The sequence below is a fragment of the Triturus cristatus genome, chromosome 5_2 (genome assembly GCF_964204655.1).
Source record: "Triturus cristatus chromosome 5_2, aTriCri1.1, whole genome shotgun sequence".
Classification (NCBI taxonomy): domain Eukaryota; kingdom Metazoa; phylum Chordata; class Amphibia; order Caudata; family Salamandridae; genus Triturus; species Triturus cristatus.
In genome coordinates this window covers 338,898,815-339,042,993 of record NC_140588.1, presented here as the reverse complement: position 1 = coordinate 339,042,993, position 144,179 = coordinate 338,898,815, and the positions used below count along the sequence as shown (strand labels likewise).

Sequence of the window (144,179 nt, the reverse complement as noted above, 5' to 3'; positions counted from 1 at the left end):
GTGTAACAAACCATGTAGGAATTCCCAAGTTCTGTAGCATACCTTTCAGTTCTCCATGACGACGGTACCAATATTCATTAGTCCCACGCTGACATGCCATCAGATTAATCAACTGAGATTCTAAATGATCATCTCTCTGATGCACTTTATCCATAAATCCTTTGCAGTTACATTTTGAAGATGCATTCCAGTTTTTAAAATGTGATTTACTGCTTATGAAAGTCCAAACAAGTCACTTTCAAACAGAAGATGAAACATATAAGGGATACATTGTTGAAATCTTGGATCTTCTGCATATAATCTTGTTGTCCGATATTCAGATGCAGGAATCTGCACAGGACGTTCATCATATCGTCCACCTTTTCCTGTTGGAAACAACTGCGGGAAACAACGAGCTTCCAAGCTCTCTTCCCATACACTCATGGGACTTCCTGTTGCTTTTTTCATTTGGAACAACTCAATCGTATTCCCCATCACCTCTTTGGAATGAAGTGGATGTACACTGTAATGTTCATAGACTTCTTCTGATCTGGACATGTCCACTTTTTCAATTTGTCCACTTAATGTTTCAGTATCTTCTGCTAAATCTATTTCCTCTTCTCCTACAAACACATTTCTATAGTACTCATTATTTTTTATCAGATACAATGATGCGTTTTGCACTTTTCTAACATCCACTAACACTTGCCAGATTTTCCTATTCTTAGTAGGAACACCATTAACTAGAATGACTAGTGGTCTACACCAATAGTTTCAATATTTTCCTTAAATCTAATGGTAAATACACAACTCTTCCATTCAATCCTCTTTGTAACACTGATGGAGGTAATTTACCTGTTTTAGGCTCCATACGAACAATAGCCTGAAACGGGTGAACACATTGAATGAGAATAGACTCATACGTATTTAAATCTATCAGCTCTGGAGGAATAGCAACCAACTCTAGATTATTATGAACAGCTCTAGCAGGCATTTTATTCTCATCTAATTTGCTATAACAATATTTGCAAATACGCTGCTCAAATCCCAAATCAAAACAATCCTCTACCAATAAATAAGTTGCAAATTCCTTCCACTTATCATTATCTTCTATTTCACTTTTTAAATACAGATGGACACCCCTAGTCTGATTTTTATAGTGACTTCGCCGACAACAAATACAAGAAACATTTGGTCTCTCACCTGAAATTACCTTAAACTTTGTGATTTCATCCTCAAAATATTTTGTAATCACGGGTTCAACATTGTCTTCAACATTTTGTTCTACTAATGTATCAGTTTCTGCACTCTCTTGCCGAGGACCAAAGTAACAAAACTCAATATCATCACAAACCTTCTTCACATCTGATACTGACCCACGCAAAAGAGCACTGTTCAACTCATTTAACTTTAGTGCTGGACTTTTTGCATAATACAATCTTCTCACTAACTTCCGCATTTGAGTTTGATGTACTGCCAACATCCTGAAATGGTGAAAAACACTTTGACAAGCTTTCCTAGAAAGACAAGCCAGAGAATGACCTTGCAAACCAGTATTTTTTCTCACTCTGCAAGGGTCTAGTCCTTGCAACACCTTAATCTTTTGTTTAACACTTTTTTTACTATATGCTCGTAAAAAACTACATAATTTATCAATAGATTCTTGTCGTACACTACAAATACTACTGCAATCCCAAGTGTACACAGGGTGTTTAGGACGTCTCCCTAGAACTTCATCAGCTATCACTTCTTCTGCATTTATTTCAACCATTTTCTCTTTGTCAATTGGACAACCATCTTTAACATCATAACCTCGACCACTGGTGTCAACTGCATACAATAATTTATTGCTCTGTAAATAACTCTCTTCATTAAAGAAAGGCTCTGAACTGGAACTGTGTTTCCATTCTCCCAAAAAAACATCACAATTTTTTTTTCTATTAATTACTCTTTTCCTCCTACTTTTGGCCTTCATTAAATGGATTGGTTTATCTAGTGATCGAATTCTGTTTAATACTAAAATGAATAGTTTCCTTTTTGCTTCAAAAGCCTTTTCAACAATGGTTTCAATATGCTTCTTCTTTTTATAAAATAGAGCTCTCTTTTTATATTTCTTCACATCTTTCAGCAAATTATGTACTACTCTCTTGTAAAATATTTTTTTGCGTATTTCCTTAGACTGATTTTGCCTTCTTTTACCATACTTTGTCTCCTTTGACTGTTTATTTGCTTTTTTGTGTTTCCTCTTATTTTGAATTTTTTTCTAGTTGAAGCATTTTCAGTGGTTTCAGCATTCTGTACATTCTGTTTGGTCCTACAAACATTTTAGATAAATTGCTTTGTGATCTTACCAGATTTTTTCTTTTTAGCCACATTATGTTGTTCATTCAATACTTGTGGTTGATGTTTCTTTAAGTAGTTCTCCTGTCTCTGTTCTTTTCTTTTTTTTTCTGGCATGATTTCTCTATTGTAACGGTGAAGAACAGTATCTGTAAAAAATAATCACAAATAAATGTATATTAATAACTTTCAAATTTATACCATTCTATTACTGTACAAACACATTTTATATAAATACTGACAAAGAAACTATAGCCCTGAAGCACAAGTGTGACGATGGTTAAAACACTACATGCATAGTGCATACTACTTTGAAGCAGTTCATGCCCTAAAGCCTGCCTCACTAAAAGACTACAACCTAACTGACTGAATGATTACAGTACTATAAGGAGAGACACTGGGTGAGTGACAGGGTGTTTGCTAGAAGTGTATGGATACTGACTGGGATATTGATGGTGTGAAAGACAAGTGTGTCGGTGATTAGAGACCTATATGCATAGTGGATACGTGTTTGAATCCATCCATATGTTAAGGCCTGTCTCTGTTCAATAGTACTTGGATACTGACTGAATGTTTTCAGTATTGCAAGGAGGGTGCCAGGATGAATTTATAAGTATTTGTATTTTGGTGCAGTAAATACATTAGTACATGGTGCTGAATAAGTCACTGGAGAAATATAAAGGGAGTGACAGGGTGTTTGCGGGAACTGTATGAATACTGTCTGGGATATTGAAGGTGTGAAAGACAAGTGTGTAGGTGGCTACAGACCTACATGCATAGTGGATAGACGTTTGAAACAGTCTATAGAGTAACACTTGGATCCCTGCAAAACTACCTGAGTACTGACTGAATAATTAGAGTACTAAAAACAGAGTGATTGGGTGAATCTTTGTAAGTTTTTGGGTTTTGGTGCAGTGAATAGATTAGTACTTAGTTCCAAATGAGTCAGTGGAGGTGTGCAATTGCAGTGACAGAGTGTTTATTGGAGTTTATAGATACTAACTGGGAAATTGAAGGTCTGAAATACAATTGTGTTGGTACTTAGAGGCCTGCATGCATACTGGACAGACGTTTGAATCAATCCATGTGCTAAGGCCTGCCTCACTCCATTAGTACTTAGGTACTGACTGAATGATTAGACTATTGCAAGAAGCGTGCCGGGGTGAATTCATAAGTGTTTCAGTTTTTGCGCAGTGAATGCATTACCACATGGTGCTGAATAAGTCACTGGAAGAGTGCAAGGGGAGTGACAGGGTGTTTGCTGAAAGTACATGGATACTGACTGGGGAGATCAAGCTGTTAAAGACAAGTGTATAGTACGTTAGAAGACTGCATGCATACTGCATAGACATTTGAAGCAGTCCATGTGGTAATGTATGGTTCACTACATGAGTACCTGGGAACTGACTGAATCATTAGACTACTGCTAGGAGAGTGCCTGGGTAAAACTTTTAAGTTTTTCGGTTTTGGCGCAGTGAATAGATTAGTACATGGTACTGGATCAGTCACTGGAGGAGTGCAAGATGAGTGACAGGGTGTTTATTGAAGTATATAGATACTGACTAGTTAATTAAAGAAGTGAAAGACAAGTGTGTAGGTGACTAGAGACCTGCATGCATACGGATAGAGGTTTAAACAGTCCATGAGCTAAGACCTCAGACACTGCATGATTACTTGGGTACTGACTAAATCATGACACTACTGCAAGGAGAGTGCCTGGGTTAATCTTTTACATTTTTTGTGTTTTGGTGCAGTGAATAGATTACTACATAGTGCCAGATGAGTCAGTAGAGGTGTGCAAGTGGACTGAAAGAGTGTTTACTGGACTTTATAGATACTTACTAGTTAATTGAACAAGTGAAAGACAAGTGTTTAGGTGTCTAGAGGCCTGCATGCATACTGGACAGACGTTTGAATCAATCCATGTGCTAAGGCCTGCCTCACTCCATTAGTACTTAGGTACTGACTGAATGATTAGACTATTGCAAGAAGAGTGCCTGGGTGAATTTATAAGTGTTTCAGTTTTGGCGCAGTGAATGCATTACTACATGGTGCTGAATAAGTGGACTGAAAGAGTGTTTACTGGAGTTTATAGATACTGACTAGTTAATTGAAAAAGTGAAAGACAAATGTATAGGTGCATACTATGCATACTGGACAGACGTTTGAAGCACTCCATGGGCTAAGGCGTGGGTCACTGCATGAGTACCTGGGTACTGACTGAATCATTAGAGTACTGCAAGGAGAGTGCCTGGATAAATCTTTTAAGTTTTGGGGTTTTGGCGCAGTGAATAGATTAGTACATGCTGCTGAATGAGTCACTGGAGGTGTGCAAGGGGAGTGACAGGGTGTTTATTGGAGTATATAGATACTGACTGGGCAAATGAAGGTGTGAAAGACAATTGTGTTGGTGGTTAGAGGCCTGCATGCATAGTGGATAGTCAGGGGAGACAACCATCTATCGAGTGAGGAGACGCTGTGGAGAGCTTGTGCTGGCTGCCGTTCTCTTGCCGTTTTCTTGACTTCTATAGCCTGCCTGCCATATCACTGATCCTTGCGTCCCGCATCGCCTACCTTGTTGGGACTGAGGCTACATCAGACTAGAGCAGCAGGGCTGTGAGCGCCAGGGCTGGGACTCCATTTCCCAGGAGTCCCTGCGTTTGGTATCACCTGCACCTGGACGCTCTCCCTGTTTGCCCCGCCTCCGACCACCGACTGAAGAGTGCAGGCTTGCACTAGTAACATTGGGAGACAACCATCTATCGAGTGAGGAGACGCTGTGGAGAGCTTGTGCTGGGCTGCCGTTCTCTTGCTGTTTTCTGGACTTATATAGCCTGCCTGCCATATCACTGATCCTTGCGGTACCCGCTGCGCGGGTCCCGCATCGCCTACCTTGTTGGGACTGAGGCTACATCAGACTAGAGCAGCAGGGCTGTGAGCGCCAGGGCTGGGACTCCATTTCCCAGGAGTCCCTGCGTTTGGTATCACCTGCACCTGGACGCTCTCCCTGTTTGCCCCGCCTCCGACCACCGACTGAAGAGTGCAGGCTTGCACTAGTAACATTGGGAGACAACCATCTATCGAGTGAGGAGACGCTGTGGAGAGCTTGTGCTGGCTGCCGTTCTCTTGCCGTTTTCTTGACTTCTATAGCCTGCCTGCCATATCACTGATCCTTGCAGTACCCGCTGCGCGGGTCCCGCATCGCCTACCTTGTTGGGACTGAGGCTACATCAGACTAGAGCAGCAGGGCTGTGAGCGCCAGGGCTGGGACTCCATTTCCCAGGAGTCCCTGCGTTTGGTATCACCTGCACCTGGACGCTCTCCCTGTTTGCCCCGCCTCCAACCACCTATTTCCTTTATCTGGAACTGCTGCTGACGCTGCGCGGGAGCGCGTGGGAGTGCGCCGGGAGAAGCCCGGGACAAGGGCGGGACAGTCTGCGACAGTCCACGACTGGCAGAGACTGGACTGGGCTATTTACGCTGCCCATTTATTTTGGTAAAACGTTATTTTTGTATTTCTAAGGGTAATCGTGTCCATAGTGTATTGTGGTGCATTATGTCTAATCCAAAGCTTCCTACGGCCATAAATACTATGGATAACTATCTGGTGCAGGTAGTAGCTAAAATCAACACCGAGAGGAGAGCCTCTCTGGGGTTGGTTGTATCCCCGGAACTTGCATTGATGGATTTCCCCTCAGCTGATTTACCTGATTTAGCTAGTAGCAGTAATAATGTGATACTATCTGAATCTGCTGAAAACACCAACTTGATCCAGCCTAGTTGTGCTGCTGTGGCAAGTAATAGTGAGGAGGAGACAGAATTGTATACAATAGGGGAAAAAGCCCCAGCGGTTGTTCCACGTATGACAAGAAGAGTAGGAAAGGGTCAGCCTACTCGTGAAGGCCTACGCTCAAGTCGGAAAAAGCCGGCTTCCCCACCTAATAAAGCAGCTGGGGTTGAGGAAGAGGGGTCGACTGATGATATTTGTATGGCCCTATCCAACGCTCAGTTTAAGAAGCTGTTGGGTATGATTGACTCGAAAATTGGTGGCATTGTTAAACCCCTGGTTGGCAGGATAGAACAGTTAACTGCAGAAGTGAACAGGCTGGGGGACCTCTTGGACAAAACTTTAGTTAAAGTAGGGAGTCTACCTGACGAAATTGTAACTAGAGTGGAGACTAAAAAGGGTACAGGTAGTCCGGATGATGGAGGAGCAGTGACTGCTTTGCCTAGCCAGCCGGTGGTTCCACAGCTAGCCACAGGGGTGGCTGTTTCAGGGGATGCTGTCCCTCAAGGTGAATTTATGGCTGTGAACACAGCAAAGGGTTCGGCTGAGCTCATTGGTAAGGCTTCCCCTCTGGTACTTGTGTTAGCCAACGTCCCCATATTGTCTCCAAGTCAGGAAGAGTCTACTCCTTCTCTGTTGTCTAAGGCTCTATACTGGCTGTCTAACAACATGGTGATAACTCCCTGGGGCAAGCAACAGCTGGCAGCAGAATTAGTTATGGCAAGGAGGGTGGAGTGGATTGGAAGCAGTCCTAAAAGATTTCAGGGTGATTGTGTTGTTTTAAATTTTTCAAACCCTGAAGTATTAATCGATATTCTTCCGAATCTGTTACCGCCACAGCGAAGAACTGCTGATATTATCCCTCTGACCCTAGACTTTTTCTACCACCGGAGAGGGAGGGGCCCCAACCCGTCTATGCTGCGGACGAAATGGAGCATGGTGTCAAAACTGGGGAGAAGGGGGTCACAATCTGCCGAATGCGGCTTTAACACAGGAAGTAGGGTTGTACATTCTGAAGAGTGGGGAATACATTTAGAAATTAGGTTCTCGGCTCTTTCAAACTTAGACGAATGCGACTGACTTCTTGGGGCCGAAAGTATTGTTCTATCTGAGTCAAATGATCAGGGTAGAAGCAGTCCATCTACATTTCAGGGTATCGATTGTGGAAATAAGTTATCTCCTTGTAAGGCTATCTGTAATAGGGGCCAGCCTAGTGCTGTGGATTTAGTTATGGGTAACCTTGGCACTCCTAATCTTATCCTTAATACGTTAGTGGGTACAAAGACGGGGGCACCAAACTTAATCTCTTGGAACTTGGCAGGTTTTCACTCCAAAATTGAGTGTGGGGATTGGCTTGGTTTTGTTACCTCATTTGATGTATGTTTATTTCAAGAAACCTGGGCATGTGAACCTGTTTTTGTCTTGGGGTACTTAAATTTTTCAGTACCAGCTATAAAAGGACCAAGAGGGAGACCAATGGGGGGTCTTACCATCTGGGTTCGACAGTCCCTCAAATTTTCTATTAAATGTATGGTGACTAATTCTAAAGATATCCAGTTAATTAGGATAGCTAATGATACTTCAGGTTCTCTTGATGTTTACAACGTGTATGCTAGAACCACCAAGGGTGGACAATCAGGAGTGTTAAATGCCCTGGGCGACCTCCTTGACATTAATTCACAAGGCAAGAATATTGTTATAGCAGGTGATCTTAACCGGACCTTTGAGCCCTTAGCGACTGGCGAGGCTTTTCTTGGAGCTGAAGAGGATTCACTTTGGGGTATCCCTGCTTTAGAACTGAAGCCAGTCACACGTTGGACTGAGGACATAATAGGCCTGAATGCTATGTGTCTCGAAAAGGGACTAAGAGCCTTAAATGGTAGAACAAGATCAGATATAAAAGGGTCTATGACTTTTGATAATGGGAGACACAAAAGTAGAATAGATTACGTAATTTGTAGCATGAATCTATGGTCGTCTGTATGTGACATGGAGGTTGTTGAGAGACCTGAGAGTGATCATCACCCTCTGTGTGTGGTGCATAAATGGTGGACAGCTTTGAACGATTTGAATTGCTCTAACGTCCCTGCCCCTCCTCTTGTCATTCCTGGCAATGATTTGCGCAGGTTAAGATGGGCTACGGTGGAGACCAACCAACAGGTGATTGACACTATTAACCAAGAAACTGATAAATCTATTATGGCCATGGAATTGATTAGTGCTCCTCTTGGCTTGGCTGAGGTGGTTAAGATCCACGATTCTCTCTTTGGTCAAATAAAAAAACATTTCCTGAAACCGGTTGCACGTAAAGGGGCAAGAGTATGCAAAAATGCAAAATGGTATAACGCCAATTGCAGAGCCGCCCGGCTCGCTTTGGGCCGTGTAATCAAAAAGAGGGATCCAGTGGCTATCTCCCTAGCCAGGAAGGACTATAAAGTCTGTATAGTAAATGCCAAAAAAGCTTGGGATGAGCCGCATTGGTTAAATCTGAAAAGAGCTAGTGACAATAGGGATTCCAGATTGTTTTGGAATATTGTTATGTGGGGTTGTGAGAAAGCAGCGGACCCCCCAAGCAACAATGTCCCCCAAGAAGACTGGGTGAAATTTTTCAGCTCTCAATACGCCAGTAATAATCAGATAGCTTGTGAGGATAGTATTGCCTGGTCTTTTTCTCAAGAGAATCTCTTCACCTATAAGGAGACAATGTCTGCCCTCAACACAGTAAAAAGAGGGCGTGCCCCTGGTTTAGATGGTGTCCCTGCTGACATCTTTGTAAACGATAAGGTGCGATGGTGTAAATATATTCATTTATTGATTAACTCCATCGCAAAAGGTGCTGAGGTTCCGGCATCCTGGCGGGGTGCTGTGATCATCCCAGTGTTTAAAAAGGGCGATAGAGCTCAGCCAGGTAATTACAGGCCAATAAGCCTCATTGACACCGTGCAAAAAATAGTTGGCCGCGTTGTTGTAAACAGGCTCCTTGACTGGGCAGAGGAGAATAATATATTGTCTCCCTTCCAAGCAGGGTTCCGAAGAGCGACGAGTACTGTAGACCAGGTCTTTCGCTTTCAATTACTGCAATGGAGGACTGTGGTGCTGGGAGAAGGCAGCCTATATGCGGCCTTTGTCGATTTACGGGCTGCCTTCGACCTGGTGCCACGGGCCAAATTGTGGGAAGTTTTACATAGCATAGGGGTTCCACCGGAGCTATTATCGCTGATAATGCGGCTCCACGAGCAAACTTTTGCGAAAATTCAGTGGGGTGGATACGGGATGGTCACTGCGGACTTTTCCGTTGAGCGTGGAGTGCGTCAAGGATGTTCAATGGCTCCAACCTTGTTCTCTCTATTTATTAATGGTGTAGTCTCCCGCATGTTATCATCGTCAGTGGATGCTCCTTCACTTGCAGATTTAAAAATTCCCATTTTAATGTTTGCGGACGACACGCTTATTTTATCAAAAACACCTAGTGGTTTACAGCGTGCTCTGACTATTTTTGATACATTTTGTGGCGAATATGGCCTAGAGGTGAATGTCACTAAAACCAAATTAATGTTTTTTAAGCGGCATCGTAATTTTAAACCAAAAATTGTCATGAATGGCCGGTCCCTAGAGGTGGTGAAATCATTTATGTATCTGGGCATACAAGTTGCAGATAATAATAGGTGGTGCGAGCACATAGACATCGCTACATTGCGACACAAGCAATTATCTGGTGCCATTAGTTTGGAACATAGGAAGTCTTTGACTAAACCTATTAAGCCAGTACTGAAGGTTTACGAAGCGAAGGCAATTGGTTCCGCTCTTTATGGTGCGGAGATGTGGGGGTTTGAAAAATTGAGTTCCCTACAAATCTCCGAGAACAAGTTTCTACGTTCCATTACAGGTACCCCGAAAAGCAGCCCATTGTTGCCTTTAAGGTATGACCTTGGTAGGAAACAAATCACGGACCTAGCTAGACTCCGCCCAATATTGTACTGGCGAAGGCTCTGGACAACTCCAGAGCTTTCTCATTATGCGGAAGGGTTTATTGATGTTATTAAGGCTGACCGTTTCCATAAGATCGGATGGCTTAAATCATTAAAAGCATCATTGATTGAGCTTGGGCTAACCTCATTATGGGCAGACCCAGCTGGTGTAACCTTTCCTGCTAAATCTGTCATAAAAAATATATTTTGGGAATATGTTGTGCATAGGAGTCTGAGTAAAGCTAGTACTGGGTCCCTGACTGCTGGCTTTCTGGAAGTCAAATTATATCCCTCTTTGGAACCCTATTGGGACATTATTACAAAGCCGGGAGACAGAAAGCTCCTTTTTCAGTTGAGAGTGGGAGCTCTTCCCATAAGGTCCTTCACATCAAAATGGGTAGAAGGGGGGTGTGACTCTTGTCCGGTATGCGGGCAGGGGAAAGAAACTCTTGGCCATTTTCTGTTCGTCTGTCAGGCTTATTGTGAGCCAAGACGTGTTTGGTTATCACCTATGTGCAGGAATCTTGGGACTACCTGCAGCTCTGTTGCTCTGCGTATTATATGCACAAGCCCAGTTACTTGGAAATTAATTGCCACCGCTAAATATATGGGATGGGCATGGACGATCAGGCAGAGACTGCTAGTTATTTAACTATTCTCTGTTTGAAAATGTTTCCCATGGATATTATCATTAATTAATTTTAGATCATTAGTTTTATATGTTGGCTAAATTTTTAAGATGTATCTGTATTTTATCATATTTTTTGTTAAACAGGTATTATGGGAAATTGTCTGCAAATGAATGTATCTTAGTTGATTTAATATTGTATTATTTGATTTGAATCGATTGTATTTCAATTGCATTTTAACTATGAGTGTTTGTCCTGATTTTATGAGTAATCACTCGAATAAAGCATTATTTGACCTTGACCTTGATAGTCATTTGAAGTAGTCCATGTGCTAAAACCGGGTACACTACATAAGTACTTGGGTACTGACTGAATCATTAGAGAAGTACAAGGAGAGTGCCTCGGTGAATTTATAAATGGTTGGGGTTTGGTGCAGGCAATGGATTAGTACATGGTGCTGAATGAGTCACTAGAGGAGTACAAGGGGAGTGACAGGATGTTTGCTGGAAGTGTATGGATAATGACTGGTGAATCGCAGGTATGTAAGAAAATTTGTAGATGGTTAGAGGACTGCATGCATAGTGGATAGGGGTTTGAAGCTGTCCATGTGCTAAGGCCTGGTCACTGAATGAGCACTTGGGCACTGATTGAATGATTAGAGTACTGCAAGGACACTGTCTGGGTGAATTTATAAGTGTTTGGGTTTTGGCACACTGAAAGGATTAGTACATGGTGCTGAATCGATCAGTAGAGTAGTACAAAGGCAGTGACAGGGTGTTTCCTGGAAGTGTATGGATATTGACTGGGGGATTGCAGGTGTAAAAGACAAGTGTGTAGGTGGTTAGAGGACTACATGCATAGTGGATAGGCGTTTGAAGCAGTCCATGTGCTAAGGCCTGGCTCACTGTATGAGTACTTGGGTACTGAATGAATGATTTGAGTACTGCAAGGAAAGTGCCTGGGTGAATTTATAAGTGTTTGGCTTTCGGCACAGTGAATGGATTAGTACATGGTGCTGAATGAGTTACTGGAGGAGTGCAAGGGGAGTGACACGGTGTTTGCCGGAGTGTATGGATACTGACTAGGGAATTGAAGGTGTGAAAGACAAGTGTGTATTTGGTTAGAGGACTGCATGCATAGTGGATAGGGGTTTGAAGCAGTCCCTGTGCTAAGGCCTGGCTCGCTGCATGAGTACTTGGATACTGACTGAATGATTTGAGTACTGCAAGGAGAGTGCCTGGGTGAATTTACAAGTGGTTGGGTTTTGGCGCAGTGAATGAATTAGTACATGGTGCTGAATGGGTCACTAGAGGAGTACAAGGGGAGTGACAGGGTGTTTGCTGGAAGTGTATGGATACTGACTGTGGAATTAAAGGTGTGAAAGAGAACTGTGTAGATGGTTAGAGGACTGCATGCATAGTGGATAAGCGTTTGAATCAATGCATGTGCTAAGGCCTGCCTCACTCCGTTACTACTTGGATATTAACTGAATGTTTACAGTATTGCAAGGACAGTTCCTGGGTGAATACATAAGCAATGACTGCCTTCTACCAAAACTTGAGAACAGGAAAGGTTTTTAAGCAGTTATGTGTATGCAAAGATATGAAGTACCCAAATGCTTCTCTCACAGTGGTTCCCAAATGCACAAAGACTCACAGTGTGATTCTAGACAACCAACACTATCCCTAGAAGTTTACCAAAACTCATTCACTACTCTGGAAGGGGTAAGGGGACTGCTCACAATCTACATATTTCAGTACTGCACTTTAGTGTCAAAGCCTAACTCATTTTATGAATGCATAAGCAATGACTGGCTTCTAATGCTACTAAAACTTGACAACATGACAGGTTTTAAAACAGTTATCTGTCAGCAAATACACGATGTTACCAAATGCTTCTCTCACAATGGTTACCCAAATGCACACAGACTCACAGTGTGATTCTAGACAAGCAACACTATCCCTAGGAGTTTACCAAAACTCATTCACTACTCTGGAAGGGGTAAGGGGACTGCACACAATCTACATATTTCAGTACTGCACTTTAGTGTCAAAGCCTGACGCATTTTATCAATGCATAAGCAAAGACTGGCTTCTAATGCTACTAAACTTGACAACATGACAGGTTTTAAAACAGTTATCTGCAAGCAAATACGCGATGTTACCAAATGCTTCTCTCACAATGCTTACCCAAATACACACACAGACTCACAGTGTGATTGTAGACAGCTATCTATCCCTTGTACAAAATACATTTACTAGTCTACAAGATCTAAGGTGACTGCACACATTACAGAACATTTTCTACTACACATTAGTACCAAAATGCTTCTCTCAAAATGATTCCTAAATGCACAAAGACTCACTGTGTGATTCTAGACAAACAACACTATCCCTTGCACTATACCAAAACACATTTCTTAATCTACGAGCACTACATTTTAGTGTAGAAACATGACTCCTTTTGCAAATTCATAAACAATGACTGGTTTCTAATTCTACCAAAACATAAAAACAGCACACTTATCTGTCTGCAAACACATAAAAAACACAAATGCTCATCACAGAATGGTTTCTACATGCACACACACTGTCAATAAGATTGTAGACAAAAAAAGTAGCAGGAGAAATACATTAGTCTGATTAAAATCAAAATAGACCTCATACATCCCCTCACAATTAAATAACTCACCTTTCAAGTTGTTTTGTAGATTAAGAGGTATATCAGTCACACACCAGATTTTCTTATGCAGAATCTCTGCACTGTGCACCTGTCAGCAAAACCAAAGAATGGCAAAGTTTCCCTCTCATTTTCCACACATATACATGTGAACATCAAATCACATTCCTTCCCATATTAATTCAAAAGCTAACATACATTTCTATTGGTTACACATTTCAACCCTTTCCAAATGACATAAATTTGAACCCTACCCCCAATCTGCCTTCTGCCTGTTACCATAGAAACAGGTCATGGAACACTTAACTGAGCACACAGGTCACAAGTTAAGCACACAATGTTGCTAATCAAAACAGCAAGTGTGCTTGACTTTTCAACATATCAGCTTATCATATATAATGTTCCTTTCAATCAGTTTTTGTTAACCAATAAGAATCATGCGTTTAAAAAACAGAAACATGCACCCTACCTTTCAGTGTAGAAGGCTGTAAAACAACCAATGATTTCTTGTCTTTTTTCAAAACTGCATCTTAACCACCATTTTAGAAAAATCTTACTTTTCAAACTGCCATTTCATTTACAGAGACCATCTGAGTGCATCCAGACCTCCCTTCAAGATGCTTAGAGTGTGGATTGTGGGACACAGCTATATTTTCTGGAGCCAAAGGTATGCAGAAAACAAAGGCATTCGCAAAGTCCTAGGTTTGCCAAATGTAGACATTAAATGGATTGGACAAAGAGGGTTAAAGTGGCACCAATTGATGCCATTGGTAAAATCCTTTATGCAGATCCAACAGCCTGACCTCATAATAGTGCACTGTGGTGGCAATGATCTAGGCAATTTGACTGGGGTAGGTCTGGAAATGCTCATGAAGGAAACCTTTGCAGAATTGATTTAACTTTTTTCCAAAACTGCCTTTCTGTATTCTAACATATGCCAAAGGCAGAAATGGAAGTGGTCCAATCATTTTTGTCCACAGATTGAGAAAGCTAGGAAACATGTGAATAAATCTGTTTCTGCTTTTCTCGGAGACTATAGAATGGGGTCCATTTACAATAACAATCTGCGCTTTCATATGCAAGAGATGTAAAGGAGAGATGGAGTACACTTTACTGATGAAGGAAACAGAGTCTTCCTCAACAACTTTAGACTCTGTATAGATACTTACTTATAAGTATCAAAAACTCTCAATGAACACAACGGCTCTTTTTAGAGCCACTCAAGAACGAAACACTTAAGCTTGATGTTTATCTCCCAAAAATGTAAGTTTTTTCCTTGGATCCGCGCACCCAACGCACTAGGAACCGCGCACCCAACGCAAGAGAAATCGCGCACCCAACGCGTTAGGATGCGCAACTCCTAATTTTACCGTAAAAAAAAAAAATAGCCCCTATAACTAATTTTCTCCGGGGACCCCATCCCCCAGAGTTTATTAAAAAACATTGGGGACTGTGGGGGGAGCCCCAACGCCCCCACGGTCCCAGCCGGCTCCCTGCGTCCTTCGGGAGCCGGCATTGCTTTTCCACATGGGGAGCTGCTAACATGCAGCTCCCCGTGTGGAAAAGCAATATCGTTTGGATTTTGAAAGAGAGAGCAGGTTTCCCTGCTCTCTCTTTCAAAATCCTAATGAAGTTTGCTATGGGAGGGCGAGAGACTCCCGCCCTCTCATAGCAGACAACAGTGTCCTGGGGGCGGGCACCCCAGGACACTGTAGGAGCTGGCCCTGGGGGTGGCGGTCCTCAGGGCCCTCAAGGGCTCCAAGAGGGGGGCCACGCAGCCCCCCACCCCCATTCATGTTTACAGATTTTGCCCCCGTGATTTGGACCCCCCGGGGGCTAATTATTAACGAAGCGCAGAGGGCCGCGCTTCATTTTTTTTTTTTCCCGGCCGGATCCGCGCACACTGCGCGCATTTCGACGTTTAAAAAAAAAAGGGGGGGCCCCAGGGGGTCCAAGCAACACTAGAGGGTCAGAGTATTTCTACCCTGCCCCCTTTACATCTTTCACACACTTATTTCGCTTACTTAATCAGCCTCGCTTCTACCGAGGCACCAAATGGCTGCCGAATGTTGACAGACACTTGACAGCCAATTAGCATTCAGCGCGTGATCGGGAGGGTACGCGCTTGGTTCGCAGAGAGTGCGCTCAGGGTGCGCATAGTGTGCGCGGATCCTCCGAGGCCATAGATATATCCATCTTTTTTACTATAATTTTCTCAGGAACTACTGAACGGATTTACACCATTTATGCAAAAGGCACGAGTCTGAACTGAGGACTACCTCTTTGCCAAATTTGGTGTAATTCCGTTCAGCAGTTCGGGCTGTAGCTGCGTCAACAGGTCCTATGGGAAATTGCATGGGGAAAACACGTTTTGGGCCCCCCTTTTTTCTCAGCCCCCGCTTGACGAATCACCACAAAACTTTCAGGATAGGAGCGGACCGGAGCTGGCCATAAGTTTGAAAAATTTCGCGAAGATTCGTCAACCGGCACCAGACTTATTGGGAATAGAATGTTGCGGATTTCCTATGGAAAATAGGTCCTAACTATAACTACCTACTGGCGACCGCCAGTAGGTAATATATACGTGTATATATATATATATATATATTTATATATATATATATATATATCTATGTATTACCTTCTGGTGGTCGCCAGTAGGTAGTTATAGTTAGGACTTCCTTTCTATTCAAAAAGCGTTTTTTGTTTTCCCAATAGCTTTGGAGTCGTTTGACGAATCTTCGTGAAACTTTTGAAACTAGTGGGGTACTCCGGTCTGCTTCTGTCTTGAAAGTTTCAGGGTGATTTGTAAAGCAGGGGCTGAGAAAAAAGGGGGTCCCAAATGCGTTTTCCCCATGTAATTTTCCATAGGAAACTTTAGACAAAGCTACAGCCTGAACTGCTGAACAGAATTACACCAAATTTGGCAAAAAGGTAGGGCTTCGTAGGGAAAGAGCCCTTTTTGTTAAATGGTGTAAATCCGATTAGTAGTTCTTGAGAAGATCAAAAAAGAAAAAATATCGATATCTGAGCACCAAGGAGGAGTCGCGACCCCTATCGAGCACGAGCTCAATTCCGATTGGCTGCCAACACTCCAAACCAGGAACTGTAGGCAGCCATTTTATGTCTCGGTAGTAGCAAGTCAGAAGAAAACTGTGGAAAAAGGGATGAAAAACAAGAAAAGGGGGCAGGGCAGAAACACCCTGACCCCCTAGGCCTGCTCAGGGGGTCCCATATGGACCCCCAGGGCCCAAAAAAGCATTTCTTTTTTTTTAAACGGCAGACGTCGCACCGGGTTGCAAATCCTGCCTAGAAAATAAAAAAACAAAATGAAGCGTGGGCTCCCGCGCTTCGTTTTCAAAAAGCCCCTGGGTCCTGGCCCAAATAATTGATTTATTTGCGGGGACCCATGGGGGCCCCGTAGCCCCAGGGACTGCCACCTCCCCGGGGCTTTGTTTAAAAATTGCATGCGGGATCCCAATCCCCCCCACGCTGCCCCAGGGACTGCCACCTCCCCGGGGTATTCAATATTTAAAATGAGGGGGCCCTCGCTGACCCTCCCAAGCCCTGGGGACCGCCACCTCCCCGGGGCTGAAATTAAAAAAAAACAAGTGTGTGGGGGCTCCTGCCCCTCCCCACACTGCCCCGGGGACCACCACCTCCCCAGGGCATTCAATATTTAAATAGGGGGGTCTGTGGCGGACCCCCGTGCCCCGGAGACCACCACCTCCCTTGGGCTTTGAAATGGAGCTCTTGGAGTCCTCGATGGCCCTTGGGGCGGGCTACTGCAGAGTCTCGGGGTGCCCACCCCGGTACACTGCTGATTGCTATGGCAGGGGTAGCAGGGAAGCACGGCTCCCGCCCTGCCATAGCAAACTCTGCTTTGCGTTATTGAAGCGAGAGCAGGGAAACATGCTCTCGCTTCAGTGAAGCAAAGCAGAATTGCTTTTGAGCAAGGGCAGCTGCAAGTCAGCAGCTCCCCTTTCTCAAAAGCAATGCCCGGGACCGTGGGGGCATTGGGGCTCCCCCCACAGTTCCCAACATGAGGCCAGGCCCCGAGGTATGGGGTCCCCAACGCTAGAAGTGACCCTGGAGGGGGGACTGACGGCCCCCCTCCTTCGAAAAATAATATATAATTTTTAAAAAAGAGGCACAGCTCTGGGGGATGGGGTCCCCGGGCCAATAGAGGCCACAAGAGGGGGGTTGCGTGGCTCCCCTTCCTTTAAAAAAAAGAATTGCCAATGCCCTGGGGGATAGGGTTCCCGAGGCGAATATTAATTAATGGAAGTGAATGTATTTTTTTCTTACAAAGTTTGGAGGTGCGACCCTAGCACGGCGGTCAGCGGAGCCCTAGTGTGCATGTGATGGGTGCGCGGCTCTCAGCGCAGCCCTCTAGTGTGAACACGATGGGTGCGTGGCTCTCAGCGGGGTCCCCCTAGTGTGAACGTGATGGGTGTGCGGCTCTCAGCGCAGCCCTAGTGTGAACGCAATGGGTGTGTGGCTCTCAGCGCGGCCTCTAGTGTAAACGTGATGGGTGCGCGGCTCTCAGCGCGGCCCCTAGTGTAAACGCAATGGGTGCGTGGTTTCAAAAAGCGCAATGGGTGCGCGGCCTCCAAGCAAAAATAATTAAGAAATTTTTTTTATCGAAAGCTTGGTAATATGTTGGGTTATTGGGTGGCTCTAAAAAGAGCCCTTGTTTTGACTGGGAGCTCGTTGTAGCTACATGTAAGTGCTGATGCAGAGCTCCAGGTTGTTGTGAAACACTCTGTTGCCTTGATCAGTGAAGTGTACTCCATCACTTCTGTAGATGTCATCCATATGGAAACGTAGATTGTTGTTATAGATGGAGCCCATCCTATGGTCTCTGAGGTAAGCGGAAACAGTTTTATTTACATTTTTCTAGCTTTCTCAATCTGTGGACAGAATTGATTGGATGATTTCCATTTCTGTCTGTGGCACATGTTAGAGTATACAAAGACAGTTTGGGGGAAAGCAACATCAATTTTGCAAAGGTGTCCTTCATGAGCATTTCCAGACCTACCCCAGTCAATGTGCCTAGGTCATTGCCACCATAGTGCACAATCACGAGGTCAGGGGGTTGGAGATGCAAAAGGGTTTTAACATAAGGCATCAATTGGTGAAACTTTAATCCTCTCTGTCCAATCCATTTAATGTCTACATTTTGCAAAGCTAGGTTTTTATCAATACCTCTGTGTTCAGCATGCCTTTTGCACCAGAAAACATAGCTGTGCCCAATAACCCACACTGTAAGCATCTTGAAGGGATGTCTGTTAGTAATGAAGAGATGTCTGTAGCTGAGGTAGTCAGTTGGTAGAATGAGAGGTATGTAAAATGGTGGACAAGATGCACTTTTTAAAAATTAGAGAATTGATTGACTGTTTAAGAACATTCTACATTCAAAGATAGGGTGCATTTGACTTTTTTTTTTAAAGCATTTTTCTTATTGGTTAGTAAAAATGTTTGAAAGGTACAATAGAAAGGATATGATCATATTTTGCTATGTCAACCACACCTGCTGTTTGTATTTGCAACATTGTGTGGTTAACTTGAAAATATGGTGAACTTGTGACCTGTGAGTTCAGTTGAATGTTCCATTAACTGTTACTATGGAAAGTGGCATGATGCAGAATGGGGGAAGGGTTAAAAGTTAACTGTGCTTTTAAAATGTGAAATTGAAATTTATATATATGTAATATTTTTCTTTCAATTAATTTTCCCAAGTCAGTACTCTCTTTAGAAGTGGTATTTAATTTAAAAATAGTGTTGAATTTATTTGTTATATCTTTTTCAACTCCTGTAGGAATTCACAACTCCATCGCGGTAGTGTACAACGGGGTCGTGACTTCTAAAAAAATGTAGGAACAGTTTGGGCACCTTTAGAAGTCCTTTGCTAAGGTTTATTATGTGTAACCAATAGATATATGTTTTAAAATTTTGAAAAATCTGGGAAGCAATGTGATTTGTTACTTATGTGTATATGTGTGGAGAAAGAGAGGGATATTTTGCCATTACTGGTTTTACCTTGCTGAGTCTGGTGCATTATATTGATTGTGTGTAAAAGAAAATCCTGTCGGAGTTTGAGAGATTTTAAATTGAACACATTTGCAAGGTGAGTTATACATTTGTGAGGTTTATTTTACCTTTTTTAACATTATTAAGACAGTGTGTTGTTTAAAATATATTATTAAATGTATATTGTACTTTGTTTTATTGTACTTAAATGTTGTTTAAAAAACAGCCTGGAAAGTAATATGTGTATTTTTTAAGATGATTACTGATGTTCATATAAGATCTTATAAATTAGGCTGTTTTTTTAAGTCTGTACAAAGGTAAAGTTGAACGATGCCACATAATTTTAAATAGAATGTTAAAATAAGGTGCTGTTAATTAGGCTTCTTTTTTCTAGACTGAACAAAAGTACAGTTTAATGATGCCACATAATTTTAGATACAGAGGTGAAGATGTAGAATAAAAGTGTGGTTTTAAAAATGCTCATAAATGGTGTTGTTAATTAGCCTTCTTTTTTAAGTCTGATGAGAGGTTTAGTTTAATGATGTCGCATATATGTAGATAGAATGATGAAGATGTAGCTGAAAAGTAAACCACTACATATTACCCTTACAGGCATGTTGTAATTATCTACTTAACTAGATAATACATAATGACTCATGTATGTCTTTAGATTGTAGTTATAGAGTTATCTGTATGCTGAGTGAACTAATGAGAGACGGCCTGACTGATTACAGGAGTGTAAAGGTAGTGACTGGGTGATTTTAAAACTACATGAGTAATGATTGACTGATTCCATATTCTCCAATCACCCAGTTAGTATGCTAGCACTCATGAAATCACTTCACCACTACCCAAGCACTTATGAAATCACCCATGCACTACCCATGCACTCTCCCAATCACCCAAGCACTACCCTTGCAATAACCCAAGCAGTACACATGCACTTATGCAATCACACATGCAGTACCCATGCAATTCTGCAATCACCCAGTTAGTATCCAAGCACTCAGGAAATCACTCCGCCACTACCCAAGCACTTATGAAATCACAGAGGCACTACCCATGCACTCTCCCAATCACCCAAGCACTACCCATGTTCTCATGGAATAACCCAAGCATTACCCATGCACAGATGCAATCACACATGCAGTACTAATGCAATTCTCCAATCACCAAGTTAATATGCAAGCACTCATGAAATCACTCAGCAACTACACAAGCAGTTAATAAATCACCCAGGAACTACCCATGCATTCTCTCAATCACCCAAGCACTACCTTTGCAGTCATTAAATCACCCATGCCTTTCTATTGCGTTTGTCTACTTACCTGGACAGTACTCAATGATTCATTGATCCCTTCAGGTGCTATTTATACTCTTAACCATGTAATCATTGTGTATGTATGCACTAAGGGAATTAGCTAGCCTCTATCTATCTTGTCCTGCAAAAATTCCAGTGACTACCCTTGCTCTCATTCACTAAAGCACTACCTACGGAGTTTTGGAATCACTCAGGCAGATGTAGTACATGTCTCAATTTCTAGGTTTCCTATATTTCAGACATTTTGTTTAATATATTTCTTTTACATATCATGATGATTTGGGAAGGTAGACCCATATGTATGTGTGCTTATGGGGACACTTATAGTTGAGTCATGTAATAGTGTGCGGGTTTATATTTGGCTAGGCCCAACTGTCATGTACTTATAACAACACCCAAGTACTCGCTATGCAGTCTTAAAATGATGTAGGCACAACATATGCACTGCTGTAATCACTCAGCCATTGCTCTTGCACAGATGCAATAATGTTAGGCACTATATGTGCACTTATTCAATCGGTAAGGTATAACACATGCAGTAATATAATCACCCAGGAACTACTGTTGCACTCCTTCAATAACAGAGGTACTATCTTTCTACTCTTGTAATCACTCAGACACTAGTTATGCTGTTATGAAATTATCCTGTCACTACTTTTGTAGCCTTAAAGTTAGTCAGACTCCATCTCAGTAGTCTTGCAATTATCTAAGAAGTACCCATAAACTTTCAAAATCTCGCAGTCATTTGCTATGTAGTCATGTAAATCCCCAGACATTATCCCTACAGTTATGCAATTGCAGAGGTGTTACCCATGTACTGCTTGAATCCATTTCTTCTCGTTTTAATCATATATCCACTTTTCTTGTACTTAGGGAATCAGTCAATCATTAATCATGTAGTTTTAAAATCACCCAGTCACTATCTTTGCACTCCTGTAATCAGTGAGGCACCATCTTAATAGTTCACTAAGCATCCAGGCAGTACTCATGAACTTATAAAATTATCCACTCACTTGCAATGTACTTCAGTAATCCTCCATAAATTACTCTTGGAAGCATGTCATTATCCAGGGTCTAGTAATGTAATTCCCTTATAGTCATTTAATCATGTAGGCTGTACCTATGCACTCATGTAATAACCTGCATACTACTGTTGCAGTCGTAGAATCACCCATGCCCTTCTCTTGCATTCATCTAGTTTCCTAGGCAGTACTCAATAACTCATAGATCACTTCAGGTGTATTTATTCACTTACCCATGCAGTGAATGTGTATGTATGCACTCAGGAAATTATCTAGCCACTATCTATTTTATTCTGCAAAAATCCCAGTGACTGCCCTTGCTCCCAATCACCCAAGCACTACCTACGTTGTTTTGGAATCACTCTAGCAGATGTAGTACATGTCTCAGTTTCTAGGTTTTCCTATATTTCAGAAATGTAGTTGATATATTTCTTTTACATATGATTATGATTTGGGAAGGTAGACCCATATGTATGTGTGCTTTTAGCAATATGGGGATACTTATAGTTGAGTCATGCAATAGTGTGCAGATTTATATTTGGCTAGGTCCATCTGTCATGTACTTATAACAACACCCAAGTACTCACCATGCAGTCTTACAATGGTGCAGGTGCAATATATGCAGTGCTGTAATCACTCAGCCATTGCTCTTGCACAGATGCAATCATTTAGGCACTATCTGTACACGTATGCAATCACTAAGGTATAACGCATGCAGTAATATAATCACCCAGGCACTACTGTTGCACTCTTTCAATCACCAAGGTACTATATTTCTACTCTTGTAATCACTCAGACACTAGTTATGCTGTTATGAAATTATCCTGTCACTACTTTTGGAGTGTCTTAGCTAGTCAGGCTCTACCTCAGTAGTCTTGCAATTATCCAAGAAGTACCCATGCACTTTAAAAATCTCCCTGACACTACCCATGCACTGCTCCAATCACCCAGCCAGTACCATGTACTTATTCAATCACTCGGCAAATACCCAAGCACTTATAAATTCACAAGGTGAAAGTCTCCTTGCAGTACTCTAATCATCCAGTCAGTACCCATGTACTCATGCAATGGCCCAGGCACTAACACATGCACTCCTACAATCCCCTGTGCACTGCCCATGCAGTCCTCTAATTACCTAGACACTACTGATTCACTCCTTCAATTACCCAGGTAGTACCCATGCAGTCCAGCAATCACCCTGTCACTACCCATGCACTGTTCCAATCACCCAGCCAGTACCATGTACTTATCCAATCACTCCACCAATACCCAAGCACTTATAAATTCACCATGCACTCTCCTTGCAGTCCTCTAATCATCCAGTCAGTACCCATGTACTCATGCAATGACCCAGCCACTAACACATGCACTGTTATAATCCCCTGTGCACTACCCATGCAGTCCTCTAACCACCTAGACACTACTCATTCACTCCTTCAATTACACACATAGTACCCATGCAGTCCAGCAATCACCCTGTCACTACCCTTGCACTCCTCCAATCACCAGCCAGTACCATGTACTTACCCAATCACTCCGCCAATACCCAAGCACTTATAAATTCACCATGCAGTCACCTTGCAGTACTCTAATCCTCCAGTCAGTACCCATGTACTCATGCAATGACCCATGCACTAACACATGCACTGCTACAATTCCCTGTGCACTACCCATGCAGTCGTCTAATGACCTAGACACTACTGATTCCCTCCTTCAATTACCCAGGTAGTACCCATGCAGTCCAGCCATCACCCTGCCACTACCCATGCACTGCTCCAATCACCCAGCCAGTACCATGAACTCATCCAATCACTCCGCCAATACCCAAGCAGTTATAAATTCACCATGTACTCTTCTTGCAGTACTCTAATCATCCAGTCAGTACCCATGTACTCATGCAATGAACCAGGCACTAACACATGCACTGCTCCAATCACCCAGCCAGTCCCATGTACTTATTCAATCACTCGGCAAATACCCAAGCACTTATAAATTCACCATGCAGTCTCCTTGCAGTACTCTAATCATCCAGTCAGTACCCATGTACTCATGCAATGGCCCAGGTACTAACACATGCACTCCTACAATCCCCTGTGCACTGCCCATGCAGTTCTATAATCACCTAGACACTACTGATTCACTCCTTCAATTACCCAGGTAGTACCCATGCAGTCCAGCAATCACCCTGTCACTACCCATGCACTGCTCCAATCACCCAGCCAGTACCATGTACTTATCCAATCACTCCACCAATACCCAAGCACTTATAAATTTACCATGCACTCTCCTTGCAGTCCTCTAATCATCCAGTCAGTACCCATGTACTCATGCAATGACCCAGCCACTATCACATGCACTGGTATAATCCCCTGTGCACTGCCCATGCAGTCCTCTAACCACCTAGATACTACTCATTCACTCCTTCAATTACACACATAGTAGCCATGCAGTCCAGCAATCACCCTGTCACTACCCTTGCACTCCTCCAATCACCCAGCCAGTACCATATACTTACCCAATCACTCCGCCAATACCCAAGCACTTATAAATTCACCATGCAGTCACCTTGCAGTACTCTAATCCTCCAGTCAGTACCCATGTACTCATGCAATGACCCATGCAATAACACATGCACTGCTACAATTCCCTGTGCACTACCCATGCAGTCGTCTAATGACCTAGACACTACTGATTCCCTCCTTCAATTACCCAGGTAGTACCCATGCAGTCCAGCCATCACCCTGCCACTCCCCATGCACTGCTCCAATCACCCAGCCAGTACCATGAACTCATGCAATCACTCCGCCAATACCCAAGCAGTTATATATTCACCATGTACTCTCCTTGCAGTACTCTAATCATCCAGTCAGTACCCATGTACTCATGCAATGAACCAGGCACTAACACATGCACTGCTACAATCCCCTGTGCACTACCCATGCAGTCCTCTAATTACCTAAACACAACTCATTCATTCCTTCAATTACCCAGGTATTGCCCATGCAGTCCTGCAATCACCCTGTTACTACCCATGCACTCCTGTAGTCACCCAGCCAGTACCATGTACTTATCCAATCACTCTGCCAATACCCTAGCACTTATAAATTAACCATACACTCTCCTTGCAGTACTCTAATCATCCAATCAGTACACATGTACTCATGCAATGACCCAGGCAGTAACTATGCACTGCTAAAATCACTTGTGCACTACCCATTCAATTCTCTAATCACCTAGACACTACTCATTCTTACCTTCAATTACCCATTTAGTACCCATGCAGTCCAGAAATCACCCTGTCACTACCCATGCACTCCTTCAATCACCCAGCCAGTACCATGTACTCATGCAATGACCCAGCCACTAACACATGCACTGTTATAATCCCCTGTGCACTACCCATGCAGTCCTCTAACCACCTAGATACTACTCATTCACTCCTTCAATTACACACATAGTACCCATGCAGTCCAGCAATCACCCTGTCACTACCCTTGCACTCCTCCAATCACCCAGCCCATACCATATACTTACTCAATCACTCCGCCAATACCCAAGCACTTATAAATTCACCATGCAGTCACCTTGCAGTACTCTAATCCTCCAGTCAGTACCCATGTACTCATGCAATGACCCATGCATTAACACATGCACTGCTACAATTCCCTGTGCACTACCCATGCAGTCGTCTAATGACCTAGACACTACTGATTCCCTCCTTCAATTACCCAGGTAGTACCCATGCAGTCCAGCCATCACCCTGCCACTCCCCATGCACTGCTCCAATCACCCAGCCAGTACCATGAACTCATCCAATCACTCCGCCAATACCCAAGCAGTTATAAATTCACCATGTACTCTCCTTGCAGTACTCTAATCATCCAGTCAGTACCCATGTACTCATGCAATGAACCAGGCACTAACACATGCACTGCTACAATCCCCTGTGCACTACCCATGCAGTCCTCTAATTACCTAAACACTACTCATTCATTCCTTCAATTACCCAGGTATTGCCCATGCAGTCCTGCAATCACCCTGTTACTACCCATGCACTCCTGTAGTCACCCAGCCAGTACCATGTACTTATCCAATCACTCTGCCAATACCCTAGCACTTATAAATTAACCATACACTCTCCTTGCAGTACTCTAATCATCCAATCAGTACACATGTACTCATGCAATGACCCAGGCAGTAACTATGCACTGCTACAATCACTTGTGCACTACCCATTCAATTCTCTAATCACCTAGACACTACTCATTCTTACCTTCAACTACCCATTTAGTTCCCATGCAGTCCAGCAATCACCCTGTCACTACCCATGCACTTCTTCAATCACCCAGCCAGTACCATGTACTTATCCAATCACTCCGCCAATACCCAAGCACTTAAAAATTCAGCATACACTCTCCTTGCAGTACTCTAATCAATCCAGTCAGTACCCATGTGCTCATCCAATGACCTAGGCACTAACCATGCAGTGCTACAATCACCTGTACACTACCCATACAATTCTCTAATCACCCAGACACTACTCATTGTCGCCTTCAATTACCCATGTAGTACCCATGCAGTCCAGCAATCACCCTGTCACTACCCATGCACTCCTCCAATCACCCAGTCAGTACCATGTACTTATCCAATCACTCCACCAATACCCAAGTACTTACAAATTCAGCATGCACTCTCCTTGCAGTACTCTAATCAATACAGTCAGTACCCATGTACTCATCCAATGACCTAGGCACTAACCATGCAGTGCTACAATCACTTGTGCACTGCCCATGCAGTCCTGTAATCACCTAGACACTACTGATTCACACTTTCAATTACCCAGGTAGTACCCATGCACTCCAGCAATCACCCTGTCACTACCCATGCACTCCTCCAATCACCCAGCCAGTACCGTGTACTTATCCAATCCCTCCACCAATACCCAGTCACTTATAAATTCACCTTGCACTCTCCTTGCAGTACTCTAATCATCCAGTCAGTACTCATGTACTCATGCAATGACCCAGGCACTAACCATGCAGTGCTACAATCACCTGTGCACTACCAATGCAGTCCTCTAATTACCTAAACACTACTCATTCATTCCTTCAGTTACCCAGGTATTGCTCATGCAGTCCTGCAATCACCCTGTCACTACCCATGCACTCCTCTAGTCACCCAGCCAGTACCATGTACTTATCCAATCACTCTGCCAATACCCTAGCACTTATAAATTAACCATACACTCTCCTTGCAGTACTCTAACCATCCAGTTAGTACACATGTACTCATGAAATGACCCGGGCAGTAACTATGCACTGCTACAATCACTTGTGCACTACCCATACAATCCTCTAATCACATAGACACTACTCAGTCACACCTTCAATTACCCATGTAGTACCCATGTAGTTCAGCAATCATCCTGTCACTACTCATGCACTCCTCTAATCACCCAGCCAGTACCATGTACTTATCAAATCATTCCGCCGATCCCCAAGCACTTATAAATTAACTATGCACTCTCCTTGCAGTAATCGAATCATCCAGTCAGTACCCATGTACTCATCCAATGACCCAGGCGCTAACCATACAGTCCTACAATCACCTGTGCACTGCCCATGCAGTCCTCTAATCACCTGGACACTACTCATTCACTCCTTCAATTACCCAGGTAGTACACATGCAGTCCAGCAATCACCCTGTCACTACCCATGCACTCCTCCAACCACCCAGCCAGTACCATGTACTTATCCAATCACTCCGCCAATACCCAAGCACTTATAAATTCACCATACACTCTCCTTGCAGTACTCTAATCATCCAGTTTTCCAGTCAGTACCCATGTACTCTTACAATGACCCAGGCACTAGCCATGCAGTGCTACAATCACTTGTACACTACCCATGCAGTCTTTAATCACCTAAATACTACTCATTCACACCTTTAATTACCCAGTTAGTACCCATGCACTCCTCCAATCACCCAACCAGTACCATATACTTATCCAATCACTCCGCCAATACCCACGCACTTACGAATTCACCATGCACTCTCCTTGCAGTACTCAAATTATCCAGTCAGTACCCATGTACTCATGCAATGACCCAGGCACTAACCATGCTCTGTCCCAATCAACCAAGCACTACCCATATACTCATGCAATAACCCAAGTAATACGCATGCACTGATGCAATCACACATGAAATACCCACACAATTCTGCAATCACCCAATTAGTATCCAAACACTCATGAAATCACTCCACCACTACCCAAGCACTCATGAAATCACTCCACAACTACCCAAGCACTTTTGAAATCACCCAGGCACTACCCATACACTGTTCCAGTCTCCCAAGCACTACCCATGTACTCATGCAATTACCCAAGCATTACCCATGCACTAATGCAATCACACATGCAGTACCCATACAATTCTCCAATCATCCAATTAGAATCCAAGCACTTATGAAATCACTCCACCACTACCCAAGCACTCATGAAATCACTCCACAACTACCCAAGCACATATGAAATCACCCAGGCACTACCCATACACTGTCCCAATCTCCCAAGCACTACCTATGGACTCATGCAATAACCCAAGCATTACCCATGCACTGATGCAATGACACATGCAGTACCCATACAATTCTCAAATCACCTAATTAGTATTCAAGCACTCACAAAATCACTCTGCCACTACCCAAGCGCTCATTAAATCACCCAGGCACTACTTATACACTACTCCAATTACTCATGCACTACTCATGCAATCCTCAAATTACCCAGGGACTACACATGTACTCTTTCAATCACCCATGCACTCATACAAGCACCTATGTATTACTGATGCACTCATTCAATTACCCTGGCTCCACCTATGCACTATTTCAATCACTCAACCACTACCTATGTACTCATACAATAACCCAGACACTACTGATGCACTTATCCAATCACTCAACCACCACTTATATACTAATGCAATCACCCAGGCATTATCCATCCACTCATGCAATAACTTAGGCATTACAGATACACTTGTGCAATCATGCAGGCACTTGTCTTGCACTCATACAAACATCCATGCACTACCCATGCACTGTTTGAATCAATCAAGCTCTACACATTTACTCATGCAATCACCCAGGCATTAGCATGCAGTTATTTCTCTTTTTTAACCGGCTAAGATAGTTCTGAAAAGAACTCTTTATTTTCTTCTTTAATATTTTTTATTTTTTGTGTGTTTTTTAAACTATTTTGTGAATTTGTAGGTGTTTTTTGAAAAACAAAAAATCAAGAGAGAAAACTGTTAACTTTTGGAATTAAATAGTCATTCCAACACAAAAATCAAAAAATTAGCGACAATGGTTTCTTGCTACAAACAACATCAACCGACTGCTCCTCACAACACAATACAGTCTTGCATTTCATGCAATGTTGTTCAAGGGTTGCAAACTCAGGACGAATGTCCGGTCCTCCAGATGAGGAGCTTAAAGCTCCAGAAGTGCTGGGAGCAGCTCCCTGGTCACCTTCCTGCAAGGCTTCTTGTGCACGTCGGAGCTGTTCACGTGCCAGATGTCTTGGGTGGATTGTTTGAAGATCTTTGAACATTTTTGATGTTCCACACAAATATTTTTTATCGCTTCCTCTTGATAAAATTCTTGGGCAAAGTGTACAGCTCACCTTTCTAGCGTTCATCTTTTTTTTCACCATCTGGAATGGTGAAAAACTTCCAGACAATAGATTCCTTCCTTTTTTTAGAGGTTGGTCAAACTCTTCAGCATCAGAAGGAAGATCTGCAACAGGAGTAGAAGAAGCCATTGTACAATTTTTCAGCAAACACCAAAAAAATTCACTCACTAGCTGAAAAAACACAGCTGGTGTGTCTCCAGTGATGCTGCAGAGAGAATGATAAAAATTGGTGGGGTCCTTCAACTGCTAGAATGGAAAACCTTATCAACCAATAAAATGCTTTGTTTTAAAGTCACATGGGGGTCGCGCACCTGACGCGCAACCAGCAGGCATGCGTTGCGACTCCGCGAAAATATATTAAACAATAATATAACTTTATTGTAACTACAAATATATGACTTTTATAATTAGTTTCGATAATCTCTTGCTCTCATATACATATTAAAGTAATATACATATAGTTTTAAAACATAAAAAAAATTATGGGGCTTGCGCACCCAGCGTGACCCCATACGTATATGACGTTACGTGGGGCCAGGCACTGCGCACCCGTTGCATACCAAATGCGTACACATCCCGACTTCCTCAAAATATATTTAAGAATCATATAACTTCAATGCAAATACAAATATATGATTTTTATAATTAGTTTAGATAATGTATTACTCTAATATACATATTAAAATTATATATACATAGTTTTAACACATAACAAAAATTACAAAAGTCGGGGCACCCGGAGCGACACCCTTACGTATATGATGATACGCGCAGCTCGGCACAGTACACCAGTCGCATACCAACCGTGAATCCGCGCACCCACCGAGAAAGGTACACGATGGGTATGCGACTCCACTTTTAGAAAACAAAAAGAAATATTATATTTTAGAAAACACAAGACATTACATAATTAAAAAAAACAAAAAACAATAAGAACAAATATTTATAGGATATTACAGTTACATTTGCTGAAAGAACCATAGGTTTCAGGGATGTTATTGTTAGATATTAGCATTTAAAAAACCTTTGAACTTCACTGAAAAAAACAAAGGTTTCAGGCACGTTATAGTTAGAAATTAGCAATTAAAAAACCTTAGCAATTCACTGAAAAAAACACAGGTTTCAGGGACGTTATAGTTAGTTGGACATTTCACTCGCACAAAACCAGTGAAATTCGGCCGTTATAGTTAGTTCAGCTAACTATAACTCGCGCCCCCGCAATGCACTGCTGATGACGTCACATATTACATCATTAATGACACGGTCACACGAAAAATAAAGTAGTTTGCACTCGAAGCCTGAATCCATATATTTATTGAGCAAAACAGCACCAAAATCTTCAGGCAGCACTGGCAAACTCTCATAAAGACACATTTCTTCTTTCTGTTAGACTTTCTGAATTCAAGTAGCAGCCATGTTTGCTTGCTTAATTCATTTGTAAATTACATTGATATAGAAGAAATGCTTCTGCATTTTTATCCTGTCAAAATGCCTCGCATAGGATATTGCATTATTTTTATCCAGTGATATGTGTTAAATAAAAGGCAGTTCAATTTCAATCTCTCACTAAAAGCAAAAAGAGCGGCCCGATGTCTAATGTACTTGTGTCGTTAAATTAAAAACAGGTGCAGTTCAATCCACAAAATAATGAAATGTTCAGCCTCCACTGCTTGGCCGATATGTTGAGCGATGCCTTGCTACCGACATCAGCTCAAGGAGGAGAAAGGGCTTACTGACTGGAAGATAAAGTCCCTGCCAAGAGAGTCAAACAACTTTCAGTGCCGAACTCCTCTCCCTCTTGCACCACCTGCATTCAGGTGTAAGCCCACAGAACCGCACAACCTCTGTATGTGTATATGTATATAATTGTACAAAAAATTAACCCAAAAATATATCAGTACATGTCAAATTCATTGTACTGCACTGAGAGTGCGGTGTAAATGGTGACCAAATTGTGCCATCATTTTTAGTTAGAGATGAACAGTCTACCTGCTTAATATCAGTAAAAAGTGAAGAGGGATTTTTAGGTCTCGCCTGACCCAGCGCATGCGCTGGTTCTGATGAAACTTTTTGTGTGTGGCTTTTCAAAGGGCTGCCACAGGCTTTTGGTGGCCTAGCGCTTGCGTTCACGCGCGCAGCCGCCATCTGTCTATGATCGCGATCACTTTCACTTTCGCGGGCCACGCGGCCGTGTCACTTTCACGGCCGCTCGGTCAATGCTTGTTTGTTTTAAGTTGCTTTACCTCCGTCACTACTTCTGCCCTCCTACCACCCTCGGACACAAACTCAGCTTTTAAACGTTGCAGGCTGACTCCTGTTTTGTATAGACGCTTAAAATTGTTTACTTGTGGGTGGACAACTATAGGACTCGAGGAGAGACAGAACAAAAACATGGGCATGAACCTGAAGAACATTCCGCAGATAGCCACAGTCAAAGGGAAAGGAGAGTGTGCTGGCAGAGAAAGGAGGCAGTGCTAGTAAGAAGCTGAGCCGATAGTTGTCTGTCTGTTTTCACAATAGTTGCTTTTACTTATTACTTTCCCTCGGACTGCAGATAAACCATGTAAATGTGCTTTGATTAGAAGACCGGGTTTCCTTCATACAAGTGGGCTAGTAAAGGAGGGGGTTGGATAGAAAGGCGAGTATGTTTACAATAGATGTAACTTTCTTTATGTAGGCAACCACCTCGTTCCTATTAATTCTAACGACCTCTATTTCCGGAAGGGTTTTGTCCACCTGGGCCAATCATGTGCATGTTTTCCTCAAGGCGCGGCCCTGAAGTGTATGATGAGTAACAGAAACTGATGAAAGGAGGGGGTTGCAAGCGGTGCGGGTCGGAGGGAAAGTGCCTGGCTGATCTCTGCGAATATAGGTGCTAGATCCCAGCACAGCTCTCTGACGCCCGGGCCGAAGTGCTAGCCGTCAGGCTCTCGTGCAGTGACACTGGGCTTTGCTGCCATGTAAAGGTGCGCCACAGAGGTCATGGGCATAGCCGAGTCATGCCAACTTATTATTGGTTGTCTAAAATCATTGTTTGGTTTAGATGCAACTGAATATGTGGTTTTGATCATTATAATTGGGTAGATGTATTTATCAATTCTATTTATGTAAATACTCACAAATGAATGTTTTTCTATTTTTGATATGATAAATAATTTTTATACATTCAATAAAAAATAAAAAATAAATACAAATAGAATGATTTAATGATTAAACGTTTTTGAAAATATTGATCAAAAAGTTTGATAAACTGTATATCTAGATTACACTTGCCCTTCCATGCATAACATACAACTATGACCATTGTTTCTTTTTTCAAAAAATAGCCGAGTCATGGCCTGGCTTGGCTATAAGAGCCTATGCACAGCCAAACCATCCATAAGGTGTCGGGTAAATTGTCCAATAAAATATTTTGCACATACGAAAACATTACTCACAAGGTATCTTGTGCTAAGTATGTATTGTAAAGGTATATTAGGAATCTTTAATATGAAAACATATTTTTGAACTTCTGTGTGCCTTATTTGTAAAAACGTCACGTGTTTCCCCCAGACAGGTACACTTTGCACGCTGCCATATTCAATCCAGTGAATAGAATGAGAAATGTAGAAAACTGCAAGTCCCTGAGTGCGAAGTCTGTTTGGCAAGAACCATGGCTGATTGAAAGTGTCATACAGCAGGCGTCCTCTTGGGATCTTAAGCATCAGATATCTGACAGAATTTGTTAAAGCATCACACCTATTGCGATTATCAGCACTGGGATTTACGAACTGCAGTAGTTGAAGACGTAATGGGAAGCGCACCTCACACAGACCTATCCATTAGTTCAAGCCTATACAGGGCGCACGCGTGATCTCATGTGGCAGCTGCCCCCGGCTCCTCGTGCCTGGTAAGTCAGTCCTTTGCATGAGCAGCCAGTGGCAGAGGCCCTGGACTTTGTTTACTGTTTAGGGAAGGGAGAGCCCGTGTTGCTGGGCTTTTGTCCCCGCCCTTGTGTTGCTTCCACCCTTCCTGGCCCGGCCCTCCCTGCGCACACACACATCACCTCCTGCCAGGTGCTACTGTACACGGGCAAGATCCTGTCATTTTAATGGAAGGCCATTGTCTAGGTACATGAATATTCCTGTGGGCAATGCACAGGGAGCCGGTGAAATGCTTGGGGAGCTGTAATGAATGAATGATGTGATGCAGGTATAGGGGAAACGCTTTGTGCACTCTGTATTCTTTGTTTGCTTCTGAGTAGGCAGAGTGGCACACACAGGAAAGCATGTATTCTGCTAGATAAACTGTGCTGACAAGGGACACTTGTGGGCACTGGCTTAGTGAGCTGAAGCATAAAATATGCAGCTGCGTGAAACCTCGGGATAGGGAGCTTTAAAGATCTTCAGTTGGGGTTATGGTGCAAAGGAGGCCCTTGATACAATGCTGGTGGCACAGCTCTCCAAAGAGCGTCATTGAGGGAAACTGTTTTCATAGTATTAAGAAGCGCAAGGCTGATGCACGGCTTCCACCGCCATTAAGTGCTACCGCTGTGGCGTAATGGCCAGAGCAGCAAACTTTGAAGGTGGGGAACCAGGTTTGAGTCTCTGCATCTTCTCAGCATCCTGCGATTCTGTGCAAATCACTTAATCTCCCGGTGCCTAATAAAAAATAATGTGTCTTTCGGTAATGTAACTGGGGCTCATGTAAAGCTCTCCAATACCCTCTGGTCGAGTTCGCACTATACAAAACTGACAAAAAAAAGCATTTGCAATGCAATCGGTCTCGCATTAGCGGGAGTTTGAGCTATTGGCATTCAAAAGGGCAATGCCTTTTTCTTATCTGTTGGTTTTTAAAACATAAATAAAAGGCATTGTCATTTACAATGCCAATAGCTTAAACTCCCGCAAAAGCGAGACCTATTGCATTGCAAATGCTTGTTTTATTTATTATTCCTCAAACTGTTTTGGATAAGAAAAATAAAAAAACCACCCCAGAGTGTTTTCCATAACTCTTGATCTCATATATCACAATTATTACATTTTTGTGACATTTAACCAGCACTGTAGAATGCAGACCCATAATCAGTCTGTAGACCAGGCTACCATGGCGGAGCAGCAAAAAAAAAAAAAAAATGAGGAGGAGAAATACCAAGACCAGCTGAGTATAAATCTCCAAGAACAAATACAGGTAGTGGTCAAGTAGGCATTTTTTCTTGTTTAGTCCTTCCCTATGATGTTATTTGGTATAGCCCTTCATTAACTGCTAGCAATTTTCACCGAGGAATACTTCATGACCTATCCCAGGCTAACAAGGGGAAGTTCCGGATTCCTCGCAGAAACTTGTTCAACTCATAGGAAGTATATTGTTATGAATTTTGAGCTTGAGGAGCTCAGTCATACCTCAACCCAATACTAAGGCCTCGCACCACCCCGGTAACCTACAGTCATCAAATTATAACAATTTTAGGACATTTTGCAAGTACATGCTGTGCCGGTCTTTTTCTGCTCTTGAAAGCGTATTTCTCTTTGAGTCAGCTCTGTATGTCAATTTTAAACATACAGATTTGCAGTAGTATTCTGATAACCTGATTGGATTTTAATGATTGGGCGACTCAACGATCCACAGTAAAAGTTTATTTTTAAATGTAAGTGCACAGTTTTTCTCATGTATTTTATTATCATGTCAAATATTTTGATTCTAGCCTTACACAGTTGTTACACGTTGCAAATGTTTTGGTTGATTGTTAGACAACATTTTCTCAGCAATGCACAGAACGCATCGCAGACTAATCAAAAGTCAATGTTTAAGTTTACGAGGTTGTCAAACGCACATCGTCATGGATACACCCACCCACACAAGCCATAGGGAAAAATAAATCTGCTGTACTAGTCTTAAGACAACCCATTGGGTGGAAAACGTTTCATGTTCACTGTTTTTCTTCTTAGACAGGTGGGAAAGGGGTGAACCAATTTTCCTGATAATTTATCTCAAAGTTCACAAAGTAAGATATCCAGAGAAAGATATTAGGTTTGCCAGAGGACTCTATGCCATCAGGGATGCCATATTCCTGTCCATTCGCTCCACTTGTTTCTTTCATTAACCACGTTAACCTATAAATGTCATCCGGTTAAAGTATACTAGGACTATGCCCACTGGAATACATTGTTTGATAAATGAAAGACAAAGACAGAATATTGAGTCAATGATGACATGGAGTTTTTTCGTTACCATACATTTTAGCTAAGGTAACGAAAGACTCCATGTAACCAACCAGATTTGTGTTTTGTTGTTTTTCCAGTTCCTTTCTTTTCTGACAATGCCATTCTTTTGGACTGTTGAGTTATTTATATGTTGACTGACTTAGTTGAATTTCAGGCATCGACTTTGAAATGTCTTGATGATGATCCTTACATTAAGAAAGGATCGAAATGCCGTCGACCTTGCACACTGACACTTTATTGTATATTTAATTTGACAGGGCTGGTTTGTGGCTATTTGTACCATGACATAAATGGAATAATTTCTACGCGTGCCGCTTGTAATTGTAAATTATTTTGTGTTCTTTTGTTGCTACCCACTAGTTTTAACTGTTAATAAATATGGTCTTAAGTTTTATAGTAAGAAATTGAGTTATAACTAAAATCATTGAAATGATTTGAGACTAACTGTTTTTTGTAGAAACCGTTCCTTTAAAATATCATGCTCCCCAGCCCCTATGTGCCCTTGGGTTTCCCATGTTTTTAGTAAAATAGTACACACAATCAGCTAATTGCAAGGGTGTGTATACTAACCTACTATCTAAAGTGTGTATTTACCTTTCTTTCTTTGTTTGTTCTCTCTCCTCTCCCTCTTTCTCTTTTCTTTTCTTCCCTCATTCGTTTCCTCCCCCATGTCAAAATTATTTTCCCTATGATTTATTAGTAGAATTGACTCCTGGATCCTTTAAGTAAAATGAGACATAATGTGCCAATGTTTTAACCCTATCTATTGTCACAGCCTGCCACAATGGTCACTATGGGGAACAGAATCTGCCATAGAAGAGGATGCTGCGGGTTGTGTTATGCTGGATAAAGAAGATGAAAGGATGGTCTGCCTCGAACTTTACGGCAACGGGGAGACTTTTTACAGCTACAATGCCTGCAGTGGCAGCAGCGGCCTCGGTGCCTTCTTCATTAACCTCCACAACGGCCTGATGAAACATGTGGGACAGGAATAGGTCCCTTTTAGCAGACATTCCTGTCAGATCAGCTTTTCCCTCCATGAAAACATCACTCATCCCCATGCTGCTCAGAGTTGATTTGAGGTTGTATCTTTCTTCCAGCTTGAATCTGGGCAGGTCCAGCTCAACTTCAGACATCTCCATATTCTCTGGGTTGCACCACTTGGCTATGTTTTCAAAGCTCAGTTGTTCTTCCAGCTAGAATTTGGACAAAGGACAAACAACTGAAATTTACTAAACTAAGAAAAATTGCTATTGATCATAGGAGAAACTTACAAACACATCTATCTGCTGACACTCATACCGTTTTCATGTGTTTCTTTCTGAATAAGAAACTATTCATTCAGCCTTACAGGCATATCAACAAGGGACTAATAACAAGCCAGTGTAGCAAATGGTTTAGTGCATGCATAGACATAACAGGTAAAGGAGATGCATGCATAGATTGCTATACTGAGTTACAGACAGTCTGACATCTTGTTTTAAATGTCAGGTGCTTACGCCAGATGTCTATTTTACAAACAGAGCGAGCACATTAACCTGTCTTATTAATTGAAAATTGTGTAAGCATTATAAATAATTAGTATTAAAAAAACCTTGAAATAATGTCTCTAGAGGAATTGCAAAGGACAAATGATTTATAGTAACATGAGATGTCCTAATCTCAAACAAAAAGCTTGTTGCTAGAGAGTCAGATACACAGGACTGCCAAGTTTCAGCCTTTTTGTGCATGACAGCCCCATAACATAGGCGTGACACTTCTAAGGAACATTTATTGCGAGGTAAGCCATGCCTTAATGTCTGTGTAATACTATTCCTTTTAGGAATTTCCTCATTTTTTAATGGGTGTTTAGAAATGGGCACACACGTCTTCTGTCTTTTCAAAGACAATTGTTGCTTGTAAATGTTTTGGGTTTCTACTGGGTCCTAAAAATGTATAGTGACCGTGGGCAGCAGGCCCTGCAGCTCTTCATCTCTTATGTACCCTGGCCACCTGGATGATGATGACCAATGTTCTGTTTATTTTTGTTTAGGTATGTGGCAAGGCAGTGAGTTTTCTGAGCTGAGTGTGTAACTGAGACATACCCCGACTCACTATGTGAGCAAACGTGTTACCTCTAACAAGGGTGATTGAAAGGCAACACCTCTCTTCTAGACAAAGGGCCTTATATTGAGCCCTACTCCCACACTGCCAAACTTGTGTGCGCATCACCTGCCGGATAGCAACTTTTTTCATCACTGCCGGGCGGTTCTTCGGGGGTCCCACAGCGGTGACTATAAAAAAGGCACCACAATGCGAACGCCAAAGCAAGTTCCTGTAGGGCATGGACTGTCAAGTCCATGCCCTGCAGAAACTGGGGGTGCATGCAGACAGGGAGACATGCATGCATCCCTTGCCACAGAGGCAACAGGGGGCCCTGCAGGGCCCCCTTTGATTCCTCTCCGTCACAGTTTTCATGGCGGACTCACTGATATGAAAACCCTGGTGGAGAGGAAACTCGTAATGTGCTTGGTGGGGTCGCAGCAGCCCCACCAAACATATTGTGGCCTCAAGACCGCCGTAACACCGGTATGGATCAAGGATCCCTGGCGACAGCAGCGGTCCTATGGTGGTACTACTGCCCTACTTGTTATAGGGCGGTTGAACCAACCCATCTCTAGTACCCCAATTTGGGTTTTTTTGCCCATAAAGTTTTGCAGTGACATCCACCATTTAAAAATTCATAGCACCAGGACTACTGATGGAATTTTTGTCATTTCCGTTGCAAATAATTAATTAACTTTACCATATTCTTTTAAATTGGTTTGGGATTTTTTGTGTGTTGTGTTGTCACAATATTACTGTTTGTGGGCAGCATAAATACTTTCCACATTGCCTCAAAGGTAAGCCTGATTGCTTTTGTGCCAAAATACCAGAGGGTTAAGCACAGGTTGAATTAGTGACTTTAGTGGTCCACCCTGAGAGGGATTGCGGCTGTTCCTTGAGCAGGGCTGCCACCCCATTCAACCAACAACCCAATTTCTCACACCAGCATACAGACATTTATTGTGTGTAATGTGTTTCTGCCGGAGAACAAAAATCCTTGGATTAGGTTCACGAGGTCCTGTGACATACAAATATAAAATATTAATAAAACAAAAACAAAACATAATGACTATAACACATAGGACATGCACAAGAAAGATGAAGCAGTTGTCCACTAGTTTGCAGGGGCTCTGGCGTGCGGTGATTACCCATGACATTGTTTTGTTTTCAGTGACACACAGCTGAAACAGAATGTCTTAAAGAGGAGACCTTTGCCCCTCACTCTTGTGCATTTTCTATATGCCATTGTCATTATGTTTTGTTTATGTTTTATTAATTGTTTGTATTTTTTATGTCACAGGATCCCATGAACCATGCATAATCAGCAGATTGTTTTCTCCGGCAGTCATATTACTGGTAGTGAATGTTTGTATGCTGGTGACGTATGTATGAAGTCAGGGAGTCAATTTGGGAAAGTTAGGGATCCTGGTCTTGACAAAAGACAACCACCCCCTGAGGGGGGGGGGGCATAGAAGGGTCTGAAACATGTTGACCTGCTCGGTGTAGGACCAATAATCTCTTTGGTACATCCAATCTATTTTTAACAGACTCATTTTCGTCCTACTATTAAAAGCAAAAGTCCCCGGGGTAGACAGTCAAGATTTTTATCCCTTTCTTGTCTGGATCTTTATCCTCATTTTCCAGCAAAATATCCTCGATATCTTAGAGGGTCTGCCCGCCACTAGAGGATTCGTTGGCAAGCGCAGGGTGACCCGTGATGAAGCATGACACCTAGTGAGGTATGCGATTGTCATCCCGCACAATAGTTTGCAATGTCAGGGTCTTGGTTTATGTATTAGGGCATACTCGGGTTCTCAACAATAGGGTATTTACCTGAACAATGAGTTTCTCATAGCCCCATCCAGTCGCATTTGCCATGTGTGGTTCTGAAATTGAAACACATCATGTTTCCTTTGATGTCTTTTTCAATACAAGTTGTGCGTGTCAGGCTCGATCCACCAACTGGATCCACCTTAGGAAAGGACTCCGTCACTGAGAGTGTACTGAAAGCAGTCAATAGTATTTTCCTTGAAATAACCTAGTTAAAGATGGATATCTGATTATTAGTGGATATCTTGGCATTTATAATATTTGTTTCTCCATATCAGTGGCATACAAAGACGTGAAAAATGCCTGGGCAGCCACAAGCTCCAGACAAACAAAACAAGCAGTAGATTTTTGTTATGCATTAAATCTTCAGATGGGAACAATGTGCTTGCAGTTACCTTGTGCTAAATCCTCCGGCATCAGACCGCATGGGTGTGTGTTACTAGTTGGAATAGCACAAGGTTGTTTTCTGCTGTTACCTGTTCCAGTCCTGTGGAGTCATCATTGATGTCATCTGGGAGCAGTAGGATCATGCTAAGGTCGTTGTCAACATAGGGGAGCTCGAGGACCGTGGTCTTCAGCTCTTCTATGTAGAGCACGTGGAACGCCCCTCTCTGGAACATCATCTGGACTGGTTTAGATTTAGCCTACAAAAAGGGAATATCACACCTTTAACACAACTATTTTGCTTACACCAATAAAGAAAAGAAGACATTTTCCACTTATGCACTTGTGCATAAACTGATAACCATTTTTTTTAAGACAAGCTACTTTAGTAGAATCGAGGGGCATTCTATTCACATATGGCCTGATTCACAAAACCTTTTGTGTGCATGGTTGTATTAGTGTCTCCAAATGACAGCTACTGATGCACTCAATCAAAATGTACGTGAATCTCAGATTGTTTAATGATAAGGTTAGGATGAGGTACCATGGGACCTACTGTATAAAGGCGGAGTCACAAACCCCTGGGTTATTTTTGCACACCTCAACCTTCATTTTGCGATGCGACTCATGTACTAAACTGTGGCATTGCAAAATGTTTATTCACTGGCAGTTGCGGAAAGTCCTACCTCGTTAATATTTATGAGGCAGTAGCCTTTTTGCGACTCCTTGTAAATGGCTGCAAACGAAGGAATGAAGCCAAGAAGAACTCCTCTGCTACCCCTATTGCCAGCAGCCACGATTCACAAGGTAGAAGAAGCTGTCTCTGAAGGACAGCTTCCACTTGAAAATCTCTTACTATCCCATTTTAGATCTTGTTAATCGATGAATGCTTTGTGACCACAATTGTGGTTTGGCAAAAGAAGCACATTGCATATCACTCGAAAAGGATACTGCATGCTCATTACACACCCCTTTGCTTTACAAGTTAGTGTGGGTTACATAAGGCCCTTTGCAAGTTGGAATGAATTTTTCGACTTGCAGAGTATTTTTAATACATTGCCACCCAAAGTATTGTGAACGCAAAGTTTGAAGGTAGTGTCGGAGAGCCCCACTTCCAAATGTTGGGAACTCGCAGAGTCACAGTTTTCACTAACATTTGCAATGCATTTCCAACACTAGCTGTTTACATATACGCACACCTCCTAATAAGTAGGTAAAATCAGGGGCGGCTCCTCCGCTAAGGCGGAGGAGCATCGCTCCACTACTCTCAGAGCAGCGGAAAAAGGAAAAATAAAACGATAACATTGTTATCATCATTTTCTTTTTCGTAGCTGCTGGGCTGGGTTAGGGCAGGGCGTGGCAGGGCTGGTGTCACGGGGGAGGAGTGCTGAGCACTCTAAGTGCCCATGACAGTTTGGCCGGCCGTCTTGGGCTTGCCAGTCATGTGCACTTTGCATGTTCTCCACCGGGCTATAATACACAGCCTGGTTGGAGAACATGCATAGGCTCCCAGGCCCCCTCTGAGCGCTGAACCACGGCGCTCATACCAATCAGAAACGCTGCATAGCAACATTATAATTGGCGTAGGGGAGCCTAAGTGCCTCCTGCTTCTGAAACTCGCCAGAAAGAGAAGCAACAACAGAGGAGAGACAGCGGCTGTGAAAATGTGAAAAGTAAGTGTTTCTTTTATTTTTTCAATACCCTCCCCCAATTGACCTGCCACCCCCATTCCCTGCCCGCTGCCACTGGGTAAACGTAGAGCCGTTCATGTGTGATAGGTCATAAAACAACCCTGTATTTTGTGAGGGAGATAGAACAACTAGGAAACATGTTTTCCAAACGGAAAAAAAGATTAAGACAAATAAAAATGCGCCTCCACATTTACACTAACCTTTCAGCTGTGAATGATCTCCTTTGTGTACATACCACAATTGGGGATTTAGGGCTGTTGAGGATATGTCTGAAAAACTATAAAGGTCATATTTCAAGCTTTTGCATGACAGTTTTGTCAATCCAAAATCATTACAAATAGGGCTCCCGGTTTCATGGTATTTTTGTTTTTTTACATTTCTCTCTGTATTTATCCATATTTAATTGTTGCCCATAATATTGGTGTTTATGCATATTTATTTTGCTTTGAGAATAAATGGAGTTGTAAAAAGGTATAGTTCCGCCTTTATTAAACTGATAGACAGGCACTCATATTTGGATGCCTGTCTCGTTTCAGCAAATTAGGCAGCTCAATAGCGCCTACATGTAAATATTAGCATTGCATACAAATAGGGGTTAACCTATGCCTGATCCTGGTTTTCAACTCCCCATGCTGTCTATCTGTTCAGTTGTTGGCCTGGAATTCATGAAGGACAGCATGGAGAGTCACTCCCCACAAGTACAATTTTTTGTATTTTTCCGCTTTTTAAAATAAAAACAGTGAATCAGTAAAAACTGAAAACTGGAAGCCTTAATTATGAATGCTATACAAATCATAGATGTATGGCTGCAAATCTGTGGTATTTATCAGTTTTTTTAATACTGACACTTAGTGCCAAGAGCCAGGGCTTTTGCATAAACAAGCACCCTTTTAAAATCAAATATTTATAAATTGTGTGTAATTTTTCAATATTCCAGTACAATTTCCAGAAAAAACATCTGATAATATTTCAATGTTTTCAGGGTTTCCATAACAGGTATGTCTGCCAAATGTAAGTGTTTATAAAGACTATTGTGATTTTGTTGCGTAGCTAGCATACATTTCTAAACTGCAATTTGAAAAGGTTTCCATTGGTAGCATATGGTTATGTCAGACCATAAGCAGAACATTTAGGAGTCAGTGTGGTACGTGGAATATGTAATGAAGCAGTTTAAGCAGGGAATAGGAAGACCAAGCTCACTGAAGCTGACATAGACTCCTATTGGATGGCCTTTTGCATGCACCGCTTACTCACACTCCATAAATAAGTGAATGCAAGACGCAGCCGACGTCACAGCTCCTGGTCAGCCACTCTCTCAGACAACTGCACAATCAACCCAGCAATGGTGCCTTCTATGGGCCAGATTCATAAAGTTTTTCCTGTCACATACTCTTATGGTACTGCCAGCTTGCTCCTTAATTCTAAGAGTGAGTCAGGAGTAGGCCACAAATAGCCTGGCGTACTGCTGGAATTCAAAATGCAGGCAGGAGTACTACATGAGTAAGGGCCTGATGCAGGGTTCAGCGGATGAGTGACTCCATCACAAACATGACAGATTTCCTGTCTGCCGTATTACAAGTGCCATTGGATATAATGCACTTGTATTGCAGCGGACGGGATATCCGTCACGTTTGTGACGGAGAAACCTGTACTCCAAATTCTAAATCAGGCCCTAAGTCACTTAGAGATAATACTGACACTGATTGTTCCCAGTGCTCAAGATGAGATGCAGCCGTACAATTAGAAGTGGTGAAAGTAAAAAATAACAAGCACTGGCAATACCAGTAGGTCTGGCTCTGATGTGCTGCACACTGCACTCACATAGACACACCTCTCACCTTACACTGACACAGGCACACCACTCACCCTGCTTCCACACAGGCATAGCACTCCCCATACACTGACAAAGGCATGTCACTCAAGTACATTCACACAGGCTTGGAATTCACCCTGCACTCACAGGCTTGCCACATACTCTGCACTTATGCTGTCACACTACTCATTCTGCACTCACGTAGGCACACCACTTACCATGCATCCATACATAGGTACAACTCTCATCTTGCACTCACACAAAGACACCCCTACATTCACACAGACACCCTACTGGCATTTCACTCACACAAGCACACTCCTCGCTCTGGACTCACCCAGGTACACCCCTTGCTCAGCACTTACATGGGCACACCAATCACCCTGTACTCACATGAGTAGACCTCTTAATCTACACTCATTGAAACCCACCCCTCCCTCTGCACTCATATAACCACACTAAAACACTGCTTATCCTGCACTCACATTGGCACAGCACTCAACCACCACTCATGCAGATGCACCCAATCAATTACACAAGCACACCACATACCCTGCACTTACAGAGACACAACACTCAACCTGTACCCATATAGATGCACCCCAGCACTTACATAGCCACACTGCTCAGCCTGGACTCAAACAGGCACACTCGTCTGGCTGCACTCATGCAGCCCCACCGATAACCTTGTACTCACATGGTCACACCTCTCACCATACACTCACCTGAGCACACCTCTCCTGTGGCACTCACACAGGCACTACACTCATCCTGCACACATACAGAAGGCTGCTCACCTTACACTCACACTGACAATTTGCTCACCTGGCACTTAAATGCTCCATATTATGATAAATTATGATAAATGCTCTGCCCTCAGGGCAGCCGCTAACTCGCGCTGCCCTGGGGGCAGCACATTCATGTGAAAAATGGAGAGGCTACTTTGAAGCCCCTACATGTTTTCACAGTGCAGGCAGCAACCGTGCTGCACTTTTAAAGGGGATCAGAGATCCCCTTGCTGGCGGGTGCAGTCAGTGACTGCACCCACCTGCAAGGGGATGTCTGGGAGGCCCATGTGACCCCCTTTTCCCCCTCCAGAGGGCTGTTCTCAGAGGGTGCACTGACAGTGCGCCACCTTTCAGATACGCCTCCAAAGGCTTTTTTGCCTCTGCGCCCGTGTCTGTAATACGACGCGGGCACAGAGGCAAAGGAATTCCCTCATTTGCATGGGGCACACAAATCAGAGAACGCTCGCTGAAGATAGCGCTGGTGCTTTATGTGCGCCAGCGCTATCAGTATTGCAGAAGGGGCCACACAAGTGTCTGTGACCCCTTCAGTAATAAAAACAGTTCCCCGGGGCACGCAAAGATGGTGCAAAAGCTTGTTGCGCTCCCGGGGCACTGTGTAGTATGGCCCCTGCACAGTGTGAACACTTATTTGCACTTCTTTGAGCAGTTCAGGCAAAGGTCCTGATTTGGATCTTGGCAGACAGGTCACAATGGCGACGGATATCCCGTCCACTGAAATATCAATCCCATAGGCTATAAAGGGATTTTTATTTCAGCGCGATCTAAATCAGGCACAAAGTCTTCGCCTCTCTTCTTCTTTGCTCACTTACCCACGGATGCCCACGGATTCCTTTTTATGAAGAGGAAGAGTCTTCACATGTATTACATGGGCACTACCGATGAATGTGACAGTGTTTCTGTACCGTTGCCCCTATCGGCTAGAAGTTTCTGTATCCCTAAACAATAAATGATTCCCTCTGTTATTCACCATGCCTACATTAAATGGACTGAAATAGGGAATAGCATTTTTGTGGGGCATGGCAAATGATTTCTCCCTCATTGCCCGGCACAACTCTGAATTCATCCTTACTATTCCTGCAGTCGCTCCCATGAACAGCCTGGCATCCATTTTGTTTGCTGTAACCAGGTGCATACCTGGTTACACCGTGCCTAGTCTGGATCTAGTTATCCTGCTAAGAATTAACCCAGCCATACAGCATGCTCTTCCAAAGTCCCCACACTGTAAAAGGCTGCTCAGAGAAATATCAGAAATGCCTACTTCTTTGCTGTACTTTTCTCCATGTACGGGATCAGACTGACCATCTATGAAGTACACACTGTACTTAAGTTTTTAGAGGAGTTTGTAAATTCCATTGTTAGAGCATTAGGGTATTGATCACTTAGAAGTTCAAAGAACTGCCGTCATACAAAACAGAATGAACTGATTTTGTCTTGGGTGCCAAGAAATGAGTTTGTGCCCTTCTGGGATCTGAATGTTTTTCCTTCACTCTAAATGTCTCATTCAGTGTGCATACTCAGATTGATCACACATGCAATACTGTTAAGGAATCACACAAGATTGATGATGGTGGTTTGGCTCTTGAAGGATGGAGTATCTGGTTTTGATGGAAAGGTATTTTTGGGGTGTTATGAAGATACTAGAGAAAGACTCAAAAGCTTTCATTTTGCTCATCTTATATATTTATCAAGTTTGCATATACTGTGCGATCACTGTAATGGAAATAAAGAGTCTTCCCTTTCTTTCCTCCCACAATACCCATCTTCGATTATGAGGTAAATGACAAATATGACTAAGTGTCGCTCAAATATCCTGCTGATGATGATATGTCTCATGAAGAAACCAGACTTATGAAAGATTTATTTGGTTGGACGATTGCACTAGGAGAGTGCAAGAGAGAGTCAAGAAATTGCAGTAGTGTAATTCAGCATAACTGTAGTAGAGGGAGCTATATTCCTGCTCACTGCAAAAGCAGTGCTACCAAGTTGTGACATCTCTGATGTGCAGTCATTCTCTCGTGTATGTAGTGTTGAACTGGCTTTTTAGGTGGTATAGCAGTCTGCCACTTCCTGATGGGCCAGCTTCAAAGTGCCAGTGTGTGGGCTGTTTTTTTGGCCCCATCACAGCCCATGGGACCATAAACAGTCTGACACACTGGCCCTTTCAAACTGTCCCATCTGACAGTGCCAGACTGCCCAAAAAGCCAGCCCAACCCTGCATGTGTGAAATTGTAAGAATAAATGTTCAAGTCACATGCTCAGCTCTGAAAGTTTACATTTTTGTATCTTTTCAAAGGTCGAATATTACTATCTGACAAATGCCAGGCCTCCCTTTGTTTACTTTTTGTGATCTCCATTGGATCCATGTGTATGAAAATGTTTTATCTTAGCCTGAGTACTTGTGTATTTGGCATTTCAAGTTCACATGTGCTGGGGGATCCTCTTGTCACCCGTTTCTGTAATTCACGAATTGTGTTTTCCTTTGAATAATAAGCATTTTAAGCTTTCATGTACGCATGTGAGCAGATTTCTTCCACAGTACAAAGTAAGAAACTGGGAAGCATGCACATCTTGGAACATATCCTACCATTCTCCTAGAAATCCATCAGAGCTGTATTTTTATACCTTGCCAGATATTTAATGGCCTTCTTGCTTTTCATTAAAGCAAGGGATGCACCTAGAGGATCACTCTGTTTGAGTGGATGTAGGAATTTTTGCCATTACTGAGTTGGATTGTGTTTGCTCAAGGTCAGAAGTTACAGGGTCATCGTATAAATAAATGCGAAAGAGTTCATGTTGCTGTGTATTCAGTGTGGCACTGCCTTCTGCATGGAGGAATGCCACTAGGTGTTTGGCACATCTACTAAAAATAGCTAGGCCCAGCGCATGCCAGCCTTGTCTCCCTACTCATGATGCCTGGCCAGGTTAAAAACTACTGCCCAATAGAAAAAATGCAAGATCAGGATAAAAGGAAAAGCTAGAGATTGTACAGGTGCACAGCTGGTCAAGGATTGGTGTCCTTCCTGGGCCTAGTGGTTGAACAGAGGGTGATCCCAGTGCATTCAAAGGCTGTCGAAGGCTATGCCATTTCACTTTTGCCTACACTTGGCATTTTGGTGAATCCATGCCTATGACCGATGCGCCTGTTTGCCTGGTACCTAAGAAAAAATGCACAGAGATCAGTCTTCAACTTGGCCTTTATCTAAGAGGGGCCATTGCTGCTTAATATGTCTTGTGGGTACGGGGGAGGGGTTAAGAGCCAAGCTGAGTTCATGAGCTGACATCCTCTGCGGTCCTAATGAAAAGTGTAAAATAAAGCACATCACATTTTTATAAGATTTTCTTCTCAATGCAAGTGAATGGAAGCAAGAGCACTTGATTGATACTGTTACTTTAAGCAAAACCAGCCAATGAGCGATTGGTAGGCGGTTCTGATGAGAACGAATGAGAGACGTCTTGGAGGAGTAGATACACCAATACAAACAAACACTAAATTAATCAGTTTTCTCAAATTCAAAGTTTGTCATGCCAGCTTTAAAAAAAAGGCTACATGCATAAAATGTGCAAATGTATGGTAGTAAATAAACTGGCTTCACAAAATAAAGAAAACTTAGCAGGCCAGTTAGGACTAACCTACTCTTTCAGTTAATATAACAATGAAATCGAAGTCCGAGAGTAAATTGTCTCAGTAGATATTGAGGCACATTCAGATATTGACATATTCATAATAAAACATTATTATGAAGGCAAGGAAAGGCATGATTTTACTTCCTCAAAAACATTGATGCTCTGGGTTTTCTACAGATTTAACTAGAAGCCCTGTTTTATAATTTCTGTTTCTGTTAGATGGGAAGAGAGTGAGAGGTTTTGACTTTTTTCTAGCCAGGTTTTCCTTCCTCAGCACCCACACTTTTGCTGCTCTTTTCCCATGCTTGCACCCTATAACTGGATGACATCATCAAATGATCATTACCTTTTACAGTGGATTGACATAATTGTCCTATCATCTCTGGTCAGTCATTTTCTATATGTTTCACTAAAAAGCTTTCTTCACAGTTTGACAATTCATATTGTCTTTGCAAATTTTACTCTGGTTTCGCTAATGTGATTAAAATGTTTGGGAAATATACTGTACCTTACTTAGTCTGAATAATTTCTCCTCTGTATTTTGTTCTGGAAATTTCTTTGCCCAGTTTCCCTTGAAGTAGATGGCATTCACAAGGACCAGTCTGGTAAGTGCATCAATAGAGCCCAGTGGCAGAAGGTTCTGAATTTTACCTTTAAGTAAACACAAGGTGGACGTTTAATGACACGTTGATAAACAGTGCAAGTACGCTAAAGGAAATTAAGTGTGTCTAGATATGGCAGATGAAAAACACATATATAATGCATGTATGGATTGGCACTATAAAATGCAGGAGTAAAATGTGACAAAAGTATTCAATGTATGTATAGTTGATTGTTTGCCGGTATCGAAATGCTAACATGGTTGAGAGCAGCCATTGTGTGCAACGTAGTTGAGAGCAGCCATTCTGTGCTGCAGATTTGAGTTGGTGGAAGATGATAGAGGAGGTGACAGTTAAGTTCTGTAAAGGTCAGTAACTGGAGAGATTGCTGCAAGAAGGTGGATGAAAGTTATAGCAAAGGCAGGCAGTTTCTGTAATTCTGGGGGCAGGAGTCCTAATTCAAATGACATACCTGCTAAGGAATCAAAAAAATATTGATTGCTGTTAATGGGGGTGCATGCATATGTGCTTATGTGTGTTCACGCATGTGAGTTTGTTGGTCTGGTAGTAATCCGCATATGTCTCTTTGTATATATGTTTGCTATCAAGAACGTTATTCACTTTTAACAGAACTTGAAATCCCTCTTCCCCTACCACCGCAAATCTGGCCCAGTACCTCACCCATTCAAAAGCCCCAGCCGGCACTCCGTCCTTTTAGCTAGGTACACTGCTTTGCTTGTGTGAAAACCTAAGACTCACACCCCACAAATGCTATTGGCTAATGTATGTCACTGAATCAATCTAAGCTCATCCTCTTTTTATTGATATTCACCCTCCTTAAAAGCAGTGTGTTTTTTAAGAAGGTCACCCATTTTGCATATCTGCATCATCATCCTAAAATGGTTTATCTTTCATTCACTTTCATGGGGCCACCCTCATTCAAGAGCCAAGAGGTTGTCAGATATGTACGAAATAATCACATGTATTGTTTGCAGCAAAAATGGAAGACACTGATGCTACTCACTCTCAGTCTGACCTTCCACCCAGGAATTAATCTCTTTTCTTGCATCTTCTGCGGCTCCTATGAAGTCAACAATCTGCATCTTGGCATTGTAGAATTTCTCAATGGAATAGGAATATTCCTAAAGTGGAAGAAACATGGTGCCAAATATATATTAAGACAGTTCTCTAGAAGACAAATGTAGCTGTAAATTGGAAAACCTCATGTAATCCAATAAGGAAATTATTTGGTTATCAATACCTTTAAGACTAGGTGGCATGACTTATCCTGATTTCATAGAAAATGTTGTGACAACATTGACCTGCTACAGCCAGCACTAGCTGGATGTGGCTTTATCAGGAGTGTAAATCACTATATAATATCTGTAGTACAATATGATAAGGCAAGCGTGATATCAAAAGTCTCCAATACGCTTGAAAGCAGTAGAAACTAGGATTGATTTTTGCATGGTAAAACTTTGCAATTATTGTCAATATCCACCTATCTGCTGACCATTGGGCCATAAGAGTAAAAAGCAAGGACCAATTAACCAATTTGAGGAGTAGAAATTAAACATGAACATATATATGTTTGTTAAAGATTGCTTAAAGATAATGTGCAGTGGACCACCATTGGTGGTTGCGCAAACTCACTTCCTTCCTATAATGAGGCCACTGTAGGGATAGGAGTTCATGACTATTTGTACTCATTTATTAATGTGCTTCATCAGGCTGTTGGTCTCTCTGCTCTGTCCATAAGGAGTCCATCAATAGGAGTGTGGAGTGTGCCCACTAGAATTGGAGGAGGGGAGCTTGTCAGTCTTGTTCACTGCTCACCCACTGCCTAGTCCTGCAGTGAAAGGTCTGCAAAGCAGTGTGGACATACACAATGCATGAGACATGATTAACCTTAATATCACCCAATTTTCTCAGTGTGCAGTGTGTGCCTGTGAGGCAGCAGTGGGTGCAGGTAGGTGCAGCCATATGCAACACTTATGACATGGCTCATGGTAAGAGATCCATGATGTGCACTTAGTTCTGCCACCCAGGTCTGGTCTCCTCCACTCATTGGCTGTTAATTCCAAAGAACAGCCAATGAGAGGAGGAGTAGGCTGCCTCTGGGAGAGACAAACTGAGAGGCATGGATTGTTCTTGAGCGTGTCCCTGCGCTTGTTACTGTCATGTTTCTCTGCCTCCTTACATGAGCCACAAACTTCTCATGTGTTGGTGGTGGGTCTCTGCAGAGTTCAGGAGGCAGAGAGTTCCAAACAAGAACTGTCAGCTTCCCGCACCCTGCTGCAACTAGCACCACGTGGCTGCTGTCACTGTGGCCAGCAGCTCCCTCCTTTCACTTAAGATGTGGGCAAGAGGGAACAGACTGAGATACGCAGAGCCACCGAGATGTAACTGTGGGGGAGGGGAAACTTTGGCTGAGCGTTCATGTGTGCGGCGTGCGCATTTGAGAATGTGTGCATGTGTTTGAGTGAGAGTGTGTGAATGAATAAGCATGTCATTGTTTGGGTTTTCCTGACTGCTTGTGTGTGTGGCTGGTAAGGAGGAGCAGGTGGGTTGGTGGGGCGGGTTGACTGAGGCTTGCCACACTACTTTCAAAGGTCACTTGCAGCCCTTCCTTTGTCGACTCTCCAGTAGAGTATGCCTACTGGGAATAGTGCCAAGATCTAAAAGGGAAAAGATACAGTGTAAGTTTTCTAAGTTGGGAACATTACCTGTGAAAAAAACAGCAATACGCTGGTTGCGACCACAGGCACCAAGACTGCCGTCCAAGGTTGGGGACATAGTTGAAATGGGAACTGCATAAGCGGTTTCAAATGAAGCAGATTCCACACAATGGAAAACATAAGACCTTGAAAAACTGTTGTCGATGCTGAGCAGGTTATTAGAGTCCCTCGACACAAGGCCGCCATGAAGAAACAATAGACACTGAAGACTAAACTCTAGTTGCGAGCTATAAAATAATGCAGATTTAAACTTTGATAAACCAGAATACTAACTAAAAAAAGTTGAGATTATAGGGCAGAGAGAGATGGGCCATGGAGATCTGGATGCGAGTGTGACGACTCAGAAATGGTAGGAGTGGAACCTGAACAGCAATGACTAAAAGTAGGGTATCGAGGGGACATGATTGTGGAACCCGAGCTACTTGGCCGGATAATGATTAGTTTCTTGTGACTAATTTGATGCAAAAGGAAATGCCATTCAATGCCAACTATACTGCTTAATTGTTTTAACTTTGTTGTTGAAGCAAACAATTACCTTAAAAAAACTCTGCAGGAATCTCCAAGAAATTCTTGTCAGGGCAGCAAATGAATTGTAAGGTTTTGGACTGGATTGCCTAGGTAATTGTTTGCAGCATTAATCAGGAGACAATTCTCATATTTTCTTCGCTAAACAACTGCAGCTATCCCTCCCTTAGAGCACCAGCCCAGCTTACGCTCAGAAAGCTGTAGGTCGCCTCTCCAAAGAGTCGGTTGGCGGTTTTAAGCAGGTAGGCCCTATTAGGAGCGATGATTGCAGAAATAAGTTCCTGGAAACCACGATGGATGTTATCTTTTTCAAAATCTGTTTCCTGTCGGGTCAACAGAAAAAGAACAGTTGCACGTTACACAGATTAATACATTGTTGCATCTACATGAAGATAGGCTACCATGTCTCAAACGTAGTAGTTATAGTAAAGTAGCAGTTACAGCCAGTAGGAATCCTATTGTGTCTTTATTCCGCTGCATGATAGAATGTACCTATTAGAATATATATATATAGATATACAATGTGTTAGTTCTTCCTAATAGTTTCAATATTTCTTAGAGGTGTTTTTTTCTTAAACATCATATGAGGAGCCAGGATGCTATTAACTTGCACCGCGCACCATTCTAAATTTGGTAAAGTGAGGTATTTATTTCCAATTTTTCCAGTTGCCAGTAGTTCTTTTGCGGAATCAAAAGTCAATTTTAGTAATTTGTTGACATCGATAAAATATCAAATATGATTTTTGTTATCACAAAACATCAGTGACATGCAAAAAGAAGTAGACAAAATAAAACTCTTGCCTTATATATCAAATATAGCTAGCTTGCTATGTAGCACCACCCAAGGAGTATATAATTATCTCGCCTGTGGCAAGTTATTTAGCTAGATGTTCCTCTCTTATATAAAGTTGAACACATATGGTACCGCCATTTTACCTACTTTGAGTTGTTATGAGATCGCTGCAAATTATATTAATCGCATGTGCAGTCAAAACCCGGGCAGGGCTGTTATTCATATGGCTACTTAAAGGGCACTGGGTAACCCAGTGATGTCTCTAGAAATAGTTGTGTGTGCAAGTGGGGGAGAGGTATGCATGTTGGCATATGTTTAAGACCACTAGACCTTCTAACTTGAACATTTTACTGCCAACCTGCAGCCACTAGCTCTGTCATTGCGATTGCACTGCGGTACATTACAGATAGAAACATAACTAAATAGATATTCAAGGTTAGAAGATGCCTGACAAACTGATCTAAATTCCCTGGGGAACAACCTTTACAACGCAACTATTACAACGCACTACACTTACAACGCAATTTTTACAACGCAACATCCACTACAACGCATTCCATTACATCGCATGACACTACAACGCATTTTTAAAAACTACCCTTACAACGCATTCCATTACATCGCATACTACCTTTACAACGCATACCATTACAACGCATAATATTACATTGCATTTAAGGTAAGTATTGGATAGTATAGGGGTAAAACCCCTACACTATCCAACACTTACCCTACTGTTGCACCCCTTGGAGTTAGAATAGTAATTTTTACCCCTACACTATCCAACACTTACCCTACTGTTGCACCCCCTGGAGTTAGAATAGTAATTTTTACCCCTATACTATCCAACACTTACCCTACTGTTGCACCCCCTGGAGTTAGAATAGTCATTTTTACCCCTATAGTATTCAACACTTACCCTACTGTTGCACCCCCTGGAGTTAGAATAGTAATTTTTACCCCTATACTATCCAACACTTACCCTACTGTTGCACCCCCTGGAGTTAGAATAGTAATTTTTACCCCTATACTATCCAACACTTACCCTACTGTTGCACCCCCTGGAGTTAGAATAGTAATTTTTACCCTTACACTATCCAACACTTACCCTACTGTTGCACCCCCTGGAGTTAGAATAGTAATTTTTACCCCTATACTATCCAACACTTACCTTAAATGCAATGTAATATTATGCGTTGTAATGGTATGCGTTGTAAAGGTAGTATGCGATGTAATGGAATGCGTTGTAAAGGTAGTTTTAAAAAATGCATTGTAGTGTCATGCGATGTAATGGAATGCGTTGTAGTGGATGTTGCGTTGTAAAAATTGCGTTGTAAGTGCATGCGTTGTAAAAGTATGCGTTGTAACGTCATACATCCAAATTCCCTTCTTCCTGCCTCCTGCAACCTCAAAGATTCTATGTAGTCTCTGCCTTTCCTTGCTCATGGACATCTGGAGCTGCAGCATTTAGCATACACTGTTAAAGAAAACACGAATACATTATCCTATGAACAGCAAAGGAGCGTTCTTTACAGAGTGGGCCAGGCTAGAGGCCGCTTATGGGCACCAGTTTGGAGTTTATGGGAGGGAAATAAGGCAGAGCCGCTCCACTCCAGTATGTTAAACCCATACAAGGTTGCATTCAGCAAACATGCCTGTACGCACATCAGGCACCAAAAGCACCAGCATACCATGCAAGTGGCAGAAGTGTATATAAATGTTGATAACGTGATGTCTTCCAATAAAAGATCTCCTTTTTTAGGTCTCGCCTGACTCAGCGCATGCGCTGGTCTGGCGAGACTTATTGAGAAGACTCCAAAAAGTGCTACCAGGCCAGCCTAGAGCTACAGTGCTACCGCGATTACTTTCACTTTCGCGGCCGCACAGCCGCTTTGATGTTTGATGTTTAATCGTGATCGCGATCACTTTCACTTTCGCGGCCTATCCAATAGGTCTCGCTTTTGGGACCTTATAAGTGTTTAGTTATGCAATTGTTGCATGGCTAAACACTTATAAGGTCCCAAAGGCTATGCCAATGCTTGTTTATATTGGTAATTGCTGATTTGTTTTGGGAACTGGCCTTGAGACCAGGTTTGGGTGCATTGAACCATCTTCTTAAAACAAAATAGAACGGAGTTGTGTAATTATTTGTTGGTGAAAAAATAAATGCAAAAATGTCACCCAAGTTGGAGAGGTTTTCAGCTCTAATTTTGTGTCATTAAAGTACGTATGTCACACTGATCTGTACATTCTTCGGGATACTCCTGAGCCTGCTACATTTGATAAACCCAAATGAAGGCCCACAGGCACAATTACAAACATGAGTGCTTAGGTAAGTAACGTATTGATAAAAATCGGAGTAGAGAGAGAGGGCGCAATGCCCTCAAAGGTGAGAGGGCCAGACCATCATTGACTTGAACAGCAACATTGTATTAACATAAGGTCAAGCCCTTTGTAGGAACATGATGTTACAGGTAGACATGCATGTAGCTTGCAGTAGATGATCACAGTTCCAGAAATGACTGTGGTAGTGATGTTAGATAAGTTTAATACTTCATCCTTATTTTATATATTTTTTAAATTGACTTTAAGAGATTCTGCGTATTCCCTATGTAAATCTGGTTCTATGTTAGACCACTTTTGGGGTGATGGAGAGTGAAATAGAAGGGACGTGCCACGCATTGGCGGCTCCTCCGTTATGGCGGAGGAGCATTGCCCCACTAAACAAATGAAAAATAAAATGACAGTAAACCAATTTTATTACCATTTTATTTTTCTTCTTACCTGCAGGTTGGCAGCGAGGGCGGGGAGGGGCCATGCACTCTATGTGCAACAGCAGTATGGAGGAGGGGTGATGGGTACCACTAAGTGCACATGATGGTTTAGCTGGCTGTCTTAGCCGGTCAAACCGTCATGTGTACTTAGCATTTTTCATCCCGGCTGTGTTGCACAGCCAGGTTGAGTAAAGCCACAGGCTCCCTGGCACTGTCTGAGAGGCCAACTAGGCCACTCAGACCAGTCCTAGCACTGCTCTTATACTGGGAATAGAATTCCCAGCATGACAGCAGCATCAGCATTGGTATCTGGGAGCCAGCGCAGTGTGGACCAGCCAGCCCTGTAGTCAAGGGTGGAGAGGAGCAATGCGGCGACTGCAGCTGCAAATAATTAAACTAATTATTTTTATATCCCCCCCCCATGTCCCTCTTCCCCGCTCGCTGCCTCACCGCTGCTGATCCCGAGCAGCCGCCAACTGCATGCCTGGATATTGAAAGTGCAATATGATTCATTAACCTGTACTTAAAAGAAGACCAGGAGCTGTATCTTTGAAATCATTTGCTTGAGGCACTTCATCAGGGCCTGTAACTTTTTATATTTGTTTAAAACAACTTCAACTTCTTCCTATTACCCCAGTGCAAGTCCATCTACACATTGCAGCTCTTGTGGGGTGGAGAAGAGTTAAGTAGAGAGGAGATGTTGGATGCTGGAGGCAACCTTTGAATGGTTAACCTGAATTTTAAATAGGGGTGAGTGGAATGAATCATTCCGCCTGTGGAATTGGCAGAGTTTTGTGACTCCACATTACTCTTGTAATGCTGAGTCCTGGCCAAATTCCGTCAAATGCTGCTTGGCAGAATTTTTTTTCTGCGAGGCTCCAGAAATGGTAGTTGGTGAGCGCAGGCGAGATTTGGCGTCCCCTAGCGTCATTTTCCAACGTGGGCCGTTGTGGGTGGTTGCAGGCAGTTGCTGTCAGAGGGCTGCTTCTCTAGTAGATTTGGCAGCTTGACTCAACACATTGCACCCCCATTTAAACCCGTGTATCCAAGACTATAAGAGTTTAAGTATTGAGCATATCAAAACAGCAGCCGCTTGAGGAGCTTGACTTTCTAAGTACTTAAGTCCTTACACCAGTAAATTTACTCCAACTTGTGTTGTACATATGGGGTCAGTTACAAGGGTGGAAATCTCCCTTAATTTTACAACAACAGATCCAGCTAGGAAATGGTTAGGTACTAACCAAGGATCAGTAATTAGGACATCACAGGAGGTACAGATATCGATGAGTATGTTTTAGGCCCTGTTAGAAATAAGGGTCTCTAGTTGGCAATGGTTTACACCCATGTCCTAGTAGGGACCCTTCTTCCTAGTCAGGCAGATACACTTCTAAAATAACCCCTGCTCACTCCCTTGGTAGCTCGGCACGAGCAGACAGGCAGTGGCAGAGAGAGTGTGTAAAGCATTTGTGCATGCATACAGTAACACAACGAAAACACTACAAATGGACACCACACCAGTTAAGAAATATAAGCAAAACTTTATCTAAATCAACAAGACCAAAAACGACAAAAATCCAACATACAATACTGTAACAATAGTTACTTTACAAGATAATCTTTAAATTGCAGGAATAGCTGAAAAAACACAGTTCTTCTGAGTCGGTAGCTCTGTCCAGGGCTACCACAATGCTAAAAATGACAGAGTCTTACAGTTCCAACTGACCGGGTCGGTACGGGCCAGCTAAAGCGTTGACAGACTCGTAGACAGTATCTTTCTTCTTTGCGGCCGATCCCGATGGTGTGAGTTGGTCAGGGCAACTGTCATGGTTGTGGTGAAGTGAATCGGTGCAGGGTGTGGTGCCCTCACAGTGCGGTGCAGGCAGCGGCTCGGTGACAGTCGTTCAACGGCATTGGTGAGGCCAAGGCTTGTGATGCCGAGTGAGGAGGTGCTCGATGTGGTGCTGGCAGGTCACAGAGCAGGCGATGGAGCTGGTCGGTGTTTGGGTTAGGCAGCGATGGTGTGGGTGACGTCTGGGCAGAGTGAAGCGAGGCGGTGCAAAGTGTGATGCCCACAGGATGCGGTGCAACGGCTCAGTGATGGTCTCCCACCTGTATCGGTGAGACCAAAGATGCAGTGCGAAGTGCAGCGGGCCTTCTGCGGTGCCTTCAGGACACAGAACCAGCGACGGACTTGGTGACAGAGTCGGCTGCTCTTCTCTTCTGTGGCGACTAAAACCAGCGGTTCCAGAGATGGTGCCCAGCAGGATGTTGAAGTCTTTGCTGTTCCTGAGACTTCTTGTGCAGGGGGCAAGATCTACTTCTAAGCCCTTGGAGATATTTTCTCAAGCAGGATACACACACAGTTCCTCTCCATGGCAGAAAGGGCTACTGCAGGCCAACCCCAGACAGCACACATCAAAGGGGCAGTGCTACTCTTCCAGTTTCTTGCAGCTCTTCTCCTTGACAGAGGTTCCTCTTTAAGTCCAAAACTGTGTTAAAGCTTAGGGGTCTGGCTCCACTTTTTATAGCACAAAATCCTTTGTTCTCTGGAGGCAGAGAATCTTTGCCCAGCCAGAACCAGTTCTGTCCACTCTGGTGCAGCTTACCGGCAGGAGGGGGAGATGGCATTGTCTAAAGCAGACCAGGCCCATTCAGGTGTGAAAGAAATATCTTCCCCCTACTTTGAATGCAGCCCAGGTCTATTCAACCAAGCCCTGACTCACCCTGGAAAGGCAGAACACACCTCACTCCCCCATGTGGCTGTCTGAACAGAATGCACATCCCCAGCCCCTGTCACTCCAAATATAGATAGTCAATACACAAACCTAGGAGAGGCACACTGGATGGCTAGGCAAGAAAATACCTACTTTCTAAAAGTAGTATTTTCAAACACAGAATATAAAAATCATCCATACTAAAAGATGCATCTTTATATTCTGAGTTCAGGAATACTAAACTCAATTTTACCATCTTGTTCTCAAGGGAAATTCTACTTATAAGATGTTATAAGTAAACTCCTCACTCTATCCTATGGCACAGATAGCCTTTCAATAGTGAAAACAAATTTGGCAGTATTTCACGATCAGGACATTCTACACACACTAAGGCATGTCCTCCCTTTCACATACACTGCACCCTGCCTACTTGGGCCTACCTTAGGGGTGACTCACATGCAAGAAAAGGGCAGGTTAGAGCCTGGCAAGTGTTGCCAGGTCAACATGGCAGTATGAACTGCACACAGGCTCGGCAATGGCAGGCATGAGACCCTTTTGCAAGGCTGCTTGTGTGGGTGGCACAACCTGTGCTGCAAGCCCACTAACAGCATTTGGTTAGAGGCCCTGGACACACACAGTGCACTGCACTAGGGACTTATCAGTAAACCAAATAAGCCAATTATGGAAACACTAATCCATGACAACAATTTAGAGGGAGCACTTGCACTTTGGCACAGAACAGCAGTGGCAAAGTGCCCAAAGCATCTAGACCAGTAAAAACGAAGTCCAATACACAGCAAAAACACAGGGGCCAAAGACAAAAATACAAGGGAAACCCAAGCCAAGGATGCCAGGTTTAACAGGCTTGAATATGTGTCTCAGGTTGGGGAAGATGTATTAAACCTAGGCTGTCCTGTTTTCAGTGTTTATTTTTTGTGGATTTCAGTGGTGTTTTCACAGTATTTTCCAAACGTTTTAACATCAGTGCTTATCAGTGATTATTCAGATGCCTTACCCCTAAAATAGACATAAAATGTTTTTTTCCATTGTTTAAAAAGCATGTTGTTTTTTGCAGCGATTGTTAAATAACACATCTTTAATGTATAGGAGAAGTAATGCAGGATAAACAGTGGCTTCGAATTGGCAGCATGTCCAATGGTCTTGTGTTAGACTGTTTTAAGCATAAAAAGTCTGTATTGTACCCTCACGTCATTACCCTCTCTCACATCTCATTACTTATCACATTCATACTGCTATGGTTTAGAGTATTTCTGTATTCAAATGTTTTACTAAACAAATTCCTGGACACAGCTGTGGGTCTTTCTCCTCCTCCTTATTGAATATTACAACACATTAGGGGTAGTTAACCCTGCCAACAGCATAGTACCATGTGAACTATTACAATTTTTAATTACACCAAATTAATTTGTAGACCTGGATTTGAAACGTGAACCGTGAAACATGATGCTTTAATCATGCTCACCACTGTTTTTCTGCCTTACGACTTTGAGGTGGTACTTATTTTATGTGACATTCATAGCTGCCATGTGTCCCCATGACAAATGTCTCGCTTTAATCCAGCCCTGACCATTTAACAGATATCATATTGTGTTCTTTGACTTGTAATTATGCTGTCAGCATTGTAACTTTTGGTTCCAGAACCCCCAGCAGTAAAGTGTAGTTAGGTAAACCTTGCAGCTATGAATTTTGTTTGTATGTGGAAAGTCTTGTGTCATGTTTTCACTACTATCCCACATGCATGGTGACAACACACTTTTCACTGGAACCTGCCACTACATCTTACATCTTACATCAAATGTTTAAAGCCTGGTGTATATGGCAGTTGACCTGTTATAAATACTGAATTGTTAGAAGACGAAGGGCTTGATGTATTAGAGGGTTTTACCCATTCAATGTCTGTGCATATTGAACAAGATTCTTTATGAGTCAGCCTTTTCACCAGTCAGTGAAAGAATTAAACATTGACAAAAGATCAAAAATGTTTTAGTGTTCCCAGGTTCTCTACAATTTAAAATAATTAGACCAGACCTAAAACATGCTTCTAAACCCCGCACCTTTAAACCAAGCACATGAAACTGGAGAAAACAAAAGGAAGAACAAACATTATTGAGGGTTTAATGGTATATATACAGTTAAACATCTGATATCTGGCTGAGTTTTCTTTCAATGTTTGCTGAGACAAAGTGCTCAGTGTATCAGGGCAGCATGAGCAGGCTAATACTCCATGAGCCTGATGTTGAATTATTATATTGGCAAAAAGTGGCTACAAATTAACTTCTTATGAATGTAGTGGTATTTTGTCAGTTGACCTATGTACTAATATTTCTGTTTACAAAATACCGTACTACGGGGGTGGGGGGAGTGCAAAATGACCTTCCTTATATTCATTAGAGAGGTTGCAATTGAGACCCTCTGTGAACAACAATCCTAAATATCCCTAATTCCTAAACAACAAAACTGAAGCTGAACAAGCTCAAGTAGTCTATTTCGCTGTTATCTTGTATAGCAAATCTACATTGTGCTGGTCCCCTTAGGAATGCATTAAAATGACACATTCTCTCTCACTATACTTTCTATAAAATATATTTTAGTTTGTGATTGTGCAGTGTTTTTGTGTTTACACTGATGAGGGCTATTCCCCTCTCAGTAGGGTTTTATCAGTGATTATAGTTTTAAACCTAAAAAAGGATAGCCTAATTAAACAGCACTAAACTTTTTCAGCAGCTCGGCCATATCCTGGAATTGAACCATCATACATTAGAGGATATTCTCTATATTGAATCAGCCACCATAATAGATGATTCTGTTAGAGAACAAACCTTTTTTATAAAGAAACAAGGGAACCCTATGAGTCAGAAGGGATTTAGGGTGTACAATATGTTGTAAGAGACAGTGGTCCCTATCAGATAAGTATGGAAGGCGTTAAACAGCACAACATAATGATCTGTAAAGTTTTGCATTCAAATCAGGGATATATTTATTTAAACGAATAATCAAACAAACAAAATCTTACAAAAAAGTGCAGTGGGTAAAAGAAGACCTGGATATCAACAGATTTCCAAGCTTCAGGCAAGTGTGTATGAATATAGTGACTTGAATAACAATTTTCCTTATTTATAGCAGTCACGATATGAAAGACATCTTGTGCTCCACAGAAATCATGGCAAAAGCAATGGGAATCAAGACGTAATGTGTCGAGGCGTTTCGATCCCCACTAACGTGGGGGGATCATCATCAGGACGAGGAAATGTTGCCTGAGAAGAGGCCTCTGGGGGCCATGACAGCAAGAGAGGGAAGGAAAAGAAAAAAAGGGGAAAGAGTAAAAAGAAAACATAAAAAGAAAAGGTTAAGGGGGAGTCGGCGAACAATGGACATAATACCGTTGGGCAATTAGCCAGTAAATATAAAGACGTGAAAGAGCAGTGCTTGGTGGAAACTAAAAACAGGTATGTAACCGGAATGAGTGCCAAAACAAGGTCGTGACACTAAACATGTTCATGCAAGAGCCTGAGGGTAAAATTTCCTAGAGAGGCAAAGACCATATATGTCATGCAAGAGCCTAAGGGTAGTCATACCCCATGAGGAACCAGCCATAAATGGGGCCAAGGAGCGTGGTCATGCGCTCGTAATGCTGCTGATATAATAAAGTGAGAAAGAAGAGTAATTAAATAACCTCTACCCGGTAAAGGCCTTACAATGAGCCAAGGACACAACCTAATACACTTACATTTGGTTTGGGTCAACCGGCGGAGTGAAGAAGGGAAAATACAGTACGTCCGGATTGGACGGAGTTGAGCGATGTGCTGGAGGAATCCTATAAAGAAACCAAATTGGGCAATTGGGCTAATTTGGCATTGTAAATGTCAATAGGCCTTATTATGAGTTCGGCAGTCCAATGGACTGCTGATCCCATGGTGGTAGTCTGCTGACTGCCAGATTGGCGGTCTGCCCACCACATTAGGACTGGGGCAGTACCGCCTCGGGACAACTGCTGCCACCAGGGACCCATGATCCCTGGCGGTGGCGCAGCGGTTTGAAGCCCCTAGTATGTTGGCAGTGCCTCTGTGCCTCTGTGCCACCGCCAAGCATATTAGAAGTTTCCTCCACCACCACACTTTTTATGGTGGTGCGGTCACCATGAAAAGTGTGACAGTGAAGAAAAACAGGGGCCCCTGCAGGGCCCCCATGTGCCTCTGCACCATGGGGGGCATGCAGGGGTGGACATGGTGTGCCCCCCTTGCCTGCATACACCCCCATGTTCCTGCACAGAACGAAATGCACAACATTGTGCATTTTTGTACATGCAGGAACATGCTTTGACATTCCCATTGTGGTGCCTATTTCAAAGGCACCACCGTGGGAATGCCAAAGAACTGCCCTTCAGCGACTTAAAAAGTCGTAATTTGGCTTTGACGGTGTAGGAGAGGGGCAGCAGCATGGCGGCCCCGCTCCCACAGCGACAAAGTCAGAGTAAGGCCCAATGTCATTCAGCTATATGGTATGGAATGGAGTACATGTATGTAGTGTGGATTGGAATTATGTGGGTTGAATTAAAATTGTTTGTTGTGGAATTGTGTGGCATGAATTTGTGTGGTGTTGTGTGGAGTTATGTGTAGTGGAACTATGTTGCATGGTGTGCAGTGGAATTATGTGGATAGTAATTATGTGGTATCAAGTGTACTATAATTATATTGAGTGGGACTGTTTGTCATGGAGTGTAATTATGTGGAGTGGTATTGTGTGTCGAGAAGCGGCATGTAGTGGAGTGGAATTATGTGGGGTGATGTTGAAGTTTGTGGCATGATGTGGAACTGTGTTGTGGATTGGATATATGTGGTGTGTAGTGAAATTGTGTTCTAGAGTGGAATTATGTGGTTTGTGTTAGAATTATGTGGAGTGGAAGGGAATTATGTGGAGCTGAATTGTGCTGCATGAAACTGTGTGGCGTTGAGTGAAATTATGTTGAGTGGAATTATGTGGCATGGTGTGGAGTGTATTTAAGTGGACTGCTGTTAAGTGACATAGAGTATATTTATGTGGGGTGTATTTATGTGGTATTGAGTGGAGTGTAATTAAGTGGAGTTGAATCAAATGGTGTTGAGTGGCATTATGTGTAGTGTAAATATTTTGTGTGGCACAAATCGGGGGAGGAAAAAATAATTGTGTCTGGCATTGGCTTTCTAGTGAAAATTAAATGAAACACGTTATTGGTATTGCATGCTTGTGAATTAATTTTGGATATTAGTGTGCACGAGGAGGCCGCTCTGTCCTGGCAGCACAACTTGCACTCTCTTTGCCTCTCCGTTGATCATTGTAAATACAAATGCACATAATTGTGCATCAGAACGAATGTGCAGCCCTTGTCTAAAATCTCACCTTTGGAAATGTGCAAGTTTACAATTCAAGAGAAGGGCCGAATTAAGTTTTATTGTTCAATTACTTAAAATCACTTAAAAGTTTACAATTCATCAGGTCTGTGCAACGGATTGAAAACATCACCACAAGTACAGAATACATTGCATAAACACATTTCACTTGCTCTTTCAGATTAGTTGTTGAATATGGGTTCGCTGCACGGCTGGCCATTAGTTTTGAGCGCAGTTTGTCATATAATTGCTGAAATTCTGTGCATCTCGATTGTCGCTTCACAGGTCTCTTTTAGTTCACTCAGAAAACACAGTCTGACTTTTGATGTCGGTCTTTGAATACACAGCAAATGTGAAGAAATAAGAACACGATTTACATGCTTGTTTACAGAAATGGAGCTCAGAACGAGTAAAAACTGAGCGCTCCTGTGAAGTGCTAAAAACATAGAAAAAAGAAGTTCCTTAAACACTTCCTAAAATGGGAGCAGTGGATGGATAGTAGTAATTGGTCCATGCTCTCGGGGAGGGCTAAACACAGGAAGAGGCTTGACACATGCATGTCATGGACAAACGGGAGTAAGAATAGGAGAGCAATGATGAAGACAGCAATAAGAAGCCTATAGGTGGGCTGAAGCCCACATGTTGAATACACCATATCTCTTCGGGACAGCACATGCAATGTCTAGCCAAGACCTCATAACACTGGTTCCTTTGAGGAAAATGGACTGCTTTTTTTAAAAAAAAGTTTCAGTTTTGGAAAGCATTCATAGAGTTGGTGTTCTGCTGTCCGTTGCAAGCCACCATCACTGTGATTGCAGCCAATCACAGAAAGTCTCAGATTGCAACCTCTCTAATGAATATAAGGCTGGTCATTTTGCACCCCTCAGCCCCGAAGTACGGTATTTTGTGAACCGAAATATCAGTTCATAGGTCAACTGGCAAAATACTATTACATTCGCAAGAAGTTGTGTATAATTTGTAACCACTTTTTGCCAATATAATAGTTCTACATCTCTGTTACACTGACCATTTGTCACAGCAAACAATGAAAGAAACCTCAGCCAGCCATCAGATGTTTAACAGTTCATATACCATTGGTCCTCAATGTAACAGCATTATATATGAACCACATGTTTAGTGCAAGCAATTAATATTGATTATTGGTTTTTGGGTAAAGAAAATATTTTATTTTACTGGTAAATACTTTTTTAATATTCATTCTGCTAGTCGTATTAAACTAATATAATTATTGTGTAATGGAATGGAATCATTACTGTTACTTTGTGGAAAAGTAAAGAAGTCATAATCAATGTGACTTTAACTGAAATCAGAAGACAATCCGGATTGATGACAAACATATTACTATGAGGGATTCTCTTTGTGAAAATAAAATATTACACTCTGTAGAACAAAGGTATGACACTGAATTTGAAGTACTAACAGATTTTCTTCACTTCCTGTAGATGAGAACCTTGAATGGCAGAAGAAAATCAGATCCTCTCTGAAGTTATTCTCATTATTCTAGCCAGAGAATCGCTGTTTTGGATTGCACGTTACGAATAAATATCGATTTGGTATTTGGAATGGGCAAGTTAAGGTCATCCATTTCAAAAATCGAATCGGTATCTCGTGTACCAATCACTTGTGACTGCAATTGTAGTTACAAATCATTGCAAATTGGGGGGCGTGGCCGGCAGCCAAGCATGGCGGCTGCATCGTAACAGAGCTCCGAACCAGTGCCGCCGAGATCCTGCAGGACAGCCGCCAGTTGTCGCAGGGCAGCATCCAGTGAGACTGGGAACGGTCACGGTTGTAGGCGGAGGGACCCGGTGTGACCAACATCGCGGAACGAGCCGGGAGTGGCGGCGGATGGGTCCCCGAAGGCTGAGCGGAGGTGGAGGCGGGCGCAGCCGGAGAGCTGCATCGTAGTGGTGCCGGCCTGTGCACGACAGGCCGCTGCGCTGTGGGAAAACTAGCGCGCGGCCGTGCAGCCAGAAGCGGCTGAAAAGCGAAGGGAGCCCAGAGGGAACGGAGGCGGCGGCCGCCGGGACAGGCGAACTGCGCGGCACACGCCAGGCGGGGCCAGCAATTAATTCAGACCAGGGATGAGAGCGGCCTACCGCCTCACCGGCCTGAGGTGTGACGCAGTGGTGCCCTGCTGGGAAGTGGAGAGGCGGGACGCTGTGACGGCCGGGTGAGTCAGTGAAGTGCAGACCAGACGAAAGTGGACTGAGGGAGCAGCGGTGTAGCTGTAAAGTACTGGATGGCAAGTTGTAATGGCGGCTAAGGAGGCGATAGACGGATGGGTGAGACCATGAGCAGCCTGAGGCGGAGTGGTGGAAAGCACACAGAAGCGCCTGTGCGTTAAATGCAAGCACCATAACCACGGCGCAGTAAGTGGACTGCGAGCAGGCGATGCGGCACAGATTGGAAGAGGTTGCAAGACGCGAGGCCCACCGTATGTTCTGAGTGTCTACTCCCTTCCCAGCAACTGTGGTATATGCAGAGTGCAGCTGTTGCGCCGGTGCTTTGAGCGGGCCGCTGTGGAGAAGACGGCGTCGACCACTGCCATTAATCGCATTAGAGCACAGCTCGGAAGAGGGGACACCGTGCCCATGCTACAGTGGGGAAAACAGTAGCAGACAAGTCAGATAAGGTGCCCTGGGGACGTGCGCCACAAAGCGGGAAGCGGTCATCCACGTCACTTACCGCTGTACTGGCCTGCAGGATGGGGCGCAAGGGAGCACGACAGCACGAACAGCGTGGAAAAGACTGCGTCCCGGAAACGGCGGATCCCACGGTAGGCAGGTCCGGACCTGAGTGTGCGGCATTGTCAGCGACATCCGGCCCAGTGGATAAACTGGATCTCATTCTGCAAGAGGTGCGTGACTCCAGGAAGGCACTAGAGCTGCAAATTGGGACACTGTCGGCTGGCCTTGGGCTACTCCGAGCGGACCACACTAAGTTGGCGGATAAGGTGAAGGCGAACACAGCGATGCTGGAAGACGTCGTCCCACGGCAGACACAGAGCGACACCAAAGTTACACGGCTGCAGGAACAAGTAACTGCCCTGTTGGATCATGTGGAGGACGTGGAGGGCAGAGCCCGAAGGAACAATATACGAGTTATTGGCCTGCCCGAAAAAAGTGAAGGGAGCTATGCATCACTATATATGGAACAATGGTTCCGGGACCATGTCACCAACGAAGGACTGTCTACGCAATACTGCATAGAGCGTGCGCACAGAATACCCATGGGGCGCCCAAAACGGGGTGCTCCACCTCGACCGCTAATAGTAAAATTGTTGAATTTCCGAGATAGGGACCTCTTGCTGCAGAAAGCCCGCGAATTAACCCCGATAACTTTTGAAAACACGAAGATCTCACTCTATCCGGACTACACGATGCTGGTGCAGAGACAGCGCTCTTCCTTCTTGGCAGTCAAGAAACAACTCAGAGAGCTAGGCCTGAAGTATGCACTACTTTTTCCCGGCGCGGTTAAAGACCATACATGAACAAAAATCCTACTTTTTTTAAAGCCCAGGCGGTGTTGAAGACTGGTTGGAAGTGATGGAACTGAAGAGTACTGCACCGACTGGCTCACAGGCGTTGGCAAAGAGCGGGAACAGCAGGGTGATCCCCTCTGGGAAAAGACGGCGAAGAACGGATAGAGCACCTGCGAGGCAGTACATCACGAAGCAACAGATGGAACAGACCAAGGCTGGGGCGCTGGAGGCGGCGGCCGCCCTTACGAACAGTCTGGAGGCGACGACTCGGCCCTCCTCGGAGGAAGAGGCCACGCACGATTCAGACTCTGAGAGCAGTGTTGCGCTGTTCCCCTCTGCGACCCCGCAAGTCATCAAAGACTTATATGGCTGATTGTATCCGCAAGTATATTTTTTCTTGTTATTTGTAAATGCAGAGCGAGTCTCTGTAACGTGCCCGCGAAGCTGGCGGGTCGACTCGCACTATCCTACATTTAAACGGCACAGGCTCCGTAGTAAGCTTTATCATATTACTGCACGAGAGTACGCCACATATGGAGCGCTAGCAATGTCCCCCAAATGGCAAAGGCGCTATACATGACCACTGAGGTTTCTTTTTTGTTTCAGTTCAGTTGTATGGTCCGGTATAGTTGGATGACCAGACCGAGTATTGGGTTGTTGGGGGGATGGGAAGGTCTCACGGTGCCGGGAACATTGAATGGGCTATTGCATCCGGAAGATGCAGTGTTCCTCCAGCAGACGCACACATATAGAAATGACGTCGCAAGGTAAATACACCATAATAACATGGAACATACGGGGCATGGGGACAGTACAGAAAAGACATAGGATACATGCACAGCTTCAACGCCGCAAAGCACAGATAGTGTATCTCCAAGAATCCCACATGACGGACGGCGAAGCGGTAAAGTTGCGCAAAAAATGGAGGGGACAAATCTTCTCCACTTCCTACTCCAGTTACGCCCGGGGTGCCACAATTTGGGTGAGGCATGGAGTACCATTCCAGGCAAAGGAGCAAAGAGTGGATAAGCTAGAGAGGTACATATTTGTGAAAGGCATGTTAGACGGTCAGCCTGTTGTGCTCGGCACAGTATATGCTCCGAATACGGAACAAGACAAATATTGGGAAGTGGTGAGTGGGGCTCTGGTGGGTTGGGAACCGCACCCCTGGATACTGGGAGGGGACTGCAATGCGGTGATGGACGTAACACTGGATAGGTCACACCCGCCGCTCCATGGGGCGAGAGTGTTTAGGCAAGCCGAAGCTCTGGGCAGGTGGGCAAAGGGCTGGGAACTGTGCGATGTATGGAGAATGAGACACCCCATGCACAGAGAATACTCCTATTACTCCGCAGTACACGACCTGTACACAAGGATTGACAGGATGTACTGCTCCACCAGAATAGCAATGCAGACGCTCAACGCCACTTACTTACCAAAAACTTTCTCAGATCATAATCCACTTACCAGGTTACCAGGTAACCATGGCATGGGGTGGGTACCCACGCCAGTCCCCACATGGAGACTATGGCCGCAGATGCTGGAGGACCAAGTGCTCAGCAGCGACCTTTCTGGGATCATAGAACACTACTTTGCACTCAATAGCAACACGGCGTCAAGCAAATTGATAGAATGGGATGCTTTTAAATCCGTGATAAGGGGGAAAGCAATCAGTACGACAGTGGGGGTTAGGCAGGAAATACATAAGAAACTAAAAGAGATAGAGGACAACATGTGCACACTGGAGCAGGATGCAGTTACACGAGTCGACTGTAAGGGCCCACTGCAGGAAGCAAGGATAAAACATGCAGAAACACTAGAGACACTACGGGTCATTGACAACCAGGCATACACGAGGAGAGCTCATGCAGAGGCGGATAGAGCACTGCTTGCCAGGTTGATATGGGATGCTCCCCCTACAACGGTTATACACGAGATAGAGACACTAGATGGAGGAAAGGTATATACGCAAGCAGACATCAATACAGCCTTCCGCCATTATTATGCCACATTGTATAGCGACACAGGCCAGGACCTAGAGCCCCGAATGGCAGACTTCCTTTCTGCGCTGACGTACCCAAGGCTCACAGAGGAGGCACAGAAGGGCCTCACCGGGCCCATCACGCAAGCTGAGATTCGGGCAGCCATAAAGACCCTCCCGTGAAATAAAAGCCCTGGAATGGACGGGCTCCCAATAGAATTTTACAGCACATAGGTGGATCCCATAGTCCCTCAATTGGAAAGGCTGTACAAAACTGTATGGAAGGAGGGGGCCCTACCGTCCACAACAGCGCAAGCATTGGTTATATCACTGCCGAAGGCGGGAAGGGACCCTGCGGATATGGCAAACTACCGACCGCTGTCCCTACTAAACTCGGAATATAAAATATTAAGCAAGGTGCTGGCTACTAGGTTACTGCCCTCCTTGCCCAAGCTTATACACATAGATCAACCTTCACGTAGCACGTCCCTGAACATTCGAAAACTGCACCATTTGATGTCAGAAGCCCCAAGCCACTACCCACATGCGGGCTGCCTCTCGCTGGACCTAAAACAAGCTTTCGACTCCATAAACTGGGAATACATGTTCCAAGCTCTGGGGAAATTTGGGATACCGGAGGGTTATATTGCGTGGCAGCGCTTGCTATATAAAAACCCTGTGGCCAGAGCTCGCACGGGCAACCACATCTCTAGCGAATACACGATACATAAAGGGACTAGGCAGGGCTGCCCTCTGTCACCTCTAATATTTATATTGGCTCTGGAGCCACTGGCCCAGGCACTGAGGAAAGAATTCCTGTTACGTGGCATATCACTGGGACACATGCAACACCTTTTTTTCGGCATACGCAGACGACATTCTCTTATACTTGCATGACCTAAGAATGCCTCTAACCGCAGTACACGATACGTTCAGTCGTTTTGCCAAGGTTTCAGGATTAGCCATTAATATAAGAAAGTCACACGCCTTCTTCTTCGCAGAGCACGCAGGGATTGAGAATGTGGCTTTTGGAGACATGCGTATAGAAGTCGCCCCGGACACCTTTAAATACCTAGGTATACAAATATACTGGACACATGCGGATATGCTAGACGGTAACCTACACAAAGCAATCCGCGCCCTGCGATCCAGCATAGGGTTCTGGACAGCACTGCCATTGTCAGTGATGGGAAGAGTGGCCCTTGCAAAAATGGTGGTGCTACCAAGACCTTTATACTATTTTACTAACCTACCATTAATGGTCCCACACACCACGTTCAAAGTATTGAACATGATGCTCATTGAACTAATTTGGGGTAACAGCAGATGCCGCATCATCCTTAAAAAGCTACAAGTGGGTACACGAATGGGGGGACTGGGAGTCCCAGACTTGCGAGCATATTACTATGCCTGTCAATTGAAGTGGCTCTCTTACTGGACGGCGGGCCGCAACTTGCAGGAAATAGGATACACAGAGGCAGACATAGATAATGGTAAATTGCATGCATTGCTGCTGCCAGGAGGTGGACCCCTACGGAGCCCCCCCCCCCCATTATTAGCCACGGCACTTCGCTGCTGGAAGGCGGCGCTGCAATATACACAGCCGTCCAGGGCATACGCAGAGAATATTCCCTTATTGGGGATCCCCCTGCTGAGTGGTAAGCTTACGAAGCGCAAAATAACGCCGTGGCTGAATGCGAGAATCACCACGACGTCGGATTTGTTCGGAGATGGGACACTAATAGATCATGACACATTTGTTAATGAAACTGGGGCCCCGGAACAGTTGTATCTCATACATGCTGCACTGACACAATACGTTAGAAGGCACTGGGCCCCGAACAGGCAGGAACCCCCCACGAATGAATTGGTTAAAATGGTGCATTACATGGGAAGGGGTCGGCATCTTATCAGATGGCTATACACCGGAATCAGCACGCATACCGTGGCCCCTTTGGACTCCCTGAAGGTGGCGTGGGAAGGAGACATCAACAGGCCCCTCACAAATAAGGAATAAGCAAGGGTATTAGAGCACCCGAGGAAGGTATCGCGAAACACGAAAATTTAAGTTTATACAGACCATGGTACTGCACAGGACCTACCTTACCCCGCATAGGTTGGACAGAATGTTCCCCCAGATGCAACACCAATGTCCGAGGTGTTCGTTAGAAGGAGCTGACCTAATACACATGTTGTGGATCTTTCCAAAAATACGAAGGTACTGGGACAAAATAAGGCATAGAATAGGGGAAGCGACGGAGCGGGAGGTGAAGAACACGGTGGAGGAGTGCATTCTAGGATTGCATACACAAGTGCATAAACATAAAGTACAATACCGACTTATGGATCTTGCACTTATATTAGCCATACGTAACATTACAATGAGATGGAAATCACGGAGACCTCCTGACGTCCTGGCATGGCACTCGGAACTAATACGATGGGGCACTGCAGAGAGCGCAACACTTCACAGGGAAGAGCTTAAAGGGTTGCAAAAAGTACCAATAGCATTAGAATGGGATGCTTTATTGGAAGCTCTAAAGTCCATAGCGGCAGCTGAAACCCAGCCATAGGTATTAGAATATAATATATACAAAAATAACCAAGCCCTAAAGCCAGAGTATATGCAGGGGGTATCAAGGCACACGCACACGATCAGGCAACAGCATAGGCTGAAGTTTACAATTGCAAGACCGGAAGGAGTGGTACGCGTGAGATCGGGGAGGGAGGGATGAGGGGAGTTCTGGGTAGTTAGTATCAATATTGTAGTAATATGTTTGTAATAAATGTCCACCTTCTTTTAGTTCACTATTAGACAATGCACCAGCTGTAGTAAGATTTTGTATATACCTGGATTGCGGAGGACGGCTGCACAGGACTAATGTATACTAGACTGGATGTATAAAATGTTACAAGCTATGCACATTGTAATGATGCAAAAGTAAATAAGAAATGCAATAAAATATGTTTAAAAAAAAACAAATCATTGCAAATTCTATGACCCCCCCCCCAAGTCGGGTGGTAATTCATTCACCAAGGAGAAGAAGTCCCCCTCGGAACCTCTCGCCTTTATAAATTAAGAAAAACTGTTTAATAGAGAGTAGATGGTATTCTTGGGCAACAATGCCTGCTCTCATAAAAACATTAAAAAAGTAATTTAAGATTTTTTTTTTTAATCAGCCACAAGTCACTTAAGGAAAACGGACTGCATAAAATAAAATACATTATTGAAACACAAACATCAACATGGGGTCTTCTGACCCTTAGAGGTCGCCATAAGTTTGATTATGGCCAAGTGAGTCTCAATTTGCCACGCACCTCATGAATATTAATTAGGTACTCTGGATTGAGACCCACTCCGATTTATGAACCAATCAAAAAGAACATAGGTTAGTTTGCAAAATTCCATACTGAACACAAAGGTACTGATTAACTGTAAGCTGCAAGTATTTTTTGAGACAAGTGTAATCGTACATCTGGCCCTTCATGATTGTAAAACGAATGGAAAGTGATTGTTTCCAATGATTACTATTTTTAAATTCTGATTTGCCTTTCTGGCAGGTGAGTTTGCGAAAGCTAAAGGAATTCAACCGCAAAAAAAGAATTAAGTGGTGCTCAGTGGTGCTTATGTACGAGTCAAAATGTATAGATTGTCATTCACAAGAAAACTCGAAATTTATGGGGGAAGGTTTTAATACAGTTAAAGAACCATTGAGATTGAAAGCTTATTGGTGCAAGCTGACATACGCCTTGTGTACAAGTTTGGCTCCAGAAAAGGGTAGTAGGTAAAACCACAAAAAAGGTTGAAAGAAAAGGTTAGTTTACAGTCATCCTAAAAAAGAGAAATGCCATGAGGACCCCACAAAGAAAAGTAAAAGCATTTTTTAAACATGAATACATTTTTGTAATCTGGAAGCAAGACGAAGAAAATAGCATATATTTTAATTCAGGTATTTTGCTGAAACATCACCTTGCGTGCTTTCTTAGTACAGCCTCCAGTACCGGTTATCATATCAAAATGAAGAACCTGTGGGTAAATTAATTGGAACATGTTACCAGAATTCTAGAATAATGTTGATGAAAAAGTAATGTGGGTTACAAAGGTGCAGCTGTATCCATGGCCAGTACACACTCCTGCTCCATTTATGAATTTTGTTGTTTTTCAGATCTCAGATCAAGATTTTACTCTCTTTGCTCTCCACCCGCTAGTATAGTGACACTATTTTTCCCAAAACATTCTAAATTTTGAAAAGTACCCAAATCCAGTCTCTCCTTTCTCAGTTGCTTCCCCACTCTACTATTGATTAGCCCCGACCTTACTATTCCCCTGTTTTTGTAGATGCCAAACCCTCTACTTATCATCCCTCAATGTGTCAACTGCGAAAATAAGGACACAGCATCATCAGAAAATGGCACAAAACAAGCCAACCGCTATCAGCTGATTGGCTGCACAAGAAAATAATCACTATAAAAACAAACATTTTATAAAACATTACTAAAACAATGTACTGTATAAAAATATTATATGAAACTCTTCTTAGGCAGGTCAGTATCAATGTTAAAGTTAGAAATGGCCATTGGCCACTTTGTGTTTTTAGATCTGGCTTCCTCGTGTTAGCAGTCTGCATAACCTATTGTTTACAATATAACGTGAGTAGGCTTTAGGTCAGCCCCTTATAAACTGTGCTATAAGGCTTTGTCAATCACATCTTGGATCAGCCAGAGGAGTATTTCTCTCTCCCCATCATGCTCTTAGCTGTTTGGTATACTATCCATGCTCCTAAGAGGTGCATTTCATGCAATGTGCATTGTTTTCCACAAGGAAAGGACAGGTTAGTGAGTGCAGAAACTATCTTTATAAGAATGCTCCACCCACTAAAAACTGCACATTCTGCATGACAACGAAATTCTTACTTGAAATATGATCTAACAAGATAGATACATGCACTTATTTATCAGTGTCATTTTTTACGCAAAAAAATCATCAAAAACACAAAACAAAGGTTTTCTTTAAAAAAATAGAACTAGCAAGTATTATGCTGTTTCGTACTTTTATTGCTCTTACTTTCAAGTGAACTTTATTTTCTTATTTTAATGGGAATACTGATTATATTGCTATGTTACGCTAAGTCTGTATCACACATGAGGATATCCTGGCACCTGAGGGGTCTGGGGGGAGGATGCTGGTCTGTCTGGGGGCTTATTGGAAGAGTCAGGTTTTCAGCTTCTATGGAATTCAAGGACGGGCTGGCTGCTTTGACGTGGTAGGGGAGTGTGTTTCAGATTTTGGGGTTGTTGCAGAAGGAAGCTCAACCTCCAGCTGTGGCTTGGCAGATGTGGGGGACATGGGCTAGGAGCAGCTTAGCCGAGCTGAGTATTTCACCAGGGTGTGAAACAGGACGAGGTGGTTGATGTATGCCGGGCCTTGGTTGTGTGATGCTTTGTAGTTGTGTGAGGAGTTTGAAAAGGGAGTACATGTGGATAGGGATTCAGTGGCGGATTTTGAGGTGTTTGAATATTTGATTGAAGTGTGATTTTCTGAGTGTGTAATTTTCCATAATATTTATTACAATCCCACTTGACCATCGAATTGGATTTTTAGTAACTATGAGAAAGAGAGGTTTAATTGCTTTTTTAGCGGATCCATTTCTTCAGTTATCTATATTAGGATTTTAATCTTCACTATGGTTTTCTACATAGGGCAGCTAGGCCCGCCCCAATGAAAATAGCTTTTTGGGCTTGGAAAAAGGTGAAAAATCTGTGATGACCATGCAGTAAAGGTGGATTTCTCAATCAATCAATCAATCAATCAATCAATCAATCTATCTATCTATCTATCTATCTATCTATCTATCTATCTATCTATCTATCTATCTATCTATCTATCTATCTATCTATCTATTATGCATGAATGCATGTCTTCCCGCTGGTTGTCTACCTGCTGCATAGCTGTCTATCTTTTTGTCTGCATATCTGCTAATTTGTCTACCTGTTTGTCTGCCCCACTAATTTCCTGTCAGTGTGCATATCTATCTGTCCTTTTGCCACCTTAATAGGAGGAATCTACCTTCAAATTAGTCACTGAGATAGCAACTGTCCATTCCAGGGTCTCCTCTACTCTATCTCAGTTCTGTCCGATGAGTGGATTGGTTACTGTCTTACATTTGCAATACCAAATCCTTATTTCCAGAGGACCCCTGAACTCCTTGGAGTGTTCATCTGACTCTTTTCTTTATACACCCCAACTTCTTTCCTTGTGTAATAATGTTTTGTATCTTGCTCCTTTTCCTCAAGCCTGGAAAGATGCACTGGTCTTACCATTACTGATAAAAGCCTATCTTGATCCTGCATGGCTAACTATCTTCCCATTTTCTAAATTCAAGTTCCATCTACTCATTTTGAAAAAGAGCTAAATACTCAGGTTTATGCTTTTATTGAGTCCAATTGCCTTCAGAACAGCGCACAAGCTAGATTCCGCTCTCCACAACAATAAAACTGCCTTACTTGCTGTCATTGATGACATTCAGATGTTGCTTGACAAAGGAGGCAATCTGGCGTTGATTATTCTTGATTTTAGCACCAGCTATGATACTGGCTTTCATTGTCAAAGGCTTGCCACTATAGACATCAGACATAAAGCTATAGACTGGCTACATCCTTATCTGAGAGATAATACTCTATCAGTAATCTTGTCATCCTGCCATTTCACTACTCCTAAACTGAGAAAAATCCTAACTTTAAGACTTTCGGTATTCATAGAAGGCATTTAGGAGTCCTAACTTTACTACTCCTCAACTGAGAAAAAGTCTAACTTTAAGACTTTCGGTATTCACAGAAGGCATTTAGGATTCCTAACTTTGCTACTCCTAAACCGAGAAAAATCCTAACTTTAAGACTTTCGGTATTCACAGAAGGCATTTAGGAGTCCTAAAGTTAGGAGTCCTAACTTTACAACTCCTAAACTGAGAAAAATCCTAACTTTAAGACTTTTGGTATTCACAGAAGGCATTTAGGAGTCCTAAAGTTAGGACTCCTTACTTCTGTGAATGCCAAAATGAGTAAGTGCCTTCTGTGAATACCAAAATGAGTAAGTGCCTTCTGTGAATACCAAAATGGTAGTAAGTTTAGGATTTTGTCTTAAGTTAGTTCTGTGAATCGGACCCTATGTCTGTTTGACCGCCGTTGTCCCATGGATAAACTTAAATTCTTTAAAGCTGAATGACGATAAGACCCAGCTACTCATCTTGGCAGTGCTGCCATTATTTAATTCCCTCTTAGTGGTCTCCCAAACAATCTGCAAATATTTGGGAGTATGTGTAGATGTCTCTTTGTCATTTAAAAATCAATAACGTTTTTTCTAAATACTTCTACTATCTGCGGATGCTCCTGAAAGTTCTCCATGTTTTCCACCCTGGGATTTGCTATTCAGTTGTTCAGGCAGTCATTATGTTGTGCATTGATTATGGCAACTCCCTTTATCTTGGATTGTCACAAAAAGTCACTGCAGTTCTTTAACTCATTCACAATTTGGCAGCAAGATTGTTACTTAATGTACCCCCTTGTTCCTCTGTAACATCGCACTTTAGAACCCCTCTGCATTAGCCACCACACCTTTTACCGCCTCTATTCAAAGTAGAATCATACTATATTCACCAAGGAGAACTCTCCATCAGGAGACAGATGGCGCTGAGCGTTTTTCGAATTTGTTGCTGTAGATCAAGTGGAAGAGCCTTCTCCTTTCTGGTGCCTGAGTTGTGTAATTCTTTAGTTTTCCACTGACTCCCTTCCACCTTGCCAGCCTTCCAGCGCCAGTGCACCTATCCGGATATCAGTTTGCGCTTCATCATTTATCTATCTATCTATCTATCTATCTATCTATCTATCTATCTATCTATCTATCTATCTATCTATCTATCTATCTATCTATCTATCTATCTATCTATCTATCTATCTATCTATCTATCTATCTATCTATCTATCTATCTATCTATCTATCTATCTATCTATCTATCTATATCATTGTTAGAAATGGGGTCTCTAGTTGGCAGAGGTATGTACCCTATCCAAGTAGGGTAGGTGTAGTACACACTAAAAGTTTACATGTGCTCACCTTCAGGAAGCTTGACACGGAGCAGTCAGGCTAAACTAAAGAGGCAATGTGTAAAGTATTTGTGCACACACAAGTAACACATTGAAAACACCACAACAGTTTAGAAAAATAGCTAATGTTTATCTGAGTAACACAAGACCAACACAACAAAAATGCAACATACACAAATCAAGATATGAATTTTTAAAGATTTAATCAAAATGCAGTGTTTAGAAGTCTATAGTTCCAACTGGGTCTATCCTGTAGCTCATGACCGGGACAAATCCAAACGTTTAGTCTGGCCGTGATGGAGCGTGGGCCGGATACAGGAATCACGCAGACCCCCTTACACTACCTTGGCTGCATCGGAAATCAAAGACGATGCATTGGACAGAGGAGGTGAGTTGTTGCGGATACAAATAATGCATCGGTTTCGTAAGGGAGTGCAGGGTTGTGAAAGTTTTGCCGCTCTGTGACGATGCATTGCGCAGAGGAGGTGACGTACCAGTTGTGGGTGCAAGGCCTTGGCTCCTGAAGGAGACGCGGCGTCGAGGATGCATCTGTGTCAACAGCGCGATGCAGCAATTCTACTGTGTCAAAGTCGGAACGCTGGGGTGAAGGCGATGTGTCGATCAAAGACCATGCAGAGCCTGGGCTGCTTCAGAGCGGTGCATCACAAACTTCGGTGAAGTGGTGCTCGAAACTCTCCTCCCAGGATACTTGCTTCCGGTCCAGGGAGGACCTGACCTGGCAATTCGGGTGGACTGTTCCCATGGCGAGCAGGGTCAAGACTGATTTGTATATGGATTGGTCCATACTAGGGTGGCATGGTGAGCAAAAATATGATGGATTAAACCTAGATCTGTGATTCGGGGTGAGTGTTTTATTTGTTCAGTATTCTGTCCATAAACTTTTCTATGTGCTTTTCTCACCCTAAGTGCGAAGAGTATGCCCAGACCTGGGTCCTGTGTTCACTGAGCCATTTGATTCAAGCTAGCCTGGCTGATGAGGGGTGATATCCCGAAACCGGTCCCAGGATGCTTGTTTTTGGTCCAAGGAGGACCTGGCTTGGCAGTTTGGACTGGATTTTTCCCATGGGGAGCAGGGTCAACACTGATTTACATATGGCTGGGTCCAAACTGTGGTATTGTAGTGAGCAAATTATGGATTAAACCCAGATCTGTGACTGGGGGTGAGTGTTAGATTTGTTCAGCATTCTGTCCATCATCTGTTCTTTTTACTTTTGTCATATTGTTATTCATGCCAATTGGTGTGCATATTGGGCTTCATTTACAAGCTCATTGCGCTGCTCGTGCTTCACTTTTGTTTAATGCACCAGCAGCTCAATTGGCTTGCCCATATTTGCAAGGCCACATAATGTTACCCTGCTTGATTTTTCATGGTCTTGTAAATATGGACCCCTTTCGTGCATCACTGTGCATGAAAGGGGTGTTCCCTGGGTGTTACTGTGTGTGTTACCACTCAACATTCATGGAACCTGACACATTCCCAGATTTACAACGTTTTGCAAAACTGGGAATGCATCAGAATCCTACACCTCCCTAGGGGAGGCATAAGAGTGGCACAACGAGGAGAAATACTTACTCGTTTTTCCCTCTTTCAATGCGTGCTGCATTATGTGTGCAGAGTATGAAAAATAGGGGATTGATTCAATAAGGGTATCAGAGGCCAGAATCGATAGACTATTATGAACATATATTTACCTCTGAACCCATAAATTGCAAGAAATATTTGATCATCAGTCCTTTTTATTTGGCTGAGAGAACCAATATCATTTTGCTTATTTTCACAATTTTCTATATACAGGGTAAACTCTACAACAATAGGCTCCTATATTTTTTTGCTATTCACACAAGTATCCTGTACATAATATTTACATTTATTTACACAGACATATACAAAAAACAAATAATAAGACGTTATGTAGCTAAGTTGTACACCGTTAGTTTTTCATAAGAGAAAAGTCCAATATTCTATAACCTTGGGACCTTAAGCTGATTATTCCTCAAGATATTTTGATTTTGTTGGTCCTGAGCAGAGTCAGTAACAAAGTTTGCGATGTTCAGGCAAGGGGTAATAGCATTATGTGTGCATGCATAGAAAGAGGAAAATGCCATCAATGATTGTTTTTGTGCAGGATTATGTTCTTTCCTGCACAAAAACAATCATCCCTGTAATGCATGCACTCTTGGAACATGAACACAAGGGTGTCTATGTTGGCACACAGCTACTGTATATGCGCCGGGTCAGGGGAGAAAGACAGGAATGCACCACATCTTGTAGATACGGCGTATTCCTGCCGTTTTATTTTGAAACACAACGCCATAGCAGGAAGACATGCTGCGCTGCAGTGCGTCAAAATATAGTAAATGAGGCCCATTGAAAACAGGAAAAGTTTAAACAGGCATTTTCAAAGGCAATAGGTTGGCTTCAATATACTAATGCATGCAAACACAATCACAACCAAATGTTCTTTGCATGTGTTAACATATTAAATGACAGACCTACTGTCTTTGCCAATGCATGTTTCTTATTCTTTGACTTTCATTTTACATCAATCTTCCTCGTGTATTGCAGTCCGAAACAGGAATATTTCTCTCACCTGAACCCAACAATCAATTTTTCAAATTGTAATGACATGGATTATTCAATATGAATCCATCTATCCATCATTTCTTGAACATTAAACCTACGATGCTTAGTATTTAATTGACATTTTATTGATAAACTTCAAAACAACGCAAATGTTACCTCTGGTTAGAAATGTGTGCCTCCATGAGCTTGAAACCATATTTGTACAACCTCAAGAATATGCACAGAATTTAAAGTCTTGTGCAGCTAATTTCATGGTAAGTGATAGTTCAGATTTTTCAAGGTTTATGTGGGTAATTCAAGGATCGCCACTCAGTTTGATGACTTATTGGGTAATTCATTGACACCATTTTTATTGCTTGTACAGGAAAATGCTTATAGGCCAACTGTAATATCTAAATCAGACAGGCAGTTTTAAGTGCCATTAGTATGGTGACCAGCCATTCCGATCTGGGTGGAATGGCGGAGTGGTGATTGATAGTTCCCGCTTTCAGATTATATCCTATTGTTCTGAAGGGCACCTAAAAATTACCCAAAAATGCTTTGATTATTCCTGATTTAAAGTTAGAACCTTATCTCTACTTTAAAAGGTGGTCTAGGCCATGGATCGTTTCAACAACATAACTTAGTAGAGTACAACTGTTTAAGCATTTGGACTCTCACCTAAATAACTTGTAGTCACAAGTTGTGAGATGTGTTTTTAGTATTGTGATAATCGGTGTTGTACTTGACCCTTTCTGCAGGGTCACCCTCAAACTGTTTGCCTACACCCTCCTTTTTTCTGAACCTGTTTTTGTTTCTGCACACTTTACCACTTCTAACCAGTTCTAAAGTGCATGTGCTCTCTTCTTTCAGCATGGTAAAATTGACTTACACCCAATTGGCCTATTTAATTTACTTGTAAGTGCTTAGTAAAGTGGTACTACATATACCCAGGGCCTATAAATTGAATGCTGCTGGTGGGCCTGCAGCACTTATTGTGCCACCCCTTGAGTAGCTCTTTAAACATGTCTCAAGCCTGCCATGGCAGCCTGTATGTTCAGTTTCAAACTGCCATTTCAACCTGACAAAATAAACCTTTTGCCAGGACTATACCTTATTTTTAAATACATATGTCACCGCAAGCATAGGCCCTAAACAGCCTATAGGCCTGGGTGCAATGTATTTAAAAAGTTGGACATGTTCTGTTAAGTTTTACATGTCCTGGTTGTGAAAAACTACTTTGAGGCCTACCTCTCACAAAGGATAACATTAGATTAATTTATCACATTCAATACGTGATAATTTTCAAGTGGGAGCAGGTAGGAATTTCGGGTTTGGCGTCTAAGAATTTTAATTTAAATCCCTCTGTAATGGTAAAGTTGGATTTAGAATCACATTTCTATAAATGCCACATTTAGAAAGTTGGCATTTTCTGTACCAACCATTTGTGCCCTGCAGTCTGTATCTTGGGTCACATGACTAGATATAGCTGGCAGTTGGTCTTTGTGTGTTGTTCCCAGGCAGTAAGACAAAGGGGAATAGTGGTTGGCAGGATGAGTCACCTCTGACTTAATGGAGGGGAGGATCTACCACCTACCACGCTTCCATATCACAACGGCTCTGCCTGAGCACTCTCACAAAGGATGTGATACTAGTACTTTGTGACCTCAGACAAGCTAGGGCCATGGCAGCAAGGCAGGGAATCCCAAGCACCTCTGGGCGTGGAAACCTCCAGAACCTTCTCATACTTCAGAGTGGGCACCAGGTATGAATATTGTACCCTCAGACCCAATTCTTTGGTACACCTCTGTGTCTGTGGAAGACTCAGAAGGGCTGCTGCTGCTCGGCAAGAAGGACTGCAACTCTGTTGCCCTGCTGCCTGAGTGAGAAGGACTGTGTTAGACCTGTCAGCCCTAGGGTGGTCTCCCCATCTATTTTTGATCGTGCCTCATTTTTTCCACCCTCATTTTTATGTTGGACTTAGGTCTCCGGGCGCCTTTTCATTGCCAATCAGTGTTAAGGTGCAGGTGCTCCCTTCTCCCAAGATGGCTGCCACAGGCCCCTGCTACTGCGGAGTGGTCTTTACTAGTAGCACCCTAGCTGCCAGGAGCTGGCTGGAACCCCACAACAATGTTGCGACACCAGCCCGCCTTTTTTGTCCCATAGGTAGAATGGGAAAGCTCCTGGAATGTGCTGGAACCTTCTAGAAGGGAGGTGGGGTTTTTACTTTTGCCGCCTTTGATAGAGGTCACCTGACCTAGGGCTACTTAACAGAGGGAGGGAACTTTTTCTAGTCAGTTGGCCAGTGGGAGTAAAGCAGACCTGGGGAAAATCCACGCAGGAGTTTAGGCGGTAGGGCCTAGCCAGGGACTTATGCCTCTGAAAGTGACAGGACTTAGGTACTGCCTTTTAAGTGAGTGAGGGATCCTGTACAGCCCACTGATCTAGCCCAGTGATAGGACAACCCAGGGGCCATCTGCTAAGTTTGACTAGGAAGGAACTAGTCACCAACTCAGTCCCTAACCCCAAGGAACAGAACCCCCCCCAAGGGCGCCAGTGACATCTGCGCCGCAAGAACTGAATGCTGAAACTTCATGCCAGGACTGAATGCTGTAACTTTATGCCAGAACTGAATGCTGAAACTTCATGCCAGGACTGAATGCTGAAACTTTATGCCAGAACTGAATGCTGAAACTTCATGCCAGAACTGAATGCTGAAACCGATTGCTGAGACTGCATGACAAAACTGAATGCTGAAACTTCACGTTACGATTGAATGCTGGACTGCTGGGGATCAACCAGGTCCTAGCGCTGTGACCCCTGCGCTCCCTGACCCGGCCTGAGATCCCCTGCATCAATCCACTTTGAGCGCTGAGCGCTCCCGCTTAATTTGACCCACCCCCCTGACGCGGGGACCAGAGCGCACTCACCGCCGCGGCCCGGAGGCCGGAAGCTTGAACCATCATCACGTCGAGGCCCGCGAAGAAGCCCGGGGCCCCATCGCTGCCGTCGCAGCTGCTGGAGGAGGTGTGAGAGGCCGTGACCGGCCCCCGTCGCTGAGGTATCGACTGCGGAGTCCGGAGCGGTGTCGGACGCCCCAGGACGCCGAGATCAAGGTAACCCCCGGGGGCTGGGAGGTAGCGTGGCCGAGTGGAGGCCGGGGACTCACCCCCCCTGCTCCCCGGGAGGCGTGGGACGGACCCGGTGCGCCCCCTACAGATCGGGAGTGGCACCGCACCCTACGACACTGGTTCCCCTCCGTGGGAGTCCCCCCCCCCCTGTTCACCGGAGACTCTGACACCCCTCCGAGGGAGTGCCCCTTCCTTGGAGACTGCTGCGTATCAGTGGACCGCCTACTTGAGACTTGTCAAGTACGAGTAGCGCTGTGTTTGTAGGCTCTGCTCGGAAGTGTCCTATGCCTGATTATTACGAGTAACGCTGTGTTCATAGGCTTTGCTCAAAAGGGTTCAAGGCTCGCTTATTACGAGTAGCGCTGTGTTTGTAGGCTCTGCTCAGAAGTGTACTAGGCCTGATTATTACGAGTAACGCTGTGTTCATAGGCTCTGCTCAAAAGGGTTCAAGGCTTGCTTATTACGAGTAGCGCTGTGTTTGTAGGCTCTGCTCGGAAGTGTCCTATGCCTGAATATTACGAGTAACGCTGTGTTCATAGGCTCTGCTCAAAAGGGTTCAAGGCTCGCTTGTTACGAGTAGCGCTGTGTTTGTAGGCTCTGCTCGAAAGTGCTCATGCCTGAGTATTACAAGTAGCGCTGTGATTTCGCACGGAAGCGCTAGTGGTGCCATGAGTCGCGGGAGGCCCGCGAAGTCTGCCCTGAGTCACTACTAGTTCCCAGGTGTGGCGCTATGATTCCCAGTCTTATCTTTTACCGCGCTGATCATTAGCCGCTACGTGGGGTGCCCACGGCAGAAAGCAATACTAGAGGGAGGAGGAGCGCAGCGCTAGGATTAACCGCTGTGTTTACCGCTCCCCCAGGTGCGCCAGATATTACCACGGAACCTATGAAGGAGGGCTCCTGCCACTGGTGCTAAGGTATACAAGTGTGACCTATTGCCCCATAGTGAATCGCTGGTGATTATAACGCTGATGTAATCAGGTACTGCCTAGGGCACCATTATGAAATGCTGGTGAATCAAATGCTATACGATGTAAATAATGCCATTGACATCTAATGAACTGCATTTGCCTCTAATGAACTGCTTTTACATCTGACTGCTTATATAAACTTGAGTCTTTTGCATAAATCCTACTGTGTGGCGTCCCTTATTGTGTGCATCTCCTGCTTCAGAGGATGTGTGTGTTGTATGGTCGCTTTACACATAAGCCTTTGGGTGCCCAGCCGCTTGAGTCACGTTACCCCCTTAGGGCTTGGTGACCCCAAGTCTTACATTGTTGGCGAGCAGTGGGATTAGGACTTGTGACCATACAGCACCCTTCCGTGAAGCGGAGGGCGCCACGATTAAACGCCTATTGTATTGAAGCTCTGCAACTGTTATTACTGCACTGATTACATTCCATTGTCCAGACTGAGGGTGTAAAATCCTGGTTAGCTGGTAACTGTCACCCATATCCTAGAGTTTTTCTTCCTTAGTATCTAGGTCCCCACCTGTCACGATGGAGTTCCGGTTAGCTGACCTCGAGGGGTACACTGTAAGGCAACTGAGGGTATTCGGGCAGGGCATGGGGGTGCCAGGGGTGCGAAGGGCCAAAGGACCGGAACTCCGTACCGCCATATGGGCATGGGTAGACCCCCACCCAGAAGGGAGAGAGGATGAGGGCCAGGAGGCGCCAGATGCACCTCAGGAGGAGAGCGCCCAGGAAGTCCTAGACATACTCAATGTGGATATGTCCGAAAATGTGCCCCCAGGGAGACGTTCTGGGGCCAGTAGTAGGACAGGGTCTAGGAGGAGCACATCTCCAGAGGAGTATGAGGACAGGAGGGAGGAGAGGCAGTTAAAGTGGGAGTTGGCCAAATTGGAACATGAGAGAGAGAGAGAAAGAGAAAACAAGAGATGGGCAATGGAGGAAAAGAAGCTGGCGCACGAGCTTCAGCTGAAGGAGTTGGAGCTGCGCGCCCTCCAGTTAAACGCTTCCAATAAGGACAATGGTGGCAGCGTACCAAGAGAGTCCCATGAGTCAAAATGTTATTTACCCAAAGAAGTCATTGCCAGCTACACAGTGGGGGATGATATTGCCAAGTGGTTGGAAGCATACGAGGTGGCCTTGACCGCCCATGGGGTTCCCGAGAGCAATTGGGGAGGGGGCCTGTATCGCTATATACCTCCCAATGTCAGGGACACCCTGTTATACTTAACCAAGGTGGATCAGGTCAGGTATGCCCCCATGAAAGAGGCCTTACTCAAGAAATTTGGTCTCAACCCCGAGAGGTACAGGCAGAAGTTCCGTGGCAGCCATAAGCTGTCCACACAGACTTGGGTGGATTTTTTTTACTATGCCCGTAAGGCACTAGATGGTTGGGTGAGTGGCAGCGAGGTGCAGGACTACCAAGGGGTGTACAATCTTTTTTTTACGGGAGCACCTCTTGGATAAGTGCTTTCCGGAGCTGCGCCAACATCTGGTGGACCGCAAGTTAACGGATCCCCGTGAGCTTGCGGAGGAGGCAGATATTTGGGTGAGCACCCGGGTGTCTCACAAGGGCCCCGGGGGAGATGGCTCGAAAGGCGGACAGGGTTGGAGTTCTCAAAAGGCCTATAGAGGTCAATTGTGCACTGCTGTGGTTAGCATTACGTTTCAAAATCTGTGCCGTGCTCCAGGGTATCACTCCCTGCTTCGGAGTGTGAAAGTATCAAACAAGAGGTAGCAACCCCACCACTGTGGGGTGTCTCCCCGGGCACTGGACTGTAACGGAATGAGCTTATCGTAGTTGTCAATGAATGCGTTACTCGATTCTACGTTGAGTGTTTAAGATTGTTTTAATTTCACAATCAAATCTTCATTAATCCATGGAAAACTTCATTTCCCAAAATGCAACATCTTTTATCACAACATCGTCTCAATCGATGTTCCAATGCATTTCGGCGTAATGCCTTCGTCAGGGAACATCTAAAACAAAAAGTTTAAGCTGTATATAGTGATACAAGAAAGCTATACATGATACACAGTCCTAATCGCATACATTATAAAGATGTTAATCGGGAGGTATCTGAATGTATAAACATTTTATCGCAGTTAAGGTGCATTAATGAACTGCATAGCAACTGTAACGGAGGCGTGTGCGGAAAATGTGTCCGTGTGTGGATGAATAACGTTCCTGAAGCGGTTGCTAATTCTAACAGAAATCACTATTTTTAAATAGAACGGTTGTTGGAGATTAAAATGAAAGTCAACAGTGCCCACTATGAGTGGTTGATAGTGAGTGTCAAGAACTTACCGGTGCTGTGAACCGTCGGTACGTTCAAGGGTTTTCCGTGAGTGTGCAGCTGATTCTAAATCGCTGTGTGTGAATATAAACGTAATTGACGTGCTTGCGTGTGAGTACTAGGAGTCGAAAGAGGACTGTATGAGTAGGTGAAGAGGAAGGATAAAGTTAATGAAAAAGAAAAAAAAAAAAATTTATTAAAAAAGTAGCGATATCGGGCGTAGCGAAATGGCTAGTAATGTGAAACTTGGTGTGTAATGATACCAACAGTGATTCTATTTGGATGGTACAAGTGGTGAATTCACAAATGTCACAATCAATCAATGATGAGGCGGCAGCCTTCCGATATGGTGCCCACGGGCAATGTCACTGGTAGATAAGTAGGCTAATAGGGATGTTCATGATTTATAGGTAGCATGAGAATTCCACCCTATCATTCATACCATGCGGGTGTAATGAATTTAAGTGGTAAATCCAGTAATTTTCTCTTTGCAGTAGTGAGGTATGATTATCTTTTCCTTCTCGTTTTTCCACAACCTCTAGAATGCAAGCTTTTAGTTGGCTGTTGTGATGTTGAGCTTCAATGAAATGGTGGGCTACCATTGATTTGGTTTGTTTTGTTCTCATATTGCTCTTGTGTTCATTCAACCGAATTTTTAATTTGCGTTCTGTTTGGCCAACGTAGACTTTCCCACACGGGCATTTTAACAAATAGATTATGTTGGAAGTGTCACAGGTGGCTGTCACTTGTAATTTGATTTTATGTCCTTTCATGGGATGCGTGATGTAAGTTCCCTTAATAATGTTGTGGCCGTTGCTGCAATTCAAACATGGTATCGTGCCTTTGTAGGTAGCTTGTGGTGTCTTTGTGAGGGAGTGTTTAATGAGTTCTCCAACGTTTTTACCACGGGTGTAAGCAAATACTGGCTCAGAGGCGAAGATGTTTTTAAAATCCTGTTCCAGTTGTAAGAAAGGCCAGTGTTTTTTGACTGACCTTTTCAAATGTTGACTCATGGTGGAGTATTTGCTAACACATGTTATTCTTTCATCCGTGGTTTTGGGTCGTGGCGAGAGTAGTTGTTGTCTAGTGACATTACTGGCTCGATCTTTGGCTTGTGTCAATATGTGTTCTGGATATCCTCTCTGTCTAAATCTCTGTAGCATATCTTCTTGTTGCTCTGTGGACTTGACGGTGTCTGAGACAATCCTTTTCACCCTCAATAGTTGGGAGTATGGTAGAGGCTGTTTGAGTGGTTGGGGGTGGAAGCTGTCATATGTCAAGGTGTTATTTCTGTCCGACGTTTTTCTGTACAAATTTGTTTCGAAACATCTCAAAGTTTTAGTGACTCTTACATCCAGGAAGTTGATCGTGTGTTCACTGATCTCATGGGTAAATTGAATTCTATCGTCAATGAGATTCAATAGTGTAATTTGGTGTTTGAGTTCTTTGTGGTTTCCTTTCCATAATATAAAAATGTCATCGATGAATCTTAAGTATAGTAGTGTTTGGTTCTTCCAAGGTTGAGTATTTAAAATGTGTTCTTCCTCAAAATAGTTCATAAAGATGTTGGAGTACGCGGGCGCTGCACAGTTGCCCATCGAAGTGCCAGTCTTCTGTAAATACCATGTGTTTTGCCACTGGAAATAGGAATGTAGAAGGGTGAAATTTAAAAGTTCCTTCTTCATAATCTGTGTTTAATAGGGCCTTTTCAACAGCTTCAATGCCTGCTTGATGTGGGATAGATGTGTATAGAGATTTTACATCTATAGTGCACAGTAGTGTGGTTTCCTCTTCGGTGATGTTTATGAGATTGAGTTTATTAAGGAAGTCTGTAGTGTCTTTAAGAAAAGATGTCATTTTAAGAACGCATGGTTGAAGATAGCTGTCCAAAAATTTGCCAACAGGTTCATGTATGCTCCCACGTGTCGAAACTATGGGACGACAAGGAGGTTGAATGGGATCTTTATGAATTTTTGGCACCATGTAGAACTTGGGACTCCTGGGTTGAGGTTGCGTTAGGTACTTTTTTACTTTTTCATTGATGATGCCTCCATCAAAGGCTCTTTGTATAATGTGTGTTAGGGTCGCTTTGAACTCCTCAGTGGGATTTGAGGTCAGTTCCATGTAGGTATTCTCGTCTTTTAGGTGGGTTTCAGCTTGTTTTTGATAGTAGGTGGTGTTCAGAATTACAAGGGCTCCCCCTTTATCCGCCTTTTGGCAGGTAATCTTAGTGTTGTTAGATATGGATTTTAGGGTTGCAAATTCTTTAGTGCTGAAATTTCGATACCGCGTTCTTTTTTGGAAGTTGATTTTGGCTAAATCTTGTTTAACCAATTGTTCGAATAAATCGATGGTTTTATGACTTATGGGGGCTACATATGAGCTGATGGATCTCAATCCTTTTAGTGGATCTTCAATCTCTATAGTTGGTTTTGTAATGATATTTTCAAAAAAGTGCCGTAAGCGTATCTTTCTCATAAGTTTATTGATGTGAGATTCTTATTTGGGGAACAGGAGGGTTTTAAGTTTCTTACGGAAGACCATGTAGGAGGGTTCCAGGCGTAGACTGAGAGGGAGTGAGTTTCGGAGTGTGAAAGTATCAAACAAGAGGTAGCAAGCCCTCTTTATAATGTATGCGATTAGGACTGTGTATCATGTATAGCTTTCTTGTATCACTATATACAGCTTAAACTTTTTGTTTTAGATGTTCCCTGACGAAGGCATTACGCCGAAATGCATTGGAACGTCGATTGAGACGATGTTGTGATAAAAGATGTTGCATTTTGGGAAATGAAGTTTTCCATGGATTAATGAAGATTTGATTGTGAAATTAAAACAATCTTAAACACTCAACGTAGAATCGAGTAACGCATTCATTGACAACTACGATAAGCTCATTCCGTTACAGTCCAGTGCCCGGGGAGACACCCCACAGTGGTGGGGTTGCTACCTCTTGTTCTCAAAAGGCCCCCAGAATAAGTTTGGGAAAGGAGTAGGAACCCCACCCCGGTCCAATTCCACAAAACCCACTTACCCTGACAGGAGTCAGCAGCCAAGGATTGTGAGGTGCTACGAATGTGGGGAGATTGGACACTACAAAGGAGATCCCAAGTGTCGCAAGCGACCCCCAGCCCCACCGGGCGGGAAGAGCCCCGGGGTAAGTAGTGTAGCGCTTGGGGTGGAGCTGCCCTTAGATAGGGAAGGGGAGTGGACAGGCCTGACCCTGGTTTCACTCGGGGATAGAGAGGTGGTCCCCGTAGTATCCCTGCCCCCGAACACTGATAAATATCAGCAGAGGGTGAGAGTTAAAGGGGAGGAGGTGGAGGCTCTGAGGGACACAGGTGCCAGCATGACCACCGTAGTGAGGCGGCTGGTGTCCCCAGACCAAGTAGTCCCCGAGAAGTTCCATCCGGCCGTATTGGCTGACGGCAGTGTGAGTCACTATCCAGTGGCTCGGGTTCCATTTGAGTGGGAAGGAGTCAAAGGCCTACTGAGAGTTGCGGTGAGCCCTGCCTTGCCTGTGGGGTGCTTGCTAGGGAACGACCTGGAGCACACCAAATGGAGAGATGTAGAGTTTCGAGCTCATACCGAGATGCTGGGATTACCACGGTGGACATGCGTAGTCACGCGGTCCATGGCTGCCAGGCATGGAACTCACCCCGGGTTGGACCCTGGAATTATGGCCCAACCCAACGCCAAGTGTGGAGAGAAGAAGGTAGTAGAGGACACGCCCCGTGAGGTGGATGGGGAGGCCGCAGAGGTGCCCCCGGAGTCTGCGGAGGTGGATGTCGTTCCCGTGGGGGACTTGCCGACCTTTGCCGACTGGCATGTGGAAGGAGGGCCTACCCGGGAGGAATTTTGTCAGGCACAAAGGGCGTGCCCCATGCTTGAAGGCATGCGGCGACAGGCCGAAGCCCAAGTGGCCAGTCAGGAGACGGGCGGGTATCATGTGTATTGGGAGGATGGCCTCCTGTACAGTGAGCCTAAGGTGCCGGTGCATGGATCTTCGAGGGCCATAGTGGTCCCCCAATGCTACCGGGCCTTCCTGCTGGAGTTAGCGCACAAGATACCCTTAGCCGGACATCTGGGTCAGGACAAAACCTTTGCACGGTTGGTCCCACATTACGATTGAATGCTGAACTGCTGGGGATCATCCAGGTCCTAGCGCTGTGACCCCTGCGCTCCCTGACCCGGCCTGTGATCCCCTGCATCAATCCACGTTGAGCACTGAGCGCTCCCGCTTAATTTGACCCACCCCCCTGACGCGGGGACCAGAGCGTGCTCACCGCCGCGGCCCGGAGGCCGGAAGCTTGCACCATCATCATGTCGAGGCCCGCGGAGAAGCCCGGGGCCCCATCGCTGCCGTTGCAGCTGCTGGTGGAGGTGTGAGAGGCCATGACCGGCCCCCGTTGCTGAGGTATCGACTGCGGAGTCCGGAGCGGTGTTGGACGCCCCAGGACGCCGAGATCAAGGTAACCCCCGGGGGCTGGGAGGTAGCGTGGCCGAGTGGAGGCCGGGGACTAACCCCCCCCTGCTCCCCGGGAGGCGTGGGACGGACCCGGTGCGCCCCCTACAGATCGGGAGCAGCACCGCACCCTACGACACTGGTTCCCCTCCGTGGGAGTCCCCCCCCATTCACCGGAGACTCTGACACCCCTCCGAGGGAGTGCCCCTTCCTTGGAGACTGCTGCGTATCAGTGGACCGCCTACTTGAGGCTTGTCAAGTACGAGTAGCGCTGTGTTTGTAGGCTCTGCTCGGAAGTGTCCTATGCCTGACTATTACGAGTATCGCTGTGTTCATAGGCTCTGCTCAAAAGGGTTCAAGGCTCGCTTATTACGAGTAGCGCTGTGTTTGTAGGCTCTGCTCGGAAGTGTCCTATGCCTGATTATTACGAGTAACGCTGTGTTCATAGGCTCTGCTCAAAAGGGTTCAAGGCTCGCTTGTTACGAGTAGCGCTGTGTTTGTAGGCTCTGCTCGAAAGTGCCCATGCCTGAGTATTACAAGTAGCGCTGTGATTTCGCACGGAAGTGCTAGTGGTGCCATGAGTCGCGGGAGGCCCGCGAAGTCTGCCCTGAGTCACTACTAGTTCCCAGGTGTGGCGCTACGATTCCCAGTCTTATCTTTTACCGCGCTGATCATTAGCCGCTACGCGGGGTGCCCACGGCAGAAAGCAATACTAGAGGGAGGAGGAGCGCAGTGCTAGGATTAACCGCTGTGTTTACCGCTCCCCCAGGTGCGCCATATATTACCACGGAACCTATGAAGGAGGGCTCCTGCCACTGGTGCTAAGGTATACAAGTGTGACCTATTGCCCCATAGTGAATCGCTGGTGATTATAACGCTGATGTAATCAGGTACTGCCTAGGGCACCATTATGAAATGCTGGTGAATCAAATGCTATACGATGTAAATAATGCCATTGACATCTAATGAACTGCATTTGCCTCTAAGGACCTGCTTTTACATCTGACTGCTTATATAAACTTGAGTCTTTTGCATAAATCCTACTGTGTGGTGTCCCTTATTGTGTGCATCTCCTGCTTCAGAGGATGTGTGTGTTGTATGGTCGCTTTACACATAAGCCTTTGGGTGCCCAGCCGCTCGAGTCACGCTACCCCCTTAGGGCTTGGTGACCCAGGTCTTACAGACTGGACCTGCATCTTGAACCCAGGACTGTCAGAGTGACTGCAAAGGCTAGTTGGCTGACCTCCTGAACAGAGGCTCAGGGACAGAAAAGGCTCCAGCCTATGAGAAATTCTAGCTCTATGTAAACCCACCGAGTACTGCTGCTGTCTAAACTTATACCAAATAGGGTAAGTCCTTCCTCAAGTATTTCCTACTGCATTTTTATATAGTCCACTTAGGTGAATAGCCACTTCTAGTTCACCTTTGGGACACATCACCAATGCATTTGTCCAGATGCAATTTTTGCTTTAGGAAAACACCACAGGTTTTACCTTTAGCATGGTTGAAGAGTCACGTTTTTGGCTATTTTCCTGTACCAATGTGTCAACAGTGTTCTACTCTAACTGGCATCATTTCCTTTACAGGTAATACCAGACACTGACAGGTATTTTAATAAGAGTCACCAACTGACGTGACAAATTCCAGTTGAGAATACTGTTATTATCTTTATTTTCTTTGTAGATAGTGTTTTTCTGAGGTCCTGAAGAATCGCGAGTACACACACTCATAGCGAGAAACATGTTGACCATTTTTTAGTTCACTCACACATGAGACATTATACTCCGTTGAGTGCCACACTTTCACGTTTTTAATCAGGGAAGGAGGCCCCAAGAATAAAATTGATTCCCAGCTGGCACTCTAAACCCTGTTTTAAACCACTTAGCCACATCTACACCACTTAGGCCCCCTCACCCGCACTTCACCATACGGCAGTCGGATTGAAGATCTCCGACAAAGTGCCCCTTACAAAGGGAGCCCGTCGGGCATTGCACCGCCGGCCCGACGAGGAGCAGCCCATATGATGAAGCATGACACCTGCAAGGGTGTGTGAGGGCATTATTATCCGACAAATGGATTACCAATTCCCAATACAAAGTGGATACAATTGGTTCTAGCCTTCCACCTGACTCTTCTCCCTTCTTTCAATTTTGAGGAACAGCGGAAACTTCCTTTGTGAGTTTGCATACCCCAGGGGCACCTTTTCCTGCTGGACCTCCCGTTCCCCTGAGTACGGAAATAGCCCCTCTCTGTCCCCCCTTTTTGTAATCCAGCCACTTTGAACCTTGCACCTGGATTCTGTCTGCTGTGAGTTCTACTCCCAAAGTGGTGCCACCCCAGTCATGGACCCTTGGAAGTGAGCCTAAAGGTGCTATTCTAGCCCAGTTGAGGTCTTGTAGGCAAAACCTATGCAGTGCAACTCATCTCTTCGCAGCTCCTCTTCAGAACTGCGGCAGTGCGACACATTCCAGATGCCGGACCTCACATCGCAGCCCACGGTCTCCTTAGAACCGCCACTGTGCGATGCATCTTTGAAGCAGGTCTTCACATTGCAAGCCCCTCGTTAATGGTATCCTCGATGACAATACAGGAATTCACATCACAGCCCATAGCTTCCTCGGAACAACCAATGCATGATGTATCCTCGATACGAGATCTCGCAACACTCCGCAACTAAGATTTAAGGTACTTTGATAAGCGAGCCTACCTTGGTCCCTATATCCGGCCTGTGATCCATCGTGATCAGCCTGAACTTATCACTTTGTCCCAGTCTGGTGCTTCAAGATATCCACAGTTGGTGCTTTGTGTTTCTAGGTACTATTTTTACTTAATACTTTGACATTGCATGTCTCCAGTTTCACCGATTGGATTTTTGTAATTTTGGTCTCACTTAATTACATTTTACTCTATTTTTCTAAATTGGAGTATGATTTTTTATTGTGTTGTGTTGTCGATTCATTACTGTTTGAAGTGGTGCATAAATACTTTACACCTTGCCTCTAAGTTAAGAGTGATTGCTTTTGTGGCAAGCCACCAGAGGCTTAAGCGCAGGTTCATTTGGGGTTTTGCTTCTGTTTCACCCCCACAGAGGCTGTGGTTGCTGCTTGTGTAGGGTTTCAATCCCCTCATCCAATAACCCAATTTTCAACATTCGTGCTCATCATGTGATTTTGGCTTGTGTTTGTGCAGTACCATACAGTGATTTTGTGTTATGCTAAAATCCCAGATAATTCATTTGACACCAATTCAACTTTCTTTTAAATTCTCCTTAATTGGCCATTTTGCTTTTACCAAATTCACTCTCATCCTACCTGACTGTCTGTAATTATATCTTCAGAAATGGAGTTCAATCTCTTCAAACTGGAGAGTTACACTTTATTTGAGCTCAAAGAGTTCTGTAAGGAAAGGGGACTTCCAACCAAAAAGGCACCAAAACGTTGGAGCTTCAGAAAGCTCTCAGGAAATTGGCAGAGGCTCACCAGTTACTGGCAGTGATAGATGACTAGAATGAGGAAGAGGATATGGAAGCACAAGGATAGGATCTGGATGCAGGTCCTGAGGTGCAGCACACTGGTGAGGGGATGTCTTACTTCCAGAATTGGAAACCCCTTCCAGAGCGGAAAGCAGTGTGTCCTCCCAAGGTCTGTCCCCAGAGGAGCTGCCAGACAGGAAAGCTGATAGGGAGTTTAGGCTGCAGATGGTCAAACATAAGATGGAGAAAGAGAAACTGTCCTTAGAGGCTGAGCAAAAGAAACTGGCAATGTAGGATGAGGCAGAGAGAGCCTTGGAGGAGAGCAAAATGTTGTTGGTTCATCAACTGAGTCTAAAGGAGCTGAACTTGAAGACCAAACACCCGTCAGAGTCCAGCAGAAATGGTGGCAGTGATACTGCAGTGTCCAAAGGTGATAAAGGAGTCCACACACCCAAAGACCTGGTGTCCAGGTTTGGGGTGGGGGATGATGTTCATAGGTGGTTTGCAGCCTATGAGGTAGCACTTAAAATACATGGGGTCTCAGAGAAGTTTTGGAGGGGCCAGTCTATGGAGGCACATGGCAGATGTAGAGAGCGATATCATGTTGGCTTTGGAAATGGCTGACCAGATGTCCTACATCCCCATGAAAGTAACCCTTATCATTGAGCCTTCTGTATATTTTCTGGAGTTCTCTAGTCGGGCACTGAATGGTTGGGTGAAGAGTAGACGTGTGAGTAGTTATGAAGGGCTGTATGATCTAATTTTGAGAGAGCACATCCTTAGTAACTGTTTCACAGAGTTGCGTCAACACCTGGTTGACTACAAGCTTACTGGCTCCAGGGATTTTGTAAAGGGTGCAGATATCTGTGTTAGTACCAGAGAATCTGGGAAGGTATTTGGCAATTATTCTCAGGAGGTTGGCTGTGATCTCCCCAACAGAGTGAGAGGGAGGTACACAGGGACCCAGGCAGGTACCAGTATAGTGTGTGGGTAAGGATACCCAGGCTCCTTCTAAAAATAGGAGGGGAGGTTCTGATGGGCGGAGGCCCAGGGTGCCAAACTTGGTGCTTTGATTGGTCCCAGTTAGGGCACAAGCAAGGGTGTCTGGTCTGTGCCAAGAGAGCATTCACTGAAAGGTGTGCCACGATGTCAGGAGATCTGGGAGCAACAGCATTGAGGGCACCTTGAAAGCTCAGTTTTCTGTGGGTACCACTCCAAAGCGGAGGGTACTAAAACCCAGGTGGAGGGGCAAGGGACCCTGTCACCAGTTGAGCCTCAGGGTACAGACCCAGGCTGAAAAACGAGACTCAGGATACCACCCGAGTACTGGTGGGAGGTAGAGTGGAAGTAGGGTGCCTAATACCAGGGGCGGTTGCCCCTGCTCTGAGAAACCTCAGAGGTCATACTTAGGACCCATAGGAGCCCATAGAACAATCCTTGCCATCCCCGGGGCTGAAAGAGAGGCCTACCCAATTTCCCGACTTGGAGCTTCCAAATAGCAGTGAATGGTACAGGGCCTGGCTCTTGATACTGACAGCTGTCAGTGTCCTCTGTTGGTTGCTGTCTTTATGGGTAGAGTCTTCCTTGGGTTGGGGAGAGAAGTCTGATCCAAGGGGCGGAATGGCCCACATCAGTCTGTTGGCCATGGTGGTACAATCTGCCTACCGGATGAATCAGTGAGCAAATAAAGGTTAGGTGCTTCACAAATGGGGTTCACAAGAGAGGAGAAGGATTCTGCATGTGTCAGTTCGGTGGCTCAGGAGAGACTGGACAAAGGGATCCAACTTAGTTCAAAAGGGCATAGAACTAACAAGTGCCACTGCATAGCAGGGCCTTTGTCCATGTTCTATCGCCTAAGCAGGGAAGTCCATCAAGGTATTGATTATTCAACTCTGGAGTTTGATTGGAGGGGAGTTATGTTGGACATGGCCCTTTCTGCAGGGTCACCCCCAAACCTTTTGCCTTCACCCTCCTGTTTTCTGAACCCGTTTATGTTGACCTTTCAGGACTTTCAGGACTATGCGCAATTTATCACTGCTAGCCATTGCAAAAGTGCTTGTTCTTTCTTTTTTCAACATGGTAAAATAGGTTTACACTCAATTGCCACATCTAACTTTCTTGTAAATTCCTCGTAAAATGCTATACCCAGGGCCTGTAAATGAAATGCTACTAGTGGGCATGCACTTAAGTGGCCATTTTAAGTAAGTCTCAGGACTGCCACTGCACCCTGTGTTAAGTTTTAAACTGCCATTTCAACCTAACAACATAAACCTTTTGCCAGCCTAAAACTTCCTTTTTATACATATAAGTCTATAGAGCAGGGCCTAAACAGCTAATAGGGTAGGTTGTAGTGTATTTCAAAGGTTGGACATGTACTTTTAAGTTTACATGTCTGGTAGCGGAAATCTCCTAAGTTTGTTTTTCACTACTGCAAGGCCTGCCTCTTCCATAGGATTGGGTTACCTTACTTCATTTAATAAGTGAAATCCTTTGTTGGGGAAAAGGTAGAAATGTCATGTTTTGTCCTCAAACGATTACAATTTAAAATCCTATTTGATCTGTCATTGCGCATTGCAAAATGTTCTGTATTGACATGCTGCTCTCGGAGAACTCTGGGGGAAGCCTTTCACTTCATTCGAGGATCTTCCTGTCTGTACTACTGTAAAGCTATTCGTAATTCGAGACTGTCATTGTTTTGAGTGTAACTAGATTTGTACAGAAACACCCGATGACATTAGGTCAATACGGACTATATTATTATTCATTTAGTGGATGATGTTGGGATGGTGCTAGATGATACTGCATTACATTTTGTATACGGATTTGTCTATTTGTGCAATGATTCGATCATCTTATACAGAACGCCTTAGCCAGACTGATACTCAACCTCCCCAGTTGGACCATCACCACCCGACCTCAGAAGCCTCTACTGGTTCCCCGTCCAGAAGAGATGCCAGTTCAAGCTGCTGACCCACGCCTACAAGACCCTCCGCAACGCCGGACCCCCCTTCATCAACCACTTCCTGACCTTCCACCAGCCAACCTGAGAACTTGTTCTTTCTCCTACCTCGTCGGCAAGTCCTGGAACGACCTCCCACTCCACCTTCGTACCTCTCCCTCACCCACTGGCTTCAGCAAGAGACATGGCTCTTTGACTAAGGCTCTCAACTCCTCAGCACCTGGATACCCCATGGGGTGATAAGCCGCTCTTTATAAATACTGATTGATTGTTTATTTGATTGATTGATTGATCTTATGCTGACAATGTGATATTCACTGTGTAAGTTGTTAGATAAGGACTCCATCAGGAGGTGAGCCAAATCTGGCTTTCCCTGACCTTAGAGAGTGATCCCATGTCAGTCTGTCTCTTGCTTAGGACTTGGAATATTTTACTCTGAGATTTGCATTCATGTCAGACGATTTGCTGCATCTGACTGAGCCATAGGCTAATTCCCTCCATTGATTTACCATGCATTCTGTATTGCAATTATAATTATTTAATAAACCTTCATGGTCTCTAACTCTTACTGGACTTGAGCCTTCTTGATTTAAGGCTTATTTAATGAACTATGCGATTTATGTGCCTTGAATCTGTTATCTGTTGGGGCACATTGCCTCATAAACTCTTTAGGTTAACACCATCCTCAATCTCTCGTAGGTGCTTTATTTAAAGATTATAGGTTAGGCAGCATCAACAGAGGCAGCATTTAAATTTAAAGACTCTCAAAGCTTTCAAGGTACAATAATTCCTTCTAGAACCAACGACATTAAAAATTAGACATGGATATCAGAGGGGTGCTATAATGACTTAAGTGATACTTAGCCATGCATTTTCTAATAATATATTTGTAATAGGGAAGTCTTGCAACTAACCCCTTGGTTTCCCAATTAAAGCATACATATATCATAAAAAGGTAAACCCAATAATCCTTTATCACATATAAAATATATGGGTATATCCAATAAATGTCAAGGGAGGTACCCCTCTAATGTTTGTACAAGGTTCTATACAAACATTGGAGAATCTGAAAAAGGAATGTGCAGACTCCATTGCCAAGGGGTTCATTTCTCATTCTTTTCATTTTATTCATTTATTTTTTCAATGTAATTCTTAACTCATCCTCAATATGGCCTTTGCTTTTCCATGCTTTTTGTAGTGGATCAATTATTTTCCACATGCAATGTAAATAAGGATAATGTAAGCAGTATGGGTCAAAGATGTCTCCATCTGTCTTTTATTTTTGTCTACTTTATTTATTTAATTTTTTTGGAAGAAATACAGGTCATTGAAATATAAAAAAGAGGGTGGTCTGATAATACATTGACCAGTGCAGATTCTGTACACCTCAAGCAATAACTGTCCATGAATACCTCCATTAAACATAAACTCAATTTGTAGTCCACCAAAGCTGCTGATGCTCCCAGAAGTTGTGGGTTCCTTGGCTGCATGTGCTCCCACCACCTTCATTGCGGAGGAGGTACATGTATACTATGCAATAAATCAGCCAGAGTTTCAGACATGCAATGTGGGTCAACATGTTTAAAGGGAATGAGATGGGGTGGAGAGGAGGGGAGGGAGGGTAAGCAATGGTCAATGAAGGAGAGGATGAATGAGGAATGAAAGAAAGAAGGAAAGGGCTCTCAGGACCAACACCCTCTGGGGGATGTGAACATGCGGGAATTTACACTGACTGGTGTTAGCTGGCAGGCTTTCCAGGTAAGCAGGGATCTTTAAATTTACACTTTTGGGACTCTTTCAGGACACCTAAATCCAACAAAAACCCATTGGTCACCTGGAATGCTACAAATGTCACCCACTAGTCACTCACGGCACGCTCAAGAAATGCTCATCTCATGGGGATAGGAGCATTAAAAACCGGTTGGGTTTCTATTCACTCCTTTGGGGGAAAGAAGAGATCAATTCAGTAAAAACAGCAGCCATCTCCCCTGAAGGTACTCCAGACTCCCTCTTTACCGCAGTTGAGCCAGCTGACTCCTATAAGGGCATAAGCCAGTGGGTTTTTCTTGCTCGGTCTTGCATTGATGCCTTGAGTGCAATGTTTTCAGCTTCAATTATTGCACTTTCCAACTGTGCGGTCACAGCAGGCCCGGCATCCCAATGCCGCTTAGGTGCAGAGGTGTGGTTTAATCCCCTTCCAGCGATGTAATGCTTCTTTTTCAGGCCCCTGCTCCTTAGATCGCATAGCATCAACTATGCTAACATTTTTGCCATTAACCCATGGTCTCACCTCTCACCTCGCCTCATGTTGCTCTGATAATTGTCCAATATAAAAAGCCTTGAATTTAATGGGCAACTCTGAGGTAATCTGTGCTATGTCTTGTAGCCAGTCAAGCATGATTTTCTGTGGGTCTTTGCACCTCTCACCCTTCCCTCTGCTCGCAAAATGCAGTTATTTCAATCTACAACTCACACTTCACCTTTGCTGCGGGTGCTGCAGCATTGTTCATGTTTTCTGTTTCCTCTCTTTTCCCCAGAGATTCCCCCATCTCTTCAAATGGTCTCATAATTGTCTCATGTCTGTTGAGGTGCTTTATATTCCAACCTTCATTTGCAGCATCCACAGGGACATAAATCTCTGGGGAATGGAACAGTGGCGGCTGGCACGGTTTGGTGGTGGCTAGGCGGAGGGCGGGGTGAGGAGGGGGAAGGGGGTAAAGTAAAGAAAAAAAGAAAACTTACCATACCCCCTCGCCGTTCTTTGCTGTCTCTCCGCTCTGCAGGAAGCAGAAAGCAGGAAGCACACCCAGGTTCTCCTGACCAATCACAACGCTGCAATGCAGTGTTGTGATTGGTAAGCACCCAGGCTCCCCTGATCAATCAGAACGCTGCAATGCGGCATTGTGATTGGTCTGAGCACCGTGGTTCGTCACTCACCCAGGGAAAGAGGGCCTGGACATGCTTTCCATGCCATCTGTAATGCAGCCCACTTGGAGAACATGCAAAGTTTGCATGACTGTTTGGCCGGCAAAAGAGCACCGGCCAAATAGTTATTGCGCACTTAGGAGAGTGCCACTACTCCTCCCTTGCTCCGACCACCAAGCTGCAGCAGGAACAAATAAAATGATAATAACAAACCGTTATTATCAATTTATTTTTCCTTTATTTCCACTGCCAAAAGCAGTGGGGCGACACTCCTCTGCCTTAGCGGATGAGTCGCAACTGGATATTAACAGCTCCTTCATCCTTTGTTTCCTTCCCATCCACTCATCAAAAGGGTTACCACTTATCTTCTTCTTGTCAGTTGAAGGAAATCTAGCCGCTGGGTTGTGCCTGGATCCTGCTCAAAGCCGGAAATGCTCTAAATCTATAGTGCCCTTTGAGCCGCAAGATCAGCTAATTTCTTCTACCTGTCTCCAAAGTGTTTATTGCATGGGGAATCAATTACTACCATCACAACTCCATCACTGTTTGCTTGGTTTACCCTCAAATGGAAGCAAAGTAGAAATTCCAATTACAATTCCCATCGCTTGCCAAGTTTATTAATTGACCTTTAATGATGTTAGCCCACGTGGAGTTTGTCTGCCAGATCTTGATCTCTGCAGTTGGAGCTTGAACAGCATGTCTTCCATGCTGACTGCCCGATCATACCCCGTGTGTCTATTTACATTTTTCACCTTCTGTGGCACACCAGTATGCGCAATATCTAGGGGCTACTCCAGAGTGTAGAGCCCCAGTCAGGATGAAACCGGTCTTGGGTTGCTTGTGTTCAGATCAGGTAGGATCTGGCCTGGCAGTTCAGACTGGACTGCTCCCGTTGGCGCAGGTTCAAGACTGATTTCCAAATGGCTAGGTGCAAATTGAGGTGGCATGGTGAGCAAAATGATAGGCTGGAATGCTACCCAAACATTTACCACTGTTTAAACTTATTGCAAGCATTCCTACCATCATCTTGTAAGTTTGATTCAATTTCTAAGTGCCTCACTCTGAATCCTCAGTTAACTTCACCAGAGCCACTAACAGGAGTAACCAGCCCCACTGGGATAATGAGATAGATCAACAGGAACATCCTGGACCGGGAATATCTTACCTGGAAACTTTGGCTGCTGAAATCAGTCAAAATCTCATTGAGAAATACCAGGCAAAAACAGGAGAGAATTGTTGTGGGAAGACAGATTTCTACTGTGGGAAGACAGATTTCTGCAGGTTATTTCCTCAAATCCTATAAAATGACATCTTTCTGTCTTACCAATGTCCCTGGTATCAGTAACATCTGGGAGATGTTACCTTTAATTGCCAGATATATGTACAGGGGTCATTTTTTAAATATTTGCAAGTAAACCTTTGATGTAACTACTTGCACGGTTAGGGTAACTTGTGGACTTTCATAAGATAGACAAATCGGCTCCCCGATGCATTAGGAAATAGAAGCAAAAAGTGTTGGCACTGTTCACGACTCCATAGACAAGTCAGCTTTATCAAGGTGCTATCTTCAAACCATTGATCGATTATCCACTGAATTTGATATGTCAAAAATGCTGTTACAAAAATCTCCAAATCCGAGACTTATTAGGATTGACTTAGTTTGAACCCGAATTTAAGGATTCTTCTTGCATTAATTTGGTGATTTAATAGCCCTTTCTAAAGTTTCTGACATATCAATTGTATATGTATTTCATTGATTCTACATTAACGTGCTGGACCAAAATAATATAATCTTGCTCGAAGTTTCTAAAGTGAAAAACATGACAACATTAATCACTGCCTAACTGCATCAACATATAAATTGTAAAATTATTGAACATAGACTTATTTCATTAAACTGTAAACAGACTACATACTTGAGGACGAAATTCAAGTGCAAAGTGTTCCACGTGTGGTAATTTCTGGGAAGTTATTCCAAACTAAGATACAATTATATTGGGTCCTCCAGGAGTGGAGGAAAGATGAGGATGAGATTGTGGACGAGATTGTGAATGAGACTGAAGATGAGATTGAAGATGAGATGAGATTGAAGATGAGATGAGATGAGATTGAAGATGAAATGAGATGAGATGAGATTAGAACCTTCAACACATGACCTGGAGCATATGTTACATTTAATGGGATGGGTAGACACCTAACGAAGTGGCTGTACACAAGTATAAGAGCGGCAATGCCTTCACCACTTGCTACCCTACGGGTTAAATGGGATACGGGTTTAGGAGAGCCAATGACAGATGGGGAATGGGTGTCCCTTCTAGTTTACCCAAAATTGGTCTTGCGCAATGCATGCTTCAAAATTATACAATATATGATTACACAATGAGCGTACCTTACACCTCACCGGCTACATAAGACATTTCCTGCAACTGCAGCGAACTTCCCTCGGTGTACAGCGACAGATGCAAACTTTGTCCATATGCTATGGGCTTGTCCCGCACTAGCTTCTTATTGGGTGCAAATAGCGCAGATACTGAAATATTTGGTGGGTGGACAAACATGGCACACAGCAAGCAGCTGTTTACTGGGGATCTACCCGCATCCAAAGGAATATAAAGTGCAGGCGCTCTTTGCCGACTTGGCATTAATAGTCACAAAGAGACTAATACCCGGGCGGTGGAAAGCGGTGACGCCGCCGACGATTGCTATGTGGAGAGAAGAAGTAGAACACTGGGGCCTGACCGAAAGTGAGGCAATCCGGAGAGAGGAAAAATGAGGGTTTCATAAGATACCCAAAGTTATGTCCTGAGATATGCAGCTGGAGGTCTTCGAGGCATTGGATTGGGATGGACAAAATGTTGATGTGACCTAAGTGCCTGCCACGCTGACAGACATATAACTTAGTTCTGTCAATTGTAAATAAGTGGATGGATATCCTGGGGCACTGCACTGGTTGCACTGGTTGCATAGTGGGAGCATGTATGGAGCCCATTGCTACCTATGATATGTTTGTGCACTATACAAGAATGCGCTCAATAAGAAAATAACTCCTAACCACGATATGCCTTGGATTTATATATAAGCAGATATAATCCTTGTGTCGCACAGTTAGGTAACTTGTGGGCGGTGTTTTAAAAAAAATTGTTTTATGAGTGTTAGTAATATCAATAACATGGTATGATAACTAGAGTTCATTGAATATGTTGCGAATGAAGATGCAATTATAGGATACAGACTGTGATAATGTCTTCTTATACTCTGACAAAGGCAACTTTATAAATGTCATTGAAATTGCATTCCTTGAGTTACTTTGTACAATTATAAGCTGTTTCTGTAAAGGACATCTAATGTATCCAAATAAGGACTAATGACAAAACTCAAAAAAATGTGTTTTAAAAGGAAAGGATGAGATGAGATGAGATGAGATTGAAGATGAGATTGAATAGGAGATGAGATTGAAGATGAGATGAGATTGGAGATGATATTGAAGATGAGATGGGATTGAAGATGAGATGAGACGAGACAAGACAAGACGAGACGAGACGAGGTGAGGCGATATGAGATGATTTAGGATTGGATTGGATTTACACACTGGCCTTTAGAGGCAGGTTCTCTCTATGTGCTGGCCATCATGAGTTTTGCAAGGGCATGGAATAGAACTAGAAGTGAAGAAATTTGAGACTAGCCTTCAATTTGTCAAAATTAGATTCAAATCAGGATTTGTCTTCAAGTGTCATCCATAGTCAAACCCTTGGGCTCATTAGTCTGCGTCCAGAAAAATGCAAAGGTTTGAACGACTTCTTGTCCAGTGTGAAGGACTGTAGGGGCCCAATTGTGAGTCACGTAAAGATGTATCCTTGACGGTAAGAGGAATACCGCCACCTTGCCCGATTTCAAGTGGCGCAGTGTTCCAGTACCTAAACTTACCTAACAGGTCTAAGAATATTGGGCACGATTTTACATCAAAATATTTTGAAAAATACTTAAAAAAATTGAAAGGTCCCTACGTATCTCTTAATTTTACGCAAATGCAATCAAGAAAATATTTGCAGCTGGATTTTGCTGTTAATCAGGGGTGCTTTGATATAGCGCAGACTTGCATCTTGCCTGTAAGCCTTCCCGTTCGGAAAAAAAACACTTAAAAGATCTACTTTAACATTTAACAAAATTTAAAACAAAGATTTCACTCACCTGTTCTATCTGGGTTGCTGTGTGGCCTTTCGCACCCTGATAAACCATAGCGAGAGCAGTCGAAATACTCCATGGTGAAAAAAATACATTCTCCCCCTTACGACTCTCTCTAATGTTCTTGTAACAATTGAGTGCAAAGTTTGTGTTTGCCACAGCTACACCTGCTGGGAAGTAATGTGTAAATCATCATTAGCATACTATGCAGAGACTTTTTTGAAAGCACTTACATTGTTCATCCATGCAATCATTGATCTCATTTACACAAAAATCTATTCAAGGAGAATTTAAAAATATCAAAGGACCTCGGATTTCAGAACATGTATCCAAGCTGTGGTAATCTTTGCTTTCATTCTTTGAACCCTGTCTTACCTGACGTGCTGCTTTCAACATAGCTGCACAAGGCAGCCAGACGGATTCACAGAGGTTAATAATACAAGACCACACCCCTTTCCAAATTGCTCTGTGGTAAACTTTCTTAAGAACTAGAATTAGGGGCATAGCTATCAATAGTGCAGCAGTAGCACTGTCAGGGGGCAGTGGTGTGAGGGGCCCTCTGCACCCAAAGGTTTTCTGTATTTGACTGCTCAACTGATGGAAGGGGCCAATTAATCTCACTTGCATTAGGGACAATGACACCTGTGCTAAGCCACTGGAATTTCAAATAGCTATTCGCTTACATTTTAGAAAAATGTAAAATGTTTCAAGATGGCCGATATCTGGCAAAAAACAACAGGGTAAATTCACAACATTTATGAGTATGGGAAGTTGTACCACAGGAGCACTCTTTCATGTATCCTTAGATGCCTTTGTGAATTAGCCCGAAACGTCCAACTTCTTATAAGTAAAATTGCAAAGAGAACACACTCCTTTCTATTTGTACTAACTGTATACGAACACTCATTTCTATTTGTACTGTCTGTATACAAATAGCCCCTGTATATTTAATTTTTTCCCCAATTTAGATGTTTTGTGGGCAATTTATAAAGGCATGTAGAAATGGCTAAGAGGGAACTACAGGGACCCAACATTACATACTCCAAAATGCCATTGTGAATAGGCCCTTATATTTTCAGATCCACAAGGCTAAACTCAAAATGGTGTCATGTATTTTTAATTTTCCTTTGTCTTTGGATAAACAGATCATGAGCAAAAAAGCAGGACATCAACAACATTCGATAAAAAACACAGAGGTAGGGAATTGGTGAGTAATCAGGGTAAAGGATAAGATTTTTGTTTAGGGCAAAGTATAGCACAGGGGGAGGGTTAAGGTTAAAAGGTAGAGGTAAAGAGTAACGTTGAGGAAAGAAGGGGAACAGGGGTATCACCTCATTAATTAAAAATACATACAGGAACATGTAAGTATTGTGGGTAAAGGGTAAAGAGAGCAAAGCCTTAGGTTAGAGAAAGAATCCAGAAAGGGATTGTGGTAAGCTTTAGCCCATTTATCGGTACGGAGATCGCCACAAATGCATAGTTCTCCACATACATAAAAAACATTCAAAAAGTGGAAAAGTGCAAGCTCTGAGGTATTCTAATGCAGGAGTAGCCTTGGAAGTATGTGTAATACCTACAAACAAGTGTATCTGTGGCCATTTACAATCCCTCACATTTCCATTTCCCTCTTAGAAAAGAATAGCTTTTTATACTACAGAACAGTGCAGATGTAAATCACTTCCTGGTGGGAAGGGGAATGAATCATCTCAGATTTGGTAGGTGTGTAGGCAAAGAGGTTTCTCAGTGGATAAAAAAAAATAGCATTTGCACAGGGGATCATATTTTCCCTGTGCTGAGTTCTCTCTACTGTGGGGTACTCCACACTGTAGGAATGAGATCCCAAATGGAATATCACATGACCTTCCCAAGAATCTGCCTGGAAATCTGATCTGGCACATCATTCAACGTGGTTTCCTGGGATTTATTGTGGATTCCAGAAAGTAGTTCATCTACACTCCGATATAGGTGTAAATCTAGAAGCACATTTACTACTTTCTTTGCAGATCGCCACCAAAGTGCTTAACTAACTTGGAAAAACACACAAGGGGGCTAATTCACAAAGGTCTGAAAGAATGTGTAAAAGAGCACTTGTTTAGTACCTTTTTATGTACTCTTAGATGCCTTTGTGAATAGGCCCCAAAACTTTCACATGGGAATACATTGGAAATATGCAACTCCTTATCATACACAATGTGTATCACAGGGGTCTTGTTTTACTTCGTTATTCGAAAGAAATACAGAGGATGTGCAACGGAAGATGGTCTGTAGTCTTCCTACCCTAAATATGAATGATGTCCGGTGAGGAGACGTGAAGATTTACAGACTATAATAGGGCGATACAGGAAATGAAACGAAGGACAACAATTTTGTAACTTCACAGGTCTGCTCATATCTTATTGCAATAGTTTTGCAGAACTTCATTGAAGAAGGCTGTTTCCATACCTCTAGTTTGCTATGACATCTTCCTAAAACTTATGAAAAATAGCTCAGAAAAAGTGACATATTTGTAAATATTCAAGGCACTCTTCAATAAAACCACAAATCAGTGCCGGAGACTTACAAAGTTATTTTAAATTTGGTGGAGCAGGAGCTAATCAGTAGTGTGCTCCCACGCCACTAATTTAACAGGTCAGTATTCTCTTTAGAGTTTAGAGACTCAGCTGCCTCCACTGTTGACACCCCGTCTGCCACAGAGGTATCAGGTTGCCCTGCCATGTTTAGATTAGTTGCAGGCACTTGTTGCTGACAAAGAGGAGAATGAAAGAGTTTCTCGGGAAGTGATCACTACCGAAGATCTCCCAAACTGAGAATCAGCAGTGGACTTCAGTATTCAGCATCTTGCCAGCAACTACTGTGGCACAGCAGAGACTATAGGGATATTTACACGAAAATGCTGGAGCGGTGTATTAGTCAAAGTTTGGCAACGCCGCGCTTCTATATTTTCAAAACGCAGGAATGAGCCGTATTTACAAAAATACGGTGCACCCCTGTGTTTCCCCTAGTGCTGGTGCTAAAAAAGTTGCCTAGTGCCAGTAAAGGCCTCTTGGCACCATGTTGCAAAGGTGCCTGCACTGCAGGGGCGATTGTTTATGTGCAGGAAGTGACACCTTCCTCATATGAACAATCAATAATAAAGATGGTATCACTTTGTTCACCCTAAGTTGGCATGGTATGCCCAGACGTGGGTCCCTTGCTCACTTTGCCACTGGATTCAAGATAGCCTGGCTGATGAGGGTTATGAACCCGAAACCAGTCCCAGGATGCTTGTCTCTGGTCCAGGGAAGACATGGCTTGGCAGTTCGGGCTGGACTGTTCCCATGAGGCACAGGGTCAGACTGATTTGCATATGGCCATGTCTGAACTGGGGTGGTGGATTGAGCTAAAGAAAGATGATGGATTAAACCCAGATCAGTTGACTGGGGGTGAGTGTTTGATTTGCACCAATGCTCCGTCCGTCATCCCCTTTGGTATGTCCATCATCCCCTTTGGTATTGCTAGGTTCGCCCTAAGTTGGCAGGGTATGCCCAGACGTGGGTCCCTTGCTCACTTTGCCACTGGATTCAAGATAGCCTGGCTGATGAGGGTTATGAACCCGAAACCGGTCTCAGGATGCTTGTTTCCGGTCCAGGGAAGACATATGGCCATGTCTGAACTGGGGTGGTGGAGTGAGCTAAAGAAGGATGATGGATTAAACCCAGATCAGTTGACTGGGGGTGAGTGTTTGATTTGCTCCATCATCCCCTATGGTATCGCTCCACCACTCCAGCTTATTAGCAACCAATCAGCCGACACCAGTGGAAGAGACCATGTTTAAATTAGCTCATTTTTTAATTTGTTATTTATTGCGATTTTATACAGCACAAACTTTACCCAAAGGTGTCAGAGCGCTTTACAAAAGGACCAGTAACATTACATAACAACTTCAGACTACATGAGTTACATAAAAGATACAGAAAAACTCAAATTCACATAAGAATGGTAGTAAGTACAAAAAGTCTACTACTGATACTAGTAGTTAGAGTTGCATATATAAAAGTTGCAAATTCACTCAAGGAAAAGATACAAACAGGTAAACTATAAACTCATATAAGAATGGTAGTAAGTACAAAAGTCTACTACTGATACTAGTGGTGAGAGTTACATATATACAAGATGCTAAATCACTCAAGATTGCATTTTAATAGCTGGGTGAAGCTCCTCTATGCTGGACCAATGGCTCAGGTGGTTGTCAATGGGCGGGTTTCTCGGCCTTTCGCTCTCGGGAGGGGAACTAGGCAGGGGTGCCCGTTGTCCCCGCTGCTCTTTGCTCTCGCCCTGGAACCGCTCGCTGCCTGGCTCCGTTGGGAGCCCTCGATTAGAGGGCTCCGGTGGGCCCCGGGCTTCGAGGATCGGGTTTCATTGTACGCGGATGATATTCTCTTGTATCTCACCTCACCGCAGAAGTCGCTCAATGTTCTCTTTGATGTCCTTACTTCCTTCGGGAAAAACTCGGGTCTGATAATCAACTGGTCCAAATCTTGTGTGTATCCTATCTCTGGTGGTCTTCCTCTCTTGCCGCCTCGGCTTCCGCTCCAAATATCTCAGTCTGGCTTTAAATACCTGGGGGTGTACGTTTCGTTGGATCCGGCGGTCCGCTATGAGCAGAATCTCCTGTCTCCACTCCGGCGTTTGAGGGCAGATACGGCTCGGTGGTGTAAGCTGCCCTTGTCTCCGCTTGGTCGCGTGGCGCTGTTTAAAATGATGTCCCTTCCCAGATTCCTTTATGCACTCCAGAACTCCTTCGATGTCATTCCTGCGGCCTACTTTAGGGAGGTGGAGAGTTTGCAGAGGAGACTGGTTTGGGACGGGCGATCGCGTATCGCTTTGGCCAAGCTGACTCTTTCCTGGTATGACGGGGGCATCGCGCTTCCTGATATTAGACGGTACTATTGGGCCTCCCAGCTGTCTGCCATTAATCATGCTACGTACGCTCCTGGTTCGAACCCGGCATATGAGATGGATAAATTCCTGCTCCCCGGCGGTAACTATAACAGAGCGCTTTACTCGCGGTCTGCTGGTAGGGCCCTTACGGGCCCTACCAGGATTGCGGTCCGTGTATGGAAGGCGGCTAACGTTGCGATGGGCTGGAGTGAGCGTTTAACGTGCGCCACTCCTCTATTCGACTCAGACCGCTTGGGAAGCCTCTGGACAACGAAAGGCTTCGAGCGCTGGGATACGATCGGCATCAGCAGAGTGGGGGACCTGTGGGTTAAAGGTGCGGTTAAATCCTTCGCGGCGCTTCAGCGCGAGTATGAGCTTAGTGACAGAGAGTTCTTCCGTTATGCACAGGTTCGGCACGCCCTGCTTTCGGTCTTTGGGGAGGGGACCACGGTCCCTTCTTCTTCGCCTCTCGAGGATCGCATACTCGATGGTCACGTCCCCGACAGTACTATCTCCCTGATTTACAAAAAACTGATAAACAATCGGGCTGACCTCTTGGTGCGTCTTCGGGAGGCATGGACGGGAGATGGGGTGGAGCTGGACGATGAGGACTGGCAGACTGCACTGTCATCCCCTAAGGAGGTGGCCATCCCGGCCCGTCTCCGCCTGGTCCAGCTTAAGATTCTCCATCGTGTATATGTGACGGGCCCCCGCCTGGTCTCGATGGGGTTTTCAGACGACGGACTCTGTAAGCGTGGCTGCGGGCTCAGTGCTACCTTTCTCCATATCCTATGGGAATGCCGCGAGGTGGCGGAATACTGGCGCCGGGTGCATGATATTATGAGACGAGTCACCGGGGTCGCTCTGCTGCCGGAGGTGCGTCGTTGTGTGCTGAATGTATGGGAGCCCAATGACTGCAATGCGGCTCAGGCTCGGTGGGCGGCCTTGGGGAACATGATTGCAAAGAGAGATATTGCACAGCTTTGGGGTTCCCAGCGGCCTCCCACCGTGTCCGTCTGGAAGGAGAACATGGACTGGTGCATGTTCAGGGAGAAAACGGTGTATGTGGCTCGTGGTAAACCGGGGGCTTGGGGTAAAATTTGGGGGCAGTGGAACGCGTATCGTGGGTCTATCTGTGCTCCCCCTTTGGTGGATACGTCCGGGGTTGCCTCGTCCCCCTGATCCTTGAGGGTTCCTGGTGTATCTCGTACTTTGGAGTACAGACTTGGTTCTCTCGTGGCCCCCCCCTCCCTCTCAGGTCTTCTTTTATTGACCGCCCTCGGGTGGTTGGGTGTTGACTCCCCCGGCTGGTGTTCGCCGTCCTTCATAAGTCGTTTCGCCTTGTTTGTTGTATTTTTGTATTTTTCTTTTTTGTTGTTATTTATACTAAAAGTGTGTATTCTGATTTCCCTTATGTGCAGTCTGATCTACTGTGATAGTGCGGAGCCCCTGTGGGCCAGTCATTGTTTTCTGATATGCTGGAACACTTCGACTACTAGCGGCCGGCCCTGGTGGTTGTAGGCCCGTGTTTGTAACCCTTTTTATGCACAATAAAATCTTTTCAAAAAAAAAAAAAAAAGATTGCATTTTAAGAAGCGATTATATATTACATATTTCATTGATCACTTTATATGGAGCGCCATGGGTGTTCATTTGAGCAATACCTTTTTGACTCATCATGTCAGTAAAGTATCGTATTCTTCAGAGGGTTTGGATGTAGTATATGTTCGACAGAGCTTCGTTCTGGTTTATCCTTCCTGTAAAAAATATTGAGAGGTTTAGAAAAATAGAATAACTAGGGCATACATCTTAAAAATGTGTCGCTTTTTTATTAATGTGTTAAGAAACTCTGTTTTAGCAGATTCTATACCAAGTTTTCAAAAGGAGTTTTAAATAAATCATAAAAAAACGTTGCCTAAAAATCAGAATATTGAGTTTGTAGAGTATAAACTGTTTTCACAAAACTGAAAATACTACTAATTGTGTATCGCTTCATAAACACATTTTGGTAACTGTCAAATTACCGAGGCATACCACTCCTCACTCCCTAGGTTTTACACTGTTATATGATTAACAGAATTACTAGGCGCACACAAGCTTTGCCTATGACTGCAGGACTAATGACTGTAAATAAATGGCATAGATGTTGGGCATACATGGGTTTTTCGTGCCTCTATGTGTGCAGACTTTTCACACTGTGGATATTCTGGATGTGCAGAGCTAGAAAATTCATGAAATGTCACTGAAAGTGATTTTAAAAACTTTTTTCTTCACATTGAAACATTTTTTCATGTTAGGTCTTTCCTTCTCTCTAAGCCCCAAGGCAAATGCAAGATTTTTATGCTTTCTTCCATGGTGGTGACTCCATATAAATAATGGTAATATAAGAATCGTGCTTAAAGGTTGTGGATGAGGTATGGTTTTCCTGGAACCCTAGAATACTGGTACCACAGTCACGCCACCAGATCCTTTATAAGGTTCTTAAGTGCTATCAACATTGAAATACATTTTGGCAAATACGTTTTGATACCTTAACATAGAGCCAACCTTAATCTACCAAAACCCTGCCCTGATGAAGTGAGATGTTCTGGCGAAACGTGTTGGCAAACATTATATATTAATTCCTAAACAGCTCAATAAGTGGAATAGGACATAAAAGACTAAATATATGAGAATTGACAAAAAGGGGACATGAAATGTTTGTATGCACTGTCAATGAAGATGGGACTCAAAGCTTTATGCCCAAAATTAAGGAGATAGGAAGAGTTTGACAGATGAGATACTCTCTCAAAAACGTAGCAGATGGCCATGTTACAAGTGCAGTTTAAGCTAAAGCACTTGTGATACAGCAGTCAGGATATTGGTCAAATTTTGACAGAGTATCTATCCCTTAAGCCAAACTGTAAATAAAGACCTTAGTTTTCAATCATGTCCTCTGGTCTGCGGAGTATGTAGATGTGGCTGAGAAAGAGTCATTGATATAATACTTTTGCATGCTTCCACAACACCAGAATTTTTATTGTGGTGATGTTGTACATCGGCTCTGGCCATCTGTCATGCACGTAATTGTGCATTTTAAGATATGCAGTGAAACACTATGGCACATTGAATAACAATGAACCAACTGCTGGTTATTGTACATGCACAGAGTGCATTTATATGCCAAAGACAATTTATGCAAAAGACCTAAACAAGAGTCCAGCCCCCATAGTCTGAAATATTTTGGGCCCCCGTGAGGATAATGGCTGTTGCTCAAGTAATGCCAGAGTTTCACAAATGCCATGAACTATCACTTCATTGAAATAGCTCTATTGTATTCAGGATGCTGGATTGGGTGCTGCTGAAAGCCACAGGATGAAAATAATGAATTTATGTGCAGTTTTTATTAGCACAACCTACATTTATCTGGCAATAATATTCTAATAGCAATTGGGCTAGGGGTTGTAATTGTCAAGGCTTTTAGGTAGACAAGCCTTCAACACCTGACATATAACTTATTCAGCATTATCTAGTGTTAAAATGACATAACTTGGCATGGGTACTGAGCTAGAATATCAAAGAGTCTGCTGCTCACTGAAGCATCATACGCCACCAGCCCTCACCCTACTCCTGAATTACTCTCAATTTTAACAGTATTCATTCATTCTTAGGTCTTTCCTAAAGGCGGCTTTGGCTGACCTATTGAATTTAATATAGACTTGAGTGGGCTTTGTATCTTCTAGTGGTAGCATGTGATCTTTGAAAGCAGGGGGGCATAACACTATCTCCAAATGCCAGCAAGCAAATGAGCCCATCTTTTTCTAGGTGGGTTGTACTTCAGAGAAAAGTTTGAAAAGTTTAAACTACTATTTCCACATAAATTTGTTCAAACACCATAAATTCTGAGAGGGCACTTGATAAAATATCTAAGTACTTTCCTGGTGGGCCTAGCCAATGAACTATGATGCTTCGCAGCAGTTGACCCCGTTTTTAAAAATGTGCAGTAGCTTTTCTCCATATCAATAATTAGCTTCATTGTGCTCGGATCAGCATTGCTTCATATGCTCTCCATCATTTTCCATGGGTGCCAAGATATAAATACAGTGTGACAATGCTGACATTTTGCCATTAATACCATTAATAGAGAATGGGTGACCCATATGTAGAATATTACCCCTAATGTATCATGGCCAGCATTTGATCATGGTTGCCTGATCCCTCCCTTATGACATGGTTGTCCTTTCTAATGCCAAGAAATCACTTCAGTGTGCCTGTGCCAGCAGTTCTAGCCACAGGAGACCTTTCCAACAAGAATTACCTCTAGTATACCCATGCCAGCATTTTCCAAAGTTGCCCCATACGTCAAGAAATTACATGTGGATTGCCAGCACAATCATTTTGTCTTGGGTGCTACATATGCCATGAATATGCCCCATTGCTGGCACCAGCATTTTGCCACAGGTATCCCATATGCAAAATGTTCCTCTAGTGAACCACTGTTAGCATTTTGAAACAGGTGTTCCATATGCCAAGAATTACCTCTAGTGTGCCACTGGTAGCGTTTTGATGAAGGTGCCTCATGCCAAGGCTTTCTCCAATATGCCATCAGCATTGTGCCATGAGTGCCCCATGTGCCAAGAATTTCTTCTAATATGCCAGTACCCGCATTTTTTTGGGTGCCACTTATGCCAAGAAGTGCTATATTATGGCAGTGCTAGCATTTTGCCCTGAGCACCTCTGTAAGCCCAGAATTACACCCAGGATGCCAGGACCTGCTCTGACTCGCAGACATTACACACTAACACACTCTCATTCACTCAAGATCACTTACATTTACTAACTCACAGTCATTCTCACTCACTCATTCTCACTCACACTCTCTCACACTAATTCGGACACAATTCTCATTCACTCACGGTCACTTACTCACTTGAACTCACTCTTACTCTCACTCACTCTTACAGTCTCACTTTGTCATTCTTACTAAGACTGTCGCATATTTACACTAGCTGTCATTCACTCTTGCTCATTCTCACTCAATTACTTTCCCTGTCACTCTCACTAACTCTTTTTCAGTCACATAAACAGAATCACACATAAAGACAAGTGTTTACTTATAAACATGCTGTCTCACACAATCAATCAAGCAGGACTTGTTAAGCACGGCTAATCACCTGTGAGTGTCTCCAGGTGCTTTGAACCCTGGGGTAGCAGGGGTTTAGTTGAACAGTAAGGTCTTGAGTTCTTTCCTGAATTCCAGCAGAGGATAATGTTCAAAGGTGCAGGGGGAGGTCATTCCTGGACTTGACAGCAATGTAGGAGAAGGAGCATTCTCCACTGTTGCTTTGGCAGATGTATGGGTGTGAGAGTGAGAGAGGGAAATGGAGAGCAGGTGTCTGGTGGGTTGCTTGAAGTTCAGGCAGTGGTTTATGTACCCTGGTCCTTGATTGTACACGGCTTTGTAAGTGTGGATCAGAATCTTGAAATGATATCCCTTCTGAATGGGCAGCCAGTGTCGTTTCCTTAGGTGAGCGGTGATGTGGCTCCATCTGGGGAGGTCAAGGATGAGTCTGGCAGCTGAGTTCTGTATGGTCTGCAGTCTTTTCAGGAGGTGAGCAGTGATTCCTATGTAGAGTGAGTTAGTGTAGTCCAGCCAGCTGGTGACTAGGTCTTGAGTGATGGCTCTTCTTGTTTGATGGGGAGCCATTTGAAGATTTTACAGAGTATGCAGAGGGTGAGGAAGCAGGTGGAGGAGACTGCGTTGATCTAGTTTCTCATGGTGAGCTTGCTGTCCAGGATGATGCCAAGGTTGCGGGAATGGTCTGTCAGAGTTGGTGAAGGTCCTAGTTCGGAAAGCCATCAGGAGTTGTTCCACAACGAGGCATTGTTCCAGAACATTAGCACTTCCATTTTGTCTGAGTTGAATTTTAGGCAGTTGTCTTTCATCCAGTAGGCGACAATTGTGGAAGTTGGCCAAAGTGGTGGAAGGATCTTCTGACAGCGCGAGGATGAGTTAGGTGTCGTCGGCATAGGATATGATGTTTACTTCGTGGGTTCTGATGATGATGGCCAAGAGTCATGTAGGCATTGAACAGTGTAGGGCTGAGGGACGAACCTTGGTGAGTGCATCAGATGATGTTCTTGGGTTCTGGGGTGAAAGGAGGTAGGCAGACTCTCTGGGCTCTTCCGGTTAATAAGGAGGCGATCCATTTGAGGGTGTTTCCTTGGATTCCCATGTGGTGGAGACTTTTGATGAGGATGTGGTGTGATACAGTGTTGAATGCAGCTGAGACGTCATCAGTTGCAGCTATCAGAGCGGTTTGGTGCTGTGGTTGGTGCGGAATCCGAATTGGGAGGTGTCCAGAAGACTGTTGTTCCTCAGGGGCCCTATCATGGAAAGTGCCCCAGTGGCACAAGGGGCATGTGCACCCGCTTTGCATGCCCTGGGGCACTTTGGTATTACAGAAACGACTGCAGATGCTGGTGCGGCCCTTTCTGTAATACAAATAGCGCTGGAGCACATATAGTGCCAGCGCTATCACTAGAGGATGTCCCTTCATTTGATAGGGGCAGAGCCCCACGCAAATGAGGGAATCGCTTTGCCTCGGTCCCTGTGTTGTATTATCGATGCGGGCTCAGAGGTAAAGAAGCTGTCAGGAGGAGCCTTATCACAGCCCACTGGAGGGGGTAAAGGGTGTCCTATGGACCCCTCCAGGCATTCCATTGAAGGCAGGTGCAGTCACTCTCTGCACCCAACTGCAAGTGGATCTTTCAACCCTCTTAAAAGTGTAGGCGGGTTGCCGCCTGCACAGTAGAACACGGAGTGGCTGCTTCAAAGCTGCTCTGTTTTTCACTTGAATGCACTGCCCCCAGGGCAGCACACCTTCGTGGCGCCCTGGGTACGGCACATTCAATGTAATGGGGCCCTTTCCCTGTTTGCGCCTGGTGCACAATTGTTAAGGTGCACCGTGGCGCAAACAGGGAAAGTGCATCCTATGTGTAATAGGGTCCCAGAGGTTCAGTGAGTTGAAGGTTTATGGCCTTTTTGAGGACTTTGGCTGAATAGGGGTGCAGAGAGATGGTACAATAATTCTTGAGATCGCTGGGGTCAGTGGATGGTTTCTTGAGAAGGGGTTTGACTTCTGTGTGTTTCCATTCTTAGGGGTAGGTGGCTGTGACAATAGATGCGTTGAAGTTGTTGGTGAGCTCATTTCTGATTATCTTGCTCCCGAGGATGTGGATGTGGTGGGTGCAGGAGTATGAGAATGCTCCAGAGTAGTTGGAGTTCATGATGGCAGTGGTGTTTTGAGTGGTGAGCTGGTCCCAGGCAGTAAGCAGGTGGTGGGGGTTTGGAATTGTGGTAGCAAGGTGATTGAGGGTGTCTGTGGCAGTGAGTTGGGGTTCAAAATGTTTGTAGATGTTGGTGATCTTGTCGTGGAAGAAGTTTGCCAGGGTGTCGCAGAGTTCCTAGGAGAGGGTGATTAGTGTATGAGAGGTTGGAGAACTCTCTAATGATGTTCAAGAGTTCTTTGCAGTGGTTGGAGCTGGCTTCGATGCAGTTGGCGATGGTGCTCCTTTTTGGGTTTTTTCAGGAATTGGTGGTATGGTTGAGTGTTGTCTTGAAAGCGGCTCGATCCGTGGGCTTCTTGCTGGTGCATCATCTCTCATCAAGACGCTTGCATTTGCGTTTAGTGTTTCACAGTTCCTCGGTGTACCAGCTTGCTTGTTTGGAGGATATTTTGAGTTTGGCTGGCTTAATGGGGTAAACTCTATTGGCACAGTCGGTGATCCAAGTAGACAGGTTCTTGACGGCTTATTCTAGGTTGGTTGAGGAGTCAGGGTGGGAGGCGTTGAGAGCGTTGGTCCACAGGGTCTAAGATACCTTGTTCCAGCTGCAGTGATGGGTGTTGGGAGGCACAAACTTGCAACTGAATGCATGCATGCGCACAAAGTTCGAGTGATTTTATGTAGTACCTTCAAACGTCTGTTTCAGCTCCTCAGCAGCCGGATACTCCGTAGACTTTTAAGGTAAGAACTCAGTTCCCTCCTGCATTGAACACTTAAGCAGGAAACTAAAAGCTGAAGTCTCTGCAGCACATAGTGATGCATTATGTGGGTTCTAGTTTTCAGCTTTTTGCTTTTTCACCCCCCCCCCCCCCAAACTCCTCACAGGCTCCCGAACCCACCCCAATCTATGATGTGATGGAAGAAGGTGAAGGTACAGAATGATTGACTGGTAGCCTCTCGGCACTAGAGGGCTGAATCTTAAAGCACCCTGAGCTAATTTTAAAGGCGACGATGCAGGAATTCATATATGGGATGGCTTGAAGGCATATCAGAATTCTTGGTTAGGGTTAGGCCTTCACCAATCCTGGAAAATCTGCCATATAGCTGGCACTTTAGCCTCTCTGCCTCCATGCCAGCCATCAGAGAGACTTACTGCCTCAGGGTGCTGCTTGAGCCTCTCTTGCAGTGAGGTTCTGCTTTTTATAATTATACTAATAGGGAATAATAGGCAATATTAGGACAGAACCCTGAAGCCCATAATGGTGAGCTGCCACTTTTGTCCAACACTTCTCATGATTCAATGGCTTTCTTTCCGATTTCATCCCCTCCCCGTGAGTCAATTGATGTTCTTCTTTTTCTTGTAATTTCCAGAGCTGACTTACTGTGTTTTGACTGTAGGAGTTTTCTCCTTCCATTACTGATGTCCTAACCTTTCATTAAGTTCCTGCAGGGCTATTTTGTATCATTCTAATGTGACTCTCTGCTCCTATCCTTCATCCCTTCAGTCCACTGTGCTCATTGAAAATGAATAAACTCCGAGCACCTACTTGCCCCTTAGCCCCCTCATGCTTTCATTGCCGCCAGCCATAGTATCAGTGAGCATTCATTTTTAAATGGATTTTGATCCTTTCCGAGAAGACCCCCAATATGTGTGCATGCTTGGCAGTGATCTTGGAATAGATTCCCATTTCAAGATGGCCGCTATGCAAGCATGCGATTGCATACACAGCAGTCAAGATGGAATACCTTTTCTTCCACGTTAAGAAAAAACATTCTCTATGCTGCAAAAGAGGCATACCAGAAAGTTGATAAGACCTATTCAGGTACACCTATAGTGTCAAATTCTGTATCATTTACAGTCTCATTACACCTCTTCTCATTTAATATTCCTTCCGATAAAGATAAAGAAATGGTGTGGAAAATGTAAAGCCTCATTCACAAGCCTGGTACGGAAGACAAACATTGGTCTGTTGGCGAGATGGTGTATTGTTTGTATTAATAACTACATAGCACTATAATGCGTACTTTCACAACATAGAATTGTGGTGAAGCACATCAATTACACATTTGTGTCTATTTCCCCATGGGCCTTCATGCAAGGGTAGATTGTGATGTCAAATTCTACTATTGTGGCTTGAAATTTCTGTGGACTGCTGTGTTTCACCAGGGATTCATCTAACCTGACCATTGATCGTTTACATTTATGTATATCTTTTGCTTTTAGTAGCTGATCATTTGTGCTTGTTAACAGTTCCAATTTCATGTGAAAATACTGCATAGGACTTTAAATCTAATGATCAAGACAATTACTAAGGAGCCGTGAAGGAACACCACTAACAGATCAGGGCTACACGCCATCATTTCTACGTGTAAAAAATTGAACGGGCTCTAAACTCTTCCCGTGAACTGTCCTCTATTGTAAAATTACTATCCTCTTTGGACAGAGTGTCAGCGTCTATTAATCCCTCAGCAGTTGGCTGTAATTTGATCGCTCAGTTTTTCTCTGACAAAGTCTTCACTGTTTATGCTACTTTTCCAGAGGCAGTCAGAGATGCCCTGTGTCTTGAGGCCTGGTGTGAACCATTCTCCATGGGGCAGGACTTTCTAGCTTCAACCATCTAACCTTAGTGGATCTTCTTCCTTTGTTGACAAAGGTTAATTCAGGATTGCCATCTGATCCTGCCTCGCCTGTTGTTTTGGAATGAGGTATGAAGGAAATATTGCCTGTGCTTTGTGATCGTCTTAATATCTCTCTGGAGCTAGGTCAGGTTCCTATGAGCTGGAAACGTGCTATTATAGTTCCACTCCTAAAAAAGCCTCTACTAGACCCTATGAAGCTGGAAAACTGCACGCCCATCTCTCTGCTGCCTATCTTTTCCAAAGTGTCTGAGAAGTATATAATTAAACAGCTGTCAAGCTTCATTGAGGCCAGGGTACTGTTCCACGAGACCCAGTCGGGGTTCCGACCACAGTTCAGCACAGAATCTGCATTGCAGTTAGCCTCTGAATCCTTCAGGCAGGTCGTGGATGAGGGCAACACTGCGGCACTGATAATGCTTGAGCTCAGTGCTGCTTTTGATACTGTTTCCCACTGTCTTCTGCTCAAACGGCTGTGAAACTGAGGCATAGGTGCCAAGGCCTTGCAGTGGCTAGCCTCTTTCCTACAGAACCCCACTTTCCAAGTGCCCCACAAACCTTTCGATCTGAGGTTTTTCCACTGTGACAGGGAGTGTCACAGGGCTCAGTGCTGAGCCCCACTTTATTCAACCTTTTACATACGTCCCCTATAAGATATCGTCGAGCGCTACAGCTTTAGCATTGCATTATATGCCGACAAAACGCAGCTCATTACTACCCTGTCCCAGGATGAAAGAGGCACTGCAGCTTTGTTAAGGTCATGTCTGTCAGAACTGGCTGAGTGGATGAACCATAGCTACCTTAAACTAAATGCCGGAAAAACAGACGTTCTCATTCTAGGGAAACAACCATCAATCTGGTCAGAGGCACTTGGGCCACTACCTGATGCCACGGTGAAAGTTAAGAACCTCAGCATCTGGTTTGATGCAAGTCTCTCATTCGACTGTCAGATCACCAGTCTAGCAGGGAAATGCTTTGGGATTCTCAAAATTCTGAAAAAGATCCTGACATTTCTACCAGAAGCTGCCAGAAAGCCAGTAGTCTAGGCTTTGGTAACGACCAGACTGGACTGCTGCAACGTGCTGAATCTGGGAGTCTCACAACGCAGACTACAGAGACTACAGAGGGTGCAGAATGCAGCAGCCCGTCTGCTGCTTAACCTTCCAAGGTATTCACCTTAGGGTTCAACCATTGCTAAATTGCCCTGGCTGCCATTGGGCAAGTGAATGTTCTTCAAAGCTATGGGCTATTGTAAGAAGAATTTTGAATGGAAAAGGGCCTTGTCAAACCCTACCTACGCGGCAGAGTCTTAGGTCTGCAGGGGCCTTATTAGCCACCATCCCTATAGTGAAAAGAGCTCACATAGGAGGTTGCTCTTTTAGCTGGCTGACCTCCAAACAGTGGAATGACCTGCATCTTGCGCTTAGACAAGAAAGCTCTGAATTGAGCCTTGCCTCATAGGTGCTGCTTGAGTATGAAATTTAAGCGCGGGGACACTTAGGTGTTGCATAAATGATTGTATTATTATTATGCTCAAGTTTTAAATTATAAGACAAGCAGCACTGGCAAAGTCAATAGGTCTGGCATTAATGTTGTAACACATGCAAGCATAAGTGCACATTTGTTCATACATGCATGTATACATTAGCATACTAAAGTCAGAGCTTGTGAAATTGTTTGGGTCTTCATTTCATATAGGAATGAAAGCAGAAATACTCTGAAGGCTGCTTTGGTATCGTTATAGTCCTGTTTTTGTTTCACTGTGTAGAGTACGTGGGATGGCAAAGGAGCCTGTATTACAGTCCTGCCTTCATTTCTATGCCATAGGAAGGAAGATAGGTTTATACTGAAGGTTCACGTCACCTGACATTCATTTCACATAGAAACAAAAAGAGGGCTGCAATTACATTAAGGGAGCCTTCAACATAGTCCTGCTCTCATTTCAACGTGAAACGATGATAAAATAGCAAGTTAACTAGTGGCAGATGAAACTTTTTTTAAAAATCACTCAGCCACAATAACAATGACGAGAAGCCACCTGCAAGTCAAACTTTAAAAAAATACTCAGCCCAAGTGGGATTGAGGAAAAGTAATAAGGAGCGGCACTAACGTATAAGCTGTCATTGTTTCCACCTGACCCAAAGATGGCTGGCCGATATAAAAAAAAAAAACACAATAGACAGCCATGTTAAGGTTTTGCTCACATGCGAGTCCTGTGACAGAAATAACAACGATGACAAAAAGGGCTAAGTTAATAAAAAAGTACTAAAAGTATTGCTTTATCTATGGGAAGCATGTATTACATAAATCATTGAATGTGTCGTCATTGAAGGTACTTTTTATGTATAAGATTTCGGTGTAAAATAGACCTTCATCCATTGCAATGGAATGGATAAGAATGCATCAACAGCCAATAGAATGAGGTAAGATAAAAATGTATTCTTCCAAGGTGGATTAATTATATGTTAAAGTATAGATAACATGCAGATAAGTGCACAATCGCAAGAGCTAAAAGATACACCGACCTTTCATCAGAGTCAAAGGTTATGTGATGTCATTTCCTCTGTTGTTGAGATGATGTGATGGTATTTAGCACTTTGTAATAGCATCTTCTATTAAAATATGTAGAATTATAATTGTTATAATTGTTATTTTTAGGTCTAGCATTAGCCAAGGCCTTTTGATTTTACTTAAATTATATGTATAATATACTTACTTAAAGGGTCTTTCAGCCAGCTCTCTTCATCCATTGCTTTGTTTTTGTGTGATCCACATTTTGCTTCGGCTGACTACGGCATACAGCATGGGTCAGCCTACTTCAGCCACTCGCTACATTCATTTTGAGGGACTGAATTTTGCTCTTTAACAAGGAGCACATCCGCACATATGGTACATTCCTTCGGTTCCAGGGTTTTTGTTTTTACTTTATTATTGCTTTGGTGCTGCCTTTGTGTTTAGAGCAGGAGTGGGTGGAATGTTTTATTCCGCCCGCTGACTTAGCAAAATGTAGCCAATCCGCGTTACTCTTGTAATGAAGAGTCATAGGCAAATTATGCCAATTGCCACATGACAGAATTTTTCCCCCGCAAGGCTCCAGAAATGTGAGGTGGCGAGCGCGAGCCAGAATTGGCTCCCCCTGGAGCTATCTTCTAACACGGGTGATTGCGGTCAGAAGGCTGCTTCTCTAGTAGATTTGCAGCTGCTCAAATAGATTTTCTACTCGAGCGGCAGGAAAATCAACTCAAATGGCCTTCACTCTTGTGCACTGTATGGTACCATTTCTGCTGATTTTTCAGTTCTGCTCACGCTACTAGTGGCAAATTGTAGCGTAAGCAGCAAGGCATGCATATTTTCCGCCCTTTGGCAGAACTCCACAGAATCTTGAAGAGTTTTTATGTAACTCAGTGAAACTCCTTGGAATGAAACTCCAGGAGTTCTACCCACCCCTAATTTAGAGCTTGATGTGATAGCAGGCTGAGCACAGGGCACATTCCAGCTTTATCAGTTAATGTCTCCTGCTGATGCTGTTGTAAATTTCTTTTGGAATGGCCTTTTTTATCTGACTACTGCAATTTCACAGCATACCAGATGGAATTCATTTGAAACTGTTCTGTATAAAACTATTTTCTTTTTAGGATGAGTGTAATAAGTGCATATATAACTGCACTATTGTATGTCATGCTGGTATGTATGAATTTAAATTGAGCACTACAGCTGTACGTGTAAAACAATTGAGTCCTGCTTGCATGGCTTTCTAATTTGCTTTCAGTGCTCTTGTATGCTGTGCTTATATAAACATTTAACTATAATATTGGTAATATAGGCTGTGCTGTTTATTTCAATTTCCTGTTCTATCTATCTATCCATCTATCCATCTATCTATCTATCTATCTATCTATCTATCTATCTATCTATCTATCTATCTATCTATCTATCTATCTATCTATCTATCTATCTATCTATCTATCTATGTTCGTCCGTCTATCTATCTATCTATCTATCTATCTATCTATCTATCTATCTATCTATCTATCTATCTATCTATCTATCTATCTATCTATCTATCTATCTATCTATCTATCTATCATCTACCAGCCTATGTGCTATCTGCCTGTCTACCTATCTGTCTGACTACCGGTATATCTGTCTATAAACATGTCTATCTACCAGCCTGTCTTCCTAATTGTTTATCTACCTGACTGTCCGTCTATCCCTCTGTGGCAATCTGTTTATGCAACTATATGTCTCTGCAAATGTGTCTATCTATCTTTGCAAATCTGTCTGTCTGTCTGTCTGTCTGTCTGTCTGTCTGTCTGTCTGTCTGTCTGTCTGTCTGTCTGTCTGTCTGTCTATCTATCTATCTATCTATCTATCTATCTATCTATCTATCTATCTATCTATCTATCTATCTTCCTATCGGTCTGTCTATCTATGCAACCTTCTCTTTGTATGCAACCTTTTATTTCTAGTTACCTATCTATGCAACAATCTCCTTCAATGCAACTGACTACCTAACTTTCTAACCCACTAACTAGCTAGTTATCTATCTTTCTATTTAGCTATTTAGCACTTTCTATCTATCTGTCTGTCTATACATCCCTCTCTGTCTGTCTTTGCAAGCATTACTATTTTTCTATCTTTGCAACCCTCTCTATCATTTGTAATAAAGATTTACAAAAGCATTTAATAAAATGCAGCAGCAAAAGCCCGAGGCTGGCAGCCAAAGCCTTACTGATAGGGTTTTTAGGTCTCATGTCAGCCAAGGCCTTTTCATTTTACTAAGATTATGTGTATAATGAAATCATAGGGGTTTTCAGCTAGCCCTCTTCCAATAGCCTGTTGCTGTGTCATTTCCATTTCTCCTCCACTCTCTCCAGCATGCATCAAGGGGCAATGGGGCAGCCCACTTCAGCCATTGGCTGACTTTCGTATGAGGCATACTACACCTTCACAAGGCAGTTCGGACTGGAAAGTTCCCATTGGAGCAAGGTCAAAACTGTTTTGCATATGGCTTGGTCCAAACTGAGGTGGTGTGGTGTGTACAATAATGATAAAGTGAGATGCAGTCTGAGTGAATACCAGTGGCTAAGATTAATTCAAGCATTCCATCCATCAATTGTTTTTGTACTTTAGTGTGTCGCCCTATGTGGGACTGATACGCCCAGATGTGGGTCCTGTACACATTGTGTCACTGGAACCAAGCTATACTGATGAGCCCTAACTAGGGTGAAACCAGTTCTAGGTTGTTTGTGTTCCAATTCAGGTAGGACCTGGCCAGGCAGTCTGGGGAGGACTGTTCTCAATGGAGCAGGGTCAAGGCTGATTTGCATATGGGTGAGTCCAAACTGAGGTGGCATGATGTGCAAAATAACAATGGACTGGTATTCGGGCCCGAGTAATTACCAGTGGCTGAGATTAATTCAAGCATTCCATCCATCACTTTTTTGTATACTTTAGTGTGACACCCTTTCACAAAGCGCACATCCAGACACAAAGTAGTTCCCTTCCATGCAAGAGACTACTATGGTAATGTGTGCTTTTTTTAGATCAAAAAATATTTTTTACCTCTTGACAATGTTTTCCTTTAAATTAATGAAGGCACAACAGCTTGTCCAACCATGTTTTTCTGCAATAACCATGACAGAACAAATAATAGCCAAACCCAAAAGGTTGTAGTCCAGCACCAGACCTCTTGGCTTTGCCAGCGCTTGTTTTTTCTTGTTCCTGGCCCTCAGAGAGTGAATATTCTACATATGGAAACACAGAGGATTGGGAGCATTAACCTTCACTGTAAATGAGTAACTTGCTGGTAGATGTACCTAAATTTCTCATTTTTATCTTTCGGCTAGAAACAGTTCCCTTCAAATTTACAAAGCACTTCCAGCTCTAATTCAGTGCAATGGATTTGTATTATAGTGCACAGTGTAAAGAAAACTATGTGTTGCAATAACTGAATATCTTGAGCTAACAGCATGACACTATATGTCATAACTTTAACTGAGGGAAACTGTGGTTAAGATAACACCATTTGTGCAACTGTTGATAAAGTGCCAAATTACATTTACAACCAATCGACTCTTTCTACTGTCACTAAGAACAAGCACTTTTTGCAGCATAGGCCAATAATGATAAATACCTTAAATTACTTTACCAAATAATAGTTGAAGGTTGATGAAACTACACAGTTAGCTTATTAACATAGTTAGTTTACACTATTTACACCCTTCACTTTCACCCAATTCTTAAAAGTATTCTGAACTTTCTCATCAGGTTTATTCCTACCTTTTGAGTATATTTCCCTCTTTTATGGATTTCTTAAAGAATTAAAGGACCACCCCTATGAGCATGTGATTGTTGCAGGCTCTCTGAAATGTTCTCATGGGTGTATCTATTCACACCATACATAAGCGGACATGCCATGCATAAGTGCATTTGTACTATGGAAACATTTTTCAGTGTAAACACCCCTTCCTCCACACAAGTCATTCTGCGGGTGTGCCCCCCCATTCTCACCCTGAAGTTAGGTTTACTCCTCTTCATGCTCTTGCAAATATCTGAGAGTTTTCAAGGTTAGAAAGTGCCTGGCAAACATGTGGGCACAGTCACGAACCTGTGAATTTGTGGACGTTCACCAAGTTTGGCGGGTGTCCCCACGCTGGAATACCCACAACCCACCCCAGGTTTGCTCCCATGGAGAGATCCACAGTAATGTGAGAAATGTCCATTTGAAGAAATCCCATTTAGGAGCGCAAATTCTAAGAATCAGTCAATTGGATTTACACCTGTATATCAAAGCTATATACATCTAAATATCACTTAGATGTGAACATTTGTGCAGCTAAATATCACATAGATGTGCACATACCTTTGGGAATTCGGTCCTTTATTACACTTTTAAGTTGTGTGCATGCTGTGCTGGAAATTGGAAGTGACCACGATGCATGGGAGAGAGAAATGGCAAGTAGACAAGAGTCATAAAGAGAGGCTGGGGGCTGTACTAATGAATAAGTTATGGTGACAGCCAGTTAACAGGCTGCCTTGCTACTTGAGAAGCCCATTATGTCACCACTCTATTAGTAAAACCACATTACCAATATGGCTGCCATATTTTTCATGTTACAATACCAGCACCTCACACTGCTATACAGAACTAGCACTCCTATGAAGAGCTACTATGCTGTCAGTGGGACATCAAACTCTCAGTTGGGTTGCTATAATTTGGAAAACAGCAACTTTACTCATTAACAGAGTTGCTACACATGTGTTGGCTGTCAATGGACGGTACCAGAACTGCCACACCTTTGATTGGACAGAACCAGTACTTGCATCCTCCTCCTGTGCCATGTTTAGTTCTTGCAATGATCAAAAACACAGGTGGCACATGTCTTTAAATATTACATGTCAGAATTGGAAGTTTGATTGCAGAGGGCGGGCAGGGCAGCCCTCTTTGGTTTGTTCATGATATTTCTTCAATTAAACATTAGAATTCGGAAACTGTGAGCTTCACCCTCATTTCACACTCCAATATTTTTGTTTTAAAGTTTAACAATCCCATAGCTGTCCCTATGTGTCTCAGTTCTTGCACACTGCGTAGTGTCGTCTCCAGTGGGGAGTCGGCGATGGACACAATCTTTTGTTTTTAGTGATCATCAGCAGGGACATCTTAAGGATTTGGGGGCCCTGGGACCAAGGTATTTTTGGGGTCCTCTTCGGAACAACTTTAAATCTATGATACACCCTCATCTCTTTCATGCCCTCTTTGGCCAGGTCACTGACAGCGCACAGACACATTTGTCCAAATTCTAAATGTATTCACATCTAATATTCAGGAAGTGATGTGTGTTTTCAATATTGTAACAGAGCAGCGACTCATTAATATTATTGCAAATAATCTTTGTGACACCCTCCCATTTCTCATATGTGCCCTTCCTGTTTTGATCTAAAAGAAACTTTTTTTAGGGATTTTGCATGAAACATAAACACAACATTTCTCTGAAAAATATCTGTCACTCTCACACATCACCCAAATAAATTAAAGGAAAACGGTATTTAAAACAATCTGTTTAATAATTATTTAAGGTCATTGGGACAAGATTCTCTGCAGAACAGAGCTGGCTCTAAGAGGACCCCCTGAAGGGCTGGAGCCTTGGGCCAGAGCCCACTTTGTCCATGCCTTAAAATGCCTCTGATCATCAGATACCATTTGGGAAGCATGTCTGGTGGTGTTTAAAATGCACTACCACACCACAGCATTGATATCAAAAGAAAACGTAATCAAAATGTAATGTTAACTTCACCGGGGAGGGGGTGGTGGGGGCGGAAAAGGTGTAGCAGTGTTGCCTGTTAAGCCAGTGTTGGCGGTTGTCTCTCAGAGGAATTTATGTTACCAGGCGCGGTGAATGGTACATTTCAAAGCACACTGTCTCAATGACATTCTAAACAGGAATGGAAAAAATGGTATATTTCACAGCACACTGTCCCAATGACATTCTAAACAGGAATGGAAAAATGGTACATTTCACAGCACACTGTCCCAATGACATTCTAAACAGGAATGGAAAAATGGTACATTTCACAGCACACTGTCCCAATGACATTCTAAACAGGAATGGAAAAATGGTACATTTCACAGCACACTGTCCCAATGACATTCTAAACAGGAATGGAAAAATGGTACATTTCACAGCACACTGTCCCAATGACATTCTAAACAGGAATGGAAAAAAGGGATTCGGTATGTCCAGCATGGCATTTGTTCTGAAAATAAGCTTATGGGGAACTGGCCCTTCCATACATGAGTACATAAATGAATAATGTAACAACTAGTACAGCAATGAACGAGAGTGTCTCACAATCATGAATGAGACACTGAAATGTAACACAACACATAAGCAAACTGAAAAGGTAGCTAACACTCTCTCCGAATCCCAGGACTTGTAAGTGTGACCGACACTATGCCATAAATACTCACAGTGTACGAAGGTGAAATGAGTGAAGATGTCTGCAGAGTCCCTCCCTCCTCTTAAACTATTCCCCTTACCTGGTATCTTCAAGAGAGGCCTTCACTGGACTGCTTGTGGCGAGGCAGTTAATGTTGAAATAAATACCTCCCTCTCGCCCCTCCTTGATTCTTTCACATCTTCCAACCTCACTCCCCTCCCATCTCTCGCCACCGTTTCCGAAGAGGAACCTCTGCTTCAGATAATGCGCAGAAATAAACCATTCCAAAGATGAATTTATTTAAAGCATCATTGAAGCCAGTACAGGACTGGCTACAGTAAGGGACTCGGAGAAAGAACTTGTTCAGTAATAATCCATGTCAGAATCTCATTGTTTTCCGTATTTTTATTTTCACAGCGGGCATAGAAGTGTACAACAATATCAACAAGGACATTAAGGAGAAAACAGGCTTCATCTACAGTTTTGCCCCCAGATATTCCGTTCACCATTGCAGCAAATTGAAATCTGCCGCCAAAGCGGCTGAGAAATATTAAGGGCCTAATTACGAGTCTGGCAGTCCTCGTACCATCAGGCTCGTGGTGAGGCAGCGGTGGCGGTCTTCCAACAGCCAAATTACGACCTTGCCGGTCGTGCCGCCCTGGGACCGCCGACTCTGCCAGGGAACCGCTGTTCCCTGGCGGTGGTGCGGCAGTCAATAAGCATCAACATGCTTGGCGGGAACGCCACAGTCCCGCCAAGCATATTACATTTTTCCTCACTGCTACTGATTTCATGGAGGTCTTTCCTCCATTTAAACAGTGGTGGTGAGGAACGTTATGCCTCCTTCCATGTGGATGCACCCAGGGGGGCACAACATGTGCCCCCCTGTGTGCATGCACCCCGCAGTTTCAGCACAGCGTATACTTCACAATCCATGCCATGCTGGAACCTCCTTTGACATTCCCATTGTGGTGCCTGTTTTATAGACACCGCTGTCGGAACAGCAAAGGAAACGCCCCCAAAGACTAAAAAAGTAATTATATGGCGTGTGGTTCTCACATGGGTTTTGCAGTGCTGAGGCATGGTGGTCCCACCACCGCACCATCAAACTCCTAATGGGGCCCTTATTAGAGTTCTCTGTCGGGAAGGCGGAAGTTTCTCTGCCTTAGGTGAATAGTTCCATCCACTGAGGAGTGGCTTAGTGCGAAAGCCTTCCATGGATAATACATCACAGCTCGTTTCGGATGGTGAAATTTCTGTGACTAAATGTGGGCACTAGAAATGCACCCAGATAACAAGAGTACATCGTCAGCACCTCATAAATAAACATCTTAAAATTCTGGATGAGTTTTGCACAAGGAGTGTGAACTTCGTCCTACCTCTACCTGAAAGTCCGTCACTATTTTTCCGGTGGGCTTTTATGAAGAAATTCTGCCAGTAAATTCAGATTTGGCCGTTGATATGTCGTCACTTTTGACGGATTTGCCACAGATTTAACACCACAAAATGGCAGACCTGGCGGTAGAGCAGGCGAAATTTCAGCCAAACAGTAATTCCTAAATTCAGATCTCAGTATGGGGCAGTTATGTGGCCAGATGTGGATGACAAATAGATGTCCTTCACAGCTGATTTTCCTTTCCTATGTAAGTCAGTCCTAATGTCTATCTTCATAGTAAATTTAAAAAACATTGCCAAAGTCAATAGGTCTCTTTTTCCTAGTGCATTGTGACTTTTTAGTTTTGTAAATGTTTTTCGTGGGGAACACATGACGTCAAGTATACATATCTAAAAATGATGAACGGATGGCAAACATTTTGTGATACTGTTCTTTCTACAGCAGCGTGTAGTAGTTGTGATAATATGTATAGGACAGTGCTAATGCCTGAAAGAAACGTAAAAGGCAGAGAGAACTTAATTACATAGGCAGAGTTGATTTTTTAATTTTTTTTATAAATTTCCACCTGCGTATGAAGTGAAGTGAGCGTAAATCACTGACGAAAATATCAATGCATATGTTCTATAAGAAGAACTAAAACATGCCCCCTGTCGTTTCTGATGCTTGTGAATTTGCCTATTGTCAACAAGCACTAACAGCAGCCTTTGTTACAGTTTGCATGCATCATGAACGTGTGCGCAGGCATTGTGCAGATCTGTGTGCCTGTTTTTAAGAATTTGCAGGGTCTAAAATGCATACACATAAATTGGAAATGCCTCAAGTTGGTGCATGAGCTGCAGACAGCACAACTCACAAATAGGGAGCAGTGCTTTCTTTTCTAGGTCTCCGAGCTGTGCTTTCCGCAGCCCATGCACTTGGAGAGTTTCTGAAATAAGTCTGTGATACAATTCTATGCGCTTTAGATAGTGCGGAACCTTGAAAACAGGTGCAAACTATGCTGTGCCCAAGCACAGCCTTCATAATATGATCTAGCCAGTGACGTAACGAAACTTGAGCCTCCCGCCCCCCCACCACCTGCAAAGTACAGGGCGGGGACCCCCCTCCGAACTCACTGAGGAACTCTCAGGCCAGGTCACTGTCCGTGTTGAGGGCCCCTCAGTGAGGGGGGCCCCTGGAGATCAGTAGCGGCTCGCGCGGGGGTGTTGTGGGGGGGTGTTGTGGGGTGTCGCACGGGGGTGGGGGCTGGGGGGGTTAAATAAAATAAAAATCATCTTACCTGGTCCGCACCGCCTCGGGTCCGTCCGTTGGTGCCTTCAACAGCCGCATCACTGCTGCAGTGCTGGCAAGTGAGTGGCAACCCCTCTCAAACAATCCTGGATTGACTGAGGGCACGGTTACTCTCCGCCCGCCTGCCCATTAGTAGACCGAGGTTTGAGCCTTTCGCTCAACCCTCGCTCTCCTAATGGGCATGTGCCAGCCTGTGCAGACACCAGTGCGCATGACTGGGCACGGCGGAAAAATTTGCCGACCTACCCCACTCATGCGCACTTGTTGTGCTGCTGCCTGTCCCTAACAATGCCTGTCAATCAACATGACGCCAGACCGCCCACCCCTTTCAGACTCTGGGGGTGGGCGGTCCGACGTCATGCTGACTGACATGCATTGTCAGTTCTCCATCGGCATCTCTGAACTTAAGTAAACTGAGAGTTTTCTTAAGTTCAGAGACGCCGAGGGAGCTGCGGGTGGGGGCGGCTGGTGGGGCAACGCCCCAGCGCCCTAATGGACGCACCGCAGCTGCTGGAGATACTCCCCCCGCTGTGGGCGGCCTTTGTCACGCCCCTGGATCCAGCTACATGTTTTCTTTTCTACAAGGCGGTGGGGGAGAGACGCAAAGCAAATGTGTACAAAATAACACTGGCCTCATTAAACCCAGCCCCGTAACATTTTTCACTAGCTGAACGCAAATCAGAAACAAGAACAGCACCATTACAAACACAGGCAAAGTGCGGGGGCCACAAGCCTGTGCACACCAGGCCCAGCAAAAACAATGGACGGTGACAAGGAAGAAGCACATGTGGCATTAAGGAGAGATTGGATCCACAGCACCGGTACAGAACACTCCAGTTGCGTACCCCTCCCCCCCCCCCCCCCCCCCCCCTTGATCAGCGGAGCAGCCCTGGGACACTGTACACTGCAGCACCAATTAAAGGTCAGAACTGTATATTCTACTGGTGAAACCAGAGCCAGCCTTTGCTAAGGTGGCAGCCTGGCGCCCTTGTTGATGGTAGTGAATTCAATGAGGCAGCAGGGGTCCCTTTTGTGTTCACTGGTCTGTGCCTGGCTGAGCAGGGACTGGCTCCTGAACACAAACATCCCCGGACCTCCCCCAACGCACATAAATCACCGATAGCTGAGCTGCCTGGGGCTGATGATTGTTTTGTTGATCGTGTGCCAGCAGAGGTCAGAGAGTTACGGGACAGCAAGGATGATAATGAAGGTCTACCACTACATTAAACTGGAAAATCAGGCAGAAATGAACAGGCAGGGACAAGGCTGGCGCAAGATGAGAAGGCGCTGTTGTTGGCATAACCTTAATGCACACAGCTCCATGAGACCCTCAGAATATTGGCAGCCCTAGGTGTATCATTCAAAAGAACTATGTCGAGCATCACACGTTGATGAACGCAGAGCATCATGCGCCTTCCTCAAGGTACTTACCCTCTTGTTCCGCCACAGGAGTAGCAAGGGTATCTGCTCAGAAACGCATGAACAATCACATTCGAATGTGATGGCCATGTCCCATGTTCCATAGTTTTATTTGAATTTATCTGCCATGTCAGGTTACTATTATCCACCGCAGACCTGAGGACAACCACAGTCATCTTGCCATTACTCTCCTCTATTGGCTGGTATTTAGCATAAAAAATATACATTAGTACTTGGAGGATTCCTAAAATCCTGTTTTAGTATCGCGATGTCGTGCTCTTTGATTAACCACCACATCTCACCGAAGTAATTAAAATCTGACAGTCATCCAGTATTCCAAATACTTTCACCATAAGTTGTGCCTGATCCTACCAAGTATTCCAGATTCTTTCAGCATAAGTTGTTCTTGATTCTACCATGGAACAGTGGGACTAAAAGAAAGAGTATTGTGGTGGACATGAGAGAAGAAGAAGGGTAACCACAGATGCTTTTACACATTGTTTAATCATGTCTTTGGTGTGGAATTTACCCTTTATATATTTATTTATAAAGTTTTATATAGCACGAACTTGATCCCGAAGGATATCAGAGCACTTTACAATTTGCGGGAAGGAAGGTAACAGATCAAAACCTGAGTCAAATGGGGAATCTAATAGGCATTGAATCAAATAGTGGACATATAACAGATCATTAATAAACCTGGGTGACCGAAGAGTGGGCTAGACGATGGAGCAGAATGACATAAGTGGAGCAAAAACAATAATCATATACAGGAATAATAACTAATACAAATACAATAATCATATACAGGAATAATAACCAATACCATAGTATGTCCGATGCAATTAGAGCCAACAATTGCCCCTCATGTTAAGGTAAGAACTTATTCATGAGGAATCTTTTTGCTTCCAGGTTGAAAGCAACCTTGGAGGAGATTCTGCGAATTCCCAGTGGAAGAGAGTTCAAAATTTTTGGAGCAGTTCCAGAGAAGACTCGTTGGCATGTTCTCTTTTTGCGGAAGGTCTCAGGTTTCAAGAGGAGGGAATTAGCACTCCTTGACAGTCTACCCCCTCCGGATAGTTCTAGCTTTTGCGCAAGGTAGGTGGGGGTTTTGAAGTGGAGGGCTTTGTGCGATAGGCAGGCAATCTTTAGTTGGATTCTAGCTTCGTAGGGCAGCCAGTTTAGAGATTTTAAAACCGGGGAGATGTGGGCATTTCACTTGGTGCCCGTAATCAATCTGGCCGCCGCGTTCAGTGAAGCCTTTAGGGGGGCCAAAGTGTATTTGGGGAGGCCACATAGCGTAGCACTGCCATAGTCAAGCCTCGGCAAAACAAGCGCTTGGACTATTTGCTTGAGGTAGGAAAGGTTTGAGATTCCTGAGTGTTTTCAGAAGGTGGTTAGCTCCCTTGCACATGTTGCAAATATGAGTCTTCATATTCAAATGCTTGTCCAGGATGATTCCTAGAGATTTAGCTGAGTCGATAATGCGGGGGGAGCAGTTGAAGGCGGTGAGTTGGTTCATCCAGGGGTCGATTTTAGGAACATGTTTCGGGGGAGAAATGAGGAGTAATTCTGTTTTGGAGGTGTTTAGCAGGAGGTGGTTCTCAGTTAACCAGTTTTGGGTAGTCAGTAGGGTGGAGTTGAGTGACGTGATGTCATCCGGGGAGGAGATTTTCAGATAGAGTTGGGTGTCGTCTGCATACATATGGAAGCGAATGTCCAAGGATTTTAGAACATTAGCTAATGGTTCCAGGAACAAATTGAAGAGAATGGGAGATAAGGAGGACCCTTGGGGAATCCCCATGCTGACTGGGGATGGCTGGCTGAGTGAGTGGTTCGCTTTTACTCTTTGGGACCTGTGCTGCAGAAAGGACGAGAACCAGTGCAGCACCTGACCAGAAAGGCCCATCCTATGCTCCAGAATGAATAGGAGGTTGTCATGATTGACAGTGTCAAATGCGGAGGAAAGGTAAAGTAGGATAAGGAGGCAGGATTAATTTAGATCCAGAATTACTAAGATGTCATCCATCACGTGAGTGAGAGCTGATTCAGTGCTGTGCCCACTACGAAAGCCAGATTGATGTTGGTCCAGAAGATGGAAATTTTCGATGTGCGCACATAGTTGTGACTAGACGCATTTTTCAAGGAGTTTGGCTAGAGTGGGGATGTTGGAGATAGGTTGTAAGTTGTTAAGATCTGTATTGTCAGCTGTGCTTTTTTTTAATATAGGTGTTACCTGAGCCTCTTTTAGACATTCTGGAATCGTGCCTTGTGACAGAGATTTCATCCTTAATTACTTTGAAGATGGTAGGTGGTAACAGGTCACTGAAGTGATTAGATGGGATGATACTCCGAATAACCTTTTTGATATCATTTTCATTGAGGGGGGGTAAAGGTGTCCCAGGAAGCGTTATTCTTGATACCCCAGCTACATGGTGCTGCCTTGTCTGGCAAGGCCAGGGGGGGTTCAGGTTCATTGGATAGCAATAGAGCTCTCCTGGTTTCCAGATCAATGTTAATAAGTCTAGTTTTCTCAGCAAAAAAGGCAGCCAGATCATCACATGAGGGAGGTCTGACTTCCGAGGCTGATCGGTTAGGGGCTACCACCGATTGTTGTTTAACCAGTTCAAACAGTGTCTTGGGTCGATTAGCTGCTTGGTTAAGTTGGGATCTGAAATATTCCGCCTTAGCTGTCTTGATTTGTTTGTTATAAGAACTTCTTGCTGCTCTAAGGATTTTTAGATGGTCTGCAGATGGAGTGGATTTCCAGGAACGTTCTATGGCTCATAGATTGCGACGTTCCGGGTTTAGGTTGCCATTGAACCAAGGTTTAGATATTTTTGTAGTTGCATTTTTTTTGTTGGAGTGGGGACATAGAATCCATGATGTTGGAAATAGAAGAGTTGTAAAAGTCTGTGAGAGCATGGACTTCATGTATGTCCAATTGGGGAGAGAGGGCACGATTACAGCGGGTTGCTAGGTCAGCTGTATTGATATCTCTGAGGTCCCTTTTCCAAATCTTTGGTTTGGTTGTTTGTGTCTTACTCTAATAAACCTCCGAGATGATATGGAAGGAAATGATGTGATGGTCCGACCAATCACATGGTATGATGGAGTCCAATGAGATGGTATGACCTTTGGAGATGATGAGGTCTAGAGTTTCCCCTTTAATGTGAGTAGGCTGATCACAATGTTGAATCAATTTGTGATCATTCAAGAAGGAATAGAGGCATGAAACTGCTTGGTCATTAATGTTTGACCAATGAAGGTTAAAGTCCCCAAGGTAGATGTGGGAATGGACTGAATCCACATTGTCAGAGATGATTTCCATTAATTGTTCAATGAAGGGGAGATTGTCTCCTGGGGGGTGATAGAATGTGTGTAGTTTGCAAACCAGATGATTGTTACTAGAGATGGTGAGACAAAGGTATTCACAAGTTACTGGCGAAGAGGGAGACCGCAAGCGTGCTCCGATGTATACAAGCTAGGCCACCTCCCAGCTTCTTAACTCTGTCAAGATGAATTATGTCGTGGGTGGGGGACCCCAAGAGGTCAAGAATTGGAGTGGACGAGGGGTTGAGCCAAGTTTCTGTGAGGATAATGATATCTATATCATTCTGTTGTATGAGGTCGAAGATCTCGGAGGCGTGTTTGTTGGCAGACCTACAATTGAGTAGTATGCATTTCAGTGGAGCCGGAGTATGGGGAAGGATTCTGAATGATGTTCACTCTCTTGAGGTTATCGTTGTTTATGGCCCTGAGATTGTGGTAGGGTTCTCTGTTAGGGTTATAATGAATGGTTGGAATTATTCCATTTGGACTCATGTTGATGTCTGTGTTGGACGAATAAGACTTGAGAAGGCTGTCAATTTCATTGGGCGTGAGACAGGATGCCCTTCTTGGGCAAGAGGCTGTGTTAGGTAGGGAAACGGAATTAGAGATGGTAGGGGAAGAGGGGTGGTCACGGGAAGCTGTGTCAATGGCACTGGCGGGAACTCTGGGCCGGTTCGGACTAGAGAGGAGGGGGCTTAACAAGGGGAGATATTCAAGTGAGAGGGCTTTCAAACCGTGGAGTTCGAGGGAGAGAAGGTGCAGCTGGAGCGAGATATCGTCCAAGCGTGCCAACAAGTCCGGGTGTTGGTAAAGGGAAGGAGATAGAGTGTGGATATCTGGAGAGGGGGGAGGGTGTCTAAGTGTGTTAGAGGGGTCCGAGGCGGTAATGGGGGATACCTTGGGAGAGGGTAGGTCCCTGAATATAAGCGGTGTTCCAGGATGCATTGATCCGGAGGATGATTGAGTGTGGAGAACTGGAGAGGGGGTAGTGTGTCGATGTGTGTTAGAGGGGTCAGCGGTGGTAATGGGAGATTCCAGAGGAGGGGGTTGGTCACTGAGTATTAGAGGTGTTCCAGGAAGCATTGATAAGGAGGTAGGAGGTGGTGATAGGGTAATGGCCGCGAAATATGTAATTCGAACAGATCTGAAACTGGCAGAGGTAAGGGAAGGGTGGTGAGTGAGGAGGGAGGTAAATCTGAGGAGGAAGTGGGAGCATCGATTTGGAGTGACCTTGAGGTAGTTAGTGTTGGATCTTGTCGCACTGGGGTTGAATTGTTAGCTACAAAGCTTTTGATCTTCAAAAAGAGTTTGTCGAACTGCTCTAGGTTTCGATTAGAAGCTTGAATGAGAGCGATCCCATTGTTATAGATAGTAATGGTGAGATCTATTTTGTGGATAGGAGAGGAAGTGATAGAAAGACTAAATCCATGGGGTGTTTTCCTTATCTGTTTGCACTGGAAAAATGATATGAGAGGTTTTCTCCATTGGGCTCTCTTGTTCGTGAAGAAGATTAGGTCAGACATGATGTTGCCATTGTACATACTGAAATAAGTATCTGATATAAGTGTTTCTGTTTTTTGTTTTATTAAGCTGTGTTTGAGTTTTTTTGATGCATTCTTAGTGAGGTTAGGTGGATAAGTGATCTTAAAGGTGCTGAGGCCCACTTTAGAGAGTGATCCTTCAGTCGGGCTGCTGTTGTGGCATCCATGGTGGGCATGAATCGAGGAGAACAATGATGGTAAGGGAGAAGGAATCTGGTCACTCCAGCTTTGTCAAGGGTGAATGATTACTAAATTGATCCCTGTAAACATCCCCAGCCATCATGTCTTTCAGTGGGCAGAATGAATGGAAAAAGCCTTTCCAAGATGGCCACCAAGTATGTCGAGTCTGGCTCACTCCTCTATTCATAGTAGCTTTAATTAGCTATAACCCAAGCATGTGTTGTTGTGCTTCCTGTATGACATAATGTAGCCGTATTGAACATGTGGGATATGTTCTGTGTAATTTGTGCTTTGTTTTTGTGGAGTGTGTGTGTTTTGCTTAATTGTTCTGGAATGTGGAGAAATATTCTGTCTATCGTGCTTTTTAGTTTTGAGTTAGTTTAAAATTAATGTTATGTTATGTTTCTGTGTGGCCTGTTATGGTGGATTATGCAGCTGAAAAATGACAGGAAGTAATTTAATACAGTATATCAACGTTGTTTAGGAGGTATGTAGAATTTTCTGACAAATATGTTTTGCTGGATTTTTGTGTGTGGCTCCTTGAAGTGGTGAAACAGCCTCATGTTGGAAGGATCATGATAACCAACTATGTGACCTGTCCTTCATGTGTTTTATGTGGAGATGTGTTCTGTTTAATGTGTTTATGTCTGACAATTCTTGTTGGATGCATGAGGCATTCTTCTGTCTAATGTGCTCTGTTTGATGCTTCAATGACAACACATCAAACGTGGATCCGAGCACTTGCCCATGGCTGAAATTAATTCAAGCTTTCCTTCCACCACTTTCACATTCACTGTAGATGCCCTAAGTGTGATGGGTAAGTCCAAATGTGGGTCCCATGCCTCCTGCGCCATAGGACACAAGCTATATAACTCACTGATGAGGCCTAAGTAGTATGAAACCAGTCTGGTTTCCTTCTGGCTGGGACCAGGTCTGGTTACTCATACTAGACTGGACATATTGGAACAGGACAAGGCTCAATTGCATATGATTAGTCTCTGCCTACAGTGGCACAGTTTGTGAAAAACTGTGGACTCGAAGGTGGATCCACATGATTGCCAGAGATTAAGATTAATTCAGAACTTCCTTCTACTGCTTTATTGTTTGTCATTGAAGCATCAAACAGAGCACATTACAGAAAGCTTTTAAGTAGAATATGTGATTTCTGATGTCCCATTTGTGAGGTGGCGAGGGGGGATCTGCGGGAGGAGGTTAGTCATAAGTCATTTAAAACTACAGAAGACACAACACCCTGACATATTTAGCAAATATGACTTTAAACCTGTCACCCCAGTTACTGTCTATTGCAGGGCAGGTTTTTGCACCCAAGTAATGTTAACCCAAATATAATGTACCCTGGGCAATGGATCATTCAGGACCCACGTCAGAGCTATATGTGAGCATACAGTGCCACTGGGAGTTACCCAAGCTCTGGAAGCTCAGTTAAGGTAGCTACTTCAGGATAATGTTTATTTTAATTTTATAACTATCTTGGAGAGTTACTATGGTCCAAGGAAATTCAATTGCCCTGTTACGGAATAATCAGTCCCTGGAAGGTCAACCAATGAAGGTCTTACACATAATGCAGAGGTTTACTCTTGTTTCAAAAGGTGACTACAGGGAAGTATAGAATGAATGGTGAGAGTTACCCAGATAGAATATGCAGGGTTGCGGTCCTGCTGACAGGAGACTATCTGTGAGGTCAAGCCAGATACTATTTGTACACAACACATAGGTTTACTCAGGTTCCACATTTTTAACACATTTTTATTGTTTACCATGAACAAATTGCAATGAATATTGATTGCCTTCATCTAGGCACTTACATATCTGTTGGATAGTACATGGACCTGGAGTCAAGATGCCCTTTACATAACTTCATACCACCCATTCCAGGCATTGAAGGAGTGTTGCATCACATTTTGTATTTCAAGCAACCATTTCCAAAGGTAATTCCCAACTTGTGCTCTTGAGGGTTCCACTGCCCTCATATACAATTCTTTCTGCATTAATTATTCAGTCCATTCTAGATCACCAGCCCTCCATCTTCAATATTTCTTGACTACTCAACTCTCTTGCCACTTCTCTGCATACTGCCATAAGCCAGAGAAAATCCTGCTGATTCTCTGAAGTTAATCATTGAAAATCCTTCCCATCCTCTACAATGGATCATACCCCTAAATTCCTAGAACCACAAGCTTCATTTCCCACACAAGTCTAGTCCCAGTACCGCATTTAGGTGTTCCCTCACTACTTTGTGAGTAAATCCTGTTCCCAAGAATCTTCAATCTTAGTTTTAGCTTTATTGGAGTCCAAAGTAAAAAGCTGTTGATATATAAAAGAGGATTTGACTCTGGAAGAGAAATTGAAAGGTGCTGAGGGATCACAAGGAGGCATACAACGCATAGAGAAAGGATATATGACATTATGTCTAAGGATGTCCAAAAGGAGAGTATATTTGAGTTGATGAAAGGTGGGGATGTGGAATTGATTGTGCAATTCCTCAAGAGGAAAATTGAGGTCATGCCATTAGCCAACTAGGGAGACCACTTGACAACTTTATTGGCTATGGTGATATTAGGGTGGCACCATTTAGGAAATAATAACAATAACTGAGGAAGTGAATAGGCTTGAGAGAAACATTGTTGTGGTAAGAGGACTGGAATAGTTTAATAGTGGAGATGACACTAGGCTTTTGAGGATAAGAGAGACTTGAAGGCATGAAAATGGGGAAATTATAGAAAGTTCTATGGATCGCCGGAGCGGGGTTGGGGGGGGAGAGAAGATGATGGTCCCAATGATGACCAAATCTGTTTGAGGGTGAAGGCAGAGTGATATTGAGTAAAGTTAGAAAAATAGACAGCACCATTTATCTTTGAATTCTTAAGTTTGGATAGAGAAATCCAAGCTAGTTGTTTCTTCCATAAGACCTTAGATAATAGAGAGTCAATAGATCTGAAGAAGGTCTGATGTAACTGAATTGGAAGCATCAATAAAAAGAAATTGATAATTGGCAGAAACATCATTTTAATTGTAACTATTCTGCCCCACCATGAAAGGTATAAAGGAGACAATTGAGCAAAAAGGGTAGACATCTTTCCCTGATGGAAGGGGAATGCAAAATGCCTAAACATTTAATTTTAGACAAATTCCACACAAAACCAGTACCATTAAACATCTCTTTCAGACAGAATTTGCTGAGAGGCATTACTTCAGACTTGTATATATTTCGACGATATCCAGAAATCGAAGAGTAGGTAGATAATGATCTGAAAAACTCCAGAAGGGAGGTATGAAAACTGGAAACAAAGTAAAATATTGTCTACATAGCCAGTGAATTTAATGTTGAGTTGTCTATCGGTAAAGCCAGTGAATGTTTGGGATTATACGTATGTGCACGTAATTTGGAAGTAGTCAGTGGTTGCAGCTGTGAACTCTAGCTAGCTCTCTGCTAGTCCTGGCACTTCTTTTGTGAATCCTGGCCTCAGAGGAGGCAAAACATTTGCATCCAGTAGGTTCTCCATGGTGATTGGTAATGGAGATTTTCTGGGAGAAACTGGATCTTTTTTAAGTCTTGTATTACCACCACCAGGGTTCTCCTTGCATACAACAGAGGTAGCGTTGGGGAGAGAACCATTCTTCAGAGGAGGGCTGCCTCCCTCTGTCATATTGGCGGTACAATAGGCAGTATGAAGAAAAGCAGAACAGCTAGTTAAGTATTTAAATAGGAATTCCCAATCAGAGACTGGATATACAGAACCACTTTCTAAAATTGCAAGTCATTTATCATGGATTAGTGCAAACAAATGTAGGTTGGTGTGGAATAGCCCAATTGAATTAATGTCTGAATACCGGAGCCAGAGGATAGCAATTCTCATGAGTAAAAAGGAAAACATTATAAAGGGTTTGGTCATGAGGATAGCTGGTGGGGCTTAATTGTGCAATAATAAAAAGCTGACTTGCAGAGAGTGAGTGCAACGCTCATGTTTCTGTCAGTGGTAAAGGCGGGAAATGTCGGCTACATCTTTCCACATCTTGCTGTGAGTCAGAGCAGGGAAGGGAGAGAAAAGAAGGTGGGGGCTTAAATTCCTGAAGAAAACTCACAGCAGGAGTCCTCAATCCCCGTGCAGCCTCCTGCAGCTGTGCAGTGTGGTCAAAAGTACCTTCGGTCAGGAAAATAATCAAAAACCCAGATTGGGGAGCAGGAATTCTCTCAGCTGGCAGCCATCTTGTGAGCAGCTAAGCTGTGCACCTCAACTAACTGTATCTTCATATGCATGATCTCCATCAAGGTCAGAGATCATAATTTAAATAAAATATTTTAATTGATAAATAATCATTTTTAAACAATAATTATGATTTTAAATTATTTAATAAAATGTTATTTATTTTTTTCAGTTAAGTTTATTATCAAATTCTTAAATAATAAAATCATTAATCAATAATTATATAATTTATATAAATAAAAATACATACATTTTATTTAAACGACTAACTAATTTAATGCATTTAACATCAGTTCCTATGGGATATTATTTTATTTATTGTGCTTCCTTTATTTTCAATGGAAGGGTGTTTCAGTGCCAGTAGATAGCTGTGTGTGGTGCTTGACTAACTCTAAGGCTGGACTGGAATACATTTACACCTGTTTTGATATCTTTAGGGCTGCATTAACTCTAGAAGAGTAGTTTGTGAATAGTAATGGTCTGACTCTCATGTGGTTGTGTTGTATTAGCATGTCTGTCCCTAAATCCATCCTGAAACTTTCTAAACCCCTACCATAGTATATATTTCCAATATTCCCATCACTCTCCCTCCCACATTTACTACAGTCAGAACACCGGTCCCAGGGCCACAGGCAATCAGGAGCCGCTGGGTCAACTGTGCGGGTTGGTGCCTTTCATTACTGATGTCCCAGGGCTCGACCTACTATTGATCCAGAGCAACTGGGTCAAGTACCCCTTCAGCCTTTGACTCTCAGTGGTAGTGCGGATTGAGCAGTCCATGGCTTCTCGAGAGGGGGGATTGACTGGGATTTTGGCACAGGGGTAAACAGATGCTCACATCTCTAAATACGTTGAGCAGAAATAATAAATGATCATCCAGTCAAACACTTGCTTTTTCTGCAACAAGGAGTATGTATATACAAACACACAGTAAAATACTACATTCACAAACAATGCACACAGTCTCCTGAGGTCAGGGCTCTAGTGTTTTATAAGCGTGTCCCTGAGTCCCACTTGCTAGTAGTTATTGCAGATTCATTTAAATTAAGCCCCAGGAGTAGGCCAAGTCTCAGGAGTTCCACTTCAACTCTTTATTAAAGTCAAGTGTTCCAGCGCTGAAGCGTTATATGGCAAGCAAGTTCCCCCAGGGCCCACATTCCAATTGACAGGATCCCCCACTGGACCTCACTCCATCCAACGTTCTCCTCTTCCTCACAGGGCACACTGGTCTTGATAAGTAGGCAGGCACTCGTGCTCCAGGCTAGAGGGGCAGGTGGTCTTGGAGTCCGTGGAGGATATCCCCTCACCCTTATAGTTCATTTACAGACACCAATTGTGATTTAGAGTCTGAGTCTTTGATGTTTATATTGGGAGTCTGCTTCCTTTTGAAGTGCCCTCTCCTCTGACCTGGTGGTCTTCCTCCAGAAAGCAGTGTGTCACAGCAGGAGTGACTCCCATTCTGATAGTTCCACAACACACAACCCATGGGAGTGACTAGAGGTTTGTAATGATATGTGTATCAAAAGGTTACCCCAGGGCCCCAGTCCTACTCTTTATGATTTCCGTATCTGCCCCATCTCCTTCCTGAGACGTTCCCAGGCCTCTTCCTAATGATCTTTATCTGAATCAAAGAACAGCCTTTGAAGTTTGCTGGAGAGTCTGGCTCTTCCTTCCTCCCGTGTGTCCCACCTAGCTCACAGGAATGCAGCAACCCAAGATCAGTCTGGGGGAATTCCTCTACCTTCTCATGTTCCTCAAGTTAGCCCTGGGTCTCCCAAAATGGAACCCAGAATCTTCCATATGTTGTGACATTCACAGGTACACATACAACCAGCACATGCATATTATATAATCACATTGCACAGCAATACATCCTTCATGTATTGTGCCACCCCAAGGCACACATACACACAGCACATGCATATAACATGCACACACTGCACAGCACTGCATCATCCCTGCATTGTGAGATTAACAGCACATATAACCCAGCACATCTATCACACACACACATGCTGCACATGACTGCCCACCAAACCAATGTAGGCCAAGTATGAGTTAAGCACACAACAGCAGAACTTTAGTTGAGTGAGCCTGTAAGTCTCACTCCAATAACACAGGTAAAAAGGCCTATTCCCGCCTACACTACATGGTAAACTGCTAGCGATGCACACGTGCTGCTTAACTCCTGGTGAAGGTTGTAGGCTTTCCCCACTATGACTGTTGCACTTTGGGCACCACTCCCAGTCGAAAAAGTCTGCAATCAGAGAGATAGGGCTTAGTCATGGCTGTCACACATGGCCCATATCCCCCCTTGTCAACAAAAAATCAGCACCAGGAATCCATACATCGTTACAGTTGGGGAATTCAAGACAGGGGTGTACGTCCATCATCATGCGAGGTACATTTTTTTTCTACTACTAAAACATTTTCCTGCATGTGCAAAGGTCCCATCACAGTGGCAGAGATCTCTACACAAAAAAGATACGTTGTTGAATTGCATTTTGTAGTGCATGAGTAGCACTATTGTAGTGCTACATTCTGTGATACAAAATGCAGTTTGTGAATCGGACCCACAGTGTTTGCTTGTACATATTAAATACTGGGGAGGAGTAGATCGATTGAGAGGGAGTGCAAATCGAAAAGGTAATCTATACCAGTATCAGTACCAGAAACTTTTGAGATTAGACCAACATTCAGACATGTGGTCATTGAGCAGGAACATTTTACTGTTTGCACACAACTACTAATGGTGCAAGTTGCCTGAAACAATCTGAGAAGCCCGTAAAGCATATGATGAATGCATTAAGAGCTTGTTGAAAAACGGAATTATAAATCTCTGCTGCAGACGCGGGGGAGATTGACTTACTGGTGGAGTGGTAAGCTTAATGATTCTGATTAGGTTAGAGTCTGTGTAAACCCAAAATACCTAATAATGTATACCCCATGAGTGAGCTTTATTGAGGTGTGGTGCAGTGTGGTTTATTCATATGTCTGGGACTGCCTTGTATTGACCCCCTTTTGTAAGGATATGGTCAA

General features: G+C 43.7%; 1 protein-coding gene across 3 annotated transcripts; it reads right to left on the bottom strand.

The window, feature by feature from the left end:
• Nucleotides 1–35,052: 35,052 nt before the first annotated feature.
• LOC146822958 (leukocyte elastase inhibitor-like) lies at nt 35,053–127,929 on the bottom strand. Of its 3 annotated transcripts, none has more exons than XM_085607116.1 (9): nt 127,859–127,929; nt 110,580–110,672; nt 104,002–104,165; nt 72,883–72,939; nt 51,947–52,081; nt 49,520–49,637; nt 48,405–48,547; nt 40,052–40,219; nt 35,053–36,856 (listed from the first exon to the last, which is right to left on the bottom strand). In XM_085607116.1, exons 2-9 carry the CDS (start codon nt 110,593–110,595, stop codon nt 36,452–36,454), a joined length of 1,206 nt encoding a protein of 401 aa, XP_085463242.1. In that variant the 5' UTR covers nt 110,596–110,672; nt 127,859–127,929; the 3' UTR covers nt 35,053–36,451. The 3 variants fall into 3 exon arrangements, with proteins under 3 accessions (XP_085463242.1, XP_085463244.1, XP_085463243.1); XM_085607118.1 differs by having other exon boundaries at nt 104,002–104,162; nt 127,859–127,907; XM_085607117.1 differs by lacking the exon at nt 127,859–127,929 and adding an exon at nt 127,790–127,847.
• Nucleotides 127,930–144,179: the final 16,250 nt, after the last annotated feature.

Bases quoted from the DNA above. Each gene is read 5' to 3' on its own strand.
- LOC146822958 (XM_085607116.1), bottom strand. The intron at 52,082-72,882 runs GTGATGTTTCAG...TTGACCCGACAG, and splicing joins GTACTAAGAAAGCACGCAAG to GAAACAGATTTTGAAAAAGA. The intron at 49,638-51,946 runs GTAAGCTGGGCT...CTTCCACTTTAG, and splicing joins CGACCTACAGCTTTCTGAGC to GAATATTCCTATTCCATTGA.